The sequence below is a fragment of the Chelonia mydas genome, chromosome 5 (assembly GCF_015237465.2).
Source record: "Chelonia mydas isolate rCheMyd1 chromosome 5, rCheMyd1.pri.v2, whole genome shotgun sequence".
Taxonomy (NCBI): domain Eukaryota; kingdom Metazoa; phylum Chordata; order Testudines; family Cheloniidae; genus Chelonia; species Chelonia mydas.
This window is the reverse complement of record NC_051245.2, coordinates 94,200,857-94,337,244: the sequence shown is the minus strand read 5'-3', so window position 1 is coordinate 94,337,244 and position 136,388 is coordinate 94,200,857. Positions and strand designations below refer to the sequence as shown.

General features: G+C 41.4%; 1 protein-coding gene across 2 annotated transcripts; it reads right to left on the bottom strand.

Annotated features, from left to right (window-relative positions):
* Positions 1-15,748: 15,748 nt before the first annotated feature.
* TRPM6 (transient receptor potential cation channel subfamily M member 6) lies at positions 15,749-131,592 on the bottom strand. 2 transcript variants are annotated; one of them, XM_043547502.1, is made up of 36 exons: positions 116,554-116,686; positions 104,678-104,891; positions 102,216-102,340; positions 98,872-99,043; positions 97,195-97,369; positions 91,595-91,718; positions 87,460-87,532; positions 87,243-87,343; positions 84,123-84,257; positions 81,737-81,790; positions 79,789-79,929; positions 78,340-78,477; positions 76,705-76,985; positions 75,265-75,493; positions 74,941-75,096; positions 71,192-71,332; positions 68,508-68,636; positions 65,503-65,754; positions 62,454-62,628; positions 61,019-61,133; positions 59,353-59,552; positions 53,639-53,771; positions 50,879-51,777; positions 50,613-50,725; positions 49,060-49,183; positions 47,759-47,856; positions 44,068-44,126; positions 42,535-42,560; positions 39,141-39,191; positions 35,693-35,758; positions 32,701-32,987; positions 32,369-32,451; positions 28,739-28,944; positions 26,597-26,648; positions 17,182-17,288; positions 15,749-15,873 (listed from the first exon to the last, which is right to left on the bottom strand). In XM_043547502.1, exons 2-36 carry the CDS (start codon positions 104,841-104,843, stop codon positions 15,749-15,751), a joined length of 5,511 nt encoding a protein of 1,836 aa, XP_043403437.1. In that variant the 5' UTR covers positions 104,844-104,891; positions 116,554-116,686. The 2 variants fall into 2 exon arrangements, with proteins under 2 accessions (XP_043403437.1, XP_043403436.1); XM_043547501.1 differs by lacking the exons at positions 15,749-15,873; positions 17,182-17,288; positions 26,597-26,648; ... (4 more) ...; positions 39,141-39,191; positions 42,535-42,560 and adding exons at positions 130,231-130,269; positions 131,519-131,592 and having other exon boundaries at positions 43,522-44,126; positions 116,554-116,734.
* Between the last annotated feature and the right edge of the window lie 4,796 nt (positions 131,593-136,388).

Here is a 136,388-nt window from a genome sequence, read left to right as displayed (position 1 = left end):
GGATGGCTTTGCCGCAGTGGGATTCCCTAACTGTGGTGGGGCAATAGACGGAATGCATATCCCTATCTTGGCACTGGAGCACCAGGGCAGCAAGTACATAAACCAAAAGGGGTACTTTTCAATAGTGCTGCAAGATCTGGTGGATCACAAGGGACTTTTCACCAACATCAACGTGGGATGGCTGGGAAAGGTACATGACGCTTGCATCTTCAGGAACTCTGGTCTGTTTCAACAGCTGCAGGAAGGGACTTTATTCCCAGACCAGAAAATACCCATTCGGGATGTTGAAATGCCTATAGTTTTCCTTGGGGACCCAGCCTACCCCTTAATGCCATGGCTTATGAAGCCATACACAGGCAGCCTGAACAGTAGTCAGGAGCTGTTCAACTATAGGCTGAGCAAGTGCAGAATGGTGGTAGAATGTGCATTTGGATGTTTAAAAGCCCGCTGGCGCAGTTTACTGACTCGCTTAGACCTCAGCGAAACCAATATTCCCATTGTTATTACTGCTTGCTGTGTGGTCCACAATATCTGTGAGAGTAAGGGGGAAATGTTTATGGTGGGGTGGGAGGTTGAGGCAAATCACCTGGCTGCTGATTATGCACAGCCAAACACCAGGTTGGTTAGAAGAGTACAGGAGGGCGCGGTGACTGGCCAGGTTACGGTATGAAAGTTCTGTTTGTTTCTCCTTGATGAAAACCCCCACCCTTTGGTTCACTCTACTTCCCTGTAAGTTAACCACCCTCCCCTCCCCCCTTCGATCACTGCTTGCAGAGGCAATAAAGTCATTGTTGCTTCAAATTCATGCATTCTTTATTAATTCATCACACAAATAGGGGGATAACTGCCAAGGTAGCCCGGGAGGGGTGGGGGAGGAGGGAAGGACAAGGCCACATTGCACTTTAAAACTATTGAATACCAGATTTCTGTTGCTTGGGCAGTCCTCTGGGGTGGAATGGTTGGGTGCCCCCCACCGCGTTCTTGGGCGTCTGGGTGAGGATACTATGGAACTTGGGGAGGAGGGCGGTTGGTTACACAGGGGCTGTAGCGGCGGTCTGTACTCATGCTGCCTTTCCTGCACCTCAGCCGTTCACCGGAGCATATCAGTTTGATCCTCCAGTAGCCTCAGCATTGACTCCTGCCTTCTGTCAGCAAGCTGACGCCACCTATCATCTTCAACCCGCCACTTATTATCTTCAACCCGCCACCTGTCCTTGAGTTCATATTGTGCTTTCCTGGACTCTAACATTGTCTGCCTCCATACAGTCTGTTGGGCTCTTTCAGTGTGGGAGGACTGCATGAGCTCTGAGAAGATTTCATCGCGAGTGCAGTTTTTTCACCGTCTAATCTTCGCTAGCCTCTGGGAAGGAAATGATAGTGTGAGCACTGAAACATTTGCAGCTGCGGGAGGGAAAAAAAGGAAGAGTAGTAGTTAAAAAGACACATTTTTGAGAACAATGGGTAGACTCTTTCAGGGTGAACCTTGCTGTTATCATTACATAGCACATGTGCATTCTGTACAAGGTTGCATTTTGCCTCTTATATTGAGGGTCAGCAGGTTTGGTGTGAGAGATCATACCCGCAGGGCCAGCGGGCAACAGAATTCGGCTTGCAGGCAACCATGGTAAGCCACAGTCTTTTAGCTTCTTTAACCTTCATAACATGTGGGAATGGTTTCAAACAGCAGCACCCTCCTTTCCCATACCAAGCACCCATTGGTTTGGCCATTTAAAATGGGTTGGCAATTTAAAAGGAGGGGCTGCGGTTTTCAGGTTAACATGCAGCACAAACCCAACAACCTCCCCCTCCCCCTACACACACACACACCCAATTCTCTGGGATGATAACTTCGCCCCTCCCACCACCACATGGCTAAAAGTGGGGAAAATTTCCGTTCAGCCACAGGCAAACAGCCCAGCGGGAATGGCCACCTCTGAATGTCCCCTCAATAAAATTCCCCTATTTCAACCAGGTGACCATGAATGATATCACTCTCCTGAGAGTAACACAGAGAGATAAAGAACGGATGTTGCTTGAATGCCAGCAAACACCGGGACCATATGCTGCCATGCTTTGTTATGCAATGACTCCAGACTATGTGCTACTGGCCTGGCATGGTAAAGTGTCCTACCATGGAGGATAGAATAAGGCAGCCCTCCCCAGAAACATTTTGCAAAGGCTTTGGGAGTACATCCAGGAGAGCTTTATGGAGATGTCCCTGGAGGATTTCCGCTCCATCCCCAGACACGTTAACAGACTTTTCCAGTAGCTGTACTGGCTGCAAATTAATCATTAAACACGCTTGCTTTTAAACCATGTATTATAGTTACAAAGGTACACTCATCGGAGGTCCCTTCTCTGCCTGTCAGGTCTGGGAGCCCGCCTTGGGTGGGTTCGGGGGGTACTGGCTCCAGGTCCAGGGTGAGAAACAGTTCCTGGCTCACAGGGAAAACGGTTTCTCCGCTTGCTTGCTGTGCATTATCTTCAACCTCCTCCTCCTCATCATCATCATCTTCCTCATCCCCAAAATGCGCATCCCTGTTATGTGATAATCCATTGACGGAGTCAAAGCATGGGGTGGGGTAGTGGTGGCTGCACCCCCTAGAATTGCATGCAGCTCATCATAGAAGCGGCATGTGTAGGGCTCTGACCCCGAGCAGCCGTTTGCCTCTCTGGTTTTTTGGTAAGCTTGCCTGAGCTCCTTAAGTTTCACACGGCACTGCTGCGGGTCCCTGTTATAGCCTCTGTCCTTCATACCCTTGGAGATTTTTTCAAATGTTTGGGTATTTCATCTTTTGGAACGGAGTTCTGATAGCATGGATTCATCTCCCCATACAGCAATCAGATCCCGTACCTCCCATTTGGGCCATGCTGGAGCTCTTTGGGACTCCATCATGGTCACCTCTGCTGATGAGCTCTGCACTCACCTGCAGCTTGCCATGCTGACCAAACAGGAAATTGACATTCAAAAGTTCGCGGGCCTTTTCCTGTCTACCTGGCCAGTGCATCTGAGTTGAAAGTGCTGTCCAGAGCGGTCACAATGGAGCACTCTGGGATAGCTCCCAGAGGCCAATACCTTCCATTTGTGACTACACTACCCCAAATTTGACCCGGCAAGGTCAATTTCAGTTCTAATCCCCTCGTCAGGGGAGGAGTACAGAAATCGATTTTAAGAGCCCTTTAAGTCCAAGTAAATAGCTTCGTCGTGTGGACAGGTGCAGGGTTAAATCAATTTAGCACTGCTAAATTCGACCTAAACTCATAGTGTAGACCAGGGCAAAGCCAAGTAAACTTTTCAAATGTGAACTTGTCTTCCTGAGGCTTGGGACAACAGCCTGAAACAATATACTGAGAGGTATGAAACGGCTCATCCATCTGAATTGTGTGTTAACTCAGGCCTAATAATGGCAATGTTCATGTTAATAACGATTTAACAAATGAGCATCAATAACTAGCTAATGTGCTTACCAGCATGATTGAAAAGCATAGGTATTAGAGCATAGGTATAGATCTATGAAGCCTGTGGTGTATAAATCCATGGCTCTGAGCTGACCTTGGCTTCAATATTTCTCTGGACAAGAAGAATATGGTGAGGGTGGGCGGAAAGTAGAGAAAGCCTATATGGCAGCAGCAGATGGCCAGGGCAGCTTGTAGAATGCTAGTTCTGCAGCCAGCTCTGGATGACTCAGCTCACTAGATGTCTGAACCCAATGTATTTTCATATACTGTAAATTTTTGACCTCCGAGAGAACCAGAGGCCTTTGCCAGCCACTGCCCAGGAAGCGAAGAGGATTGGAGGCCTTTGTTTGCTGGGGGTTACAGGGAGCTAAGAAAGGAGAGCATGCCTAGACTCAGAAAACAGGTGTTTTAAATGGGTTAGCTAATTCGCAAGGTTTTAACAAGATTTTAAACAGGACTTAGCTCCCTGTGTACACAGAACAAGTCGCGTTTTAAAAAATGTTAGCTGGTCAACCTTCAGCGGTGACTTTCTCTTCAGTCATATTGCTCACATGCTTAAAGTTAGGCTGAATTGAAGCCAGGAAAGGGGTCAATATCTGCTGACTCCAATGGCTGTTACCTCTCGGAGCTTAATGAGAGCAAAGGCAAGTCCTGTCATAAGAGGTGAAATCTTGACCCAAGGTGTGTACAAAAATGCTCTCTCTCTCTCTCTCTCTCGGTGTTTTAACTGATGGTGTAGAACTGTTAAATACCTTGTACTCTGCTCTCTGACAGGTACCTGACAATAGTTCCATAGAACAATAAACATTGCCTCTTCATTCAGCTATTGCATGGTGAGTAAAAGTAAATGTTTTACACATGAAGTCCAAACCAAATCCTAAAAGGAATGAAGTGTTAACAGGAGTGCTAAATGCTTTGAACCAGGTTTTTATTAAAGATGTTAAATATGTTCCAAAGGACATGCCGCAATTAAGTACCTTACATAAAATCAGGATTTTACATAATTCACTACAACACACAAAATATAATGCTCCCTACCACCTAACTTTAGCTGTTGACACGGCTAAACCGTACAGTGATTATGGTCATTCAGTGTAGGAAATGAATTAGATTCTCCACAGGATTCTCATTTGTGCTGTATATTAATAGGCTTCTTACATAAATAGTCACTTGTACATCACTGCTTATTTGCCTGCTAGCTGGGTTGTATCTAATTTAGAAAAGAGGCAAAAATGTTTAATTTGACATAATGTAGCTTATCCAACAGCAGTAGTTTTTTATTTACATAATAGTTATTACCTGAAGTAATCTAATACATATTCACAATAGTCCATCTATCTTTGGGCCCAGTGGCTCTAAAAATATTACAATGCTGCCTAAAGATAGTGGACAACATTTTAAAAGGTTCCAAAATGACTTTGTAGTTTCAGTGGGGCTTAGGCTCCTAGGTCAGTAAGGGTATGTCTACTCTGCAAAAGAAAAACCGTCCACATCAAGTCTCAGAGCCCATGTCAATTGACTCAGGCCTGGTCTACACTAGAAAATTAAATCATCATAACTATGTCGCTCAGGGATGTGAAAAAGCCATACCACTGAGTGGCATAGTTAAGCCAACTTAAATCCCTGTGTAGACAGTAATAGTCTTCTGTTACGTTAGCGACTGCGTCTGCGGGAGCTAGATTACCTATGATGAAGGGAGACTCCCTCTCATCAGTGTAGGGAGTGGCTTGCTGAAGTGCTTCAGTAGCACAGCTGTGATGCTGTAGCATTTTAAGTGTAGACAAGCCTTTAGGCTTGCAGAGCTTGGGCTAAAAATAGCAGTGTAGATGCTCTCACTTGGGCTGGAGGTGGGCTCCCAAACCCAGCAAGGTGGAGGGTCTTGGAGCGCAGGCCCCAGCCTGAGCGGGAATGTCTACACTGATTTTTTAGCCCCATGAGCCCAAGTCAACTGACCAGGATGGTGAGATTCAGCACTGGTGGTTTTTCTTTACAGTGTAGGCTTACCCATAGATGCTTTGCAAATGTGACCCACTGGTTGCAGTTCTCACTGCACTATGCCATTATTTTCAAAGTGCATCTTAATTGTAGTTTTGGTTCATAAATCTCCACTGCACATAAGTCTGATGATATTGTGAAATATGAAGGTGTGGTCTTTGCTTCTTATCTCCTTAGACTGCAGCTCTTCATGACAGAAACGGTCATTAGGTGTACATATACAACCTACATACACAATGTGGGGGTCAGTTGAGTAACACTAATTACAGCACGTAAGCTCCCAGTTGGTTTCAGTAGCATCCTGAGGCTCAATCTGGTAGCTTTTGAGGCACTCCAGCTTTCTAAGCCCACATCACATGTGCAACACTTCCTCTGTGTAAAGGGAATAGTTCCCTGAGCAAAGCCTTGTTCATATTCACTGCTGCCCTATGTATTTTCACTGGAGGTGCCTAACCTGTTCCAGGAGGCTTAGTGGTATATCAGGGATGGAGTCAGTTCCCAGAGAAATTCTTCTATTTTGGATTTTCTCAAATTGTCCTGAAATGTGAGTTCAGCTCTTGGCAGCAGTAAAAGCCACTACAGTTAAAGAACCATTGGGGACCAAAAGCATGCAATCAGCAGACCTGCCAACTTGTGTTATGCATACATTCCCATATGACTTTGACATGAGAGAGAGCGAGACACTTTCTCCCCCCACCTCCCCACCCCCTGCCACTTAATACATAGAGCATAGGGGAAAGAGCACTGAACTACCAACTAAGAGTCCATGGGGGGTGCTAATCCCAAATTCTTCTACTGACTGCTCTGTGCATTTCACACCCCTTATTGACAATGGCTGTAATTGCTACATTTGGGGACATATAATTCCTCCAATTTATAGCTTGGATAACTATGAGGTTGGACCAAGTCACTGCAAGGAGAGCTAGGCATAGAACCTAAATCTTTGTTCTATTGCTGTCAGGTGAAATATGGCAAACTACCTCCTGTGTAACCCAGGCTAACACAGTGGGGCTCTTTGGCCATCTGTAGTAGAGAGACCTCATACAGAGGTTTGAGTCTGCTACCATCACCATACTGCTTGGACTGGTCCTTTAGTTCAAGTAGTAGAAGCTCATACTTTCAGATTCAGCAGTCCCAGATTCATTCTCTACAGACGTCCCAAACAGGGCCAGCCTTACATTGGATTGCACAGTGTCTCACCACTCGCCCATATTCTACTCCCAGAACTAGAGAACTTACTATTTATCATTCTAGTCTGAGTTCACAAAAAGTTGTATAACCCTGTGTGGGGTGTTCTCATGGAGAAAATAACATACCTCCCTCACCAGTTGCTTTTATATCTAAAGGGGTAGAGCTCTTTGCCATGCTTCTGAAGGTTGAGGGATCAAACCTGGCTAATGACCTGTGGAAATACATGTGGGCCAGCATGAACACCTTGCAACAATTGGTGAGGTTATTTTATATTTGAAACATTGCATTTAGAGGTGAGCTTGGAGGTTGTGTTAATATTTGTTTTACTGTTGCATTTGTACTATTTCTATTTAGATTAATAGGAGCTATACCTTTAAGAACAGGTTGGGGCATGTTACAGGTTTAGTTTGAAGAAGCCTCAGATAGGTGTGTGAAAGATGTTACCTATGTGTGCAGAAAGAAGAAGATCCGACCTGTGCAACCCCTAAATAGGTCAGCACTTGCCCTTGGCCCCACAAACAAGGTAGGCATTCGACCACCATCTTCCCTGACTTTGTGGATTGCTCTGTGGCTTAGGTGAGAGGTAGGTGCCCAGATGCCAAGAGGAAGGCAGCAGTGTGCTTGTTCAGAGGCAGAAACCTAGGTCCTAAGGGAATTTTTACCCTGAAAATTTAGGTGCTGAGTGAGTTTAGGTGCCTACAGAGTTCAGCGGGAGTTTTGTGGATCACAGTAGAGCCTAAAACTGGGACTTAGGCACCTAAGTACCTTTGTGCATCTGGACCTAATCAACTATAGCATTGTCCAAGAGATCACAAGTAGAACAATGCTAAGGTACTTTGCTAATCCTGCGGTTGGTGGTGGTATCACAGTTACACTACAGCTGCTGATAGAAACCAAGGGGTTCCAGGCAACCAGTTCCCTGCTCTCGCAGTAGACTGTACTCTCTCCACACTAATACCGTATTTCAGTATGTCTATATCTTTCACCTGAATTCAATATTTTGTCTCCTAGTTCTTTGATACAATGTATTTACCATAGTAAATTGCCAGTATTAATGGTGAGGTCACCACTGCTTTATCTGCTTGTTCCAATCCCAGAGGCATGTTAGCATGATACAAGTGTTCTGTGTCAGAATTATACAGAAGCCAATACTCTTTAATTTAACATTCCCTTAATCCCTTTGTTGTGCATAGCCCAGATCACAAAGGCAACACACACAGTTGGCCATAGCTCAGCAGGATTACAGGTTTATTCCTGAAAGCTAAGAGTAGAATGGCTATGGAAGTCAAAGTCCCCTTTCTGATCCTTGCTCTCCCCTCGCCCCGGCCTACCAGTTGTGGTTGCATCAGACTGGCAGGGCACTGTCAAGACCCTGCATTGACCCTGTTCTGGGACAGACTGAGAAATGGAAGGTTTTAGCTTCCTAACTAAATCCCTGACACAAAAAGCATGTCAAAAGCTTTCTTTGCTGGAAATGAGTAGCTGGTTTTGTTTGTTGAGTGGGTTTTTCTTCTTTCTTTCTTTCTTTCTTTTTTTTAAACTCTTCAGGGGTTTTTGTCACATGGCTACATGACACAATCTGGAGGAAAATCATTTATTTTTAACGTTTGGAGAGAGAGAACAAATAAACTAATGCCAACTAGGCACATCAAGTTTTCCTTCCCCGTAACAATATGTGTACACTGCAATTAGACAGGGCTCAGGCTAAGGGTATGTTTAATTGCAGTGTAGATGTTCCAGGAACACTCCCACCCCATAGGGTCCTTAGATTGCTGAAGACCATGTCAAGGCACAAATTGAAATACCTCTTTGCATCTCCCTTCTAAGAACAAAAAACAGACTTAAAGCCAGATTCTCTCATGGTGTAAATTAGCATAACTAATTGACTTCAACGGCACTCCAGTGATTTATATCAACTGAGACTCTGGCCCAAAGGTGTTTATTTATACCAAATGCTTTATTTTCCACTCACACTACAATTCCAGAACTATGGTTTAGGAATCATGCAGTCACTTCAAATTGATTCATGTTTGGTTTATAACAGCTTCTTCGTTTAGAAAATGATTACCAAGATTTTTACGTATTGAAAATGTAGGCAGATAAAGTGTAAAATCAGAGGCTTATTTTATGAACTGAGCTGTATTCACTAGCCCTGACTGTAACTAAAAAGACAGCGGAATTCTAATGGAAACAGACTTTCCACTTTTTTAGATGGCGCAGTCACCAGATGTGTGTAAAGAAGAATTACTATAATGGGGAAAAAAGAATTAAAAGGCACATGACAGAGACATAGAAATAAAATCTATTTATTATTTCAAGGTCCCAATTATTCCCAAAAATTCCCAAGTAAAAAATAACTTCCCATTATTTTCTGTATGTAGCTTGCTGCCTGTTTCCATTACCTTTAAGAAACATGTTCTGTGGTTGTACATTTATCAATGAAGAAACTGTTTTTATTTGTTTTCAGAACAGGATAAACCAGACCAACAAAATCACAAAAACCCTAAGTACATTCATAGGAAATTATATATCTTATATCCCTCCTATTTTTTTCACCAACAGTAAAGAAGTCACTGACAATGCCATGACCATTACAAAAGCACATGAGAATAGATTGACTGAGAACGAGGTCTGAAACCTTTAAACTTCCCATATGTTTAAGCAAAAGTATCCAAGGCAATGGCGGCTGAGATTAGTGTACCATTTAGCTTTGAGTAATCTTAACTTACTTCCTTACCCCAGTAAAGGTCTTTCACTCACATTTTTGATACGTGCCTGTAAATTCTTTGGTTCTGATTTTAAAAAAAATGCTTCTATGTAATGAATTCCTATGTAGGGCCAAATCCTCCTTGTGAGTGAGTAAGGTGAGTTGGATTTGGCCCTGAGCCCACAAGCAAAGTAAACGCTCTCCCAAATGTGTTTTTAATCTAAAACAAATCTTGAAATTTAAAATCAGACACTTCTGAGCCTTGACATGAATTATTTACTCTGCAGTGGGTGGCACTAAGTAACCAGAGAAAAAGCCCAATCCTGCATACCCTTTGCGCACGTGAATGATCTTTGTTAATAAGGGGCCTGACCCTGTCCCCATTGAAGTCAACAGGAGTATTGACATTGATTTCAATGGGACAATGTTAGCAGGAGTTTGCAGAATCTCAGAAACAGTTGATATTGACACTGAGGATTAAAGAAAAAAATTCTCTAATTTTTCTTATTACAATTTACAATGCACTGTAAAAGAGACAGAAAAAAGACATTTTTAGTCAAAATATCAGATTTAAAACTATATGAAATGGAAATCAGCCCTTCTCAAATGTGTATTTTAAGTTAAGGTAAAAGTAATTAACAGCTATAGCTATTGAAAATTTACTACAGTGCATTGTGCATACATGGAAAAGATGAGTACTATGTTGGAAATGCAGCCTGAAACAGTTGTAAAGGCAGGCACTGTATTGCGGTTATAGCATTAGAGAATAAGCAGAGTTTGACATTGTACATGTTCAGATTAACTGTCTTTAAAAACACCTGTGATTTTCTTGGGCACTGTTAAAAGAATCCATGATTACTTTGATATATATTTATCTGGGCACGCATGTACATTAGAAAAGTAATGTGAAAATAATAAGCAAGTAACAATTTGCAGTTCACATAATTATAACCACTCATGAGCGTTACTGAAATTTTCAGAAGCCACAAATTCTTAAGAGGACAACAACTATTGTTTAAACAGTGTCATAACTAAGGGTATGTCTACACTACGAAATTAGGTCGAATTTATAGAAGTCGGTTTTTTAGAAATCAGTTTTATATATTCAAGTGTGTGTGTCCCCACAGAAAATGCTCTAAGTGCATTAAGTGCATTAACTCGGCGGAGTGCTTCCACAGTACCGAGGCTAGAGTCGACTTCCGGAGCGTTGCACTGTGGGTAGCTATCCCACAGTTCCCGCAGTCTCCGCAGCCCATTGGAATTCTGGGTTGAGATCCCAATGCCTGATGGGGCTAAAACATTGTCTCGGGTGGTTCTGGGTACATATCGTCAGGCCCCCGTTCCCTCCCTCCCTCCGTGAAAGCAGCAGCAGACAATCGTTTCGCGCCTTTTTTCTTGAGGAAATGAGATTCAAAAGTTCGCGGTTCTTTTCCTGTCTACCTGGCCAGTGCATCTGAGTTGAGAGTGCTGTCCAGAGCGGTCACAATGGAGCACTCTGGGATAGCTCCCGGAGGCCAATACCGTCGAATTGTGTCCACAGTACCCCAAATTCGACCCGGCAAGACCGATTTAAGCGCTAATCCACTTGTCAGGGGTGGAGTAAGGAAATTGATTTAAGAGCCCTTTAAGTCGAAAAAAAGGGCTTCATCGTGTGGATGGGTGCAGGTTTACATCGATTTAACGCTGCTAAATTCGACCTAAAGTCCTAGTGTAGGCCAGGGCACAGTCAAGGTTAAATACGTTGTAAGACGATTTTAAAGACTTCTATGTAATCTTAAAAAGGCACTGGAAAGTCAGTTAGGCCCAAATTATGGCATCGATTCAGGAAAGTATCCCTATTTAAGATGGCACTTACGCATGTGCCTAACTCTAAGGAATTAATTTAATTGATCTTAAACACATGCTTAAAATATGGATGGGCTTAAGCAGTTTCCTAAATTAGAGCCTAAAATAACAGCTGCTGCAAGATTCTTGTATAGATGATTTTAGCCATTTTGTCAACAAGGGGAGCAAAAGTTTAATGAACTTGATGACGGGCAAGTAAACAATCTATTAACATGTTGATTTGTTTAGAGGAAACAAAGGGAAGTCCATTTTTGTCAAATGGGAAACAACAAACCTGGCAAGGTGAGAGGTAATAGAAACTGGAAAATATTACAGAGTATAAAATCTTTAAAATAATAATAATTATTATTGTTATTACTATACAGTGTCCCTTTGTGCTTTCAAGGATCAAAAACATATGTGCTGAAAATAGTGCAGGTGGTTATTTCTATGTCTAATATATTTAAGCACTGGAAATAATTAACTCCCAAGACATTTTATTACTCCAAGCAAATAATTTATATGTAACCCTTCTGCCAGGTGGAGCTGGCAGCAACTAGGGCCGGGTTCAATATTTAGGAGTTCCTTTCCAATAATACAACACAGAACTGGCTTGAGCCCCCACCCAGTAATCTGGGAAAATTATACACCATCCCTGGGCGCCTCTGAGAGCCAATACTTCCCCACTCACAAGCACAGAGTCATAAGAACATAAGAATGGCCATACTGGGTCAGACCAAAGGTCCATCCAGCCCAGTATCCTGTCTACCGACAGTAGCCAATGCCAGGTGCCCCAGAGGGGAGTGAACCTAACAGGTAACGATCTAGTGATCTCTCTCCTGCCATCCATCTCCAGCCTGTGACAAACAGAGACTAGGGATACCATTCCTTATCCATCCTGGCTAATAGCCATTAATGGACTTAACCGCCATAAATTTATCCAGTTCTCTTGTAAACCCTGTTATAGTCCTAGCCTTCACAACCTCCTCAGGCAAGGAGTTCCACAGGTTGACTGTGTACTGAGTGAAGAAGAACTTCCTTTTATTTGTTTTAAACCTGCTACCCATTAATTTCATTTGGTGGCACCTAGTTCTTATGTTATGGGAACAAGTAAATAACTTTTCCTTATTCACTTTCTCCACACCACTCATGATATTATATACCTCTATCATATCCCCCTTTAGTCTCATCTTATCCAAGCTGAAAAGTCCTAGCCTCTTTAATCTCTCCTCATATGGGACCCGTTCCAAACCCCTAATCATTTTAGTTGCCCTTTTCTGAACCTTTTCTAAAGCCAGTATATCTTTTTTGAGATGAGGGAACCACATCTGTGTGCAGCATTCAAGATGTGGGCATCCGATGGATTTATATAAGGGCAATAAGATATTCTCTGTCTTATTCTCTATCCCTTTTTTAATGATTCCTAACATCCCATTTGCTGAAGCAAAAAGCACAGAAAAGAAACTTTTAAAGACAGGGGGAAGTCACACAACATTAATTAGGAAAAATGCCACAAGCAGGATTCATAAACCTAAAACTGCGAGCAGGACACCCACCCCAGGGTGCGTGGGGTGGTGTCTTCTGCCTCGTGTTCTTGAGTTCTACAACCAAAAGTTCCTTTACTGTGTCCCTCTCTGCTCCCTCACCATACCTCACAGTGGTTGTCTTTGGTCAGTGAGGACCCAGAGTTCAGAGGTGCATCTGTGAGAGTTCACCTCCCAGCCAGGGAAGAAGGCACCTGACTTATTCCGCCATCTGAGCACTTGCTCTGGCTGGCCGCCCTGCCAGATGCTCTTCCTTGCTGCCCAGCCAGCCGACTACTTGCCGCTCCCACCAGCCACTTGTCAGTTCACCGCTCCCACCAGCCACTCCTCAGTCACCTTTTGCTGACACCTGCCTCTCTGCTGCGACCTCTACAGGTCAGTATCTTAATGATTGTCAGCTCTTAGTGATTGTCAGCTCTTATGCTGGGCAGAAACACTATCCCACCACAAGTGATTTCAGCTGTTTTGAGCACTTAAAATAACAAAAGGCTCCTAATGGAGCCTATTTAGCTCTATCTTTGAACTGTGGGGAGGAACAGGTTAAATCAGACCAGGGACCCTTAGGGAGAGTCCCCACCGCCTGGCTGGGACACCTGTCCCCACCCCTCTTACTTTCACCGGGGTCTGGCATTTGAGCCCCGTGCTTAATGAGGTCCTTTCAGCTGAGGGTGACCCCCGCATTCGGGACAGGTTAAGCACAGTTCTGCTCCCCTTTATTCATACAATATAACAACACTGATAACAACTTTTCACTACTCCTGTATTTAGTACTAAAGTGATTTGTAACCCAACACCAGCCAAAGTTGATCACTTTGAGCAACACCACTCTATCTGCTGGATATCTAAGCAGAGCAGGTTCATGTAAATACAGTTTGCTCCTGAAGTCTCTCCCCATCCCAGCTAGCTGTCACGGGAGAAACTCATTCAGACCCTGCTTACATCTACATATACATTCTCTAAATGTACCAAATTCATGTCAAGTCATAGTGGGGCACAATGCTGCTCTCAGTTAAAGTAATGGGAGTTTTGTCACTGACTGCAATGGCAGCAAGATTGAGCCCCAGTAAATGAAAAACACTGGATTCCAGGGTGAAATCCTGAACCTATTGAAGTCAATGACAAAATTCCTTTTGATTTCAATGGAGCTAGGATATTATCCCAGGTAGCTTAGCCATGCACTGACCTGTAATGGTCTGCTTCAGTGCATGATTTAGAAAGATATGCTGCCTGAAAGGAAACAAAATTACTGGTGCAATCACGTGACATTACAATCTTCTTCCACAAAGTCAACTAGAATGTCTTTGTTCACAACTCTCAGACACTCAAAGTCTCATGATGACTTCTGCAATGAGTGGTTCAGCAGCTACACAATATAGTATAGAGAAAAACAGAAATGTAAGATTCGTTTTTTTGAAGTTTCCTATCCTTTTAAGTTCCAAAATTTGGCATTTCTAGCATCAACTATTTACAACAAAAAGAAGAAATCAGCTAACACAAGATTTGGAATTTGATTGGAGGGGTTAAAGATTTTAGAAAGTGCAACACTGGGGTCACTACGGCCCCAATCCTGCCAAGACATGCTTACTTGTACCTCCTGCTTTGAGTAGTTCCATTGAAATCACAGTGCACAATTTAAGCACATGCATAAATCTTTTATCTACCATTGGATCTCAGTAGGAAAGAGCGAACAGAAAATGTATCTCTACACCTACTCAATCACACTTTGGGAGAAAAGCCAAGTACCTACAATATTCAACTAAACACCCAAGCAAGTGTAATTTTATATTATTCATTAGTTTTTTTCAATTTTCTATTGTATCTTAAAACTTAAAGAATTGAGAGGGTTTTTTTTTCAAATTACAGACATTTTCAAGAAAGACAAAATGCTATTTAAAAATTGAAACATTTTGGTTGTAAGAAGTATAGTGCTTTTGCAGCGGATGAATTCACCTTCTGACCTATTCACATTTGGAAAGACATGCAGTTTCATTACACCTCCAGTTTTCACTTTAATGGGATTTTTGGGGTGTGAAAAGAATGCAGGAATGGGCCATCATTGCACGGTGCAGTCCTCTTCCAAACTCACAGAATGAGGACTTTTGTTTACATGACTTTTAAACTCTTGAGCCCAGAGACTCAAGAGGTATTTCAGCACTTAAATCCCATGGGATTTAGGCAACTACATACATTGGAGAATCTTTGTCCTTGTTCTCACATGGCCCATCTCTGCATCCAAACTGCACTACAGAGTCACCAAAAAATGTTTTCCCAGTTTTCTCCACACTGAACACACGGGGGCCATGTGTACAGCTCTAGAGCTATTTATGCATATGCATACATACGTTGTTTTACTGAAAGCAGGGATCAGGTAAGGTAGCAGGGAAATAAGCACCATATAATTCCTACTTGGGGAAATACAGCTTTAAAAAAACAGCCCCATTTATTTTCCAAAATAAACACCGTTCAGCTTCATATCATATGTCCAGCTAAGGCACTGAAGTATAAATGAACTTTATAAACAGGTAAGGTAGTCCCCTGTTCCAGTCTTTTTACTAAGCAGTATTACAACGAAGTGCAAAAATCTTCAGTGCACTGAAAATAAAGAATTTCCTTTGGAAAACATGTGCTGCATTTACCTGTAGGATATCACTCTTGTGCATTTATGGGTTTGTCTATACTGTAATCAAAGGATATGATTATAGCTTGAGTACACATACTCCACCTAATCTAGCTATCTTGGGTCCCGGAACAGTTAACACACAGTAGCGTGAGCTTCCCCCACGAATAATTACCCAGGGTTCTAGGCAGGCTCATACAAGCCACACTGAGACTCCTGCTGCCACAGCTTCACTGCTACGGGACCTGACCTACATTAAAGCTAGCTCAGGAATGCCTACTTGACCTACAGTCATACCCTGTGGTTATGGTATAGACATACCCTAGATTTTGTCCTTTCAGACTGACAGGTGGCAAAACTAAGTAAGGAGTGTTTTCAAGTGTTCAGAAGGCCAAAAGTCACCCTGCTTGATCACAGACGAGTATAATTTTCCAGAAGCTTGTCGTCAGTAGCAACAGCACTCTCTGCTCCTGCCTCTGTCTCCACTTTGACAGCTGGATTGAGCCTTGCAGGGGTGTAGTCATTTCTTCTCATATCTGTGGGGGGAAACAAATTCAGTGTCATGGACAGTAACTGTTTGAAGAATATACGCAGACTATGCAAAAGCCAGATCCTGAGGGTGAGAGTAAGGGGAACGTTAACCCTATATTGTGCTAGGGTGACCAGACAGCAAATGTGAAAAACCGGGACAGGGGTAGGGGGTAATAGGACCCTATATAAGAAAAAGACCCCAAAATCGGGACTGTCCCTATAAAATTGTGACATCTGGTCACCCTATATTGTGCATTGGGGGAGAGGGAGATGCTAAACTGACCTGACTCTTTCTAAGAGAGGTCAGCCCAGAGTGGGAGGAGATGCACTAGAGGAGGACCCATGGATAGGCAGAGGGGGTGGGGAACTTACAAAAATGTATTCTCCACTGTCCTACACTACTAGTTAATCATTTGCAAGTCCTGCCCCTTCCTCCCGCATCCCAATATCCATTGGCCACAGAGGCAAGCAACCCTATTCAGAATGAGGCAGCTATTGAAACCAGAGTATTTTTCATTAGAAAAAAAAAACATAGATAGCAATTCTCTGTCTTTCATCCGACACCATATTACAACACTTTTCACCCAGAACTGCAATTATTTTTGACACTCTGAGCCCCATAAAACAGATCTGATCTACATCACAATGAAAAGTACATTTCTAACAAATATAATTTATGTGATAGGTGGTTCCAAATACATAGAAAGCAAAAGCTGTGATATATGGAGCCAAGTTTGAAGGCAACATCTGCAAGCAGAGAAAGACTCATGGAGATCTCTCTGTGGGCTGCTGCAATGCTGATTTTTACGGATTTTCTCAGACCCGTATTTAAACGCTAAAAATTATTGCTGTGGTAACTATATTGATCCCGCTGGAAAGTGATCTATTTTTTTACATGGAGAAGAAAGTAATTTAATGTGTGTTTAATGGTAGGGGTTCACATCATGAACTCCAGACCTCTGACTGATGGCTTCTAATTTAAAAATGATAGCCAGGCAAAAGAAAAAGGGAAGTTGAGTGCCAATCAGTGCAGCGCAGCATCATCTGTGCATGCAAAGGGAGCTCCAGATCATCAGCTTTACTGAGGAAAAAGATAACCTGTCAGTGTTACTTAATCACAATTCACCAGAGTTCTAAGTCAATACCTGTTCTTCGTCATTTCAGGACCTTTGTTATTTTGGAGTTAGAAAGTTAGACATGGACTGGAAATAAGACACAACAGTATGCCCAATATGCCACCCATACCAGCTTCTACAGAACTCTGTTCTTAAAATGGATTTGCTCAGGAACATATAAAATCTTACAGTTCATACCAGGAAGTTTCAGCTTCTTGCAGCAGGAGTTACAACAGTGCTTTGTAATGAAGTTTTTAATTGCAGGTTCCCCTAGGTTTGCTGGTCCAAACACCATCCCTCCAGATCTGAAAGAAATGAGAGAATATCAGTGAGCTGAAAGTTAAAGAAAGGATGTGCTTTATGCATTATCCCCTGGAATTCTACTCTTTAGAATGTAGTGAAGCTGTTTCAGGGGTAAGTTATTCAGTGAGACCATTTTTTCTATGTAGCAAACCAAAGTACAACCAAAACCTTTTAAATAAATGGGGTCAAACCTTGTCTCCAGTACACAACTGGGGAGATTAATGAAGTTATCCTCCTTCAACTCAGCCCATGGAGGAGTACCAGGTTACTCCCTGGCTACTTCTGTAACCTCAAAGGTCCAGGAATACTAATGGCCACTGTGCTCTGTCTCCACTGGGGAGGGAATCCCTGGTGGATTTACTCAGTCCCCACTAAAACCCTCTTGACAGAATTGTGATCTATGGTGCTCAGGGGGCATGGGCTCCTGGTGTGGACCTCCCTCCACCTACCCCACAACAGGACCAGCATGGTTATGCTGCACCAACTATTCTCCAGGCCTACAGAATGAATAGGATTGTGGGAGACATTAGGGTATAAACCAGAGCTACCAAAGAGGTGAAATTCAATGGAACTATGACCTGATTTAGGAACAGATCATTTAAACAAATACAGTTCCAGCGTTTGCAAACAGAAAGAAATTTCCTAAAACAAGAAGAACTCTATTTACACCAACACCTATTAAGAATACAGTGCATTGCTAGTAAACAAGGCTCTTCAATTATCTGCTTCCAACTGTACTCATTTCTGTATTCCTACATTTTCTGGGAAATTCAGCAATGTAACCAAATTCATTTGTGGAAGCATATAGCATATTCTGGATGAAGCTGACAAAATAACAAATAGACTAAGATAAACCAGACATGTATTAGAAGAACTGCATAATTATAACAGATTCTTAATGTCATTTGAAAGATCAGTGTTCATTAATTTTAATATTTCTTCACCATTATTCTCGAGGATTTAATTGACATTCTAGACATCATGGAACAGAGCACATAAGGAACACTTCCAAAGAAACTTTATGAAAGCTAATATTTTATTTTAATGACATGCAGAGTGGAAACAACACATTTTAAAATCTGAAATCAATTATAGCTCAGAAAAGCAGACCTGAAAAAAAGAATCTGACTCTCACAAATCTCTACTCTCCATACAAAAACACATCAATCACCTCAAAGGAGAGCAGCTTTCAAAAAGGGCATGGACAAAAATTGACTTTTCCCATATATATATATATTATAATGAATCCCCATTTCCCCTGGAGAGAAGTACAGTGGTTACAAAGAAGAAACACCAAACCTAGAATGGAAGGCCTGATAACAACTTAATGTCTGGCTGAGAAGCAGAGACTGTTCCCAGGCTCATTCAAAGAAATAACACAACTAGGACTAGTTCTAGTGTCCTCTATGGCTCCTTAGTGCCACAGAAATAGAGTAGAAGCTGCAAGGTTTTAAAGTGCCATCAAAGCACTTTGAATACCATGGTATGTGGTAGTCGCTTTTGGTCCAATTTGGTAAAGTGCCAACAAGTTGCAGTCATAGGGCTTGTCTACACTGGCAAGTTTTATCGCCAAAAACTGCCTTTTGGCGACAAAACAGCATGAGCCTACACACTATAATGGGACTTTTGTCGTAAAAAATGCCCAGTTTGACAAAAAACTTCCACCCCTACCAGAAACTTTTGTCTTTTCCCCTCCCTTTATTGTGGACAAAGAGCCAGTGTAGACACTGCTGACTGTTTTGTCGACAGAACTGGCTTCCGCCAGTATCCCACATTGCCTGCCCTGATTGCTCTGCTCAGTGTTTTGATCTCTACTGCCCTGCAGGCATGCGCCCCTCCCCTTTCAAAGCTGCGGGAAGTATCTGCGTGCTGCTCCCTTTGGGGAACAAACAAAGAGCAAATGATTGGAATGCTCCTGTTCTGCCCTGCACTAGGAATGCAGCAGCAGGAAGACTGCTGCTGCAGGGGAGGGGGACAGACTGCCGTGCTGCTTTGCCCTTCCTCAGCACCCAGAGCTCACAGAGCTACTCATGATGCTGCTCTCGGCAGCTGAGGGGGCTGTGGGAGAACTCGGAGAGAATCCCAAAATGCACAGCGATCAGCTCTTCCCTCCCACAACACAGCACTGTGGGATACATACCCCCGGTGCATTGCTCACCCTGTCGATGATGGTGTCCCCAGTGTGGACATGAGCTGTTGACAGAGGGAGCAAGTGTGAACACCCTTTGGCGATTTTTGTTTTGTCAACTTTTGGGTATCGACATAAGTTTTGTCAACAAAACTTGGTAGCGTAGACAAGCCCTTAGGCACTCTTGTAAGTAAAGCAGCATGCCTGTGCTAATGCAGTGTGAGTCCGTCCCCCGCAGTGCCTAGACCACAACAAAGTTGAGGAGTCTGAGCTGCCTCTGAACTAATGGACCTCATCTGTCAGCTCAAGCTATACTGACTCATGCTTTCAGATATGGAGGTCCTGCATTCAAGCCATGTAGATGGCCTGTCCAGCACATTGAAGGGAAGCCTAGTTCTGTACAAATGGACTAGAAAAGTTTTATTTTGGCCCTTCAGACACATGCTGATGGCCCTTCAGACACCTTTGCTTGCTGGTGTCCCAACCGCCTACCTTGGCATCTGCGTGGAGATAGTGGGAGTTCTAACTCCTACTGCCTTTAACCACAGCCATCTCCTTTGTCTTATATCTTTTTATACCCTCCTGTGGCATGTTTTTCTTGCTACAAGCCTGTTCGCCAGCTCTTTCAGTATGTAAGTTATGCCAGGCTAATGCTGCTCATCCTTATTTGCTAACTCGAAACATAAACCCCTATTTACAGCACCTCTGAATCTGCATCGCTGTCATGATGCAACTCCTGTGCCTGCACATGCCTTATAGGCATAGCCTTGTGTTGTTGGTAGTGAAAATTGCTAGATCCTGTCAGGAGCACCAGGAGGCACTATTCATCAGAGAATTCCCCCCAGAGCTCTGGTGTACAGCAAAACACATGAGATTGCAGGGACTGAAACTGTGTCTGGACACTGGCCCCGTATTTTCCTGGCAATAAAGTTTCAGCTATTTATATTTTGGCCTGGAATCCAAACTTCATCAATTTTCACACTGCACACCTCATGTACCGCACACATAGGTCACATCCTTGGCTGACTTTGATCATTTTAGCTCTGTTGAAGTCAATGAAGCTATGCTGATTTACAGCAGCTAAAAATCTGGCCCTGCGTTTAGTATTGGCCACCCTTTCTAAATACTTCTGTAATTTTCATCACTGAACTAGTGTATAGAAAACTACAGAACTGTTGTGAGAAATATCATCATGCCATCATAGAGGGGCGGGTCTTGGCATTGAAAACTCCGTTTTAAAGGCAATGGTAGAATGCATTAAAGAAAAGACCCATTATGAGATAATGGCATAAATCTCCCACACAAATTACTTTAAAAATGAATCCCAGAATCAATGGAACTAAAGAAACAACACATTAATAATAATTATAATGATTATTAGTAGTACTAAAATATTCACCAGCCCCGTCAGTCAGATGTCACCCACTCTCTTCTGGTATCTAAGAGAATGTGAGCTCAGAGACATGCCTTTGAGTCTTGCTAGCAACTTTTCAAGCAGCATGCAATTTTTGGAGAAATAAGTCATCAATAAAGGAAAACATAAAACAGACCCCAATACTCTGGAATTTTTCCTTGTGAGTGAGTGAAGAAGAAAGTTAAGAGTGAATTTTAAAGATTTTTTTTTTTAGGAAGTATATCTCTGGAATGATCACTTTACACAAGTATATTGCTAGCTGCATACAAGCGCCATCTGTAGCTTCATTATCATATTCTCTCAGATCACCAAGTCAAAACAACACTATTTTGCTTATTGCAGTTCTTAAGATTTCCCCTAACACATGAAGAGCAAGCTGGTTTTTTTGCTTCATCAATCAGTGTCTGCTATATCTCATCTTTAGCTAGCATATCGAATGCCTTTTAAATGCAAACTGTATAACTCGTTTTTATTAATCTGGGTGTAATGCTTTAAGTGTCCATAAATGATGGAAGGTACTTACCCTTCATAACTGGAGTTCTTCAAGATGTGTGGTTCCTATCTGTATTCCACTGTGGGTACACATGCATTCCATGTGCCTGAGTATCCATTGGTCCATGCCCTTGCTCTCCTGATGCTCTGTGCTGATTGCATAAGGGGAAAAGTCAACCAACACATCTCCAGATCCTCCTCTTAGCACAAATCAGAGATGATCCTTAGCAGAGAGAAAGGAGGGCACATAGTGGAATATAGATAGGGACCACACATCTCGAAGAACTCCAGTTACAAAAAGTATGTAACTTCCCTTTCTTCTTTGAGTGCTGGTCCCTATGTGTATTCCACTGTGGGTGACTGACAAGCAGTACTCAGTGAGAAGGAGGGTGCGATGATGGAGGAGGTCTCGTTGTTTGTAGAACCACTGCTTTCATTCCAGTATGGCAACAAACAGCTGGGTGACTTTCCAATCTGTTTTGTTCTCTATAGGTAAAATGCCAATGATCATCTCACATCAAGGGAATTAAATCTTTTCCTTTGCTGGCAGCGTGGGGTTTTGGGAAGATCAGAAGTAAGTGGATAGTCTGGTTTATGTGAAATTCCAAAACTACTGTAGGGGTAAATTTTGGATGTAGTCATAGCAAGACTTTGTCATTATCGAATAGTGTGTAATAAGGATCTGCCGTTAGGAACCCCAGTTCACCTGTCTGCCTGGCCAAGGTGATGGCAATGAGGAAAGCAACCTTCATAGACAGATGAAGTATTGAACAGGTAGCCAGGGCGTTGAAAGGTGGCTTGAAAAGTGATGAAAGTACTAAATTAAGGTCTCATTGAGGGGTTAGTTTTCTTATAGGTAGGAAAGCTCTAATTAAACACTTTAAGAACCTAGAGGTGATTGGATGAGTAAATACAGAGAGTCATTTATTGGAGGGTGACATGACCTGATTGCCTATAGGAAAACCCGCATTGAGCTAAGGGAAAGACCCATCTTCTTGAGGGTAAGGAAGTAATCAAAGATATCAGGACTACCTATTGTAACAGGAGACATACTGTGGTGCTGGGCCCAGACAGAAAAATGCTTCCACTTGGCTAGGTAACATTTTCTGGTGGAGTCCTTTCTGCTTTAGTGAGAACGGCTTGCACAGTTTCTGAATAGGAATGTTCTAGATCCGACACTCATCCAAATACCAACCCGTGAGGTGAAGAGCTTCTTGGTTGGGATTTCTGATCATGAGTCAAGAGGTCCTTGAAGGGATGAATGCTGGTGGATAGCTGGGCCGACATATGCAGGAGACCTGGGAAGCAGAACAGTTCAGGCCATTTGGACACAATGAAAATGGTTCATGCTCTGTGCTGTCAAATCTTTCGCAAGTAGTGGTATAGGAGGAAAGGCATAGTTCAAATGGTCTATCCAAAGAAGTAGGACAGCATCACCACTGAATAACTGGCCCTGAGCTCCCTTGGAACGGTATGTGCTGTACTTCCCATTTGTCTGGGAGCAGGTCCCAGGTAGGCTCCCCCTGAGCAAAGATGCTGTTTACCACTGAGCTGTGTGACACCCACTTATGATCAGTGGCAAAGTACCTGCTGATGCTGTCTGCCAGTGAATTTTGGGCTCCAGGGCAGTACACTGCTGATAGGGTGATTGTGATTCTTCCAGTTCCATACATTGACCTCTTCTATACACAAGGCAATGGAACTTACTCCTCCCTGTTTGTTTATGTAGAATATGGTTGTCATATTGTCTGACATTATGAGAGAGCATAAGATTGAATTAATGGTAAGAATGCCCTGCATGCTTCTCCGACTGCTCTGCATTCCACAAGATTTATGTGCATTCTGGTTCCCAAGCCATCCAAGTGCACTGTGCTATGTGACTGTCCATGTGCATCCCCAAACCTAACAAGCAGGCAACTGTGATTATTGTCCTGTTGGGTGTGGGGGATAGGAAAGGAATGCCCATGCGTATTTGTGCAGAATCTTTCCACCAAATCAGAGAGGTCCTTATCTTATTGGGGATTGTCACTACAGTGTTCATGCTGTGTTTGCTCAGTATACATACTGTTTGAAGCCAAGCATAAAGGCATGGAGATAGATGAACAGCAGTATGTAAGTAGATGATGGCATGTGACCTAGGAGAGTAAGGCAAATCCAGACCAATATCAGAGGATTGTGCATAACCTGATTTATTGGGTTGCCCATGACTTGGAATCTAAGTCATGGGGAGCTAAGCCCTTGTTTTGAATCTACGGTCACTCCTATGAAATCTATAGTCTGAGCCAGAGCCAGGATAGACTTTTGCATGTTCACAGAGATTCCCAGGGATTCTAGGAGATGAAGCAGAGATGAGGTTGACATTATGACTTCTGAATATGTCCTCTCTGTAAGAAGCCAATCATGTAGACACTGGAAGATGGTAGAACCACCCAGTCTAAATTGTGTGGCTACTACAAAAAATAATTTTGTAAAGACGCTGGGTGTAGTTGCTAGACCAAACAGGAATACCCTGTATTGACAGTGGTCAGGACCCACCACAAATATGAGGAATCTACTGTGGGAAGGGTGAATATCCACTGAAAGTACATGTCTTTTATATCGAGAGTTGTGAATCATTTGTTTTTTCTAGGGATGTTATTACTGATGCCATGTGGAATTGTAGCTTATGAATGAAGACATTGAGTCACCACAGGTTGACAATGGGTGTCCACCCACTTGTCTTTTTGGGACTACAAAATATTTGAAATAAAACCCTTTTCCTTGATGATAAAGAGGTACATACTCTATTGCTCAGCATTTGTGGAGGGGTGTTATCTCCTGAAGGAGGATCTCCTCCTTTAAATGGACCTTGAAAAGGGATACACAAGGAGGTAGTGGAGGGGGTAAAGAGAGAAACTCGATGATATAGCCAGATGGATGATATCCAGCACCCACTTGTCTGTTGTTATTGACCTCCAATTGTGGGGAAATTATGGTAGGCATCGACAAAAATGGATCTCGAAATTGGATGGAGATGACATCAACGTTAATTTGCAGTTCCCCGAAGTACCATCAAAAGAATCTTTTGGCTGGGTGACTGCAGTAGAGGTGAATGGGGCAAAGTATCTTGATTTCTGCACCTTCTGGCATATGTGAGGTGGCTCATAACAGGAACTGGTGGTAGAAAGGCTGTGATAAAGACCTCTGCTTGTAAGGTTGCTTCTGGTACTTCTTCTTCAGGGCTGGTGTATACATACCGAGGGAACAGAGGGTTGCTGCCCTAGAGTCCTTTAGTGAATGCAAAGACTCATCTGTTTTCTCATTAAAAAGATTGACTTCACTGAAAGGCAATCCTGTGCAGTGTTCTGTACCTCTCTGGGGAACCCCGCAGAGTGTTGCCAAGATTCCTGGTGCATCACTATAGCAGTCACCATGGATCTCGAACCAGCATTGACCTTTGCTTGTAACAAGGTTCCTGCAACCAATCTGCCCTCACCCAATAAGGGCTTGAAATTGAGCCCTATCCTCCTGGGGTAATTTTTACAGGCCAGGAATGTAGAATAGTTCAAAAAATCATATTTGGCCAGGAGGTCCTGGAATTTAGAAATTCTAAATTGGAGGCTGGTGGAAATAGACTCCATTCTCTCCATAAGGTCCAAATATTTGGCTTCCTCATCAGCAGAGGTGACCCCTGGTGGTGTTGTCTGGACCTTTCCATGACCACTTGGACAACCAGGAAGTTCAGGGCCAGGTGGGAAAACAAGAACTCTATTTTCTCAGAGGGGACAAATTACAGCTTTTCTGCCCTCTTGAAGGCAGGGCACAGATAGCTGGCATATGCCATACTGGTTCCAGTATGGCCTCTTTCACTGGGAGAGCTACTGAGCTGGATCCTAAAAGCTGTAGGAGGCCCAGGAGGTTGTGTTGTGAGTCCTAGGCTTCCTCTAAGGGGATTTAGAGCTCTTCTGTCCCTCTCTGAACCAGCTTTTGGAATTGTCTGTGGTCATCAGGAAGAGACAGCAAGAATGGAGCAACCAGTTCATCCTCCTCCTCTTCCACAGGCTCAGGAGTTTCCATCTGACCTCTGGGAGGGGACGGATGGCAAGACTCCCTGTTGACTCATACGGACTCTGGGTTCTGTGCATATGGGGCCTGTGGCCCCAAGTAAGGCCTGTATGAGGGGTCAAAAGTAGATTGTCTTATATATGTTGTGAAACACCTAGCACATTTTTTCAATAATACATATATAGTATATATAATCAACATGTGATAGTAATTACTTATTAATGTTGTGCGAATGTTTATTAATTACTAATGTTATTGATAGTACAAATAATATTAGTCATAATAATGGTTTTGGAGACAGGAGATCATGTTTTTAATTCCAATTCTGGAATTGACTTGTTCTGTGTCCTGGGCAAGTCATTTAATATTTCTGAACTTCAGTTTCCCCTTTTGTGAAATTGGGTTAATGATATGTACCCAGTACTTAGGGTACTGTGAGATCTAACTGGAGACAAGGCTTGATCCAACACTCTGATCCATACAGCAAGAGTCGTCTGTGTGGAGCCACGCTGACCTGGGGCCTCTGTGCAGGATTAAGGGCTTCTCCACACAAACATTTAGTTCACACAGAGCTGGGGTGTGAATACACCCCTGACTTGGCCTGCCATGCACTAACTGACCCGATGGGATCTAACAGTATAACAGTATGCTCTGATCTACTCTGCTTTGAAATAGGAGTAGATTAAAGTGCACTAACAAACTTTTGGTGCACATCATCAGTGTCCACATGGACAGTTAGCATGCAGTATATTCACATCCCAGCTTGCTGTGAACTCAGTGTTCAATGAAGTCAAGCCCCAAGTGTCATAATTTAAGGTCAGAAGGGGCCATCAGATCATCTGGTATGACCTCTTGTACACCCCAGGCCAGAAACAAAACCATTGTGTCTCCCCGTATGGATCAGAGCCATTGTATATGAAGTGTTGTGTATATAAAAAGCACTATTAACAATCCTGTTGTGAAACCAGGAATCTTGTGTGCCCAGTCCCCTCCCCATTCTCCTAGATCATGTATAATTATTCAGTTGGAACTGCACCATCTGGAAAAAAACAGAACTACTACATTCAAATCAAGTATTTAACTCCCGACTAAAAAAAAAAATAATCAAAAACACTCATTGAGAATGTAAATATCCACTTAAAATACACCATTAACTATCAATTGTCTGAAGTGAATTACATCAAACACATCATGTTCTGAAATGACAGCTAATAAAATGACAATAAACTTACTGCTTGCCTTCAGGTTTAATAACAGATGGATCTGTAAGGACTTCCCCAACACCTACAGTAAATTAGAAGAGAGTGTTACAAGCAAAGATTGTTTTTTTTAAATATCATGTTATGAAATCATAACCAATGTAAATACCAATTTCCTGTATAGACTCTAAATTTACACTTAAGGTAGAAATAAAATGCTAAACTATTTGTTAAAAATAGACAAACAAATGCTAATTGTTCTCAACCATTCCTGATATTACATGCTGGTCGATTTATGAATGGATAGGCTAGAAACTTACTCAAATGATTCTATACTATGAAACCATGGAAAGAGTTGCCAAAACTGTTGTAAGTACAGTAAAATGAGGCCAAATCCTGAGGCCTGTATTCATGATGAATAGCACCTTATTTCATTATTAAAATCCCGTTGATTTCAATAGGACCACTCAAGGGGAAAGGTGCTATTCAAGGTGAGTAAGAGTATCAGAATATGTCCCTTTATTTAGATGCTGTGCTGTGAGGATGCTGGGGTCTATTCTCCTCTGACCTTCTGGTGGTGGTTACAGTAAAGTTAGATAGGTAACTCCAATCAGTGCTAATAGGCGTTTTATGGTAAATCAATGGAAGAACAGATTCCTTTGTTCTAAATTCCTCTCTTCAACCAATGCCCCATTAGCACTTATGGGATTCTACTTTAAAAAGTCATTGCCTTATCTCTGAGTAAATGATTGGGCTGCTGATGTACAGGAAAACTTCCATGAACATTAGCATCCAATTATTTTAATTCCCACAGTCCATTCGTGACGAACTCATGTGCTGCAATGGATACAGGTAGATAGGTAAAGAATAGCTATAACTGTTGTGCTCCCCGTATGTTAAAACACCTGAAAATTTGTAACACATTCCAATGACAATGGGCCTTTCTTAATACAGAATATATTTAAATAAAAGTATAATAAATATAGTTATAGATATTATGTGTGAGAGAGAGAGATTTTTACACACACGCACATCCCTTTAGTTGCACGTTTCCAATAGACAGACTAGTCCGCCTGGAATTCCAACAGGAACAGATTTTGTGCTCTGATTAGAGAGCTCCAGTTTAGGGACAGCCAATCTAGTATGGACAAACCGAACGCTGACCCATACCTAAGTCAGACCTTTTCTCAGGTTTAAAAGAATTTTGTAAATAATTTTACTCCATTTTTTTCACACTTCTCTTTCCTGGTTTAGGATGGAAATGAGGGCCCCAGTTCTGCAACGATTTATGCACATACTTCCCTTTTGCAGGCGAAAGCCACTAGTACTGGTCTGTCAATTTCAGGAGTATTATACTAAACCAAATTTTAAAAATAAGGGACAAGGTGTGGCTCAGTTCCAGTATGTTGTAACAGATACACAAAGTCCCATTATATTTCTTAATGTGAAGATAAAATCAAATGAAGGCAAGCATGGACTTAATGGTTTATTTTGCTTGACCAGGAAGTCTGACTGTAATTCACAGCTTCTGAATGCTGTAAAATGTAAATATGATAAGCTTACGTCTAGCAGTGCAAATTGCCCTTGATAGGAATGAGAACCAATGATGTTTAAACTGCGCGATGGATGGTGTTCATTTTCTGTACACTGTCAAATATTTATTTTTTTAAATATACCGTGTTCCCCTTTACACATGTGTTGTAAAGTGATCATACCACACACTGTGTTCTTTTGAGGAGCCACCAGGCTCTGTGAATAGTTCTCAGAACTTCAACTTACTTAAACTGTTTACAGTTTTATTAATGAAAAATATAAAAAATAACTGATGCCAGTTTTCAGCCTTCCGATGAGAAAAATGTGTTTTTGTTACAAATATTTAACAATCTTCATCAACATTAACATGTGAAGTGGCTTTTATACAGCCAATTGAAATGTTACTGTGCATTGTTTTAGTACACGGTGCTTGTACACCTAAACTAGATATATGGGGCCAGATACTGTTCTCATTTACATCTACATTCAGAGTAACTCCATGGATGTCTTTGGAGTTGCTCAGGATTGACATGGATGTAAATGGGGGCAGAATTTGCCTCTTTTTCTCTAAGTTGAATTCAACATTGTTTTCTTAGTGGCATCTCTAAGTTATATAATAAACTGTTGCATTTTGGCAGTCACCTTGCAAATCCAGGACAAGGAGCTCCCCTCGGGTGTACTCGTAGGTCCAGTGAGAGAAAGCCAACATCATCTCTTCCAGCAAATTGCTGGGGGAAATCTCATCCCCGTTGTTGTTGTTGTACTTGCAGAACTCACCCGTCATGTACTTCTCTATGGTGAGCCACTGATTGGCTGAATGGCAATATATTAAAAAAACCTCCAGAAACCTGTGGGTAAAAATGCTGTCAGTCAGGAGCTGGCAGGATGATGAGTGTCCTGGCAGTCCGGTCACAATTATTACGGAGCAAAGCAAATATACTGTGGGGCACTACTCCACCGTTTACAAACTTCAAACCTCTTAGAAAACTCTCAGCAGCAGAAGATAACAAATGGTGGATAGCAGGAAGTCATTCCTGAGAGATGTAACCTACTGGAGTAGACAGTTCAGAGAATGATCTCAAAACAAAGCCATTCTGTGGACAGGAGTGTCAGTGGACAAGAAGCGTATGCTGAGTAAACCAGGAACTGCTATTGGTACACTAGCTAATCTCTACAGCTACATCTAGGCTACGAGCTAAGGGTGTTATTCCCCTGTTCACATACACATACTTGCCCCGGATCTCATTGATCTAGCACAAGTATAAATAGCAGTGTAACTGCATTAGCGTGGGTAGCCGCGGTGGAGGCACAGGCCGAGTACGGACTCCCTGGTTTCAGGCAGGTTTGTACTTGGCACAGTTAAGCCATGACTCCATTGCCACTACTCATGCTATCACAGCAACACTCCTATTTACACTTGCTCTTGTTCAAGGAGAGCTAGCCCAGGTATGTGTACTCATGCAGGTGAATCACTCCCCTACCTTGCAGTGGAAGCACAGCCTAAATAGATAGACTGAAGTCTTTAAGATTAATTAAAGAAATGCCCTGGAACAACAACTGCTATAAAATGCTAAGTCAGGACCCCTTTGGAAAGTTAATTTACCATCACACACCATTTTGTAAAAGAGATGCAAAGTTGCACTCCTTCCCCTGCGAAAGCCTGATGATAGTCTTCAAAATAACAAAAAAATCCTCATTTTTATAAGACACACTTGGGCTCATAGGATGCACTATGTTACACCTGACAATCTACTCAGTATAAATCAGGAGAAACTCCACTAAAGTCACTGGAATTGGGGTTTACCCCAGTGTAAAACTAATGTGAGAGGATATTTAGTGTCTAGGTTCTCTTTGTTAAGATGACTCAAATCTTCCTTTCTTCTGCAGAAAGAAAGGAGTAAAATTATGCATGCAGTTTTTTGTTTTGTTTTTGCAGGTTGGGGGGGCATTGTTTGTCTTTTTGAGGGTCTCTCAAAGTCACAGGGTTCCTCTCAAACTCAAAAACTTTCTTCAAAATAAGCCAGTCTAAAGATATCCAGTGACCAGTAATGCTCATAGATGCCACAGTATCTAAGTAATGGGGTGAACAGGGAGAATATTCATAGACTTTAAGGCCAGAAGGGACCATCGTGAACCTCTAGTCCAGTGGTTCTGAACCTGGTGTAAACGTATCCCTGGGGGTATGCACAAGTCTTCCAGGGGATACATCAACTTATCTAGATATTTGCCTAGTTTTACAACAGGGTACATAAAAAGCACTCACAAAGTCAGTACAAACTAAAATTTCATATAATGACTTGTTTCTACTGCTCTATATACTGAAATGTAAGTATAATATTTATATTCCAATTGATTTATTTTATAATTATATGGTAAAAATGAGAAAGTAAGCAGTTTTTCAGTAATAGTGTGCTGAGACACCTTTGTATTTTTATGTTTGATTTTGTAAGCAAGTAGTTTTTAAGTGAGGTGAAACTGGGGCTACGCAAGACAAATCAGACTCCTGAAAGGGGTACAGTAGTGTGGAAAGGTTAAGAGCCACTGATCTAGTCTGACCTCCTGCATATCACAGGACACTGACCCTCACCCACCCACTTCTATAGTCAGCCATAACCTCTGGCTGAGTTACTGATGTCCTCAACTCTACACTTAAATACGTCAAGTTACAGAAAATCCACCATTTACCATAGTTCAGATGAGCAAGTGACCCATGTCCCACTCTGCAGAGGAAGGCAAAAAACCCTCCAGGATCTCTGCCAATTTGATCTGGGGGGAAATTCCTTCCCGATCCCAAGTACTGAACCACAGTTCTATATTGCTATTCCTAAGGGGAAAAAATTGCTCATAAAGGTAACAAAAAACAGCATACAGTGAGATGGAACTGGCTTGTGTAGAAGTGTGGCTGCTACTGAATGAGAGATCAGAAATATACTTGTTTTCTCCCAAGAGTATTTCTGGGTACTGGGTAATGGGAATGTTTTGGGGACAGGATCAAAAGCTCATGGTTTCCACATCTGATGCTGCATATTCACCCCTGATGTACTAATGATATAATACAAAGAGATCATATCCATGCCCACTGAAGTAAATAGAAAGACTCCCACTGACTTCAATGGGCTCTAGATCAAGCCCTACATATAATCCTAGATTGTAACACACATGAGGTCATCATTCCCACAGAAGCACAGGTTTTAACAGTGGCATTTCTAGAAATGGTATAGAAAAAACAGGGCTGTGACCAAAACAGAAGGAAAAGTATTGGTGCACATAACAAAATATGTGCCCTAATTATGGGCCTTCAAATGTCTTGGCCCTCATACTTTCCAAACCGGACCTGCTCATCCCTCCTAAACATGAGGTTTTGCTTTTCTGAAGTGGAAAGCCATTTTCACTTTGACAAAACTTTGATGAGCAGAAGGCCTTATGTTTCCTGTCATACTCTGTAAACTTCCTCGTAAAAGAAACAGTAAAACTTTACTGAAAGGACTCAGTAGCAAATATTGATCAGCTTTACCATATGAATAAGGATCTATCGGGATGTAAAAAATATAAGCAATTCTTTACATGCACTCTCTTTTCAGGCCACTGGAAACTACCTCACATACCTGAAAGGATTTTTTCCCCCCACACTAAAGCAGCTACATCTCAGAGCAGCATGCTCAGCAGAACTGGAGTCTCTCACGAACACTTGGCTTTCCTTTTTGCTCAGTAAGGGCCTTTTCCAAATGCCACTGAAGTCAATGAGAGTCTTTCCAATTATTTTTCAATGGACTTTGTTTAAGGCCCTTCTTTCACAAACTTCTTCAACACCAACAAGCAACAGATACACTTAGAAAAAAATCTGCAATGTCTCTAATTCACGTACATTTATTTTATTTATTTATTTCAGTTTAATTAATGCCAGGCATAAGCTTTATACACTTTACAAATATTAAAAGCATGGACACAATTTCTTTTCAATTGACATCTATTAAAAAAGCTTTCCCACTCTGCCCCAGTTAATGCACTCCACCAAATCCTTTATATTTCCCCAAAATTCCCTCACCCACCCAGTCAGATGTTATCAACCTACCCCCTCCATAAAAACTACACAGAAAAAAAATAGGCCTTGAAAGACAGTCAACAAAGCTGAGCTTTGTCAGACCACAGAGAAGGGGAATAAGTTCCCTACTTGAGAGGTCTCACTGAAAAACTCCTGCCCCCAGCACCCAAATATTGCAGAAGGTTGTATTTAGTCTTTTCCACCTCACTCTTGAAAGGCAGTTTCCCTACCTTGGGGTATATGGAATGCTATGTGGCTTCAGTTGGTTGAAGGTATGTATCAGCTTCTGAGCAGCCCTTTGTTGTTGTATTTCCTAAACAAAAACATATGTATAGGTATTACTTTTAAATAAGCCTATTAAGAAAGACCAGAATATATAAAGAAAGGGAGTGTTCCTTACTAATCATAAATAGGAGATGGATTTTTCCATGCCCCTCTCTCCAATAGGGTAGTAACAATAATTAAACAGCAGGTCACTCCAGGCTGGAAGTGTTTACATGTACCAAACCATTTCATGCCTGCCACACTGGACTGGACAGTTTTCCTGCAGGTTTATACTTACCCGCAGGCACAGATGTAGCACTGTACCCTCCTGAAAGATCGTCTGCCATGTCTGAACCACCTCAGGAAGAAATGACTTCACAATGAAGGCTTGTCCCAACTTCAATACATCATTCTCAGACCAGGTACAAATGACCTTCATGGCTCTCCGGAGACCTCCATCCATCTCCTCCTGGGACAAGACCTGGATCATTGCAGCCATCCCACGCTGTGACCAGGATGACATGCTTTTATCTAGGTTCAAAGGCGAACTCTCTTCTAGCCTATAGATTGTCACCTCCTCTCCAGCTGAGGTCAAAAGAAGTTTTATTTATAAATATCACAAATCATAGCAACACCATTTGAAACTTACATTTCTTCCCCTAAAATAGCATATAACTTTCTCACTTTACAGTACTTACCAATATGGGTTTCCACTATGCTAGAAGAGAAACTGTATTCCTGAAATATCATCCAAAGTCTTCTATTGTTCACTAAAGGTGATGTTCAACCCTGTTCAGAGGGCCAGCACAAGACCTACGTACCCCTTAAATTACATTGTCTCTTTGTACTGGCCTTCTTCATAGGGATGAATTCCAGCCTTCAGACATGCTTCAATACAAGCAAACTGAGTTGACTTAAACCAGTGGATCTTATCAAATACAACTGTGGTCATTTTCTTCTTTTCAGTGGCTTTTCTCAGTGTCAGCAGACTTACTGGATTTTATGGATGATTGGGTCTAAATCTTTTCTTTTAAACACCAGTCTCTTATCTATAATTGGTTAAGCTGAAATTAAATAAAAATATGCTGAGACTTTCTCTCTCCCTCTTAGTCTGTATTTGCATAAAAGAAGAATATTTAGCAAGATTTTTTTTATCTTACAGAAAACAATTAACATCGATACTACTCATACCGCTTTTCCCTTTTGATCTTGCTTGCTTGTAAGAAGTAACACCTTTAGCCTCATGACAATTGTAAAAGCCAATGGCTAGATTTTACCACCCTTACTCACACTGAGTAGCACTTTGCTCCGTGACAGTCCCATTGATTTCAGCTGGGTTATTTGAGAAATCAGGCACTAATCAACATGAGCAAGAGAAGCAGAGTCTGGCCCAAACTAACCCACACAGCTGGGAACGAGTCCTCTGAATCTAGAAAAAACATCAGCTTTCCTATTCTATTTAGGGTTCTGTTTTAATATAAACTAAGGGTAACTAGAAGAAATTAAGACAAATAAGCCTGGAGATTTAAGTTTACTATTTTAGATTAAGAATTTGACCTTGTGCCTAGAAATTCCCGTGTCATCTCTATTGCACAAAATTTCAGAAATTCTATTCCACTCAACAGCATCATTTTGCATGCAGAAGGCATTTGGTGAGATTCAGCTCAATCTTACACTCTGTCTCACTATGTAGTTATAACGGTATTCTACCCTTGATAGGGGGAAAACTATTCATTATTATCTTCCATAAGCTAATATAACAGGCCAGACTTTTAAAGCCTGCCCTCCCTTTTTGTGACGGAGATTATTTGCAGAGGCAGTTGATGTAATATGGACATACAAGCATCTGATCTGTGAACACCTTCAGGTACTTAATATCTTTAACATTGCCTGGAGACACAAATAATTACAGGTGCCACAAAGGAGGCCAGGTATGAGCCAGGCTGAAAATCAGGCCCACTGTGTACAAATGTTCAATTGAATAGAATACTGACCAGAATTATTGATAGAATAATTACACATTTACAAGTACCATTTCTATGTCTTAAGTTCTTTTTATACAACATCCAATGGACATATTCTGCAGTAATGGTCCCAGACATGAGGGGTCTGATTCTCCGCTCCATTACACAGATCTTATATCAGCTCTGCTAAAGTTGAACCAATTTAAGAGAGTGAAGAATCAGGTCCTAAGTTTTATCATCAAGATGTGGCAGTGTTTGGAGGGCGATTACTGTAGAATACTGCATTATTTCCTTAATAAAACAGGAACTGCTAATAAAATGGATAAAAGAATAAAAATCCTTCAAATTCTGTATCTATCAGTTTTATTGTTTGGCAATCTCTCCACACAAAGGAACTCCGCAAGCGGAGGGTGGATTTAAAAACCATACAAAAAAAGCCACACAAATCATGGGTGAGGGAGAAGCAGGGTGAAGAGAAGCCAAGAGGAAAGGGGAGACTTGAAGGAGAGACATGAGCTGACACATTAGATTTCAGTCTTGGCTCATCCTCGGAGACTGGTCTCACGAATTGGCCTGGAAGAAGGACCTGGATCCACAAAGGAACTTAGGCTTTGCAACACTCAGCATTGCAATGCCTAACTTTAGGCACCTAGAAAAATCACTGGAACAACACTGCGAACCACAAAGCCTGAGCTAGGCACCTGGGCTCCCTACATAATGAATGGGGAGAGACAGTGAATGAATGAATGAAATCCACAAAAGCCAGCATGCTAGGTGGGGAGCCACTAAGATAACAAATGGGAGATGCCAACAATAGGGGTGCATCCTAAGATCTTCTCCTCTCAGGGTGTTTGGCACATAAGTACGGGCTGCAGGGAGGTATTTATCTATCTATCCCAGTGGTTGGAGCACTCACTTGGGAAACCCAGGTTTAATTTCTCCCTCTGCCTCATGGGGAGGAAAGATATGAACAGGGGTCTCCCCAGTTTCAGGAGAGTACTTTAGCCACTGAGCTATGGGATATTCTGATGTGTGGGGCTCCCTCAGTCTCTCATGTTGAAGTTGTGGATAAATAATTAAGGAGTCATTGGACTAGGGGAACTGGACCCTGGGTCTCCCAAGTGGATGCCTTAACCACCAGGCTATAGAGTCATGCCCTTTGGCCCAGAGTGGGGGTTACAGAAGTTGTTCCTTTCAGAAAATAAATGTAAGTTATATCTACCTAAATTAATCCAACCTATGAGGTTTCTTAACTGTGTTCTTTAAAAAATAATCCATGCTGTGATTATAATACATTCAAAACGGAATAGAGAAACTGGCACTCACCAAAGAACTGGACCGGCGTAAATGGTATAGTCTGAGCAAGCCTCATTAAGTTGTTCCTTTCAACAGCTGCAAACAAAATCGACAGTTCCGCTATGCTGAGCTAGCATTGGCTTGGCTGATTTTCAGAAATATTTGACAGTGTTTTATTGTAATATTACAAAAACAAGTACATTTTGTTGTGACCAGCCTTCCCTCTAGCTATGTATATAGCCTCTAGCACTATAACACCTGAGCATCAATTAAGTGATTATGGATTTAGCCTCACAGTATCTAAGAAGCAGAGAAGTACTGTTAGCCAGAGTTTCCAGAGGTGTGAACTGAGGCACAGAGAGATTAAGTGATTTGCACAAAGTCACACAGGAAGTCTGTGGTAAAATCCAGAACTGAACCCAGTTTCGCTGAGTCCCATCTACTGCCGCAGACACAAGTCCATCCTTGCATTACAGATGAAAAAAATTAACCCAGAAGCCTCCAAAAACATCTTATTTTGGTCAGATTCTAGATTGCGTTGAAAAATATCACCTAATTAAATAACATGCCCAGATATATGCTGAGTCAAATATGTTGCTGGCATAATATTATCAAAGTCAGTGGAGTTGTGCCTGTCCATGGAATGAAAAAAAATGGATACTATTCATTGTAACTATGGCACAATCTCTGAACTTCAGATACCTGTATACTTGCTTATGTTTTATCCAAGGTTTCTCATGAAAAGGTCTAAGGTAGTGTGGTAGACAGGGACATCTGCTGGTAGGTTCTGGACAAGTCTCCTCACCCAAAAGCACAGAAACCTGTAGCTTTGAAGCAATCTCTGCGCATTTTCAATTTAGGAATTGAACAGCACAGTGGGCAATCAGTGTCCAAATGATTTATTCCCTGCCAGACTTCCAGTGAGTTCATAAGTATATAAACACAGATTAAGGAGTACAGTACAAATTAACTGAAGAAATCCACTCCAGCAAGCCAGAAGAAAGAGGGAAATTGCAGGGAATACTGTCCTTCATCCAGATGGGAGCCGATAGCTATGAACTAACCAGTGCCCCTGTCTTTTCTGGGCATTACAGCTCAGTTCCTGAAGTTTTCATCAGTTGTAAAACTAAGTTTTTTACTGCCAAGGTCTAGTTTTTTCTTTATGATCATTTGCCAACCAACACCTGAAATGGCCTCAATACCGTGTTAGGTATGAAATTAATATACAGCTTTCACTGGGGTGGGCCCTCGTGCGACTCTACAAAGTGGGAGCTGCAGAAGATGACAGGAAAAGAATTAATGTGCTTGTGTTACAGATTCACAGGGTCTGGTGTGCCAGACCCCCAAGGAGCCACACAGTTCCATAGGGGCAGGCCCTTGGCTTCCATGACTCCAAAACTGGGCCTTTGCATGCTAGCAATTCTTGTCTCTCTCTCTGTGGCTCCCTGCAGCGAGTCCAGCCAACTGTGGGAGACGTGTTCTTTACCCATTCAGGACACAATATGCTGAGTAAGTATTTGAAAAGGCTGCCTGGTGTCACAGCAAAGCAAGGTAACAATTTATTAGTCACCTGACATATAGACTCTGAAAGCCCTTAGGTCGGGGTAGGCAAACTTTTTGGCCCGAGGACCACATCGGGGTGCGAAACAGTGTGGAGGGCCGGGTAGGGAAGGCTGTGCCCCCAAAACAGCCTGGCCCCCACCCCCTATCCGCCCCCTCCCACTTCCCGCCCCCCTCAGAGCCCCCGACCTATCCAATCCCCCCTGCTCCTTGTCCCCGACTGCCCCCTCCCAGGACCCCCCACCCCAAACCGCCCCCCTGGGATCCCAGCCCCTATCCAACCCCCCGTGCTCCCTGTCCCCGACTGCCCCCCGGAAGCCTCTACCCAACCCTGCCACCACCGCGCGTGCACGCCGCCGCGGCCACCCCCTTACATTGCCACTCAGAGCGGCAGGAGCTCGCAGCCCCGCTGCCCGCGCAGTGGCGTGGCTGCGAGGAAGCGGGGACAGAGGGGGAGGGGCCGGGGGCTAGCCTCCCCGGCCAAGAGCTCAGGGGCCGGGCAGGATGGTCCTGGGGGCTGGATGTGGCCCGCGGGCCATAGTTTGCCCACCTCTGCCTTAGGTCAATTGGAAAGAAAAGGTTAAGACATAGTCTAAACAGTCTAAATCCAGTGAACCCTTGAGCCATGCTGCTGTAGGAACCATTTCTGCTTCCTTTCTCTGTCTCTGTTGCTTTGTCTTCAACCCAGGTGAGAATCCGGTCTCTCTAGGCATATGTCTGCACAGCAACTAGACACCCACGGCTGGCCTGTGCCAGCTGACTCAGGCTCTCAGGGCTTGGGCTGCAGGGCTTCCTCTTTGCTGTGTAGACTTCTGGGATCAGGCTGGTGCCCAAGCTCTAGGAACTTGAGAGGTGGGAGGGTCCCAGAGCTCGGGCTCCAGCGTGAACCCAGAATGAAGTTACACAGCAATGAAACAACCCTGCAGCCCGAGCCCAAGTCGGCTGGCATCGGCCAGCCACAGGTATCTAATTGCTGACTAGCCATTCCCTATGAGCTCCTCTCTTAACACAGCTACTTGACTCCTTTCCCCTGTGTTCTCCAGGGCCTTTGCTCTGCTCTTGGCTACTACTGCTTAAGGGTTTGTCTCCACTGCAATGTAAACCCAGAGTTAGTAGAACTTGAGTTAGCAGACTCTGGATTTGTTAACCTAGGACGTTAGTGTCTACACACATTTGTAACCTCAGGTTAGGAATTGCTGAACCCTGGGTCCCAACCTGAGGTTCCAGCATCTACACTGCATTATACCAACTTGAGTCCTGCCACCCATATCCTAGGCTTCCAAGCACCCTCCCAAAATGTGGCCGCTCTAGCCCTTTGTTCATGGTGTAGTGTGGCAAAACTTGACTGTCCACCAAACCTGACTGTCCAGAGAACAAAAAAAGTCCAACTGTGGGATTGTGGAATGCTTTTAGTGGATGCCAAGAGCATGAGTCCTGTCGGGCTACATCTACACTGCAAAGCAATAGGGCTTGAATCTTGGGTCCCAGCTTGATACAGGCTTGGATCCTCCACTCACATGGGGTTCTGGGACTCTGGGTCCAATCCCTGGGTTAGCAAGATTTATGTGTAGATACATGGAAGGAGAGTTAGGCTTGAGCCTGAGTGCGAACTCTGGGCTTATATTGCAGTGTAGACATACCCTAAGTGTGAATATCTCAGACACTAGGATACCCATTGTCTCTTCTGGATCCTCCATTCAATGCATAGGCTCTATTCAGTTTGTTAGTGACTCTGATTTCCAATGAGATAGCTACATGAGTCCAACACCTTGTCCCTTTCATCTATATTCAATTCATATTAGTACAAAGCACAGAGGGAAACTGAGGCATGCATAAGAATAAAAAAATATTACCAGAATTTCCACAGCTTAAAATCTGGTACAGTTGCTCAGCTGTCATTCAAGTACCTCCTGCTTACCTGAATAATGATGGTGCAGGTCCTGAGGTGTTTTCAAGGAGACTGAGATTTCTGAAATTATTTTAAAAGGATCATTATGTTAATTATGGTAGCAGAGATAAATGCATGATTTTGAATTTATTCCCTTCAAGTTTGTCATGAAACAGATTAATCAGAATTACTGGCTCAGCATTCTAAAGAGAGGAATCACTAATTGACATTAAGTATGTTGTAATGTATGGTATATGTTGGCAGTTTTCAGTTATCAATTTAATATAGCCATCCGACTTATTTATATAAGGAAATGAAGGGAGACTAGCAATATTAACCTCAAGGACATGTCATTTCTCTAAACCAGTTACACCTCTGGGATGTTAAAAGCACTTTCCTGTCCATCATGCTTCACAGAATCCCAAAGGCATGATTTTTGCAACTCTATACCTAGTCATTATGCATTCCATTAACTGTACTATTACATTGAAGTTATAATAATACAGGTCCAGTAACCTATGACATCTAAAATGCTGTAAAAATATAAAAAAGTAATTTATTGGCAAAATTAATTTAAAGAGACTCTGTCAAGTCAAATTTGGTCCCAAATCTATGTTTTATAAAACAAGCTGTTATATTATTTAAGACTAATAGAAATGTTTCCATTATCTGTTTTAATTTATTTTGTTCCAGTTTACTTTTGTTCCAGTAAAGGAAGTTTACTGACCTTATAGTAACTGGAGTTTTTTGTATTCACTGTGGGTGCACATGCTCTCTATGTGCCCAGGATCAGGGATACTTTGGGAAAGATGATATAAGGTGGATCTGCAATAAGGGCCCCAAGTTTGCCTGTCTTTCTGATTGGTGTGATAACCATGAGGAGGGCTACCTTCATTGATAAATGTAATGGGAAGCAGGAGGCCAAGGTTCAAACAATGAATTCCTTTAGGTAGAGAGAACCAGGTTCAAACTCCTAGCCAGCACTGACCTTGACACCAGTGGAAATGTTCCCATAAATGCATTTTTTTTTAAATTTATTGTTGTAGGGTGGGTAAAAATTGAACAGTTTTTTCCACTGGGGGATGGAAAGCATTAAAGGCTGCGAGACGTACTCACCATGAACTCAGTGAGAGGCCCAAAGATTTTAAGGAGAGAAGATAGTCCAGGATAAGGGGAATTCTAACCTCTTCTGGGAACAATTGATGTTCATGGCACCAAAGGGAAAAGAGCTTCCATTTGGCTATGTAACACATCTTCGTGGTGGGCTTCCTGCTATTGAGGAAGATGGCTCAGACCTTCTTCAAGCAGGATCTCTCTAACCCCATTGCCCATCCAAAAGCCAAGCTGTCAGATGGAGAGGTGCGGGGTTAGGATAGATGGAGAAGTGCTGGGTTGGGATGATTGGTTCTGCCCCCATTCTGTGACAGTAGATTTGGTGACTCTGTAAGTGAATGCATGGATGGGAGGTCACCTGGAGAGCCATCATAACTCAACACTGCTTCAGCCACCAAGAGCTATTAAGATTACTGTCACCTTGATTTTTCTGAGGATGCATGGTAGGAGGGAGATGGGTCAAAAGGCATACATCAGTGGATCTGACCACTGTATTAGGAAGGCATGCCCTCTGGAGCTGCATCCCTGTGCTTTAGGAGAACAGTAAATTCTTGTTTGCCTGGGTTGGCAAAGAGGTCCCAAGATCGAGACAAAGATGGAGACTGAAGACAAATCTGTTGTTCCATGGATGAGTGCCATTTCCATTCATGGCTCTCATGAAAATGCCTGATGAGGCTGTCTGTTAGGGAGTTCATTATCCGTGGTAGGTGCGCTACCAAGAGGGTGAGATGACTGTGGAAGTACCAATTCCATATCTGTGCCGCCTCCCTGCAGCATGGTGTGCACCTGGCTCCCCCTCTTTATATAGTAAACCATGGTCATATTGTTTGACCTGACTTGTATGAGTGAATCGGATGAAAGACAGGAATTGCTGACATGCTCTGTGTACTGCTCATAGCTGGAGGTGGTTGATGTGGCACATGGACTCTTGTGGCATCCAGGAACCATGAGCTGTATGGTTGTCCAGGATATGTGTAGACTGTCAGCCTTGAGCAGGGCTGGAGGAAAACTTGCTGGAGTCTCTGGTATGGAATCTGTCAGTGCAGTCCCCGGCCCACTGCCCAGGGCACGTGGAGGGTCCATGCTCCGTACAGCTGCCTGGGTGGCTCTTACCCCAACCCAGCTTTAGCTGGCGGGCGGGGCCTCGGAGCCGCTGCTGCAGCCTGGCCATGGTAAGAGACACCAGGGAAGCAGTGAGGGGCCGCGGACCCTCCGTCTGCCCTGGGCGGGGGTCCTGCTAGGCGAGGACACCGGCCGGGGGCTGCTCTCGGACCCCCCACCCTGGTCAGGTGGAGGGTCCATGGTGGCCCACAGGTGCCTGGGCTTCCCAAATGGGCTCCAGTTGCCAGCCTGGCTGGTGGAAGGGCCTTAGAGGGGAAAAGAGGGGCAGGAGCAGGGCCCATGGCGAAAAATGGATAGGCCAGGCCATTGATTCCACCCAAAATTATTGACTCCACCCAAAATTCTCTTGTAATGATAGGAGGACATAAAATATGTTCAAAACCTTTTTAAGGAATTAAAAGCCAGTTTGCTCTTCGAGAAACTTGCATTTTTAAAAAATGTGACCAGTTGCAACAAAATTCAACTCGATGGTGTCTCTTTAATATGTGACTGTAGCATCTGCAGCCCAAATACCCATTGTACTACCCATTGTGAGCATAAACTTGACTAAAAAAGGCTACATACAAATGTTCTACATTTGTTGGACAAAGTCATCCTTCTGATTCTTGAGTGAATATCAAAGAAGTCTGAAAACGTATTTACCATCTTTGACATTGAACTCCTGCACTGACAATCCCACAATGGACCAGATCCTTCAATGAGAGTTCAACATGCAGAGGAATTGCAAAACTGAACCCAATACCACTTACCAGAGAGATGGCTGCAACCATGACTGTGCTTAGAAACACTCATTGTAATCAGAAATGTTATGCTAGACTTAACCCTCAGATATATGTCAAGCTTCCTATTTAACCCAATGGAACTCTCTTGCAATCCAAAGGATAGAATTCATCTGTCTCTTTTTAAGCACAGCATAGTTAATTCCTGCTGAAAAGTGTGTGATATTTTATATTGCTGGGCTGAGCAAAATAGATGGAAATTTCCTTTAGCATGAGGAAAACATATTATCACATTATTTGTAGTAAACTCTAAAGATACTGTTCTTTCTGTTGGGTATTAATTATTATTAACCCTCTTCCTGTTTACCCTCCATGCTTACAATGGAATCACTGGTCATGTATTTCAGAATTGTGAAAGTCGGATTTACAAATAAGAATTAAAGACAAGTAATAATCAATCAAAAACTTACTGTCAATGCTGCTTGAACTTCTGAACCTGTTTTAGAATCAACAATAGGAAATTATGCTTCAAACTTTTCTGTGATTAAACAAGAATGACATGAAAGGATTTGAACTATGTGAATTCAAACTCACAAAGATTTAAACTCACTTCATAAAACACAAGAACCACTAGCATAAAGTTGTTTTTTGCTTTGACATACAGCTGATCACTTGTTACTAAGGAACAGCAGTATTTCTCTGCATTTTCCCCTCTCTGATTTGTGCTTACAATTCTGGGTCACTGTCTTGTTTAGATAATAACAATATTGTTTAAAGAGCACTTCAATCAGATATGAGTGGTGGGTGGGTGTATTGTTTGTTTGCTTTTTAATTTTAACCTATGTTTTGATGTACTGGCTGGTATGTGTCTCACTGCCCTCTACAGGATGAAATCAGACTTGCTCAATTTTTGCACTTTGTTAGCTGATCTATAGGGAGGCTATACTGTAAACCCTACTGCTTCTGATATTTAACAGTCTCTGTTGCCTCAAGTTGATGGAAGCTTTTTGCTTGAGGGAGGGGGTAAAAAGACAAAAGATTATGGGCATGATTCTCCTCTCACACGGGTGTCAATCAAGACTAATTCTACTGAAGTCAGACCAGTGTAAGTGACAGCAGAATTAGGCCCTGTGAGTTTAGTTCTCAGTTTAGCATGTATGCAGGTTGGCTACTGCCTGCAAGTATGCCACAATGGACTGTTAAAAAGAACAGTATTTTTTCCCTGTCCCATGTTGAAATCATGGAACGTGGCAATTGCTTTGTGCCTTTTATTTATTTTATCAGGGATGTTAGTAAGTAGTGGTGATGTATACTGCAGTGATGAACTTGAGAGGCAGAGGCAGAGAGAGCGGGAGAAAGAGAAGCACACATGAAAGCATTCCAAATATTAAGATAATTATCAAGCAAGCTGAAAAAACATCCAAGAGGTTTGAAGAAATCAACAAGAAAACTGAAGACACTTTTCAAGCCAGTCTGATTTTATTTCACTTTGATCAGAGATTAACCACCACCAAAATCTCTTTATAGAAAGCAAGTCAAATATTTTGCAAATGCAGACAGACTTATTGCCAATGCAGAGTTGATACAAAGGATTTTAATCAGAGAATGACAGCCTTTCAGGATTTTTGCTATTTTAAAAAGAAATATACAATGTATGCAGCAAAAGCAAATGTTGCCTTTCACACTCTAGTAGATTAGAATAAGTAGTTAAGATCCTGTGGTGACTGAATGAGAAAATTAGATAATACTGGGATACAAAAAGATAAAAGTATCTATGTTCCTTCTAAAATTAGAAGTTATATTGGAATTAATAACCTTTTATAATTAAACAAAAAAGCTCTATTTTATTGAAAAAAAGTCTATTTTACATATGCACAGATTCCTCATGCTAAATGTGTTATAGAACTAAAATGGAAATCTGCAGTATCTACAGAACTGGGTTACAATAGAGTCTGCTTTTGTAGGTATGCAGCAAGTATCTTAAAATAGTTAGGAATACATACAAGGAATTCCTGCTCAGATTATTCTTCCTGGTGGTCCCAATCATACTATTAGTCAAATCCTGAGAAGAAAAAAAATGATGTTATGGGTACAGTCTATATATCACTGTCCTACGTATATAATCAGAGCAACTCATAAAGCTTCCAATCCTGCAAATCCTTATGCATGTACTTAATTTGACTACCGTGAGTGGTCCCACAGAAACCTAAATGTTTCACAGCTCTATTAAACCTACACTGATTTGGAACATGAAATTGTCCTGGTTGTAATTTTCTATAGAATCTCCATGCATTTAGGTAGATAGTAGAATAATTTAAGTGATCTAGTTATATCAGACTGCACCGTGAAAAAACTCTAAATGTACATGGAAATATTTTGCAGCATAAAAACTAGTAGGGAATTTCCCTTTATAGCAGAAAAATGAAATATATGAAATATAAATATTTCATGAATAAGATGTGTCCTACAGTGTTACACTAGAAAGGTGTGACCAACTGGGGGATTTGCTTTTAATGGTTTGCATGAATACTATGTCTCCGTTTTCCCTATGTGCTGCACGTTTAATGAGGTGGTGGGAGAGGGTGTTTGTTGTTGCAGAGGACCAGGTGAGACCTCGCCTAGCCGCCTGGACCCTGGCTTGGACACAGTGGAACTTAGCAACTGGTGACCCTGAGGCCCACCCCATCTTGGAAGCCAGCTGGGTTTGCCCAGTGAGAGAACAAGGGGCGGAAGAGAGAGGGTCCAGGTGATCTGGTTGCCCAGGAAAGAAGACAAAAGACGGAGGAAGGGCTTTTGGGGAAGGTGATATAGGGTGGTTAGCTGGAAAGAGGTCGCTTCTGGATTGGTACAAAGAGCAGCCTGAGCCCACCTGGGCGTTGGACGGGCCCAGATGGACTATGCTGAAATTTTCTATGTTTGAGGCCCTGAGAACTTTCTGTGCTGTGTTCAGATGCAAAATAAACCCGTCTTTTTTACACTGGCTGAGAGTAACTGCAATCTAGAGAGCGGGTTTGCATTGCTCTGTCGGGGTGTGGAGGCCCTGGGGTTCCAGAGCGAATGGACTCCCTGAGGGGGCTCACAGAGAGACATAGGCATTCTGAAGGCTCAGAGGTGCAGTTCCTAGAGGTGATGGAGCCCAAGGCTTAATGCCCCAGAGTGAGACTCCTGAGGCGGGCTGTCAGACTGAAGGGGGTTCTTCCCAGGAACCTTACAGAGCTGAGAGAGCATGGGTCCTGTGAGGCTATGACACAAAGGAAACACATCTCACATCTAACAGTTTGAAGTACCAAGCATGGTGTATTTTTAAGAACATTGGAGTTTTTCAATATGATATTTAGATTTTATATATTTCATTTCTGTCAGTCGAAGGTTCTTAATCCCTTTAATAGTGCAAAACCTTCCAGCTACATCAGGGAAAATGCTCCTATAGGACAACCTGATTTTGGAATATCCTCTTGTATTAGTCAGATATTTCAATATTCCTCTGAAAAATCTGACCAAGGCAAATTCCTTTCCCCAAAGAAGAGTGCACCAGGATTCAAATAAAAAGATCAGAGACAAGCTTTTAAGACAAACTAGATAAAACTAATCTTTAAATATTACCTTAAATTTAGTTTTAAAATTAACTCTCTCAGATGTTCTCCCATGTTTTAATTCAGGAGATTACTTTTTGCATGAAAGTTCCTCTGGTAACAGGTGACCTCCCCACCCACAATCCATTGGGTTTGTTCTCAAAATGTTTCATCTTGTTAGGCATAAGGACCAATGTTGATCTACAGATCGGTCTGAGAAGAACTAACCCAGGGAAAACTCATTTCTTAAAAATATATTGTGCCCTATTTTAAAGATTTATTGTCAAATTGACTTAAACCCCAAAATTAATGTTTTACAGAATCTAGGATCAGTAGAAATGTTTCTATAATTTCTTTTCTTCAATATAAAATTCTTTTGTTTAAACTTGCTCTGTTGTGTTTGGAACTCAAACTACAACACTCTGAAACTACAGGAGAGTCAAAAAGTGAAACTGACAAGAAACAAAAGTTCATCTAGTCTACTTTCATGGTCTAAGGAAAAAAAGCTAAAAGTAACAACAAATAGCATTTATAGTGAACAATAACTTTTTTTTAAAAAAAAAAGAATCAGGCAAGGAAATGTGCTCCCTTCCCTAAAATGAATTACTCTTGAGAAAGGAAGAAGAATGGATAATTTCCCAACTTCAGTTCTCAATTTATTCCTTGTTAATTTCCATTCCTACCCCTGGTCTACCTCCTGCAATGAGTTGAAAGATGCAATTTGTGCCGTCATCCAGGCATTTAAGAACAGAGATTTCTGCAAGCCAGTTTCTTGCCCACATTCTTTTCTGAACCATGGGCCAGATCTTCAGCAGATGTAAATTCCCATTGCTGCATTAATGTCAATGGAGACATGCTAATTTACACAAGCTAAGGATCTGGACCTATATCATAGAAGATTAGGGTTAGAAGAGACCTCAGGAGGTCATCTAGTCTAACCCCCTGCTCAAAGCAGGACCAAGACCAACTAAATCATCCCAGCCAGGGCTTTGTCAAGCCAGGCCTTAAAAACCTCTAAGGATGGAGATTCCACCACCTCCCCAAGTAACCCATTCCAGTGCTTCACCACCCTCCTAGTGAAACAGTGTTTCCTAGTATCCAACCTAGACCTCCCCCACTGCAACTTGAGATCATTGCTCCTTGTTCTGTCATCTGCCACCACTGAGAACAGCTGAGCTCCATCCTCTTTGGAACCCCACTTCAGGTAGTTGAAGGCTGCTATCAAATCCCCCCTCACTCTTCTCTTCTGCAGACTAAACAAGCCCAGTTCCCTCAGTCTCTCCTCATAAATCATGTGCCCCAGCCCCCTGATCATTTTTGTTGCCTTCCACTGGACTCTCTCCAGTTTGTCAACATCCTTCCTGTATTGGGGAGCCCAAAACTGGATGCAGTACTCCAGATGTAGCCTCACCAGTGCTGAACAGAGGGGAATAATCACTTCCCTCAATCTGCTGGCAATGCTCCTACTAATGCAACCCAATATGCCATTAGCCTTCTTGGCAACAAGGGCACACTGTTGAATCATATCCAGCTTCTCATCCACTGTAATCCCCAGGTCCTTTTCTGCAGAACTGCTGCTTAGCCAGTCGGTCATATAAGGTTGCAAATCAGTTCTGACAAATCATAATTTTTTAAAAGCCAGAGATTAAGAAAACCACTCTAAATACAGTAGGAAACATCTTTGCACTAGAACAAATATTTAACTCTCACTTTGCATGAAATAAATATGGTCACCTAATAGCTAAGAAGATGAACTTGCCAAAGGTTGCCTTGGTTCTCTAATCACCTCTGCTCACACATTCTACATCAGATTGTGTATTTGCTTAATGGCCTAGAGAATTACTAATAAATGCTCACCTTTCTGACCATTGTCCTCATACACACTCCCATTTCTTGATTCACTAGTTTAATATCCTACTTTATTAATTGTTGCTAAGTGTTAATATCTGTTAAGTATTCATTTACTACCGAAGATGTGGCTTGCCAGCATGAAATGAAATTTCACACACATCAAAAGGTGTCTCATTAGACAGAAGCTCAGCTGGTGAAAATCAGTGTAGCTCTATGGAAGCTACAATAATTTATATGAAGATTTGGCCCATGATATGTCCTCAGGTCTTACCTCTTGAGACTGCCTCAGAGAGTCACAGATTTGCAAAGAGCGCCTACCAGTTTCTTGATTTTTCATTTTCTGGTGCATATAACTGAGACCTTCCAAACCTAACCAAGAAAGTAATCAGAGAAAATATATTTCTAAAACTGAAATGAAAAGCATTATTACTGTAAAATAAACACCCATAAAATATCTGTATGATGTATTACTCTAGAAGCCAACAATATAAAAGCAACAATGGAATTTCACAAAAGTGAAGTAGATTGTTCCCACTTTCTCTTAGCCTACAGGTTCCAGTGTAGCTCGGGTCTTCTCATACTATGATCTGTAGAGCACCAGTGCTCCATGGTGCTTTTCCTGGTGGTCTGCAAAATGTAATCTAAGAGCTGTGTAGAGACAGAGTCAGGAGATAAGATGATCTGTTGGAGGATCTCACTCTTAAAATGAGGCCTGTATAATGAAAGAGCTAGAGAATCACTGCTATACAAGAGTCCGAAATGTCATTCCTCAGAACTTGAACTAGACCTGAAGAAGAGCTCTGTGTCACTCAGAAGCTTGTCTCTCTCAACAGAAGTTGGTCCAGTTAAAGTTATTACCTTACCCATCTTCTGTCTCTAATATCCTGGGACCAACATGGCTACAACTACACTGCACACATTACTTAGAACTTATCACTCAAATACAGGAGACATAAATTTACTTCTCCATGAAGAATGTATTCTGAGCAATGACATCTAAGTACTCTAAGAATTTATGGCCAATTACCCATTATGCTGCAAATGGAAAATGGAAGGTTGGTACATCAAATGGATGAAAATTACCAAAAACCAACTAATCTACCAATGTATGCATTATCATAGTAATACCTATGACCATAAACCTCTTCAAAAATTACCAATAGCAGCTAGATTGTGCTTGTACAGTGAGATGCTGTGATACTCCAGAAATTCCCCAGGCCAGGAATCATGCATCACAGAGACACCGTTCAGTTCCCTAATCCCTGTTTACTCCTGAGAGGTAGTAATCTGCTTCTGTACCACAAAAATAGCAAGTTACTCCCCCAACTCCTGGACAGCTCAGCAGTGGTGGCCAGCAAACTGGAGGAAGATGAAGTCCAGGGTCCACCCACTCCATGCTTCTGTCTGCCCATCCCTCTGTTTGGGGGGAATGTGTGTGTACAGCGTCTGTTCACAATCTGACCCTATAATTTGCCTCCTGAGGTGGTACTGGTTCATGACACTTTAGATTCATGAACTGTTACTTATTTATTCAGGAGTTCTGAGCTTCATCAGCTGAAGAGTGTTACATACTTAGCTGATTGAAATTAGATGCAGTTAGCCAGTTCTTGTTGTATTTCTCTTCACCCAAGAAACAGCTTTCTGCTGGCTCTGAACTCATTTGAGTGCTCTGGGGACAACCATCCACTGTAATCACCTGGCAGGGGACAGAAAAAATTTTACTCAATGTTTTAAGACAAACAGCTCTGCAGCTCCTCTGTAGCATGGTTCTTAGAATCATTGCAAGAGGAATGCCAGCAATAATTATTTTCACTTGTATAAGGTCTCAAAATGCTTTACAAACAATATGAATAAGTCTCAAAATACCTCCATGAGAAAGAGAAGTGCAGTGTACCTTAGCTATCCTAACCTCCCCTATCCAAACACCTCTGGAATGCCCCTTATGCCCTGTTTCAGATTTCAGACCTTCAGAAAAATGATGCTCAAGTAACAGAAGTGGTTTACCAGCTTTGCCCAAGGCCAAACAATTGAACAAGGGCAGTGCAGGGAAGATCAGAGGCTGTGAGGGAAGCAAAGCTGGCTGAAGTGCTTATATGGTAAAGCAATTCAGCACATAATATTTTGTGGAAGAGCAGAAAGGAACTTGAAGATTTTGGTGTCCTATGGGTCTTTCAGATAACTCAGGTTACACTGTATTATTCTTCCCTTACTATAGATTGGTGAACTGAAACACAGAAAATTGATCAATATTAGCTGGCAAGTGACAGGACAGAGGACGAAACCTAGGGTTTTCTCTCTCCTAGATTCCAGCTCTAACCACTATGAAATATAATAATTGAGAAAAATATATTCTGTATTTGTTACATGTTGCAGAAAAAAACCCACTGCACACGTATAGAAAATGTTACAAAGCTGGTCAGCTGATATTTAAAATGAAAGTCCTGTGACTTTTTAATACACAATCTTTAAAATATAATTGCTTATCATGCTGTCTAGTGATGGGAATCAGCACTTCAGGGTTCTGTTCATAACTCTGCTAAGGCTGCACAATAAGCCATTATTAAGTAAATGAGTTAAACCTTTCTCTGCCACAGTTTTCTCATCACTAAAATGGGGATAACTGTTCTCCAGCTCAAAAGGATGTTGGGAATCTCTTTGTAAAAAATACTGATGCACTCCACACTCCTTTAAAAAGCAGCTAGGACTTAGGGAAGGAGGATTGAAGCTGCTCCTTCCTTCTGTCCCGGACGTTATTCAAGTGCACCCTCCCAAACCCTGGCCTTAATCAGGAAGAGAGGGCAGAGTCCTTACCACACAAAACTGCTTTAGGGCCTGATCCTGCACCCTTTAAAGTCCATGGTAACCTCTCATTGACTTCAATGGGTGCAGGATTGAGCCACTAAATGTTTGAAATAAAGAGAATTTAAACAAAAACAAAGCAAGACAATAGATTTGGGATTAATTATTTAGGGACTTCCCAGTTTGATCATGACTGCAGTACTTTTCCAGGGCTAAAACCCCAGTGGGCATTAATGCTAACTTTACTATCCCCTATTACGATACTGTCACTAAAGAGCTACCGAGGCAGATTAAGAACATGGCATTCCACTTACACCTGTACCTACCGGCACCTGAAGCATTTTTTGTTTCTTCTTGTCCTCCTGGGATTGTCTGTCTCTATTCTGTTGTTTTGCTTCTGTCCACACAGATGGGATCAACTCAGCAGATTTCGATCGCTCTGAGGGTAAAGGTAAACAAAATTAAATGATTATACAACGGAGATTTTATTAGAAAGTGAAGGCTCAATAAATAATATTAAAATGAATAATATTCCCCCTGTGCAGTTCCCCAAACCTCAGTGAAAGATGCTATCGTAAAATAAGATTTCTACCTTTGGTTTTGCAGGTCTTCCCCACTTTCTTTCCCTTCAGGGACTGAAAGCTGCTGCTCTTGTGGATAGTCCAGTCTCTCCTGAGTGGGTTGATCCAGAAGATGCTGTTGCGCTGGCACATGGGCTCAGGCTCTGAGGTGTCACTGTCGTATCCTGATTTGTCTGAGTTGTAAGAGAAGGATTTTGACGCTTTTATCTGGACATGCTGTGGAGTGCTACGGGTGCAGTTGCAGTCGTTGTTACAGGAGGAATGAATGCATGATTTCTGCCTTTTCTCACTGCATGAAACTCCTTTTTCATCCCCTTCAGAGAACCCCCAGTTCACATAACCATCTCTGGTTACCTCACTGGGGTGGTGTGAGGGCACCCCTTCAGTGGAAGCAGCTCCCTGATGACCAGTAGAGACCAAGAGGAACTGTCCGTATGCAGGGGTTGATTTACTCTCAGAGGATACCCCAGAAGTGAGCGTGTCACTTTCTATTTCTTGCTTTATCTGGATGCTTGCTATCTTCATTTCCTTGTAGTCCCCAGTTTCAACAATGTGGCTATGGCACGCTGATCGCCACTGTCTTCTTGCCAAGCTCTTTAGAATGGAAGGAGTCATGCTGTAGTAGTTGTAATTCTTATCATTCAAACATTCCAAACTGCTCAAAGTCTTTGAATACATGGCATTATTCCAGCTATGTGGCAGTTTCCTACAGGCTCGGTGCTTTGTCTCAGCCAGCAGGGCCTTTTCTACCTGCAGTGTGTCTACAGCAGAAACGACTTTTAGGGTATCGACAGTCAAGGCAGAGAGGTCCTGCAGGTGTCCTAGCTGGCTGTCCAGGGAAAGCAAAAAGTCTTTGATGTAGAACACCTTCTCATGCACTTCCTTCAGCAGCAAAAACGTCTCCTCCACTCTAGGGAAAAACACACCCATATTAAACTAATAAAGCAGAAATCTTTGTATTATTTTATTTCTTTATTCCAAATGATGAACGAAAACTTTAAAACAGAGGAAATCTTTACCATTCTATAATTAAACAATCCACTCCTATTTTTCTACCGTGATTTCCATCTTCATAAACACCTCCATGTGATAATAAACTAACCTGATTCATGATCTACATTCAGAACTACTGAGCTAAAAGCTAGAAAGCCTAAAATGAATTTTACACTGACTTTTCCATTGGGAATAATCTCCTCTAATAATTAACACATTCAAATCAACCACCACTCCCTGGCACAAAGTTAATGATCATGGAGAATAAGAGAGAACCAGAAAGGATGGGTAAATTGTTTGTGAGCCCTTCTGTCTTCAGAGGTCTCTTTCTTTCTTGTGCAAAAAAAAAAAAAACACTCTAAAAGGGCTCACAGGACTACAGATTACTTTTTTTCATTTCTTACATATAAAAGCCTGGCGGGAAAAGAACTTTTTTCAAAGGATTCATTTGCCACCTTGGTCATATTTTATACATCTAAATGTTAACTTTTACTTTCTCTGTAGAATTCATCTGCCAGTCAAGCAAAGTATTTTAAGGCCTTCAAACCCCTAATGTACATTGTGAAAAGTTCCCAACCTGAAATGATTCAATAAGTTAATTTTAACTAAATGATTTCCTTAGTTCTAGCTATAGATAGATCAGATCATATAATCTCTCCATATATCATCCCACCAATGTACAAAGGAATTAACCTAGCGGTAGGCAGTACACAAGAGGAACTGCATTCTATTAGCAGCATGGTATCTAAAGGATGCAGTGTATCTGGATACCTCCAAGAATCTAAACCAGCAGCTGTGCTGAACAGAAATCATGCTACAAAAGAAACCTTGGTGATCCAAAAATGTTATTCATCTAAGCAGTATTCTTTTAAGAGGGATTCTTTCTATTCTGCTAAATACATTTTAATTTAACTGATCTATTGTTTATCAGTTCAGTTTTCAATTAACTCAGATCTTCCTGGTATAATAGAAATTTGCTCTATGGACAAATCTATCTTTTTATCGGCCATTTTTTAATAAGACTCATTCATTTTGTTGTATGCATTTTGGTTTGGTATATGGAAAATGAAGTCCATGAGTAGATAGTGTGTTAAGTGGGCTACATTTCACCAGGCAAAACAAATTGATGCTAATAGCTCAATGGTGACACTTTGTGCGAGATTTTCACACAAAGTGGGGAATGAAGAAGCTTAGTTAGGCCAGCACTTGTGCTTTTGGAAGTCCCAACTAGCACACCTTTGACACGTTATGACTAGAGGGAGGAAGTATAGCTGAAACTATAACAAAGGTAATTCCATACGGGCTGTAGATATTAGGCCTCCATATCATGAATGATAGGTATACATCATCTAGGGTCACTGTAAGGAGAATGTGAGGTCACTGTTAGGAGAATGTTTATCACTGGTAATTAATAAGCCTGCAAATAAAAACATGTTGCATACGCTCCACCCCGCTACCATCCTGCTAGTGGTACATAGTTTGCAAAGGTAAAATGGTGCAGTTCCCTAGCCACACCCTCAACTGCTCATGTACTGCACACACGTGGGAGTACACTTCTGCCAGAAGCATTAACCAGCCACACTTTGCACTTAGTTTAAATGGATACATTATGGATGTAGGGTGGGAGAAAGGGCTATATAAGCCCTTTCCTCTTTCCCTGCACACATAAAGTGGAGCAACCATTCTTTGTACTCAAAACATTTGTTAGCCGATAGTCTTTTATACTGCAATGGATATCCCATTCTAGGTAGGTTTCAGCAGCAGCAAATCCCGCATACCTTTCTGATGTCACACGGATCCTTTCACTGTCACTGGAATTCAAGCTTTCATTCTTTTCATGGAAGTACCTCTCCACACACTGCTCCTCAAACTCATGAAGTTTCTTTAACTCCTCATCACTCAGGTAGAGTTCTAAACAAATAAGATGATAGCTGGTACCAAACATACCGACAAAGAAATGCATTTGTCCTGCTTTACTAAAAAAGAAAGAAACTGTTAAAATATAGTGCCTTGCATAATGGCAGGTTTCAGAGTAACAGCCGTGTTAGTCTGTATTTGCAAAAAGAAAAGGAGTGCTTGTGGAACCTTAGAGACTAACCAATTTATTTGAGCATAAGCTTTCGTGAGCTACAGCTCACTTCATCGGATGCATACTGTGGAAAGTGTAGAAGATCTTTTTAAACACACAAAGCATGAAAAAATACCTCCCCCCACCCCACTCTTGTGCTGGAAATGGCCCAACTTGATTATCATACACATTGTAAGGAGAGTGATCACTTTAGATAAGCTATTACCAGCAGGAGAGCGGGGTGGGGGGAGGTATTTTTTCATGCTTTGTGTGTATAAAAAGATCTTCTACACTTTCCACAGTATGCATCCGATGAAGTGAGCTGTAGCTCACGAAAGCTTATGCTCAAATAAATTGGTTAGTCTCTAAGGTGCCACAAGTACTCCTTTTCTTTTTGTTAAAATATATTTCCTTTTGTTTCTTGAAACTGTGCTTATATATGGAGACTGGTGATGTGTGTACACTCCAAATATATGCTTATGTGCTTTAGAGCATCTTTCTCAATCCAAGGAGAGAAAGGGCAGCTGATATAAGCCCTCTTGCATGTTGACTCATTTTATAAAAAGATTTGAAAATGCACAGCCAAATAACTGATCTTAGGGATACATTTTCTCTCCAGTATTTTCATGCATTATGTTTATATAGTTATACCTAATAGCCAATACTTTCCACTATATGACTTACTTATGAGGCTCTTCTTTCATATGACTGCTCTACCTTGTCTCAAAACATTTCTAAAGAGAATTTACGCCAGCTATAGCAACCAGAGCTCTTTCAAACATTCTGTGTGATAGGTAGTCATGGAGTTCTTTTTCACTTAATTGCTTTCAAACATTCATATGTATACAAATATTAACCAAGGGATATTGCAATACATATTTAAATGTACAACTCCAGACACATGTAACAAGCTTGGCATGCTTTGAGACTATTCTTACAGTAGACCAATAAAAGATTTTTTCACAGAATTGGTCAAGTCTAAGGTACTGCTAAGACATGTAAACAGTATCAAACAATTAGTCAGTCTCTGGAGAATTTCTCTTCAGGATATTTCACTGTTTTCTTCTTCCAAATTCATTTTTCTTTGGATTTTTTTCCAGCAACTTCAAAGTGGATTTCAACACTCCAGAGATATGTTTCTTCATGTATTGGGATTCTCAGATTTGGGAACTATACTATCTCCATTCACACAATGCATTTGGCAAAAATTTCTTTAAAAAAATAGACCTAATTTTCTTTCTCTCTGTCTGCAAATTCCCTTTTGCCATTGTCTTTAGCAACTGTACTGCAATGGACAGCATTTGTCAGCAGTTACCACATAGTGGTGTCTGAGATACCATAGGTTTCAGAGTAGCAGCCGTGTTAGTCTGTATTCGCAAAAAGAAAAGGAGTACTTGTGGCACCTTAGAGACTAACCAATTTATTTGAGCATAAGCTTTCGTGAGCGACAGCTTATGCTCAAATAAATTTGTTAGTCTCTACGGTGCCACAAGTACTCCTTTTCTTTTTGAGATACCATAGTTTCCCACTACACTGTGGTAACTGTGTGGAAACTGTGAGGTAATGGCTAGCAAACGTTGATGTTAAAATATTTTATTGTGTCTTTGTAATACATGGTACATCCTCTATTGGAGTACTACATCCTTCTTTGCAGTGGGATGTACTCAGTAATCTAATAGGTCCTTCCCATGACCTTTCTGCTCTTGCCTGGCTGATTCCACTCACCCTGCCTTTGTATATGCATTCATTTTCCACTTGGTGGCACTGTTTTCCTATGTCCTGGGTAGACACTCACCTACAGAACTTTAACTTGATGCAGAAAAAACTTGCCAAGCGGTTTTGGATATAGTTTTGGCTTTGTAAGCAAATTCAAATACCTGAAACAACTGTTTTTCTGAAAAAATGTGTGAAGCCAAGTCAATAGCCTCTCTATTCAAAGAAACTTTAAGTGAGCTAAACTGCTCTTTTACTTTTCTGTGCCCTACAAACAAGCTATCCCAGTTTATTCACTTATGGCATGCAAATATTCCAGAGGAACATTACTACTTCAAAGGAATGATGTGGCTTCCTTCCACAGCACAGGAGCTGAAACAACGACTAGCAGTGAAGTGGTTAAACTCTGACTAGTTAATCTTGAATATAGAGTCAGTTATCATTTCTGACCATGGCTGATATCTTTAGGAATGCATATTCAGCACAGCAAGCACAGATTAGCAATAACCTGGGATGTGTTTGTGATCACCCCATTATAAGCATAAAGAATGCATACTGCAATGCACTGTATTTCAAAAAGCATAAAGTTGTCCATTACTATGGAGTAGAGCATCCTGGAGCTAAGTAACATCAACATTGGTATCTAATTTAAAGAGGATATTTTGGATCTGGGCAGGAAATTAGCTGGGCAGGAACTTCCTGTTACTTATATTGTTCACTTACATAACCAAATCTTTTGAATGGTTCCATTTTATTGCTCCTTTAAATCGAAAAGCAGCTTTTATTTACTCACGCTGAGATGGGGTCATCAAATGTCATGCTTCTTCTCATCATTGCCTGATTGCTATAGCAGCCAAGAAGGAAAACTCCACCTGTGTACAGCACTGCACAATAAGTCAGGTGCATAGGCCAGAAATTGCATTCCCTGAAGAATCAGGCATAGATTCCTGACCATTATTAACTATTGGACATCTCTGCCTATTTAGGTATTTATATGGCCTCATCATATAGTATCTTAGGACCTGAATCATTAATGGATTTTTACTGAATATTGTCTTACTGGGTTAGGCTTGTACTATGCCAGAGGTCAAACTAGACGACCATAATGGCCCTGTCCAGCTTTAAAATTTATGAATGTAGGTACAATCCTGTGAAGTAGGGACATTTTATCCCAATATTACAGATGGGAAATTAAACAACTTGTTTAAGATCATGCAGGAAGTCTGTGGCTCAACTGGGTATTGAACCCAAGAGTTCTCAGTCTCAGTCCAGTGCCATATTCACTAGATTACCCTTCGCCCTAAATTGTTGACAGTGACTACATTTGCAAAGCCCCAGACTTGTATTTCTGTTTGCACCTGGGACATATTTACATGTGCATGTGTAATGTCTTACGGACAAAGTTACCGGCGTGTGGGTTCACTCTGGTGCAGCAGTCTGCAAATTGCACAGTATAGATGAGATGCTGGTAAGTTGGTGAAATAAACACTATGCATACTGGGAATGGCAGTAGAGTGTAGCGGATGAAGGGGACTACTTCCAGTATGGACCCGAGGAATGTTATTTTAATTGGCCCATGTGCTGTTTCACACCTTAATTTCCTGTGGTGATACAAACATTATCTCCTATCATTTTTTTAAATAATGTAACTGAAATATAGGTAAAAGGATGTTTTAAAAGTATAGCCAAGTTTGGGACTCCTCCCTTAAGCCTGGATCTTAAAAGCTTAATAGCTAGAACTGCTGATCAGGGTAATAATATGTGCAAGGCTATTACATGTGGTATATACAGTAATAAACTTGTAATTCATTTGGTTCAGGAAATAGTAGAAATAAAAATCAGGGTTTAGCAGAATGCACTTTGGAACAGCTGGTAACCATCATGCAACTCATATCCAAACAAAGTAGTGAGGTGATTATACCAGCATTGCAAAAACAGGTAACCTATGGTGAGCTATCCTAAAGGAGGTTAGCCTCCAAACCATAGTGCAGACATTAAGTTTGTTGTTAATGTGTATACAATTTATAGCCACCATTGTGGTTCTGGGAATATGCTGCTGAGTAATACACCTTAAAAACAAACAAAAAGAGAAAAACATATGATTAAACTGAAAAAGTTATATCTATGAAAGAAAAAAAGTGTTCAGTGTAGATTTATTCTGAGCAAGGAAGTGCAACAATGAACAAAGTATGAATTCACAGTAGCCTTGTAAATATGTAAAATATGTAGCTAGTAGAAAAGAGATAGTAGGGCAATAAGCAATATGCAAGAGGTGGCATATGTGCGATGCATGAACAGCTCATGATCTGGGTAGAGATTGCTTCCCAGAAACTAACGCGCCAGTCACAGAGCACGTGATCCTATGTGGAATAGAAGGCACATATGGCAGTTTGTTTCAGAATGTGTATACAAACTGATTAATAATTTTGTACTCTCTATGTGTGGTCTACACTGTACCCACCCCCACACGAGTCTCAGCAGCTCCATATAGTTTGACTGTATGCTAATAAACGAACCTCAGCGATGAGTTTGGAGTCGAGCTGAGTTCTTGGGAAACGGTAAAGTCTCAGGGGCTACCAAGTGGATATGGTCTCAGAAGCCATCCCAACATACCCCTGAGTGGATAAGGTCTCAGAGATTACCCTAACACATATGAATCAGCAGGGAGATAGGATGTTCACAGGAAGGAAAGAATACCAGGAAGCCTTCCTGGCCCTTGAAACAGAGACAATGAACTTTGGGGTGATATGATGGGGCAAAAAGACATTTGAGTTCTCTCTCACTTGAGGGATTCAAGGGTCCAGAGCTCTTGAAACCACAGAACATTTCATCCTTCAACCAAGAGGGTTGCAGTCTTTGGGAACCAAATATAGGTGAGGCAAAGATTGCAACTTGCTGAAATTAATTTTTAATCTTGTAAGTGTATTTTTACTTTTGTTTGCTTGTAACCAAGTCTATCTTTATTCCTTATATTTGGTATCACTTACTTCCATGTCCTTTTGTTAAATAAACTTGCTTTACTTTTACTATAAACCATTTCAATGCTGTGACTGAAATAAGGCTGTTTGTCAAACTCCAGTTAAATTAGTAAGCTGCAGCATATTGTCTCTTTAAAGGAGCAACAAACTTAATGTCTGTCAATGTTCCAGGAGAGGACTGGTCAGCGCTGAGGGATTCGGGAATTGGGGTTCACTGATTGTTGTCTGAAAGGAAAGGTTTGGACTGGCAGAATCCTAAGAGTTTGCTGACAAGTTCCCACAAACGTTAGCAGTAGCAAAAACTCTCACTTGCTCAGGCAAATCAGGGAACACTGTAACTCACAGTTCTGGAAACCTCAGCAAATTGTCACACCAGCAGATGGTATGGCAGAAATTCAGAACTGGGGTGGTGTTGTGATCACTCTGCAAAAAGTAACTGGATGGTGGAAGCCAGGGTGTGACCTACATGCTTGTATGTGGGCTGTTAGCATCAGGGCTGTGAGGCAGAGCAACATAGCATTTAAGCCACCCAGAATTGCAGGGCTGGTGGTGACACAACCCCTTACTGGTCTGGGCTGATAGCCAAATTAGGTCTTACAGTACAAACCTCAACAAGTGTCCTTTTCACTATCAAGCCCACCAACAAGATGATGGAAGGCTAGCAAAACATCCCTGATCACCTATTCCTGTAGGCTCCCCAGCAGAAGGCCTGGAAAACCTGCCCTCTGCTTACTTAGTCCAACATCGCCTTCCTCTTGATCCAGCTCATTTGAAGGACGATGGTGGTAGATGTGGCTTATGAGGTGGCCAATGTGGCTCAGAATGATGAAAGGCGGTGGCAGCCATGGCTTCTCGTGATACGTCATGATGTAGCGGTAACGATTGTATTTCCAGAGATTGTTTGAGATGGATTTCATATCATAATAAACATTACTGTAAAACAGAGAGAGGGGAGAAAAAGAGAGAGGTTCATGTGAGGAACACATAATAACACAAGATGCCTGTCTCCAGATACACTGCACTATTGAAACAAAGCGCCCAATCCTAAAATGGGGTAAATCAGTTTAGCAACTTTAATTTAACAAAGCAGCAGCATGTAGAGGCAGACAACGCACAGAGGCTGACATTTTCAAAGCTGCCTCACAGATCTGGATATCCAATTCCCATTAAAATTAAAGGGAATTGTGCATCAAACCCACTGAGGTGGCTTTGCAAATCTCAACCAGAGTGTTTCAAGTTCCCTCCTCCCCTGTCAAATAGTCTCAAGAATTCAACATTGCCTGAATATCTGAACTGGATTAAATGTAGGAATCAGGACTGGCAGCCAGGGAAATGATTGTAACAAAACAATGCTGCAAAATGGAAATTGTTCTTCAGTACTAGTTTCTCCACTTCCCTCTCTCTGTCTCCTTCCACCAACACCCTACAGCAGAAGGCAGCCGTTCAAAAGGCTCTCCTGCAAAGGGTTCTTTGGGGGTCAGTGACACTGCTAAACTTGGCACCGAAAAAACATCCAACAGTTTATTGTACAACAACAGCCAACACTCTGGAAAGCGACCTTCAGTCTTGAGGCACAGCTTTCAATTCAATCTATTTATAATTTCCCAGTCACACCTGGCTCTCGAAGACCCAGAAGTGAATCATAACAACACCAGTTCTGTTTCTGAGAGAATAATTAGATGTACAGCTAAATCTGTACTGAGGATAACCAATATTTGTCTCTCATGAGAAAGAAACCAAACTGCAGAACTGTTGGGTTTAGCACATCGTTGCTATTGAAGATTTAAATATAGAAATAATTCACACTGCAATTTCACAGCTATATATGAAAAAGAAATCCATGCCTTGCCACAATTTCCACACAGGAATTTCTGTTTGGGAATGGAAACAAAGATGGATGTTGATCATTCAATTGCCTTGAACTCTAATCACTGCATTTCTTCAAGTTGATTTTTTTTTAAATCTATGGCTAGAAATAGATTTGAAAGAATTTCTCCACTGAAATATTGAAACTATAGAATAAAAAAACTAACTGTGCAATGGAGGGCTCTCCAGGGAGCCTCTTATTAAAATTCCACCACCAAACTGGAAGAGAAATTGGTGTGATTGCTCTGTCTTTGATGGCACTCTCCATCTCTGGATGCAAAGGTTGCCAGAGATAAATTCACCCCCTATGATTCATAAAAATAATGATTAAGATCAGGATTTTTTATTTAGGGTGGATTAGACTACACCAAATGACAGAAACCTCCACCTATCTACAAGCACAAATACACCCTGGAAGTTCGGGGTTTATCATAGGCTAATGGGGGGGCTTTTGTTGGAGCCTCCTGTAGAAATATTGGCAGCATAGCCACTGGTTTGGTTTGGTTTTGCAACAACGTATCATTGGTACCTACTTAAAGAAAGCAATCAGCAAGTTGACCATGATGATGTACTGTACAAAGAGGTATACAGCTTGGAGGAATGGTGTCAGGAAGGACCCAGGAGGGCAGTCTTCATTTAATTCACAAGCTTCACAGGAAGGAAATGAAAACCACAGTTACCACATAAATCAGCATAGCCATGGTAGGTTAATATTTAGTATGTGTTTCACTGTAGAAGGACAGATCTTATCTGGTATAAAGCAGGGAAACCCTAGTGACTTTAGAGGAGCTGTGCCAATTTATACCAACTGAGGAGTTTTCCCTCTGTTTTAAAGAAAAATCTTAGACCTCTTCAAATCACAAATCAACAAACACTTGTTTGTTACTGGTTTTTGTGGGGGGCTGTTTGGGTAGATGGGGGTTTCAATGTTATGAGTGTAATTCTTGCTGTGGTGAAAAGGCTCTGCAGTATTTATTCAAGATGGTCAGATTTTGGATTGACTTAATCTCCTCCAGAAATTTATTCCAAAGCAGGATCCCCTGAATGAAAAATGCTTTGTCACTTGCTCCCACGTGCTCTGTCATGGGCTTTGTGACTTCATTTACAAAGTTAAATTTGTAGGCTCTAAAGCTGATTTAACAAAGACCCTAAAGGGATTATTCTCCTTTCTGATAATGCACGATATAGCCAGTTAACATTAGATGCACACTGAAACCAACATGCTTTGAATTAGTATCATAGAATCATAGAATATCAGGGTTGGAAGGGACCTCAGGAGGTCATCTAGTCCAACCCCCTGCTCAAAGCAGGACCCGTCCCCAACTAAATCATCCCAGCCAGGGCTTTGTCAAGCCTGACCTTAAAAATCACAAAGGAAGGAGATTCCACCACCTCCCTAGGTAACGCATTCCAGTGTTTCACCACCCTCCTAGTGAAAAAGTTTTTCCTAATATCCAACCTAAACCTCCCCCACTGCAACTTGAGACCATTACTCCTTGTTCTGTCATCAGCTACCACTGAGAACAGTCTAGATCCATCCTCTTTGGAACCCCCTTTCAGGTAGTTGAAAGCAGATATCAAATCCCCCCTCATTCTTCTCTTCCACAGACTAAACAATCCCAGTTCCCTCCGCCTCTCCTCATAAGTCATGTGTTCAAGTCCCCTAATCATTTTTGTTGCCCTCCGCTGGACTCTTTCCAATTTTTCCACATCCTTCTTGTAGTGTGGGGCCCAAAACTGGACACAGTACTCCAGATGAGGCCTCACCAATGTCGAATAGAGGGGAATGATCACATCCCTCGATCTACTGGAAATGCCCCTACATATACATCCCAAAATGCCATTGGCCTTCTTGGCAATAAAGTATGGACTTTATTGTTGGTCCAAGCTGTATGGCCCAAATCCAGCAAAGCGCTTAAGCACATACTTAACTTTAAGCACATTAGTAGTCCCATCAAGATCACTTACCATCGATTTCTCCAGCATAGACCTCACCAAACATCATCCAGTAGGGTTGGAACACAATATCTCGTGCAAGAGTCCAGCTGGGAGGCTCTTCTGGAGAAAGGATTGCCTTTCGTGATACCCCAAAACTCAGCAACACTATTGCCATCATAACTACAATATAGAACATGTTTGCTGTCTGCATGGAAAAATGAAATACAGATAGCTGTATTAAAATAGTGATATTCATTCTGAGTGGGAGTACGAATCACAGCTTTCACATATATGTATTTAAGTAATAATATATGAAAACTAAATGAATTACTTGCATCGGTCTTCATGGCTGAGGATGTGAGGGAGATTCTCAAACCTGAGCCATTCTTTTTAAGTGACAAATATGAGGAACTGTCCCAGATTGAGGTGTCATTAGAGGAGGTTTTGGAACAAATTGATAAACTAAACAGTAATAAGTCACCAGGACCAGATGGTATTCACCCAAGAGTTCTGAAGGAATTAAAATGTGAAATTGCAGAACTACTAACTGTGGTACATAACCTATCATTTAAATCGGCTTCTGTACCAGATGACTGGAGGATAGCTAATGTGACATCAATTTTTTAAAAAGGCTCCAGAGGTGATCCTGGTAATTACAGGCCAGTAAGCCTGACTTTGGTACCGGGCAAACTGGTTGAAACTTATAATAAAGAACGGAATTGTTAGACACATAGATGTACATTATTTGTTGGGGAAAAGTCAACATGGTTTTGTAAAGGGAAATCATGCCTCACTAATTTACTAGAACTTTTGAGGGGGTCAACAAGCATGTTGACAAGTGTGATCCTGTGGATATAGTGTACTTAGATTTTCAGAAAGCCTTTGACAAGGTCTCTCACCAAAGGCTCTTAAGCAAAATAAGCTGTCATGGGATAAGAGGAAAGGTCCTCTCATGGACAGTGACTGGTTAAAAGATAGTAAACAAAGGATAGGAATAAATGGTCAGTTTTCAGAATGGAGAGAGGTAAATAGTGGTGTCCCCAGGAGTCTGTACTGGGACCAGTCCTATTCAACATATTCAGAAACGATCTGGAAAAAGGGGTAACCAGTGAGGTGGCAAAATTTTCAGATGATACAAAACTTCTCAAGATAGTTAAAGCAGACTGTGAAGAGTTACAAAGGGATCACACAAAACAGGGTGAAGGGGCAACAAAATGGCAGATGAAATTTAATGTTGATAAATGCAAAGTAATGCACATTGGAAAACATAATCCCAACTACACATATAAAATGATGGGGTCTAAAGGAGCTATTACCACTCAAGAAAGAGATCTTGGAGTCATTGTGGATAGTCCCCTGAAAACATCCACTCAATATGCAGCAGCCGCCAAAAAAGGTAACATAATGTTGGGAATCATTAAGAAAGGGATAGATAATAAATAACACAGAAAATATCATATTGCCTCTATATAAATCTTGAATACTGCACGCAGATGTGATCGGACCATCTCAAAAAAGATATATTGAAATTGGAAAAGGTACAGAAAAGGACAAAAAAAAATGATTAGGGGTCTGGAACTGCTTCCATATGAGGAAAGATTAATAAGACTGGACTTTTCAGTTTGGAAAAGAGACACCTAAGGCAGAATATGTTAGAGATCTATAAAATCATGACTGGTATGGAGAATACAGTTGCCAACCCTCCAGGATTGGCCTGGAGTCTCCAGGAATTAAAAATTAATCTTTAATTAAAGATTATGTCATGTGATGAAATCTTCAGGAATACAGCCAATCAAAATTGACAACCCTAGACTGGAGAAAGTAAATAAGGAAGTATTATTTACTCCTTCTCATAATACAAGAATTAGAGGTCACCAAATGAAATTAATATGCAGCAGGTTTAAAACAGACAAAAGGAAATATTTCTTCACACAGCACACAATCAACCTGTGGAACTCCTTGCCAGAAGATGTTGTGAAGGGGTTAAAAAAAGAACTAGATAAATTCATGGAGAGTAGGTCCATCAATGGCTATTAGCCAGGATGGGGTCCCTAGCCTCTGCTGCCAGAAGCTGGGAATGGGCAACAGGGGATAGATAATTTGATGATTACCTGTTCTGTTCATTCCCTCTGGAGCACCTGGCATTGGCCACTGTCAGAAGACAGGATACTGGGCTAGATGGACCTTTAGTCTGACCCAGTATGGGCGTTCTTATGTTCTTATGTAATATCATCATTTCTTGGGGAGAGGGAAGTCCAGGTTTTATTTCCATAAATTGGCTTGGCCGTATTATCCACTAGAGGTGAAATTCATGCCACCTCAGAGAGCCAGTATGAGGCCTACCCATCACTCAAGTCCTTCTTAGAGGGAGTAAGTGGGATTTGAATGGTTCACAGGCCTTCAGCTGGTCCTCTGACCAGGGATGAATTTCAGTCATGAGGTCTTCCTCAATGAATCTTAGAGAAAAGAATTTCACCTTCTAACACTGTGCTATAATTATTATGTGAGACAAAATGTAAAATATTAGTAAGACATTGCCTAATAACTGAGGGAAATTACAGCAGGAGTCCACAGATCTCTCTCAAGAGCATATAGTAGTTCAGTCTCAATTCTGATGCAAAAAATAACTTTGATCTCAGGGCAATTTTGCCTGCTAAACATGAGACAGAATTATTTGAATCTAAATATAAAATAATCATGTCAGTTTCCAAGAGCTAGGGGAATTACTTAAGGTACTAAGTCACTGTCTGCCACAGTTAGAAAGGATTTTTGTTTGTTTGTTTTTTCCTCACTGTTGATCAGAAAGCTCAGCTAAAATGCAGCCTTTCTCTGAGGAACCAAGAGAAAATGGCTTCTGTGGATAAATTAAAATAATGAACAAATTAGCAAAAACTGTGCTCCGATCATGGACAACTTATGATCAGAAAGAGAGGCACAACTTGTTGGTAAAATACTTTTGAATTATTAGCCCAGCACTAGTCTGGTCACCATTCCATTTTGTGTCCATTTCTGAACTTCACTCGTCCATCATATTAGGTGTCATAAGTGCAAAAATGCTACCCTGCAGTCAAATACTCACCATTTTCCCAACCATCGTCAGATATGGGCCTGCATGTTGATTTACAGCAAAGAAGTCAAGGAGCCGTGCATACCAAAATATTATATCCAAGCAGTAAATTAGCCTCCCTGCTGTTTGAAGAGGAGGATCAGCCCAGCGTAAGCCAAAACCAGTCATAAACAGGATGATAGCTATGGAATCAGTGAAGTTCCAGTACTCGTAAATCCACACCTTCACCTTTTGGCTGAACTTTCCTGGCTCTGAAATAAATATCTAAAAAGAAAGTGAGAAAAAATAACGGAGGCCAGTAAAATCCTCACCCTTCAGCCCCTCACCCTGTCTGAACCATCAACTGGTACATGGAAATATTTGATTTATGGCAAGTTTTTACAATGAAAGTTCACAAGGTCAGTGCTCTGCAATTCCATGATTGCTGGAATTTGAAATGAAATAGTAATGGTCGTAGCGCTCAAGAACCCCTCTTGCCACACCAAATAGGTTAGTTCTCTCTATTGAGAAATTAATTCTGCTTCTTAATTCATTCACTGAGTAATATATTCCATAGCAGAAAAGAGCAAGTGGTATGCAGTTGCTAAGCATGTGTATTTTTTGTAAACAAATATGGGGTTTGTTTGGAGGAGAAATGGTCATGACCTACAGAAACCCTTTCAAAAGCCCCACAGTCATGGAAAATACCAGCCCAACCCTGCTGACATTAAAGTAATTAATGTGTTTTAGTTTAGATCTGAAATACAAAGTAAGATCTCTGTATGCCAATCCTGAAAAGGGAATGTTGGAAACTGGGAAGGTAGAGATTGAAATGTTTGCTTCTTGAACTGTAAGGGTGCCCCAAAGGGATTTTCAGCTTCACTAAGCAAATGTGTGAAGTGGAATCCTTGGAAGGCCATAAATAAGACCTTTACACATTGCATGATTGAGGTCAATTATGCACTGCTATGGACGATCAAACTGATAAGGAGCAAATAAAAGAGAGATTTTGAAACGTTAGGCCCTGATCCTGCAAAAATTTACTCATATGAGTAACTTCATGTAATTGAGAAATCCCACTGAACTCAGTGGGACTACTCACATGAGTAGTTACTTACATGAATATTTTTAAAGATCAGGCCCTAAGGCTGTAACAGTTCCTTGATACAATCTAGAGGAAACACTTCTGCACAGTCAAACATAACAAGGCCCTAAGGAATGAATCAGTCGCATGTGTAAGACACAGTGTTACTTTTCCAGTAGACCAGAACTGGTACATGGACTAAGAAATTCTCCTGTAAATCGTGTTTAATAGTCTTGATTGACATGTTCCTGAACCCACAAACAAGATGTGCCATAGCACAACTGTGACCTCTGAGATGGTTGGTGTTTCATACTGTGATTTTTTTTTAAAATCAGATAAACCTTTTGTGTCCTTTTGTCATTTTTAACCTCATATCCAGTCATATAGCTTCCACATCTGTTCCAGACTCCATTTTCTACCCTAGATTTGGGCTTCCCTTTGAAAGCCTTAATGTCCTCTTCCTCTTTTTGTAGGGGTCACAATTCAAAAGTTTCTTCTGTTCTGAGAGATAAAGGTGTTCTAGCAGAATTCCCTACTTTCACTACAAGGAATTGTCTCAAATTGGTAAAAAAATTAAAGGTATCCATTACGCTTTTAACAGTAAGTAAAGCATTCCAACATCATATTAAAAATATTTATGGTACTTATTTTTATTTTATTTATGTTTGTTTGTATGTTTGTTTAGGTAATATTATAATCGGATGAAGAGAATTTTGGATTATTTGTCTCATCCCATAAAATAATGTGGACAATATGCCACTGTTTCTGTCACTAACATCATCTATAGCTTTGGAATGTAGCTTGTACTTAGCATAGAGGATCCAATTTCAGTAAGGTTGTTTTTTCACCAAACAGTATGTTTGTAGATGTGCCTCTGTTTCCACAGAACATAATGCCGTACAGCTAGCTGCAGTGCAAGCTTCCTCGTCTACAGTGAATACCTCCTTAGCAGAAAAAGTACTACATGCTCATTCAAAACTTGGCTTCTAAGCTGAGACATCCACCAGAGGGGCCAGTTGATTTAATCAGTCAATTGCAATTAATTTTGAATGCTTTCTTTGCTTTTTCAAAAATCAAAATCTGTAAAAAAAAAATCTTCGTTTCAAATTTTGAAAATTTTCAACCAACTTTCATTTTTATTATGTGGACTCTTCCCCACAGAGACTGGAAGGAGACCTCCAATGTATTTTACATACAATAGATCACCAAACAGCTATTAATTGGTAATAACTTCCAGTCAATGATACAATCAAAGCAGTGACCTAGAGGTACAATCCATATTCCATTATCAATGAACCAGTGGCCTAAGCCAAGATTTTCAAAAATGGGTGCCTTGATTTAGGCTCTTACCTCCATATTTAGTCATCTAAATAGGTGGATTAATTTTCAAACATGCTGGGCACCTAACAGTTCCCAATAGAGCTGGTCAGGAATTTTTTGACAACTGTTTTCATCGAAAAATGTCAATTTGTCAAAACAAAAACTGTTGACATAACAATGTTGGTTTCGATAAATCTCGTGACTGGACAGGTGTTTGGTTTTTTTCTTAAGTTTCAGAATAATTAAAATGTTTCATTGCAACATTTTTAAACAAAAAAATCAAATTTTCCAGTTTGAAATGACCTTTTGTATTGAAATTTAAGCTAAGTATACTAAAAGTGATGTTTTTTTAAAAAAGGTCAAAATTGAAATGAAACATTTCAAAACTGTTTCCTGCCAAACTATTGTTCCCACTGGCTTAGGTGCCTAAATAGGGATTTAGGAGGCAAAGTTTAGGCACCTATTCTTGGAAAAACAGTCCCTAGTTTTTAATTAACTAGGACAGCTGAAAAGTAAAGGAAAGGCATATTTCTTCTGGTAAACCTTTGGAAAGGAATTTAAGAATCTACAGTCATTATTTGTCATTTGTCCTCTAGAGATGTAGAGTAGAGAGAGTGGAAAAGGAAGAGCTCACCTCCCTGACTTTCTCAATGGCAGTAGTGAAAATGTAGATAATTACAAGCCACTCTTGCACACTAGGCCTGGATTCCATCTTCACCAACACAGTGTAAGTGAACAGCATGAGAAATGCCAAGTACGCCATCTGCAGAACACATAATACACATTCCAGATGCATAGGTAGCAGTGACAAAGAAATTAGAAACTCACTAGAAACACAGCCAGGAGGAAAACCAAGTGTGCTATATAATTAAACAAAATTTTGTCAAAGTAATGGGACACTACCAAGCGCTTGCTTCCAAAAATTTCCTGTCAGCCCTTCAGATTGCTACGCCCTTCTGGGGAATGTCCTCCAGAGCTTTATTATCATTATTTTTCATTATCTGTATTACCGTCCCCGCTAGGAACTCCACTCATGAACTAGGACCCCATTACTTTAGGTGTTGTACAAACAGAACAAAAAGATAGTCCCTACTCCAAAAAGCTTAGAATCCTAGTATAAGACAAGAGACAACAGATGGATACAGACAGAATGATGGGGGAGTACAAGGAAATAATGAGCTGATATTGTCTAAATAGACCAGACAGGCACAGTGAGGGAATGGGTGTAACACAAAAGCAGAGTGAACAATGTGATGGCAGCAAATGTCATGTTAGTTCTGTGAGATCGTTTCTTTTTTTTTTTTTTTGGGTGTGGGGAGGGTTGTTAGTTATGAAGGGATCAGCTAAATGGAAAGAAAAATGAAGGGAAAAACATGAGGGGGACAGGGCAGGGGAGATGGGGCAGTTGTGGAGTGAAGTTGAGGTGAGGCGACTGTGGCTACGTCTATTCTTGGAGCTGGGAGTGTGATTCCCAGCTCGAGAACGAGAAGACATTCTCACACGAGCTCTCATTGGAGCTAGCACAGTAAAGAGAATAGAGTAGCTGCCATACAAACGCATGGGTTTTTACTTGGGGTGGCTAGCCCACTGCCTGTGCTACCATGGCTACCACAAATATTTTTAGCACACTAACTTGTGTCTACACGGGCTGGGAATCACACCACTAGCTCCAAGTGCAGACATAGCCTGTGAGGGAGGAGAAGGGTTGGTGCAAACTGTTGGATCATATTAAAGAAGTTCTGTATTAAAATCACAAATGAGTTTGATTCCCCATAGTTTAAATTCCAGGGTATTACTAATTAAGAGGTCTCTTGGTTTTTGGTACTGTTTCTCTCCCTCTGTGTGTGAAACTTGCAAGCTGCTAATTGCGTTAGTACATTCTAAGACAGAATCTGTTCTTCAACGCAATACTCTGTAACAACAAAAACAGCACCCAGAGACTCCCCGCCCTTTTGTTGTATTAACAATTGTGATTAAAATAGAGATAGAGGATGTATGTGGATGGATGCTTGGTGTGGATAACTGAATGATCAGGGAGGTGCCAGCCTAAGAATCCAGTGTCCATCGGCTGAAGAAGGCGTCAAGTGGAAATAACCAGAGGACCCCCGGAGGGCAGACTGGAATCCACCCAACAGCCTCAAGAATGGGAGAACCAAAGAACAAGATAACATCTAGCAGCACGGAGCCGTCAGGAATGTGCTATCTGCTGATTGATTCAGCAACAGCATGATGAAGCAATTCCCATAGACTGGCATAGGAAGAAATTCCTATACAAATGGACTCTAGAAAGTGAGAACTTTTGGGGTCTGATTCTGCAAACCAACTTCCAGGAGCATCAGATGAGCATCTGACAAGGCCCTGCTCCCTCCCCATGTCCAGGCCCCTGGCCAGTGGCTTGGCATGAGCAACTCTAAGGCTGGTAACTATGATAACAACCTTGCAGAACCTGTGTGTGTGTGTTTGTATGACTGAATGTGTGAATAAATTGAATGGAATGTTATAGCTATAACTAACTGCTTACTATGATTCTTTCTGTATTCACAATAAATGTGGTATTTTGCCTTTTCCCCTTTAATAAGATCCTGCTGGTTTTTATTTTATTGGTATAACATTACAGCTAATCATCGGGTGACCAGAACTGTGAAAAAACAGGACAGGGAGTGGGGGGTAATAGGCGCCTATATAAGAAAAAGTCCCCAAAAACAGGACTGTCCCTTTAAAAATGGGACATCTGGTCACCCTAGCTAATCGGCACAGAGCAAAGAAAGTCAGGGAACATGCTACAGTTTTTACTGGAATGTCCAGAGGTCCTGGCTTTGGCTGCTTCTGTTCCTACAGGCTGGTATTTCTGGATGGCTGCTCTCTGCAGTTGTCCCCCAAGGCCACATGGTTGGGGGAAAGGTCCCCCAAGTTGAGTGGGTGGTTTGTCTCCCCTGCACAGATCTATGTCCAGGAGGGAGTTGGGGAGGGGTGGCTCCCCACTGGGCTTCATTTTATTCTTTCCCCTCCCTTAGTGCAAGAGTCCCGGCTTTGGTTGCACCTTTTTAAAAAAAAAAAAGTCTCTCTGCTTTATTGCCAAAATATTCAACAGAAGACAGGGTAAAAACTATTTTTCCACGTTATATGCAGCACACATTCAAAACCCACAAAGGCTCCAATCCTGAAATTTACAATGTGCAGGCAAAATGCTGCAGCTGCACAGAACCCCACTAAAGTCAAACGAATGTTATGAGCTCATCCTGCTGGTTCTCCCAACCCAGAGCTAATATTTGCACCTACAATTAATTGTGAGGATGAAAAATGCAGGCAATGACCAACCGTATGAAACCAGAACTTGACAATTGGGGCACTGTAGAATTCATAGACTTTTCTAGTCCTCGGAAGTCTTCTGTGAGCACTGTCGGTGGAAAAGGTTTGGCTTTTGTCTGGCTTCTCAGGTCCCTTTTCTGCATCATAATCCTTTTTCTAAAGGAAACAGAGTTTTAAAGTCAGACAGCATACTGTATGAGTACAAGAATTCAGCCACATTAACAGAAACACAGGGAAACTTGGAAAGGCAATTCTACAGTAAATGCTGTGTGGTATATGCAGAAACAATTAGCATATCTCAGTCACATGCAGTTGCAACTGTCTTTTGCAAGAAGCAATACCAGATAATATTCTTAGCATTACACTTAACTGTAAATACACAAGGTTCTTCTGAGTTTCAAAAAGGTGGTCTTATGGTTATGGCACTGGACTGGGAAGCAGGAGATCTGGATCTATTCCCAGCTTTGACACAGACTTCTTGTGTGACCTTGGGCAAGTCCCTAAATCGCTTTGTACCTCACTTACCCAATGTGTGACACAGGGATAGTAATAACTCCCAATCTGATAAAGATGTGGTGACTATAAACCCATTGATGTTCACAAGGCATTCAGATATTACAGTGATAAGCACCACAGAACAGTTCTAAGAAAATCTGGAATATATACATAGAGAGAGAAGAACTAAAGGATTGCAAAATTATTAACCTGGGGAATTTATTGTGATTTGGACAATGTGCCTGATTCAGGGAGCGTGAGTGAGTCAGCACCATTCTTACACAGGTCTGGGCACATAGGCATGTTGGTGTCCACTTTATTACCTCCAAGGAACAGATGCGCAGAGCCCTCCACCCACTGACCAGTGCAGATGAGCTGGCACAGGAGGGAAGTCATAATTTGCTCTTGGTATTGGCCCTCGATATATTACTACCCACCACCAGCCCACACAATTTTCTTTAAGTCTTAATAATGGCTTCTGCCAACAGAAGAATAGAAAATTGTCCCATGAGATAATACAACTTCTAGTTTCAGCAGACTAAAGTATAATTTACAACCACGTGTGAAAAATGCACTTGTACTGAATCTGTATATCCTGGAACTCTCCTGTGGCTTTTTTATATTTGTTCATATCAACTCACTGCCAGAAAATTCACAGCTAATCTTTACAGTTTATGGAAAAAGAATGAACACTCAACACTTGATAAATTATGAAGCTAACAACAGTGCTTCTCTAGAAAGGAAACCTTCCTGTCTCATTCAAGTCAGATAACATTCATTCTACTTTGTTCCCTTTACATTCCTGCAAGGGGTCCCAGCTGCCCATAATTATAATTGGCCTTACCACTGAATCGTAGCTGTTATCTAACCAGTAAAAGACCTTTTTGAATTGACTTTATTAGTCAGACACTGCAGGGCACAAGTGCATCCACATTCTTCTGCCTCGTAGAGAGAACACTTCAGAATTGGCATTGCCATTTCTGTTGTGTTTCTGAGGAAGTTCTGGAAAAATTTCTTTTATTTTAGGCAAATTGAAAGTTAATTGTGAAAGAAATGTCCCCAAACATTTGTCTAATTTTATTTATCATCGGTGAGGCTGGTAGCATGGTTGCCTTAATAATTTCCTATTATAAAATCCTCTTTTCAGATGCTTTTAACTTTGCCTAACTTAAACAGTTTGGGCTGAAATTTTCCATGTGAGGTATCTGCTTCAGGATGGAATATTGTGGAAAATTTCAGCCAAAATGGTTCAGCCATTTCCAAAAATGAGGCTATGGGAAAAAATTGCCAATGATAAAAAATTCTGGTAATCTTTTCTTTCAAGAGCTCTAGTACTCCCTTGCATTGGAGTAGGAATTTGAGATTTGACTGGGGGTAGTCTTTGTGTCAGGGATGTGCCTTTTACTATCCCTGTGAAAAGCTGCCTAAATTTGGCCAAATTATAAGCACATGCTCAGGAGAAACTTCCTAGATTTCCTAGCAAAACTCCCAGAAGATTCTGTTCACACTAGGCAGGCAACAGCGAGGGGATTTCCTTGCAATTGCAGCTTTGGGCTGCTGTGAAATGTGCTGGGTCAGGGCACCTAAACTGACAACAAAGAAATTGTCTCTGCTGTGCTGTCAATCATTCAGGCTGAGGCAGTGTGGAGATAGATGTTCCCTGATTCAACCAGGCCTGTGGACAGAGACATGGGGAGTAGATTGGTACAAGGCGGTTGGGACTGACTGGGCAAAGATATTTGGACTGTGAGTCAGAGAAGGAAATGGGGGACTGGGAGCCAGTAGGTAGGTGGGAGGAGACTGATCATGTAATTACTGCCTGTATCATAATGCATAGGCACAAGAGGACCAAATGAAGGTTGCACAGGCAACCTTAACACTGGCATTTCCTAACTTTTGAGCACTTGACTTTAATAATGTTTTTCTAACATTTTTGGCTGTGTGAAATATATATATATATATATATATATATATATATACATACACACACACACATACACACATACATATATATAAACACACTATATATATAAACATACATACATACATGTATTTATCAAAATCTTATATGGCTACCATCACCATGTAAACACCATAACCATGCACCTCACAATCATTAAAGGATTTTATCCTCACAATACCACTGTGAGGTAGGGTGGTATTACCTCAGTATTACAGATGGGGAAGTGATACACAAGATAAATTGAGCGATTTATCCAAGGCTACACAAGAAGTGTGTGCCTAAGCTGAGAACAGAACCCATGTCTCTGGAGTTTCAGTACAGTGCCCTATCCACTAGTTAGATAAACCTTCCTAACTTTTCAGGACTATATATTGTTTATAAAGTGATAGAACAGATCTTGCCAGACTTGCCAACAGCTGAGCCCTGTCCTGGTGTGGGGAGAGGTAATCTGGATGGGGGGAAACGTGTGCCATGTTGATTGTTTTTGTGGACAGATCTGTGGCCAGCTGCCCAGGTAGACTGATTTAAAATTGCCACCTTTTTTAGTAGCTGGAGTATCCCATCCACTCTTGCACCAGCTACCCAGGTAGCACCTTTCATTTATTGTCCCCTTTCCAGTGTGTTGAACCACCAATTCTCTGCTAGCATCCTCCCACCACAGGCCCAAGCTTGTTGTACAATGCAGGTAAAGTCTGAAAATGTCCAAGCTCAACCCAAGACTGGGAAGAGCCCTTGGGAAAGAAATTCCAAACTGAAACCACCTGAACATATGTCCCCCCAAAACTCACATCCATTCCTTATGTCCTCTGCTCCACAGTCTGAAATCTTTGTAACTCTAAAATCTGGACTAGGCTTCCAATGGAGGTTGTGGAATCCCTGTCACTGGAGGTTTTTAAGAACAGGTTGGACATACACCTATCTAGGTTTATTTGTTCCCGCCTCAGCTGGACTAGATGGGCTCTTGAGTTCCCTTCCAGCCCTGTATTTCCATGATTTCACTGTGACATTTGGCACTGATGTGCACAAGTTATGGTGATTATAAAAAATCAGACTGTGCCAAACTTACTTACAATGAGTAGTACCTTAACTACAACTAATCCCACTGATTTCAATCAATGGGACTAGTTGAAGAGTGAAATCTTACTCACATTAAGTAAGGGAGATGGTAATAAGCTTTCTAATCTACGTCTTCTAAGCATTGTAACATTTTAAGACAAAAGGCTTTCAATGGAATAGTACCAACCCAGATGTTATCCCTGTTTCGTGAAAATATAAATGCTAAAGATGATGCCAAACTAACCAGAGACAACTCATCTTTAGTGGTGGACAGGCTCTGATCACTGTGATGCCGTGTGAACTGATGAAAGTCCTGGAACTGCGGCACATGAGACATTTCTGCCTTGCTTTTAAACTCCAGCATCAAGATGGTGGGAGGCAGAAGAATACTTAGAATGACCTAAAAGAGAAACACAAGTCTGAGGAGGTGCATTCAGCGTGCATGCTGTCTTTAATGTGTGTCTGCATTAGATCAGGACAAAACCTAGCTACATGTAAGGAGAAAAATGCGTGCTTCAGCATAAGCTTCCTCTGCAGGTTTAGATGCGGCACAAGTCAGTGAGTTTACCTTAAACCAGGAGTTCTTCCGCATCTTCAGGCGTCCCATCCACATATCAGTTAGTAACATCTGTGTGCAAGTGTGAGACACAAAGGGCCGCAGCCCCACTGACACAGCCAGTTTCAGGCAAGTTGAGTTGCTCCAATTTTTCAGCTCGGAGGTCAGTAGCTTCATGGCCATTTGCTCGTTCTGTTTGAATGCATTATCCAGTACATCTAAAGCAAGCTGCCCAAATTCACTAGGACAGACAGAGCAGCACAGAGAAAAAATAAATCACCATTTTACAATATGGAGGAACAACCACAATTGAAAATGATCATGAGATCACATCTCTAGTTCAAAAGCTTCTTTCACATGTGGTAAGATATGAAATTGTATTAACTATAACTTCCCCACCTCTTCACACAGTCTCAGCACTGCACCCAGAGGAAAAATAATTCAGGCAGTAAATCTAAATCTCTTCTCCTAACCACAGGAATTACTCTACATTCCTGGACCCTGATCTTTAATTAGCCTCATTGTGTGGTTTCACACGCATGCCATATAGTTCAGCCTATTATTTCATTCAGTAATGCACTTGCCAACACGGTAAACAGGTGCTGTGCTCAACTGCATCAGCAGTCTCAGACTGAGTCAGACCCTAAGCACCTCTCAATGGGAGCTGAAGATGCTCAGCACCTCAGTGAATAAACTTGGCTTTGAATAGAGCCCTATAATTACATGTAAACAGAGATAATCATTCGTCCTTGAGCTCTGAATCTGCTCCATTATGGCTATGAAAGTACAGTACATTACATCAATAAATTTCAAGGTGCACTATCAGATTAGGGAGCCATTGTACATTTCCTGATTTCATGATACAAAACCCTAAATCCTGAATGTTTCACAGATATTCGAAGAATGAAACTAAAATTTAAAAATGGGAGGAAAACTGATTGGGCTGTTCAGCAAAGTAACCTCTTTGAGGTGCTGGGCTACGGTATCAGCACATTTCTCCTTTAGGCCTTAAATAGACTAGGATTTAAGGTGGGATATTAGTACATGTTAAGTAACACATATGTACTAATACATTTGAAAAGCCTTAAGTAAACAAGGCACGTGGCCTTAACCCATGCTAAACTATTCGAGGTAAAGCCTAAAGGGAAGTGTAGGCTTTAACTTCACCAGTTTAGCTTGGTGTTAAAGGTAACTGTCCTTGTCTACTTTAGACTTTTCAAAGGTGTTAGTTAGCTAATACATGCCAACATCACTCCTTTAAATCCTCATGTGGGCAAGGCCTTAGTGTGTCTCCTTTGTACATTAAACTGAGCAGATAGCAAAAAGTGCTTCTTGTACATTTCACAGCATATGCAGCCACTGATCTTACAGGTTAGCTGATGGAAAGAACAATGTCTAACTATTCTAAACACTGTAGACTTTTATTAACTGTAGTGAAGGGAGAACTCCTACTCTGAGTACTTCTTCAGTTCTTCTGAGGTGTCATCCACCATGTTGCTCTGTTTGGCTTCACGTGCCATTGCTCTGTAGAGTTTGCAAGCCATGACTGCCTTGACCATAGCTTCCTCTCCATGCTGCCAGAAGAACATTGCCATCTTCTGTCTTTTCATTAACACTGCCCAAACCAAGAGGTCATTATAGGGGTAAATAAAGCCAGCTGACTCATCGTCCTCTAAGAAGCTGAGTTCATCTTTTGACTTCTTCCTAGACTTATAAAAAGCAGTTGACTTTTCCTGTAAAATAGCAGACAAAATCTGAGCAAGTTGCAGCATCCTGAATTCATGTAATGCATTAGCAATTTGGTTGTTCCTCGGTCATTATATAGATGAATATTAGAAGAATGGCTAAGATAACATTCAGACTATGAATGTAAGCAGTTGCTTGGATCAACAAAAGCAAAAATGCGCTGAGGAAATTAAATGTGATTTCAACATTCTGAACCTGTGCCTCAGCTTTTAGATCCTGATCCAGCAAAACGGGGAGTGCCCTCCACTCCCATTGATTTTATTGAACTAATTTTACTAGTGCGCTAGTCTACTTATGTCACACTGATGGAAGAAAATGGACTAGTAAAATCAAATATAAGTGAGAGAGCTGTGATAGCTCTCTTGATTTTTAATATATGTGTCACATTTACAGTAAGTTGTGTATTTATGGTATGCTGTGTTTCGGCGTGAACTGTCTTACATTAAAATCAGGAGGGAAATTCCTGTTGGCTTCAATGAGACTGCTCTGATGACTAGCTGTTCACAAACTGGCCCTCAGTAATGCTAATGAAGTCCCACGGACTCAAAGACTTTAAGGGCAGAAGAGACCATCAGGATCATCTAGTCTGACCTTCTGCACTTTGCAGGCCACAGAACCTCACCCACCCCTGTAACAGACCCATAATCTCTGGCTGAGTTACTGAAATCCTCAAATCATGATTTAAAGACTTTCAGTTACAGAGACTCCACCATCCACTCTAGTTCATACCAGCAAATGACCCATGCCCCATGCTGCAGAGGAAGGTGAAAAAGCTCCCAGAGTCTCCACCAATCTGACCTGGGGGAAAACTCTAGTTTTATGCTGAGTTATCTGAGAGAAGAATGGGATTCTTTTTGTTATCCGTACCTGACACAGTTTCAAGAGAAAATATTTTGCCATCTGCTTGCAATTTACATCATCAACTCTTTTCTCAAGGGGATTATTATAGCCACTTACATAAAAGTTTCTGAGAGGTTTGGGGCAATGAATTCCTATGCCTGCATCCAAATAAGAGGGTTTATCATCTGTGCCTTATATTAGGAGATTTTGGCAATGTTACATTTCAAGGGATGAAAGCCCTTATCAACCAGGAGATGGAGATTAATGAGTTTCATTGAAACAACTGGAGCTTTACCTCAATGTTGTAAAATAGCAGTAATTGTACTTCTTGAGCTGTGTGTGATACAACCTTGATGTCTTTGGTGTTTACGGAGAGTTAAGCATGATAAGCATCCAGCCTGCATCCCGCATGTCTGAAATAACTCTCTTGACAAACTGATCTAATTTTTCAGTCTATTATACCTCTAACATATTCCCACCATAAGCAAGCAATGACAGTACCTTGTATTTGTAAGACTGTTCTGTTCTGATGAACTGAGAATGCAAGGTGTTTTCAGCAGATTCAACTCTGCTACCCATCTGATTATTATGACAAAGGGAGTGACGAGAAAGGCTCTGAGCAACGCTGGAGACCACACTCTAGTTCCAAAGATATCCCACAAAACACAAAGAGAAAAATATAAATTAGGGATGAAATTTGCCCTCATTTATCTTGGTGATCTACCTGCCAGCCTAATAATTACTGTGCAATTTCTGGAATTTATAACATCAAAGAAAAATGCCTTATTTTGAATTTGGTCATAACTCTTGTTGAAAATAACCCTACTCTTGCAAAAAACTGCCATATGATATGTAAGAACCTCAAGTCATCAGGACCTCCTATTTACATTCTTTCTACCAGAAAGCGTCTCTATTATCTCTGGGGACTTTATTCAATATTAACTCCAAGGGAAGATGACTCCCTACTGAATTGTTAATACCGCTTCCTGCAGCTCCTAGTTTTTGAAGAACTGATCCCACTCAACCATGTTAAACTTGTGAAATTTGATGAGTGCTCTGGCTGCAGAAAATTGATGTTTTGAATTCAGAAAGTCAACCAGCACTTCCAATATTTTTGATTAAGTATAGTATATCCCAATTCAGAAAATTAATTGGGTTGCTATCTGTTCATTTTTTCCATTAATTCTATAATTGTGTTGTATAATTTTCCTCTGATTTCCTCATCCCAGTTTGAGCTTTTCCATTAATTCTGACAGCAATACATTGTGAGTTTGGCTTATGGAATTACTGTACTTAAAGTTCTACTCTGAAAACTCAGTATGGAAAAAAGACACCTTCTTACTCAACAGATCACTTTTTGTGTAGTCAGTTATACCTGATTAATTTACTGAAAAGTTTGGACCGCTTTTCAAATGTTAGTCTTGAAGCGCCAACACAGGAAAATGAGAATGAAATGGATTCTTTATTTTTCTTGTGCATCATCCATGAAAGTTATTGGTCTGTATAGGCAACACTAATGACCTAATCCAAAACCCACTGAAATCAATGGAAAGAATCCCAGTAATGTAATTGCGCTTTGGATCAGCTCCCTAATAACATACTGGGAAGATAATGTTGTCTCATAGGTGTACATGAGGGTCCACCATGGCCTGCAAATCCTTTCTTACAGGTGATGATGAATGAGAATAAAAAAAACCCAACTTGGCTTTCAGAGGCCAGGATCAGTTTGCTGAACAAGCAGTTAACTTAAAGAAACACCTTTTTACTTGTAACCTTATCAAGACTGATATGGAAATTATTGAAAGACATTAAATGCCATTTTACCATTAGTGTCATTTTAATGGTTACTTTTCAGAGCAAAACCACACGAAGTGAAAAGCATTATGATTATTGTTACCTAGACATTTCAGCTGTTCCCAATGACACAAATAGCCATTTCATTGATGTTACCTTGCGTTTTCTGTAAAGGCTATTGTACAGAACTCTGAAATGTTTCCTTGTGTAGTTGCTCCGATAAGCTCCACCAATTAGATACTCTATCACCAGCCCAATATCAATCAATGCTATCTTATAGTCCAAAGGAAGGGCACTCTGTAAGACAAATATTTACAACATTTTATAATGTCATTTTATACAGCAACCCACGCACCCAGTGTGAGGTCCATGGGTCCTGAACCCAGCTTCCGTGTTGCTGCTGCATTCACAGCACCACCTGATGGCTCTACTTCTGACTGAAGAATCAGGACCCCTACGGCTTACTTTCAACTAAAGGTACCACCCATAGTGAGCTGATTGGAGGAGCTCCATAGTCCCTGATTGGGCCAAGTATACTATTTAATCCAGAAAGAGACATAGCAAGTTGTTTGTGTACAAGGTGAATTCTGGCTTGTCGTTGCTACAAAGCCTGCCATCTACTACCTGACTCCTGGCCTTGTCCTAGTTCCTGACTTCAACCATGCCCTGTTCCCAACTCCTGTCCTCAGCCTCATTCCAGTCCCTGAACCCTATTGCTCTGGTTTCTGACTGCTCCAGTTCCAACCCTAGACTATGGATCTTTGGCTTCCAACTCAGTGCTGGCCCTTGGCTTCAACTCCTGTCTGACCCCAGCCCCAACTTTCAGTTCTGACACCTGGAAGCTGACTCCAGACCTGTCCAATTGGCCTCTACTTCCTGAACAATGTGGTGACCTCCAGGCCAGACTGCCCAAGTCTTGGTCACTGGTACCGATCTTCTACAGACCCTGACATCTGGCTAGCATGAATTGAGTTGTGAAATCCTGTAGCATAAAACTCCTAAATCTGACAGAGAGCGCATAGATTCTTCAGGCATATGAAGCTGCTATAGAAGTAAGACAATTAAATACCTGTCAACATGTTATGCGCCAAAATTGGTAAAACAATGTCTACCATGCATTGCACTCTAAAGTTTATAAGAATGTCTATTACAATAACAGCATTTTGTAACATAATTCAAACATAGGCAAGACCAAAATGCATTGTAACAATCAGGAGAGGAACATGTTAAAACATAATCCCCAACACAGTCAAATAGATAGGCCCTCAGATAAGTAGGACCCAGAAGTAAAAATAGATTTGAAGTGAGCCACTCACTGGACCAATCAAAATTAAATGCATAAGAGAGGTCATCTTTGAGGTCTGATCTACACTTAAAATTTGATTAGCCTAAGGTCTAAATTGAGCACCATATTTAAAATAATCTAATCGCCAGTGTAGATGGGGTAGGTCAACAGAAGAATTCATTTTATCTTATGATGTATATACTTGGCAGACACGGTGAAATTAATCCAGTCTTAGATCTGGCCATCTCTTGCACTTGACATCAGACGCAAAAAGAACAGCCTCAATGCTTCCTATATTAGCAATGTCACAAGATACAAGAGATAACAAAAGTTTGAAACAGACTATAAATTACTAATTCCTCTCCAAGCAGTAATTATTCACTGCCAACTTCTGTTCTCCTAGAGTGTACAGAAAGAGTGTTGCACCTGTCAGAATATTTTGCTGTCATTGTTGAGCAAGGCAATTCTTTTGACTGAAAAAAAAATGGTTAAAACGATGAACTGTGGCAGGGTTACTGTAATGGTTCCCCAAATCCTTGATTTATTTAATAATGGTACTTTTGTAATGTAAGATAAAGGGAGTTTGAACAGTTGTGAGTGTAAGCCAAAACATTAAGGTACAGAACCCTGGAGAGCATTCCATAGCTTTGGGGAATAAATGGGCTAGAGACAATTCATTCAGTAGATATAAAAATAGACATGAAACCGTCATTTCTAATTCTAAACTTTCTACAATACTATCTGATAGCAATTGGTGTCACTAGATCCTGGTATATTAAGTTACGTTCTTATATTCCCAGACTTTCAGATTTAGATTACCTGTTTTACATCTCGAACAAGATGATGCAAAAGTAGATTTGTTGGTCCTTGTTTCTGTAACGTTAATCAAAAGAAAAAGAAATTAAACAAATGTGCATGTTTATGCATTAATTTCAAAATCTGTGCAAGAAAAATGTAGAGATCTCCACAGGATAATCAGTAGTTATTCAAGCTTCCTGCAGTTCTACAAATGGCCTTCAATCCAAATCTGCAACCAACATACTATTATCACAGTCCTGGGCCTCTCCTAAGAAGAGACTAATTGTCTCCTTTGCTAAACTGTATGACAATTTTGAATGTGCGGAATGTACACCAGCCCAGGTTAAAATCTAAATTCATTTCTCATGAAATTCAGTTTGAAACAAGCTGTCCAGAAGTGAAAGGTTGGTACATAGAACCAATTATCCCCTGCCTCAAAATCTTAACATCATAATTACAGCTGATCAAAATATTGCATTTAAAACTTTCTGAGGAACAATGGCCTTTCTTCAACAATGAAAAATGTAATTTGTTCTCAATTTCTTGAGTTTTTTTGTTAATATTTTTACATTCAATTTTTTTCCATTCAGATTTTATTGGTGGGGGATCTTTCTCCCCCATTCCTTTTTTTCTATGGAAAAATTGGAACAAATAATTTTTTTCAGACATGTTCACCATTTTTGATCAGCTCAAGCAACAGTACTTTTGTAACATTGAAAATGTGCTGTATTTTGTTTTTCTTTGTTAAATGTGTTGGGTACCTTTTATTCACACATGAATGAAAACAAGTTACAATAGATTTTACCATGCAGACACAGTGTGGAAAGGGCTTTGGAGTACCCATCACTTCCCATTCCTGAGTAGAACCTTTAAACATTCTGTCTCTCTTTTTGCCCTGAACAGAGGGTACAGACTTTACAGGCATAGAGCTGCATCAACCCATAGAGAACTGAAGCAGGAGCAGGGTCCTCAAAGCAATGTTCTCACTCAAGACATGCATTGTGTGGCTGGAGGTTTTTCACTTCCCCTCTTTCATTCCCATGAGTCCAAGATGGAGAAATGGGCTTTGCCCTCAGGCAGAGAGTGGAGTTTGGTCACTGCAAAAAGGGCTTTGAAATTACTCTTCAAGGGTAATGGGGACATCTAAAGATCAATCCTTTGGGCTATATTGTAATTCACTTACTCATCTTAAGTAGTACCTTACTCTAAGAGTACTGTCATTGATTTCAATGGGAGTACTCCAGGAGTAACATACTATTCAGTGTAAATAAGGAGGTCACAATATGGCCCATTGATTGCAATATAATTCAGTAAAACCCACAGCTTCCCAGATTTGTGACCAATTTTATTAGCGTTGACAGGAGAAGTATAACAGGCCGCCCTGCTGAAACTAGTGCAGTAAATGAACATTTTCAAAATAGAAAACTGAGGGCTATATTTTTAGGATTTCAAATACAAATGAAAATTTATTTCAAGTGGGCCAGCTTCTTGCCAGAGCCATCCATTTGGTAGTTGCAAAAAAAACTCCCTATGGTAGTTGCAAAAAATAGTCTTGACCTAGAAAGCGCTACATCAGTTGTTATTAATTAGGTGAGACACTACTTTAAACATTTTTATTGGCCTCCTATTGCAAGATGACAGTGCTTCAGGAGAGGAGACATGCATCAGTGATATATACATTCTTGCACCTTCTGTAGCCACTTGCACCTTACAGTCTGATTTGGCAGCTTTATATACCCACTTTGCTTGGAGGTAACTGGCTATGCAAAGTGCAGGGCAGCAGAGAGCCAGGTCCTATGAGCTAAATTTTCAAGAAGGTTGTGCTTCCGAATTCAGTATCTGGCTATGTCTACACTGGCAATTGAATGACAAAACTTTTGTCTTTCAGAGGTATTAACCCCACAAACACACACACACACACACACACAAAAGACAAAAGCTTTGCCTCAACGAGCGCTCTCCTGCCAACAACGCAAACGCCACTTGTTCGGGGTGGAAGTTTCTTGTCAGCAGGAGAGCTGACAAACAGTGGCTACGCTGCATGGCTTTTCGCAGCACAGGTGTAGTGACACAGCCATGTCACTAAAAGCTGTGTAGTGTAGACATAGCCTCAGTTAATAAAAACAGCCACTTCTTTTGAACAGCTCAGGAACCGTGAGCCTGTTTGGTTGTCCTTGTTCAGACATTTACACCAGTGCAATGAGGGTATAAAACACTATGCTCCACAGATTGCAATATAAATGGTAGCGTTTACACCCACTTTACACTGGTGTGACTACATAAGCTACAAATCAACAGGGAATCAGGCCTTCCAATTCTGCCATTTTTGTCTAGTCTGTCTGTCTGTCCATCCAATACCTAGCTATCTAGCCAGAAGCTACTTTGCAATGGGGTTTCAGGTACTCACTGTATTGTAGAGTTCTTCCAGTCGGGATATAGTAAGGAAACGGTGCAGATTCACTCCATGCTCTATTAACAACTTTACAAAGTCCACCCGGTCCATCACTAAAGCATCCAGCATTGCCTGTTCCAGGGAGCCAACCTTCAAAGGGTGAGGGAGAAGGGGAGGAAAAAAAGAAAATGGGAAAAAAAATCATTCTGGATTAAATAAAACAAACCCCGAACAAGAGTTAAGGATCTATTTATCTTCATGCTTTGTCCCTGTATTTCATGTGTACTGTAGAAAATAAAAATTTGTTAGAAAATGCACCTATGTAAAAATCCAGTGGGGAAAATTATTCTGCACAAACCAAACCTTAACAAAGACTTCTTCAAATTTGCCTTTAAAACCATTGCACTAGACAGTGCATCTCCTATTGGCCTTGTTTTTAAATCATTTCAGCTTCAGCATTTAATCTGTCATAATGAAAAGACTTTCTGATTTGCCACATAACAAAAAACAGAGGAACTATATGAGACCAAGGTATTTAAAGAAAGGCTATATTAAAAAAGAGAAAGAATATATAAGATAAACTTTCTGAAAATTATATTTGAAGATGGTAAAAAAAAAAAACCTGTGTAACACAGAACAGTATCTACATTAAAATGGAGGACTCAATTCCGAAAGTGCTCCAAGCATAGGACTTTCATTTATCTCAACAGAATTTCCATATGCACAGCAGCTAAGGAATTGGGCCTATGGAAGGCTTTGATTTCAAAAATATCTACTTTGCTTCTACAAAATATGCCTGCGTGCATACATCCATACAAATAGGCAACTATGTGTGCAAAATGCATGTTTTGGTGTGCAAACTGGGAAATAGCCAATACCTATTGTGCTCACACAAATACTTCTTCCAATGTGCAGGTTTATATTTTGTGGATGTAATATCCTGTAATATTAACAGATGTGTAGTATGCATTAAAAAACATTGTCAAATTACGGCTGTACAAAGTTTGCGTAATGTTATTAAATTACTTTGGTTTCAGAAATATTTCACAGTCTGTTGTACAATCTATTTGATGCTGAGCTGACATTTATGCAGAAATGTAGTAACAGCTGATTATAATCATTACCTATTGAACTTTTAGGAAAACGTTTTTAAAAGCGAATCCATGCATAAGTGTGCACTTTCACTTGTACATACAAATACTATGAAAGTTTACACAAATCATTTGGAAATTGCTGCCTACATACCTGGCAATTTGAATATGCAATAGTCAGGATAACTGCACAAAAATGTAGACCCTCCCAGCTGTGTATTAACTTTGGGCCCCACTAATTAAAAATGTGGCTTTTAAAGGTCACCAGCACAGGATATTTTTAAAAATGGGCTTGTGCCTGTCTTTTCCTTCTTTATGGTGTATAATGAAAACGTTGCTGTTCTTGAAGGTTTTTTTTCTGCTTGTTTTTTAACTTTGAAATATCCGGAAAGGTCATATGTTATACTAGAAAATTAATTACTGAAAAGTCCATACACCTTGTACAGAGTAGTTAAGATGACTTACCCCCCAGTATAGACAGCACTAGATCAACAGAAGAATTCTTCCATTGACCTAGTTACTCCCCATCAGGGAGGAAAGTTGCCTATGCTGATGGGAGAATGCAACAGCAATGCAGCTATGCCACTGTAGTATTTCAAGTGCAGACAAGCACTCTGTTTTTACTGGAGAACAAGTGAGGGTATTATGAGTTATTTATTGTGAACTCTTAAGGCTTTAACTGAAGGGGTGCAGATATTCAATATTTAACAAAGGTTTCCTTCACTCAAAATGTTAATTAATGATTGTACTTAAATAGGTATGAACAACAACAAACAAAAGCCAAAAAGTTTCAACAATCTCAATTTAAAAATCCCTTCTTCTCTTACCAGCCCAGTTTTCACTTTTTTTCTTCTTCCTAATTTACACTTGTTCACCAGTCATTCACACGCTGGCTCTCGCTCGGCCCAAAGGACTATATAAATATGTTCCAAAGTAGAACAGCTTCAACAGGAGAGACTGAGAGACAGACCTACCCCAGAATATCCTATAACCCAGTAATTAGGGCACTCTCCTAAGAGGTGGATGACCCATATTCAAATCCCTTCTCACTATCTGTCAGGGGGAGGGAGAGGAACTGAACTAGGCTCTCCCACATCCTGGAGGAATGCTATAACCACTGAAGGTATAAGGGAGGCAGCATCATCATCTACTTCATCAACAGTGCTTCTTTCAAAAAATGGCTTAAGCACCTGACTCCAGGAGAGGACTCCCAACTGTGGAGTCCAAACAGAGATAGGCACCTAAGTCCAAGAGAGAGGTGGGGTTTAGGACACACCCATATAATTGGCATCTCCTATTGGTTAGTTTAGGCAGGGAGCCACCTATCATTCTAACTTTTGTGGATCCCATTCTTAGGCACCTATCTGTCCCCATTCATTGTATAAGGAGCTTGGGGGCCTAATTCAGGCTTTATGGATTGCAGTGATTTTCCAGACAAGTAAAAGTTAGGAATTGCAATGCTGAATGTTGCAATACTGAATGCCTAAGTCCCTTGCTGAATCTATGCCTAGCACTTCATATGTTCAAAGCATAGCTCTCATTGACTTCAACTGCAGTTCTAAGTGCTCAGCACTTCTGCAAAGCAGACTCCAAGGTCTCTAGTCAGGGACCCAGAAAATGAGGAACACACAATAGTCTGGGAGCATAATGTAGTGAAATCTCATTCCATGGACAAATTAGTGATAGAAGGGTAAGAGACATGTCACTTGATATGTAAAAATCTACAGAATCATAATGTTAATGGTGTCACCCTCTGCAGCATGGCAAGGGGGGCTCGTGCCTGCTTACCCCAGCTTCAAGTCCTCCAACAGAAGTTAGGAACAAAACTTAGTTTGAGCATTCCATGTTGAATGCCCTCTAGGAAAACTTTGCATTTCCAAATACTAACTATGCTTACACCACCAGACAGGTACGTGAACTCAAACTCCAAGTAGCTCATCAGACAGAGTTTGTCAGATGCAAAGCAAAGGTGAAAACACAAAGAGAATTAAAAAGCTTCTCTGTAAAAAACAAACACATGCTGGAAAATAAAATTGAAAAGTACCTTCCAGTTTTGTCCACAAACCAATATATGTTTCTTGGCAATGTCCTGTCTATTCCATGCCAAGGCCAAATTTAGCTGATCTGATGCAGACATATTTGTACCTAGAAAACAAGAAAAGGCTCCATTAACTTTCATACATTAGCTTCTTTTCCTTCCTTTCTTTGAAAGGGCATGTCAATGAATCTGTAGGTCATAGGAAATATTGTTAGATAAGTACCTTTCAGGAGTGCTGTCAGGATTGCCAAATCAATGTCCTGCGGCTCCTCTGTCTCTGCATCAAATATGGTTATCTGTCAGTGTTGAAAAGGATGTTATTCGGGGGGAAGGTGTACATGCCCTTCCAGGGAAACATTGGGTGTTCGTTCTTGACCTAGTGTCCAGTGAAATAAGTTTCACAGCTCTCAGCAATATTAACAAAGCAATCTATACATGAATGTATCTCCTTGTGCACCGCAGTGAAAATGTACCATTAGGGTATGTCTACATAGCAATTAAAAATCTGCGGCTGGCCTGTGCCAGCTGACTCGGGCTCACAGGGCTGTTTATTTGCGGTATAGACGTTCAGGTTGGGCAGAGGTGGGCAAACTACGGCCCGGGGGTCGCATCCAACCCTTCAGACATTTTAATCTGGCCCTTGAGCTCCAGCCGGGGAGCGGGGTCCGGGGCTTGCCCTGCTCCACGCATGCCGGGGTTCCACGTGGCTCCCGGAAGCAGTAGCATGTCCCCCCTCCAGCTCCTATGTATAGGGGCAGCTAGGAGGCTCTGCACACTGCCCCTGCAGCGCCGGCAACCATGGCGGTGCTGCACAGCTAAGGCAGGCTAGTCCCTACCTGTCCTGGCACTGCACTGCGCCCCGGAAGCGGCCAGCAGGTCAAGCTCCTTGTCAGGGGGGCCAAGGGGCTCCATGCACTGCCCCCACCCCGAGCACTGGCTTCACACTCCCATTGGTTAGTTCCTTGCCAAACTAGTGTATGGAGGGGAGGTGCCTGCGGATGAGAGCAGCCTGCAGAGCCTCCTGCTCCCACCCCCCACTAGGCGCCAGACCTGCTGGCCACTTCCTGGGCACAGCACTGGAATCAGGACAGGCAGAGAGCCTGTTTTAGCCTCGCTGTGCCACTGACCAGGAGCCACCCGAGGTAATCCCATGTTCCAACCCTGAGCCCCAACCCCAAACCCCTCATCCCCAGCCCCACCCCAGAGCCCGCACCCTCAGCCTAGAGCCCAGACCCCCTCCAGCACCCCCACCCCCTGTCCCAGCCCAGACCCCCCTCCCACACCCTGAACCCCTCATCCCCAGCTCCATCCCAGAGCCCTCACCCCCTCCTGCACCCCAATCCCCTGCCTCAACCCGCAGTCGTCCCCCCACCTGCACTCCAAATCCCTCTGCCCCACCCTCCAGCCTGGACCCCCCTCCTGCTCCCCAAACCCCTCATCCCCAGCTCCACCCCAAAGCCCGCACCCCCTCCCACACCTCAACCCCCTGCCCCAGCCCAGTGAAAGTGAGTGAGGGTGGGGGAGAGCAAGCCAGCAAGGGAGGGAGAATGTAGTGAGCGGGGGCGGGGCCTCGGGGTTGGGGTGAGGATGGGTGTTCGGTTTTGTGCAATTAGAAAGTTGGCAACCCTAGTTCAGGCTCGGGCTGGAGCTCGGACTATATGACCCTACAAGGGGGGAGAGTCCCAGAGCTCAGGCTGCAGCCTGAGCCCTAACGTCTATTAAACAGCTCCTTAGCCCTAGCCCCACAAGCCTGAGTCAGCTGTCACGGGCCAGAGGCAGGTATCTAATTACAGTGTAGACATACACATAGACTCTTAATGCAAGGAAATCAACATGCAAATCATCATATTTCTAATCCTGTAACACTGAATCTCTCTCTTTTTGGCTGACCTTGAAGGCTGAGACATTAAGATTCGTACAATGACACCCACATACTTACTTCTCACACAGTGGAAGATCTTGAAACCCTGTAATAGCGTGGCCTGCCCCTTTAGGAGCCAAGAGTCCCTGGGGCTAGCCAGCCCTCTTCAATCAGCCCCTCTTGCCCCAGAGTCAGCTGCCTTCTAACATAAGGCGGTTGAACTAAATGGGGTCAAGTGACAGCCTGAAGCACGTGGGCCTCATAAAAGGGCTGAGAAAACTCAGTTTGGGAGAGGAACCACAGGGAATAAGTTGAGCTTATGTGGAAAGCCCTGAAGTAGGGTCTGGAAGGACTCCAGGGAAGCAGCCTGGGAGTCAGCACTTTCTCCCAGAGAAGAGACACTTAGGGTACATCTACATTGCAATTAAAAACCCACAGCTGGCCCATGCCAGCTGACTCGGGCTCACAGGGCTCAGGCTAAGGGGTTGTTTAATTGTGGTGTAGATGTTTGGGTTTGAGCTGAAGCCCAAGCTCTGGGACTATTCCCCCTCGCAGGGTCCCAGAGCTTGGGCTCTACCCAAAGTGTCTACACCAAAATTAAGCACCCCCAAAACCGAGTCAGCTGGCATGGGCCAGGCGTGGGTGTCTAACTGCAGTGTAGACATACCCTTACAGGTAGCCAGAAGCCCGGATGGTGGGCTGAAGAGAAGCCCAAGCAGGGTAGAAGAACCTCTTGTTTGTTTGGACTTTTGTTACCCCATGTGGGAATTGAACTCTGAGAGTAATGCAGCAGGAGAGGTTAGCCATGTGAATCCCCAGAAGAGACAAAAATAAAAAAAAAACCTGGTGAGGGGAAATTGAGACAGGGAGTGCCTGTGACGCCATTCTCAGAATCATAGGTGCTATAGGGCAGTCATGGCCTATGACAACTTGACACCCCCTCCCATCATGACACCCCCTCCAATCAAGGAAGAATTATGGGGCAGAGAGATACAGACACCTTCTTTGGCTGGGGAACATCTACCTTGCCAAACTAGGGTATGGAGGGGTATGCTGAACTCCTTTTAGCGATAGGGAAAGGAGTGGAAGACATCCTCTACCTGCTGGTGACAAATCACAAGCAGACACAGACAATCCTCTTGCAGTTGTGGGAGGGCCAACAAAAGCAACAGTGGCTGGAAATACCCCAGCACCAGCCTGGGACAAATGCTCTGGTGTGCTTCAGGTGTGGAAAAGTAGAGCACAGGAAAGAGGGTGGTGATATGTTTTTCCTGTGGGGAGACAGAAGATATTAAAAAGCTCTGTCCCACTTAGTACTTGAACTGTGGAAAGAAGGATTGTACCAAGGGGACAATTAGGGGCCTAGGAATAGGGAGCAGGAGTAAAAGCTGCAGAGACTGAGCCTCAAGACCCAGTTAAGGCAGATAGAAGCAGAAAGGAATCGCTTGGAAAAGCAGCTGACCCAGGAGGGGCAGGCAAAGAGGAATCTGGAGAACCAAGTTTTTGCCCTTCACCAGCAGGTACAAGTTCTGGAGAAAAAGTGCAGGGCTGAGAACACAGAGAAACACTGTGATAATAATGGGGGCAACTACAGAGGCTGGAGAAGCAACAGACTCTGAAGTCATGGTAGTGCCTGATATGGCAGAGATAGTGGAGGAAGTTGGAAGTGGAAGAAGTTGCAGGAGATGCTCCTGAAAAGGGATCAATTAAAAAGAGACCTGGAAGAGAGACACTCTTCCTATGTTAGTGCTGTGGCACAAGCCATAAAGCAGGAGCTGACCTGGGAAGGAGAACCACTGTGTGGAACTGGCTGCCTTGCAGAAAGCCACACAGCAGGCTCTGAAAGAGAAAAAGGAGCTAGCTGAGGGGAAACAGTGCTTGGAATTACAAGTAATGATGCTGGAATGTGACATGGAAGATTTGGTCCCCAAATCTCCAACATGGAGAAAGTGCGCTGGGAAAAAGACCAATTGATCTCAGATGTTAGCCAGCTAAGAGAAGAGTAGGAGAGATGGCAGCCAGGAAAACAGCCTGGCCAAGCTTGACGTATGGCTGTAAATGGTAGAACTTGCCCTGGGGCCAAGCAAAGCTTTAGGGAGAGAGGGAGGGAAATGTGTAACAGGGTGGCCTGCCCCTTTCAGGGCCAGGAGACCTGGGTCTGCTAGCCAGCCCTGTTCAATCAGCCTGCCTTTGCCAGAATTAGCTACTTCCCAGCCTAAGGGCACTGGACTAATTGTGTTGAAACACCTGGGTCTCATAAAAGGGATGGGAAAAGTCCATCTGGAAGACAAACAACTTATGAAACCTTCATTAACACAAATCAGACTGAACAGAGGTAATTGACGACAAACTTTGGCCTGCTATATTTATATCAGAGATAACATTATTACAATAGCCTCTGTGCCCAGGCCAATATATTTCATAATCAACAAAAAGATCACACTTGTATAGCAAATGAAAGAGATCGTAATACAAACCAACAATCCATCATACTCACAGATTCTCTGTGCTCCATACACTCCATCAGCATTTGAAATAGATGAATGGACTGTTTCTGCCCAAAATTAAAGGTGTTCTGAATCATTATTGATATCTCCTCCTTCAGCTGAGGGAGCAAGTCTCTGAGGAACAAATAAATACACAGACAAGAATAAATTGTACCGTAGGATGCCTCACCTGACTGATCTCTTTCTCAGATGTTACACTGACAGAAGAAACTTGTGAGAACAGAGTAGACCAGTGGATACAGCAATGCATACTTTGTCTTCAGTACGATATTGCCTTCCTTTCACAGCACCACTCATGCATAACAAAGGCAGGACATAACCAATATACAATATTAAATATTTGTTTAATACTGTATTTAAATGTTATGAACCCATGTAAACGCAATCAATGGAAAAGCTAATTAGTTTGAAAAGTATTATGAATGGAGCTAGTAAAAAATTTAAACAATTTCATTAAAAACTGAGATTTCAAACTTGGTTTTGAAATTTTTTTCTACCTTTTTAATTAAATTTTGTGAACATAATTTAAGTTGCTTGGTATTTTACTTTCCATTTATTATTTTCTGGGTTTTTTTCTTGTTATCTTTTTTCATCTTTTTTTCATTTCTCCTTTCATTTTCCAGTAAGTTTTTTTAACTAATTTCTTTTTAATGACAAGAAAAATAATGGAAAAAAAGGAAAGGGAGGGAGAAGAAAATAAAAAGAACAGGCAAAAAAGATATAAAAGTAAGTTACCAAAAATATGAAAACATGATTCCAAAAATTATACTCTAAAAAGCTAACAAACAACATCAAAGAGAGATATAGAACAAAATATATACTACAAATGTTTAAATAATGACAACGTTGTGAATAAGTCCACGAACATTTTCAAAAATGGACAATTGTTCATTAACATTTTTGATTATAAAAAAGCCCATTTTCCCATGAAAAAATAAAAATTATTTTAAAAAATCCACATTTGTTTAGATTTGAGGTGCATTGCTGGCCCTGAGTTAAGGTTGGGGTTGGGCACAGATGTGGGCCTTAATTGGAGGCTCCTGGCATGTTGGGACAACATACTAGGTTTAGTATTGGGGCCAAAAGGGGACCCCGAACTCAGCTCAGAATTGGGGACAGATTGCAGATGAGGGACAGAGATACAATATGGCCAGATGTCAGACCCAGGAAGATGTGGGCCCCAGGTTGTTAGAATTGAAAAGTGTGGAGAGGGGTCAGGATTATGCTTGGAAACTAAGACCTAGGGTTCAGTTTTGATCTGCATGGGGACCCCAAATCAGGTTTAGGGATGAGGTCAGATGAGGGCCTCAACTCAGGAAAATGGCTGGGACAGGATGCAGTCCCCATGCTAGGGTGAGCATTGGGACCAGATAGGGGCCCTGGGCTAGGGAAAAATCAGCTGATGACACAGGGCTGGGGGTAGAGTTGGTGCTGGTTATTAACAAAGATTGGGACCAATTGTTGGCCCTGGGGGTGGGTTAGGGATAGGGCCAATGGTGATCCTGGGCTAGGTTTGGATTTGGAGTCAAGTGCTAGCCACTGTCGAGTATTATGGTTGGGACTGGCTGGACGTCCAGCACCCACAATCAGTGTCAAGGTCAGTACTGGACATGGTATTCTATGGGTAAGTTTCTGTTAAGGTTCAAGCTTGTCTATGGCCTGGCCTACAGTTGGGGCTGCGGTCAGTTGGTGGCCATGGCTGAAGGTCACAACAGGGTTAAGGCCACAGCTGCAGATTAGGGTCAGAGCAGGACCTGTGGGGCTCACCAGGGATAAGGTCAGATTTGGGGCCTGCAGATGTCCATGGTGTTATGGCTTGGAATGGAGCGCACAGGTCCATAGGGATAAGATTGGGGCTGAAGTCCGCAAGCATCCCTGGGAGTGATGTCGGTGTTGAAATGAGTCGATGACTTCGGGATAGAGTAGAGGTTGGGCCCACAGGCAGACCCAGACTAGTGTCAAGGTTGGAAGCTACTGCCTTACTCCACACTAAACAGCCTGAGAAGGTGCTTACCTTCTCTTTGTGGGCTAGCATCAGGGACAAGACTGATCTGTGATCCTGGGCTTGGGTTACGGCGGGGGCCCGTGAAGAGCCAGGGACACAATCATGGTTTGGGCCAGGAAAAGATTAAGAATGGAGTGGGCGGCTGGCCCCAGGAGAGGGTTGCATTTGAAGTTTGGGCCCACAGAAGTTCATGATCAGTGCCCATAGAGATCACAAGACAAGGGTTATGGATGGGGTCTACATATTTCTCAAGGATAGGACTGGACATACAGCCAGTAGAGCTCCTTGGGTTCGTGTTCTAGCTGCAGAAGTCAGACCTAGGATTGAAGCTGGGGTTGCATCAGTGTCCTAACATTGGCCCGAAGGCCTCTCACTAACCACAAATATAACTCTCGCCCAAGGAAGACTACAGGTTTCTAGCAACCAGAAGTCTTAGGTCTAGGATTAGAGTTGGGGTTGCCAGAGGGACCTGGACTAGGGTTACGGTCAGTGACCTAACACTGGCCTCCACTAACCACAAATATTGCTCTAGCCCAAGGAAGGCTACAGACTCAAATCACAACCCTAGGCTAGAAAGGACAACAGACACCAAACCTGACCCTGGAATGGTGAGGACTACAGGATCCAACTATAACCCTAGACCAGTGAGACATACAGGACCCAAATCTAGACTGAGTACAGCAAGCCATACAGGACCCAATCCTAATGCTACCCTGGACATACCTCCAATTCCAACCCCTAGCTGGGGGAGGCCACTGACTTCCAACTCAAACCCAAGACAAGAAGAATTATGGCCTCCAATCCTAATGCTATTCCAAGGAGGCCTAAGCCTGACAGACCTAACTGTGCATGGGGATACTTCCAGACCATAATACTAGCTTAGACAGAACTATGGGGCCAATGCTAACGCTAGCATGGGGAGTGTGCTACAGCCTTCAACCCTAACCCTACCTCTAGCCTAGTCTCAACCATAACAATATCTCTGAGACATAATGATACAAACTCTAAATCTAGAAAAAGGATGCTGACTGGTCCAAACAAAATTATAACTGAAGAAGCCTATAGGCCCAAACATTAACATTAACCCAGTGACACCTAGGATCACAAACTCCAACTATAGACTGGACAGAGCTATGGGCCCAAGCATTAATACTGGCCCACAGATGCCTAGGGGTCCCAACACTAACCCTAACCCTAACCTACGGACATCTATGGTCTCCAACTCTATCCCTCACCCAGACAGGCCTCCATACCACAACCTTAACCCATGCTTGCAAAAGCCTGCAAGCCCCAACCTAATTAGCTAATGCGAAGCCAGTTTTTAAAAAGGGCTCCTGGCAACTACAGGCCAGTAAGCCTCACTTCAGTACTGGGCAAATTGGTTGAAACTATCATAAAGGACAAAATTGTCCGATACATAGATGAACATAATTTGTTGGGAAATAGTCAACATGGTTTTTGTAAAGAGAAATTGTGCCTCACCAATCTACTAGAATTCTTTAAGGGGATCAACAAGCATGTGGACAAAGGAGATCCAGTGGATATAGTGTATTTAGATTTTCAGAAAGCCTTTGACAAGGTCCCTCACCAAAGGCTCTTAAGCAAAATAAGCAGTCATGGGATAAGAGGGAAGGTTCTCTCATGGATTGGTAAGTGGTTAAAAGATAGGAAACAAAGGGTAGGAATAAATGGTCAGTTTTCAGAATGGAGAGAGGTAAATAGTAGCATCCCCCAGGGATCTGTATTGGGCCCAGTCCTATTTAACAGATTCATAAACGATCTGGAAAAAGGGGTAAACAGTAAGGTGGCAAAATTTGCAGATGATACAAAACTAGTTAAAGCAGACTGCGAAGAGTTACAAAGGGATCTCACAAAACTGGGTGACTGGGCAACAAAATGGCAGATGAAATTTAATGCAGATAAATGCAAAGTAATGCACATTGGAAAACATAATCCTAACTATAAATATATAATGATGGGGTCTAAATTAGCTGTTACCACTCCAGAAAGAGATCTTGGAGTCATTGTGGATCGTTCTCTCAAATCATCCACTCAATGTGCAGTGGCAGTCAAAACAGCGAACAGAATGTTGGGAATCATCAAGAAAGGGATAGATAATAAGACAGAAAATATCATATTGCCTCTATATAAATCCATGGTAAGCCCACACCTTGAATACTGCATGCAGATATGGTCGCCCCCATCTCAAAAAAGATATATTGGAATTGGAAAAGATTCAGAAAAGGGGAACAAAAATGATTAGGGATATGGAACGGCTTCCGTATGAGGAGAGATTAATAAGACTGGGACTTTTCAGCTTGGAAAAGAGGTGACTAAGGAGGACGATATGATAGAGGTCTATAAAATCATGAGTGGTATAGAGGAAGTAAATAAGGAAGTGTTATTTACTCCTTCTCATAACACAAGAACTAGGGGTCACCAAATGAAATTAATAGGCAGCAGGTTTAAAACAAACAAAAGCAAGTATTTCTTCACACAACGCACACTCAACCTGTGGAACTCCTTGCCAGAGGATGTTGTGAAGGCCAAGACTATAACAGGGTTCAAAACGGAGCTAGATAGATTCAAGGAAGATAGGTCCATCAATGGCTATTAGCCAGGATAGTCAGGGATGGGGTGACAGGGCATGGATCACTTGATAATAACATGTCCGTTCATTCCCTTGGGGCACCTGCCATTGGCCACTGTCAGAGGACAGAACACTGGGCTTGATGGACCTCTGGTCTGACCCAGTATGGCCATTCTTATGTTCTTAACCCTAACCTTGGAAAACCTCTGGCCTCCAACCCTAGCCCTAGACCATTGCAGTCATAGGTCTCCAACCTAAACCTTGGCCAGGGAAGAGTATGGGCCCAAACCCTATTCATAGCACATGGAGACCTATACATTCAAACACTAACTCCAGAATAAGGAGACCTTCAACTCTAACCCTGGCCCAGCAAGGACTACACATAGGAATGTGAAGAACCCCAGGAGGAGCAGATGTGAGGCTGGGGGAGCTGAACTGGCATGGGGTGAACTAAGAGGCTAGGGGATGGGGAATGAATTTATGGGGACTGGGTGGGCTGACCTACTGGGGGTTGGGATTGTGGGGGGACAGAATTAATTGCTGGACAGAGGACAAGCAGATTTGTAAATAAGAGCTCCTTCAGCAGCAGCCGAAAATCACCTTGCCCAATATATTTAGGATGGTGGGTAACACTAATTGTCTCAAATAAAACACACGCTGATGATGTGCAAGAGGATTCCAAAAATTAAAAAATGGATCACCAAAAAATTAAATTTTATATATTAACTATTTAACAATAATCTCATTATTTTTGTGCGAATCTTGCTATTTTTTATCACAAGGGAAATTCCATCCGAGAGGTTAAGTCTAGGGAAAGGTCACAGGGGCTGGAGAGGTTGTCATCAGGGGTGATATCAGAACTCTGCAGTTCCTGGCAAAGACTACTTCACTACAGTTCTCACAATTGTCTTTGATTTGGAAATAGGCATTTTCACTACCACCACACAATAATTAAATTAAAAAAAAAGAAAGTGTTGCAGCCTGCAGCTACTCACCCTGTATCTACTGTGTGTTTATGAATAAAAGCCAGAAGATCTGCAGCTCGGCCAGTGCCCTCGCAGACCACCACAGGGACAGCAGGAGTATCCCTCACATACTCCCAAACCCTTAGGATCACGTTTGGGCCTCCTTCCACCACTAGCCCAACCACTGGTACACCTTGGCCCATTCCTGTTTCAAACCACACACAACCGTTACTAACAGCAAAGTTATCCCTCCCACAGTACACATCATAAACATAGGTTTGTCAACTTGTACCCACAAAAAATATCTCATAGAAATCATGAGAGAGATGTCTTAATTGATAAAAACAAAACAATGCCTTTATTTCTCCCACCTTGTGTCAGGCATTTCAAGGCTGTCTCAAGGGAACTCTGCCATTAAAACAAAAGATTATTGAGAAACTGTGCACAAGATTATAAGCAGGCCTGGGCATGGACTCATGAGGAAGGAAATGGGGCACAAGAAGCCTTCCCTTCCCTTGCATGGCCGCAATAGCAGTTCTTGTGAGTTTTGCTTGCAAAATTTTTGCATGCATAGAAAAAGTGACTACGCATATAAATATTTGCACACACTCATGAGCAACCGGGTGCTTTTTTAAAAAAATTGTCTATATGTTATGTATTCTTGGGAGAGGTGATTTTAATAATTTGAAATAGCTGGTAGTTGGGTAATGGTACAGTAAACAAAAATGGACATAGCAAATGAAAACCTAATACACAATAATTAAGAATTCTATTTTTTTATATCTAAAACTGAACAGGAAACAAAAACATGAATGGATTCAAGAGATTCTTGGATACGTTTCTGTGCTTATAAGAGGTGAGTAGGTAAAAGGAAGCAAGGACTTAGCAATTACAATTGACCTAATGGTGTTTCTTTCTAACATACCTTCTGATTTGCTCATTAGACCAGTATCAAGCTTTCCATAAATCACCGATGATGGTCTTACTACATGAAAATAAGTACTTTACACAGGCTACAAATACCTATTTGATGGTGTCTTTAACTTAGACATAACTGAGGTATTAAATGTGCAAACAATTCCACAGTGGAAATGAAAGTTGTGAAACTTGCCTTTCGCTTATTTCACAGACACAAAAGATTGATTGGACATTTTTTCAATTCCTCTTTTGCAACTAGTTATTGCACTGTTTGCCAACAACAAAAATGACAGTTGTGCAATGCAAAAGAATTGCACAGTGAGATTGCAAAACGTGAATTTCACTGTATTTGACATTTTTTTCTCTTTATAAATGTCTGGTAAATATTTGAGAAAAAATTATCAGTGCTGTCATAAAGAGTTATGAAACAGAAGCCATGCTCTACTCTGGCTTTCTAGAACTCCAGGTCAACATTTTCAATTTTTGGGTGCCCAGTTTGACAGACTTTAAATGGGTCTGATTTTCAGTGTGTAATATCAGAGTCATCACAGAGGTCCCAAACTAGGAAATCAAAAACACCCAAAGTCATTAGTGATTTTTGAAAAAAAACTGTTCCTTTCCTTCCCCCCCTCCCCCTTTGAGTATTTATGGCTTGATCCTTCAAGATGCTGAGCCATCCTCATTCCCAGTGAAATCCATGGAAGTAGAAGACACCCAGCATATCACAGGAAGTCCTCAGCATCTTAAAAATCTTTTAACCTGTGATAAATTTGACATCACAATACTCACCGGTGTGTATTTTCTGAAGGTTTAAGTATTTCTCAAGATTCCTCCTGAGCTTCATCTCATTGCCATATTTTCCCACTGTCCCATCATCTGCCAGTACGAAATGGGAGTGCGTGCTGTTGAGGGTGCTCAGCTTGCTAAGAGGATTGCTGAGAGTCTGATATAGGCGAACCACCTGAGAAAATCAAAAGGAGGCTGAAGTAATGTCACCTGGCACATGACCTAACTTTTATATACTTCATTGTTACATGATAAACTTGTAAAAGTTTCTACCACACCTAGGGGAAAATTCTCCACATCATTCTATGGGAGCCTACAACTGGTCTATCCTCTCACCATTCATGGCACTCCAGTGGAAAGTACACTGGAATCAAGATCTGGAAAATAACAATGTCCAAAATTATTTTTTCTGTGTACTGCTGCTTGGCCTCACTGTGTGGACCAGACTGTGGTATGCTTACTCACACTGAATAGTACCTTACTCCATGTCAAGTCCCGTTGAAGTCAATTTGAGGATTAAAAAACTACCAAATGTGAGTAAAAGTATTACTGTCTGGCCCTATATTGTGAAAGACAACTATGCCATTTTAGTATTATTTTAGAGAATATATACATGATCCCAGATTATTTATTCATTTATGGCCATTTTTACATTCTGAATTCTAGATGAATGGAAATCTTTAAAAAATAGTAAACCTTCAAGTCTGTGTAATATATAGTCAATGGAAGATATCATTATTATGGAGTCACTGATTACTACCCCCTAGTTCAAGTTTTCAGAATTTTCAGCTTATTTTGTAAAAAATCTTAATAAAATGGTAAACACAAAACTTACAAAGTAAAGTTTGAACACTATTTGAATTTTTCATGGTGTTTTGATGAAAATTGGCTTCACACAGAAAAAATAATAGTTCCAAAATAGTTCCTTTCTTAAAATATTTTATGGGATTATCTCACTTTTTTGGGATCCCTTTGCAAAAAAACCTATAGCACTCTGTGCTTTGCACCACATATTGCTCTTCATCTGCTGATTAATAAAATATCAGTTATGAACCCTGTCCTAGAAGGCAACCTAATATGAGCTGCGACCTCATTTTACAAATAAGTTAATAGAGAAGTTATACAATGATACTTCGGAAATAGAACCCAGGGCTCTAACATGTCAGCGCATATCTTATCTAGTCAGCCACACTGCCCTTCACGATGAATGTGCTTTGAATATCCTATCTAATCACAAAATCATACTCTTAGCCCAGAGCCAGAGCTATAGCCCAGCATTCCTGGTATCCAGCTATCTAGCAAACAGTTGTGTAACCCACAGAAAAAGTTTGTGCCAAATCTACCTCTAGCAGCTGAGCCTTAAGTAGACACGAGCAATTACTATTGTACATCAAGTGATAGAGATTTAAACTGAGGGACAAGGGTTCAAACCCTGCTGTCCCCTCTCTGAGATGTTGTTATGGATATCCACATATAACAGATTTTGTTTTTAGAGTTTTGTTTTAAAAAAGAACTAGTTTATTTAAGTCACACAATGAGAAAATATCCTATAACACATATTTGTAATTAAGGACTACTACAATTTGTAAATTATAGTGTTACACACCAAAATACAGGTGTTTTATATTTCAGCCATTTGCATCTCCCCCTTCTCTCTTTGACCCTAGGGGCCAACCCACTGAGGTACACCAACCCTCTACAAAAAAAAAAAAAAAACCTAGGAAATGAACACAAAAACTTCTCTTCGGGTAGGTCTATACTACCCGCTGGATCGGCGGGCAGCTCAGTGATACCTTGCTCTCTAGCACAAAATCTTAATGGTAACCTCAGCAATGTTAAGGCATTATTAATTATTAGTAGTATTATTATTGTCATTTGTATTACCATAGCACTTAGGAGGCCTAATCATGCTCAAAAGTGCACGTTTGATGAAGCTGGCATATATATTTTTTTTCGTATCTGTTGGAAATGGAAGTGAAAGCCTTATGGAGTGCAGGAGTGAGTTATTGACAGTGTTGCAGACAATATGAAAGCAGCAAGAAATGCAGGAGAATTTTCCCTTAACTTGTTATTTCCATACTTTTTAGGTTTTGAGTTGGTGGGGCATTCCAAGTCATCCTTAACTGTCATTAAACAAAGTTTTTATGGGTTTAATACTATTAGCGCTGGTTGGGAATTTGCTGTCAATATTTTTTTTAGGATTGTCATAAATATAAAGAGAAGGCTAACCACCTTTAAATCCCTCCTGGCCAGAGAAAAAACCCTTTCACCTGTAACGGGTTAAGAAGCTAAAGATAACCTTGCTGGCACCTGACCAAAAGAACCAATAAGGAGACAAGATACTTTCAAAGCTGAAAGGGGGGGGGAAGCAAAGGGTTCTCTCTGTCTGTGTATTGCTTTTGCCGGGATCAGAGCAGGAATGCAGGTCAGAACTCCTGTAAAGAATTAATAAGCAATCTAGTTAGATATGCGTTAGAGTCTGTTTTGTTTAAATGTCTGATAAAATAAGTTGTGCTGAATGGAATGTATATTCCTGTATTAGTGTCTTTTTGTAACTTAAGGTTTTGCCTAGAGGGATTCTCTATGTTTTGAATCTGATTACCCTGTAAGGTATTTACCATCCTGATTTTACACAGGTGATTCTTTTACTTTTTCTTTGATTAAAATTCTTCCTTTAAGAACCTGATTGCTTTTTCCTTGTTCTTAAGATCCAACAGTTTGGGTCTGTGTTCACCTATGCAAATTGGTGAGGATTTTTATCAAGCCTTCCCCAGGAAAGGGGGTGTAGGGCTTGGGGAGATTTTGGGGGGAAAGACATTTCCAAGTGGGCTCTTTCCTGGTTATATTTGTTAGATGCTTAGTGGTGGCAGCAATAAAGTCCAGGGACAAAAGGTAAAATAGTTCGTACCTTGGGGAAGTTTTAACCTAAGCTGGTAAAAATAAGCTTAGGGGGTTTTCATGCAGGTCCCCACATCTGTACCCTAGAGTTCAGAGTGGAGAAGGAACCTTGACAAGGATAAAATGTATTTTTTACAAAACTGAAATTTTCCACAGGAAAAAAGTAAATTTTTCCTAATATTTTCAATTTTTCCATTTGAAAAAATTGAAACAAACATTTCATTTCAGGTCTACACTTGACTGAGCTACTATAGTGCCTTATGGGCACCTGTAATGTGAGTGCTTTATGCCTTTATTCCCCCCATGGGCTGGACTACATCTTTCATGATGCATGGCAGTTTCCCATCTGGCCAACAAAAATTAAGATACAATACAGTGGAAACCAACAAGTGGATAAGAAAGCTGGCAGACTCTTGTACAATTGACTGAACAAAAAGTTAATTACTCACATCTTTTCCAATCAGGTCCCTCTGGTTCTCAATGATACCCCAAGGAGGGATTCCAATGGCACAGACCTTTCTCAAATATTGAGAGGCATGAGCTTTCAGTGCATCCCCCACATGCCTGGACACTCCTAAATAGATAATCATCATTATTATTATTCTACATTTGAATTCCTGCTACAGAACTGTGATCAACACTTCCAAAGTTGCTTCCATCATCTATTTTACTCTGTAGTTATTTTTAATGTAAGTGTAATTATAATTATACTATTGTTATACTTCATATAGATTACAGCAGTGGTTCTCAAACTTGTGTACTGGTGACCCCTTTCACATAGCAACCCTCTGAGTGCAACCTCCCTCATAAATTTAAAAAAACACTTTTTTGTATATTTAACACCATTATAAATGCTGGAGGCAAAGCGGGGTTTGGGTTGGAGGCTGACAGATCACGACCCCCGCCCATGTAATAACCTTGCGACCCCTGATGGGTCCCGACCCCCAGTTTGAGAACCCCTGGATTATAGGAAAAGTGAGGGTTTAATTAATGGACACAATAATATAGTGCCCCATTCTTCCAGACTTGCTCATGCTTAACATTACACGTGTGTGTAACCAATGGGACTATTCACATGCATAATGTTAAGCGTAAGTGTTTTCAGAAATAAGGTCAAAATGGATCTCTTCTTTAGGACTTACTTTTTAAAGTATTGAATCTAATTTTTATTTTTAACCATTTAAATAACTTTGAATGGATATCAAAGTTGATGTGTCCCAATTTTTGAGAACTTTTTTCAAAATTAACTAATTGTTTTTGAATATTTTCACCCAGAAGAAACCTGTTATTTTATAAAAGTCCTACATAACAAATCAGCAGCCTCACACTCAGGAGAAACTCTACACTTAATAAAATAACTTGAGTAAAAAAACAAAAAAAAATGGATAAGGAAACATTTCACTTTCAAATTTTCAAGCAGTTATGACAACTAACAGCAATTAAAAATGATTTTAATATTATAAAAAAATACCTTGACTGTGACCTTTTCTGATTTTTGAATTATAGAATAGCTAAGAAAACTAATGCATCTTTCTTTCCCTTGTCTATTATCCCCTTTCAACCTCTTCTAATACACACTGAAACAGTAATTTCAAAACTGAAAGTTCCTCAGCCCACAGTATGATGAATGCCAGCCAGTGATTCAAGACCTGATCCTGATCAATAGTGAGCACGCACACTTAGAACTGGAAAATTGCTATAAAAATGGTATGAGAGTATAAACATCACCAATTCACTTTGTTAGTATTCCCAACCCTCCTTTGGTTTATTCCAAACAGAGATTTAATGTGGTTTAAGTAATCCACTTCAAATTCACTTCTTTAGTTAATATGGATTAATTTCCCTGAATGTCCCTGTGCAGACAAGTCCTTAGTCAAAAGGCCTGACCCTCAACTGGTGTAAATCAGCATTGCTACACTGATTTTCAGAAAGCTATACTGATTTACACTAACTCAGGGGTTCTCAAACTGGGGTTTGGGACCCCTCAGGGGGTCATGAGAAGATCTGGCCCATTGTGAATAGTTTGCAAATAACTCATTGTCTGAAATGTGTGTGTTTACAAAGCGTTTCAACAATTCTGAGAAAGCTAATCTGTTAGAAAAAAAGTCTGTTTGCAGAGCCGTTACAGATAACAGAAAAATGATTAAATTAATCTAATAATTTATATGTTATGAACAATTACTCTAGAGTTCAGTGATATGGCAAAGTCCCTCCCGTAAATTTTATAATCTAATTATTATCGCCATTTCCATTATGGGATATTGCACTATAGCAGGGTAGCATAGGTCATTGCGAGCTTCCCCTAGATCAGCATGTTCCCTAAGTGAGATGACTACACTGAATACAACTAAAGAAACAAGATTATTTCAGCATTTGAGGAATGTAAAGAGTGACTCTTCAGGGAGTTTCAGTGCATTCACAGGTTAGTTAACAGAGCACCGTAATTTAAAATGCTCACAATTATAAACCTGAATGAAATCTAAATAAATGAAATTTTGTTTAAAACAAACACTTGACCAAAATAGCTAGCAGTTGATACAGTATTAGGGCTCTAACCATTTTACTAAAATAGATCAAAATCTATTCTAAGTCAAGCACTCCAGCCAACTCCAATTGATCTGCAGTTTGCTTCTTATTTCATGCATAACACGATCAGGTCTTTTTTCACAGAAAGTATTAAGAATGCTGGTCAAAACTGGAGCAGCCTGATGACACACCCATGTCTACTATACCCTCAAAATATCTATTTTCTTTTATTTTTATTTCCAAATTATAGTTTCTCATTTTGTGTTATAAGTAACCCCAAATTACTGCATTACATCAATACATTGTATCACCCCTCAAGTTTGTACGTCTGAGAAAAACAAAGAGCAAGTATTAGATGAAAAGCCAGATAGATAAAAAGAATTACCACTGTTGATGCCTTCTGTTATTATCCATGCTCCTGTAGTCTCAGCCGCTTTGACCAACCCTTTGCTGAAAACCTGTTTGACCTTAGATGGAAGCTTGAAGTTTTGGATGCCTCCATGAACAGAGATCACTAGCTTTGGCAGCTCCATCTGCCATTCTTTCAGCATCAGATGTAATAGCTGGTCCAGGTTGGTGTCATAAGAGGTTCTAATATACTGGAAGAAACACACTCGTGTACATTGCATGTTTCTTAAATAACCAAAACTAGACATGGTGGCACCTTAGAAAGTACTCAGTTCTAAAGTCTTCAAGACCTTGTTGTGAAAGTTCTAATGTTTCACAAACAAAGGGACTTTAAAAAAATGAGACCTACTGAGAATAGCATAAAAGTGTCCAAGTCATTGAGACATACATATAGCCATATAAATCTCCCTAGTTTGCAAGGTCTTAGTGATGTTCCATAGCTGTGCTTGTGGTAAGGAAAAAAAGAATGCAAATGGGGTTCTAATACTGAAATATCAAACTTCAGTGAACTCATAACAAGAAATATATCCACACCTCACCTAAAAATTTCCCTCCTTGGAATAATGATGTCCACAAACCTATGACATTGGATCTTTGCTCTATGCAGCCTTGGTGCGGACAAAACCTGTCAATCAGAGGCAGGGGAGGTGTGGCTCCACCTATGAGACACTGCCATTTGAGACACTTCCATAGCCTATAAGAATTAATCACAAATCAGTAAAAAAAAATTTTTAAAAAAGCATTAAACTAAAAAGAACAATACTCCTGCAGATCAAGGAATTCAATAAATAACGTTGAGTGCCAGTTAATAATCCCAAATCTTTTCCCAGTTAACATCCCACTCAGGATGTGTTGGATCTGTGGACCTCATTACTCCAACAAAGGAAATTTTCAGGTAAGGCGCAGATAAATTTCTCTATTCTTATTTGTAATGAGGTCCTCAAATCCATGACATTGCAATTTTCATAGCTGTATCCATTTGAGGGAGGGGATGGGGCGAACCTCTATATACAGTTATGTATAGATGTAAAAGGGATAACCCTTTCCTAATAATTACTGGGATACTACAGCAAGGAGCACCTGACCACCAAAGGCAGCATCAAATCATGACTGATGTCCAGCTTGTAGAATTTGAAGGTAGTATGGACAGATGACCAAGTGGCTGCTTTACCGATTTCTTTGTAGGAGGTGTAAGGTCTTCTGGCCCATGAAGTGACTGCAGTTCTGGAGGACCAAGTTCTGATATTGGAAAATGGAGTTATGCTTTCTCACTTCTATGCTGCTGAGATACCATTTCCAGGTGGCTCAATTACTGAAGATTTCAAAGCCTTCTTTCCCTTTGACACCAGATAACAAAGCATAAAAAGCATTTCTCTCTGTGATCTGAACTGTGCAGTGAATATATCCTTTGAGAGCTCTGCAGACATCCAAAGTATGCCACAATTTGTCTTTGGGGGTCAACAGAGGTGGGCAGAAGGGTGGAAGAGCAATATCCTGTGCTTTATGGAGTCTGGAGTTAATCTTTAGTATTAAGACAAGGTCAGATTTATGGAAGGTGGAATATTGAGGTTCCAGAAAAAGAGCACCCTACTCTGACACCCTGTGAACAGACATAATTACAATAAAAAGGCCACTTCAATGGTTAGGAATTAATTATACACCTTCATGAGTGGTTCAAATGGAGGGCCCTTAATGGCACTGAGAACCAGGTAAGACGTCATAAAAGAACTTTGTGCAACTGAGAAGGAAGTAGAAGAAAATGTTGCTCTCATAAGAAAAATGCTGGACATCTGGGTAAGATGAAATTTACTTCTTGTCTGCTGCATTAAGGATGCTAGACAAAGCAGCAACTTGATCTCTGTGAGTCTAAACTGCCAGGCCTAGCTTGAGTCCATCTCAAAGAAATTCAAGAATCTGTAGTATTGATGCAAATGTGAGGAGTGAACTCCTTGTCCTGGTACCAATGGATAATCCTCAACCAGGCCACTGAATACACTGAGTTAGTCAACTTATCTCTGGAAGCTAAAAGTGTGACTATTACTTCTTCTAAGATTTTGGCTCAAGAGGCTCCATTCAAGAACCAGGCACCTAGGTTCAGACTTTCTGGATTCTGATGCATAACCAGACTTTGTAATATCATATCCCCTCTAGGTGGAAAGGGCATGGGAGGTATTTGTACTATGTTAAGGTGGTCAGAGAATCAAGATCTCCTTGGCCAGAATGCAGCTGTGACAACTAGGGGCCAGACATCCCAAGTGGAGAACTAAAGGTTTATACCCCAAAAATGAGCAGTTAAAGCAACTGATTACATACTGTATTATTGTACTATCAAGTAAGGTCTTTTATGAAAACTGGTAATGTTCTGAACTTGATCGCCATTATGAGATATGTATACAGACTGAAATTATGAATCTGTGTATTTGTGTATATGGAAAACTGTACTCATAATCTGCACTACAACTCCAACTACACCTCCCAGCCGGGCAGTGAACAATCAAGCACGGAGGGGTGGCCCTCACAAGCTGGGTGTTTACATGAAACCAGATTTAAGTAACAGTCCAGCCCAGGAAAAGACAATGATGGACCATTAGAGTTAATGTATGCAGTGTTGTTGTAACTGTGTTGGTCCCAGGGTATTTTAGAGAGACAAAGTGGGTGTGGAAGTATCTTTTACTGGACCATCTTCCGTTGATCAGAGAGACAAAACTTTTGAGCTTATGCAAATCTCCACACCTGAAGTAGAGCTCTGTGTAAGCTCAAAAACTTGTCTCTTTCACCAACAGAAGTTGGTCCAATAAAAGATATTACCTCACCCACCTTGTCTCTCTGTTAGAGTTAATGGAAAACATTGAGACATCCCCCCAAGCTATCAAAGTCAAGAAGTAGTTTCCCTCCTCTGAATAACCATGAGTATCATGGGCCAAAAGGGGGAAATAGAAAAGAAAAAGCCTTTTAAAAACAGCTTGCAACTGATGTTTTTTTATTCAGAACCCGAGGAACAGTCTCGAGGTGGGTGACTGTCCATGAATGCTGGATCCATGAATGTGATAGCTAGGGTGTATGCTGGGAAACTGTGTAAAGGCATCAGGGTATTTTTATTAGATAAGGGATTTTATTGATGTGAAAGTGTAAAGGCTGAGATTGTGTCTTTATGTTTCTGTGTAACTTGTATATGTTTGCTTTTGCTTTACTATTTCATCTTTGAATCTGTGATTTTTCTATTAAATAAACATTTTGATTATTTTCATACCAAGCAGGTATCTGGTCTGCAAACTGTATTACTGACTATTGATCTCTGACCCAACCTTGGAGGGTTTATAGTTTAGGGTAAAATTTAACATATCTGCTTAAGCATGCTTATAGAAAGAATAATGGAAGTTCTTGAAACTGTAATAGCAACTAGAAGAATGTAGTTATGAAAAATACACTTGGCTATAGGTCTTAAACATTAAGTATTAAGGGCTTAGAATGAAGCCCATTAGAAGCTGGCAGTTGGCATAAGCCAGCATGAGTAGTATGTGCTTGACCAAAGGTTATGAAATGATACTTGCTTGACCTATGGTTATAAAATTTAGCAATATTTATTTTGTGATCATTTAGTAATGTATTGTGTGATAAGCAGGTAAACCACACATGAACACATGGTATCCTCTTAGGGTACTTTTGTAATATAGTAACCATGGAGCTAACTGTGTGGACGTAGTGAAACTTCTGGGACATTAATTGATGCAAGTGAGGTATTAACGGTCAGCAGTTTAACTATAGTTAGCCAGAATACCACATATGGTTGGCTGGAACACCACACATGTGCAGGAATATGGACCTGGACACGTGTCAGATCTGGACCTGGTCATATGTGGGTGGAATAGGAAAAGGTATACAAATGATGTGGTTGTCAGACCTGTTGTTGGGACACCAGAACGATGACATGGGACAATGAGGTGGGAAGCCAGGCCCAGCACCTTTCTCTTGGGGTGATCTCCTTTTAAATTTCCTTCCATCTTTGTTTCTAATGGTCTCCATAAGGTGGTAAGTATGTGCAGTGTAAGACTGTAAGTATGAACAATGCAGGAAACTACGTTATTGTATTTATTCTTGTGTATATTAATTTATCTCTTATTTCAATTATATTTGTCTTTATTAACTAAAGCTCAAAGTTTGTGTGCATTTCACCAATTTCATCTTCTTAATTAACTCTAAGTAGCTGCCTGAGTTAGAGAACCTGTTATTTGTGACAGATGTACTTTGCACCCTAGCTCAATCCCAAGATACAATGTGGAATGTATATGCCAATGCAAGCTGGTAGCTGGAGGGCTGATTTTGGGGGTGATAAACCAGGGGGGAACAGTGCCAGTGTTTGGTAATTAAGAACTCAGGGAGATTGTATTTGGAGAGACTTGGGACTAGAAGAGCTGTTGGTGTCACCCTGCAAGTAGTAACTAGGCTGGTGAGAGCCCAGGTGAGAACTTATGCTTGTGGTCTGGCTATTGGTGTCAAGGATCTGAATGACAGCTTCACAGCACAAATTCTCCCACAAGGTAATAGGGAAGGCAGTGTCAGAGCCCCATACTGGTCTGAGAGCACCCCAAAACATCACAGTGGCTTCCAGAATTACCAGTGCTGCTTCTCTACTGATCTTCTGAAGCATCCTCGTGAGGAAAGGAAAGATAGGTAAGAGTGTCTTTTGGCCATTTTTGTGACCCCACAGCAAAAGAAGAGCACTGAACTTTGTGATTCAGGTGGGAGGCAAATAGATCCACTTCTGGGAGACCAAATTCTTTATCAATAGATGGAACACCACGGGGTGTAGTTCCCATTCTGAATGATCTAACTTTTGCCTGAGCCATCAGCTGTGACTTTCAACTTTTTATTGGATGTCAAGGGAGTAAGTTGACTGCAAATTCTCCTCTGCCCAAGTCATCAGGAGGAGTTTCTCTTTGAAGGACTATAAACCTTGTTCCCTTTTGTTTGTTGACATATGACATACCTGTGGTGTCATCTGTCATGATCAGCATGAGGTGGGCCCAGATATGGGAGCAGGGCCTTGATATCATATAGGATTGCCCGGAGCGCTAGCCAGTTTATGCTGTACTTGCTCTCTTGTTTGGACCAGATTCCTTGGACTGTCCTCAATCCTGTATGAGCGTCTCATCCCTCTGGGCTTGCATCTGTGGCAATAACTGTCCTGATTGATTCTCCTATAATAAAACCTGAGTTGAATCTGCTTGTAGTCATCCACCATTTGAATGACCTGAGAATCCTTCTGGCAAGAGATAACTTCACTGGGGATCAGAGGAAGCTCTGTAGCTTTGCCTGTCTTTCTGAAAATAAGGAACTTTGTAGAGGATAGCATCTGTGCCCACTCCAAAATGGGGAATACACAGAGAGTGAGTTAACTGATTCTCTCTCTAAACGAAAAGGAGTACTTGTGACACCTTAGAGACTATTGTTAGTCTCTAAGGTGTCACAAGTACTCCTTTTCTTTTTGCGAATACAGACTAACATGGCTGCTACTCTGAAACCTTTCTCTAAACAGTGAATCTACAGCATCCTGATCCCTTGGGAGGTGCAGTCTAAGACTGCTCTGCATGAGGTTTGTCTAAGGAGGTCACACAGTAAGAGTTAGATTTGGATTCCTTCATGTCTGAAAGCTACTACTAACCCTGCCAGCATTTCCATAAACATTTGCAATGCTGTTGCTAAACCAAAAGACAAGAACCTGTATTGACAGTGTTGTGCTCCTACAGCAAGTTTAGGAAGTATCTGAGAGACTGTCAAACTGTTGTCACTTCATGTTGTCAAGTGCTGAGGAATGTTGTTGCTATGGCAACACTGTCAAGCCTGCTAAGCTGTCACAGCAGCTAAGTGCTTCTGTTCTTGGAGCTCCGGTGTTACCAGCATGAGCAGAGAGCACAGCCTACTAATTCAGCAGACCTTGATGTTACTCAGAGACAGACCATGGGCACAGTTCAGTGACAAATGCACTCGGCAAAGTTTATTGCCCTCCAGGCACAGTCCTAAAGACTTACACAACTTGCTCAAGAACATTAACATGAGTGCCCCATGGCAAGGAGTGACTCAGTCAACAGTGGAAATCTCTGCTCTCCCTTCAACCAGACTACGGGTTAAAGCAAGGTATCCGGACATACCCCTTATGTGTTTCATGACATCTGTTTGTTACCTTCCCTTGTACCTTTTTAAATAGATTGAGAGGGGCCATCCATGTTAGCATTGCTTGTGGAAACCTACTGGAACCCTTAGGGTAAGATGACAGTTCTTTTTTGTTTTTGTTGGCCTGGTCCCCTGATAGTTTTTGAGCCCAAAGGATGGGCCCAAGATTATGCCAGCCTGAACTTGGCTGCCTGTGACAGGCCTGTAGAGTGAGGTGGCCATTCTTTCAGGTAAAAAAAATAAATAAATCCCACTTAGAAATGACAACTCCCTGACCACAAGGGGAAAAGGCACATTTATCTTCTGTAGTGATCCCAGGTTAAATTTTGACATTGAGGGAAAATCCCTATCCCATTATTACACCCTCACAGGGGCATGAGGAGGGGTATAGAGCTATAGCTTATCTAGGGTACCTGCAGACTTCATTAGAACAGTTTACAATTCTCAGAATACCCAACACATCCTTGCTTGAAAGTCCATCCTTTTGTCTCTTCTGGTTTTTTACAAAAATATTTTACTATTTGAGTTTCTAACTCTGAGTTGGAGTGCTGGTCTTCCTGTACTTTGTGGGGTTGTGTGTACGGCACACCTAGAGGAAACAACACATCTGTGATTTGCAAGGCTGCAGTTTGTGATAGTGAGCTGGGGAACCCAGCACTGATGATTATCCTGTGTGAGGGTGAACAAAGGAATTAGGTGCTGACGAATATCCAATGTGCTGCACTCCATGAAGGTGAGCAGAGGAATGAAGTGTTGAGAAATGTCTCTCTCTTGTACTCTGCAGATTTAGGCAGCTTAAGGAAACACATTTCACTGTCACTTTGTGCTTCTCAGAGCACCTCCTACAGCAATCCCCCGAGTCAGGATCTTCAGAAGATGAAGGGGATCGAGGGGCTCTTTTTTGTGCGCTTTATGTTCGGGTGACTCTCAAATGCAGAGAGTGATATTTCATAGTAACAGTCCTGTGAAGAGGGACCCTGTGGTTACTTTTTGAGCAACTTTCTTATCCTGAGATAGAGGGCGTTCAGGCAAGAGGTTTGTGCTGGACTGGGGCCAGAGGGGGCTTCTCTGGGTCCCATGCTTTGTTCAAGGGAGATTCCTAGATGTGGCCTGGAGATAAGCTGACCCTACCCCAGGAGCACACCAGGCTCCAGTCTTGGAGGTTCAAAATGAGTACTTGGGCCACTTGTTACACTATGAGACGGATCTGGGCTGACACTGTTGGCCAGGAGTAGTTCTGGGCTACTGCAGGGCTGGCCAAGCTGTAGAATGGAAGGAGGGGTTGGGGTGAGGACCCCTTATCAGGATCTCTTTGCTCTGTCTGCTCTGGAACACTATTGGTAGCCCCCTGCCACTGCAGCGGTGTGAGGGAGGGGCTGGGCAGCTGTTCCACAGCCAACAGTTGTGGCTAGCATGGGCTTCAGCAGCTCGTCAGGAAGCTTCCCTGGCCCTTTGGTACAGTGCTTCAATCTTCACTCCTCAGGGATGGAGGGATGAGGTAAGAGGGAGAGAGTTGCTGATTGTGCTGGTCGGAGGACTGGTGTCCCTGCCTGTGCCAGACCCAGGGAATTTTGCTGCTGAGGTGTTGCCACTGCTTCCTGGGAGTACTCCTGCTTGGAGACAGAGGCTGCAGGAAATCCTACCAAAACCCTGCCACAACCTGAGCACTTGAGAGAGCCCTGGGCCTCCACAAAAGAGGCATAGATCTCCGTGCAGGCACTTAATCAGCAGAGAGGTATAGGAGACAGTGTCTGGCTCTCTCTCTGTTCTGAGCCTTCTCTGCCATGCTGCATGCTACCTGGAAAAGCAGGGGGCACAGAGAGGCACAGGGATTCAGAGAAGAAAAGGGATCATTTCTGCTGATAAAGGCAGATCCTGATGGTCTGAAGATTTTAAGCCATTTTTTTTCTTTAAATTTGCTCTGCAGTAGGGGAAGAGCTGGTCTGCCTGCCTGCAACTGGAGCAGAAGATGACATCTAGCAGTTTCTCAGAGTACCCTCTCCTGCCTCTGATTGACAGATTTGGTCTGCCTACGTAGAGCAGAGGAACTGTCATGGATCTGTGGACCTCATTGTGAGTAAGAACCAGACTGTTTTGATCACAGTGTACAGTCTGGGAGTGTGTGTCGTTCTATTGGCAAGTTAATGATAGAAGGGTAAGGTAGATGTCACTTGATTAGTAAAAATCTACTGATTCATAATTTCAATGCTGTCGGTGGCATAGCGGAGGGGGATTTGCTGTCCTCTCAGCTCCAGGTCCACCAATTGGTGGAAAGGTTTATAGAACAATGTCCTTAGAAATGGGTCAAGTTGGGTGTCATTTGAAAGCCCTTTTTCTCACGACCAGCATGGTACCAACCATGACAAACCTAGAACAATTATGTAGATATACAGTCCAGAAAATATTTTTAAAAATTAACTATTTTCATTATACTTTAACACAGGAGTGTCAGGCATGCACCCTCACAAAGTTAAATTGCGGCCCTCGACTGACAGTAGCTAATTATTATGTTAATGATCAGAACATGATACCTCATTCATGTTTTTAAAGTTACAGATTACTATAAAATGAAAGGGGCCCTTCACACTGATTTGCAATTACCAGCTAAAAAGAAGTAGTTCTATTGCTTATGAGCTTTGCTTTTATGCCAAAAGAGTTGTAGTAAGGCGTTTACTACTGTTTAAGGTGTCAGCATCCAGCCAGAAATTATTGGAATCCATCTGCAAATGGCATGCACAGTTACATAACATACATTACAAAACAATTAATTACAAACCCAAAGTATTACAAAATCCTTGAGTTTACATTGGTTTTGATCATTTTTAGGCATCAATGGGAAGACAGAGCATACCGACTAGCAGCTGCGTCTTTGAAGAATATCACCAGGGAGCACCTGGTTAAACACAATGCTCAGTGGCACCTTACATACTCTAAGAAGTGTGCCCATAAACTAAATCATGGCAAGGTTGGAGAGGAAGCACATCAAGAATCAGGGAAAAGTTGAGAATCAGGGACAAGTACTAGCTGTGGGCAAGACTCACTGTGACTGAATGCACCCTTGTATTCACACCCTACATATTACTGTAATAATCTTTGTACAAAATGTCTTGGGAAGTATCATTTGAAAACTAATAGCTCACTAGTCAATAATATCATGGTGAACTGTATGCAACAATATTGTGTGTAAAGTTATGAAATCCACCCTGTATAATAATAAAAGCACATGTTCAAACCCATCTAGCACCAGTTAGGGCACAACCAGTCAAGCAGGACTTAAAGGGATGTATGGTTACCGCAATTTGCAAATAATCTGTAAATAAAGTCCTCAGACAGCGAGAGAGAAAAAGAAGACAAAGAAAAACTGCATCTCAGCACACAGGATAGCACTATATGAGGGGGGCTGAAGTATAACAGTGAAGGGCAAACATCCCAAAATATCTCTCTCCCTGTCCATCTCCCTCCTTGCACCTAAGATGACAAAAGAAACAGCTGTTGGACTTTGTGGGAGAGGTCCTAACCTGAAGATTTTGATCAGGAACACGGTTGGAAGGATATGGTAAGGACTTTACCTGGAATCCAGTAAAGTTTGTTAAGTTAGGAACTAGAAAGTGTTTTATCTTTATTCTTCATATAATCATTTCTGAGGTTTATGCCTTATTACTTGTACTCATTTAAAATCCTGTCTTCTTTTGTTAATAAACTTGTTTGATTGTTTAATCCAATCTAATGTGTTTAAATTAAATTGCCATTTAAGGTGGCAAGTTGTTGTGTATTGTTCCCTTAGAGGGACAACAGACCTAATATCTCAGGAGAGGGATGGACAGTACAGAACATATATTCCAGGGGTCACCCTGTAGTAGTGGCTGGTGAGAGCCAAAGTGTGACTAGAGTATGGCTGGCATGCTGCAGTTACTCACAAACACTCAGCGGCATCTGCATGCTGGTGACTGTGATGGATTCAGGTTGGGAGCTACAGCAGCATTGCATTGCAGGGCACCTCAGGTTACAGGGCAGGTGATGATACAGGTCCTCACTGCTCTAGATAACACGCTGGTATATGCGAAAAGAAAAAGAGGACTTGTGGAACCTTAGAGACTAACAAATTTATTTGAGCATAAGGTTTCGTGAGCTACAGCTCACTTCATCGGATGTTACACTTGACTTATAGTAGGTCCCATGACATGTGTTTCAAGAAGAACACCTGCTTCTTCTATGGCAAGCCAGAAGCCCAAAGGCATCCATTAAGCACAGTTTCAACCCATGAGACAGGAGAGAAACTATATGAGGCAGCCACTCTGAGTGGGAACGTTGCATAAAAGTAAAGTTAAATGGGTGCACTGACCCAAAAGACGCCCATGCAAATGATATTGTGTATCACCTCAAGTGCAACACCAAGAATGTATGTAATGTGTTTCATCAAAAAGTAAAAGCAACAGAAACAAACACTGTTTTTACCAGTGCAAACTGTGTGACTCAGCCAAATTCATAAATTGCATAAATTTTATCAGAAGGCATTTGATTCAACCTCTAAAGACACTCTCCTCGCTCTGAAAGTGCTTGGAATGGCTGAGACAGTCACTGGTGAGGTCATAAATGCACTGGAATCATTCATATGTCAAGTTTACCATTTGAGGACCAACATTACAATACTTGCAGAGTTACATTAGTGGTTGTTTTCCAAGAAAAAGACAAATGACCAACAAGGGGTACATTTCCACCCGCTATCAAGAGGGAAAATTATCAAGAAATGGAATGGCTCCAGGATGACTGAATGAATCCAAAACTACCCTCCCCTATAGGGCGTATGTATGTCTTGGAGGATGGACTGATCCCACCTGTCTTGTGTGAAATACCATGTTCTCCCAAATCAATTCTTCAGCTAATGAAATGCTTGGGTGCAAAGCTCAGATGCTCATTTCCCTGAAAACATTTGGCCAACAGCCTGCCCTGTATGGAAATGTATGAATGTGGCCCAGACAACGATCAGGGTGACAATGCATCTAGGAGTGGTGCCCTAGATGGAGAAGATAGGACTTTGATGAATAAATGTTTTGAATCCTACTTCTCAAGGCTAACTTCCCTAGGATTACCAAAGATCAATGTTTTTTTCTGTGTAGGCACTGCATCCCTGTGTTATGGTATAATTTAAAAAACATTGATTTTTAAACATTTTCTCAATAAGTATTTGTTCTAGGTTTGTCATGTTTGGTATCATTGTGCTCATGGGAGAAAGGGCTTTCGAATGATACCCAACTCGACCCATTTCTGATGACATTGTATTATCAAAATTTCCTCCAGCCAGAGGACCCGGGGCTGAAAGCCTGGAGGTCAGCAAGTTTCCCATGCCATGTCGCAGATGGTGACACCATTAAAATGATAATTCTGTGGCTTTTTACAAATCAAACAACACCTCCCTTACCTCTCTACAATTAACTTGTCCACATAATGAGATTTTACTACCTTCTGCTCCCAGACTAATAGTGTAACATGAAGACACTATATGCATGCTTTTACTGGGCCACTTTGAACTTGGTCTGTTTTCTTGTTTCAGCCAAACAGTTTGAGGTTCACCTAGTGCTAATTTTAACTTGTCCAGTTTCTTTATCATTAAAATAGTAAAAAGAGAAGTCATGTTAACCCAGCATTGTTAAAATCAAATAAAGTTGTAGTTTACAGGCAAACCTTGGCATGGTAAGTGTGATCTCCGTCTTGGAAATTGATCGTTCCAAATGAGTCAGTAGGACTTGTACGTGTATGCTTTTCGACAGACCATTCTTCATTCTCCTTCTCTCTGGTAGACTGGTAGACAGGAGAACTATACTCTATCCCAGGATGATCTCTAATCAGCCGTCCACAGCAACATCTCAAATTAAAAATAGAGTCATGCATTACATAGATTATCTCAAATACCACTTGTTAAATCTGCAAAGTTGGCATCACACTACATAGCAATCTGCCATCAAATTAAATTTAATCAAACTAAAACAATTAATAGGGACAAAGAGACATGGGATTAAAACACCAACACACTCAGCTATCTCTGGGTCTTGTCTCTTTCTTACACTTTGCAAATGTTTGTATAGCTTGCCACATCCATAAGCTATTAATGAATTAAACTGAAAGTTGAATTTCAGGCTTACAATGCGCAGCCTTCTGGATTTCTGGATCCCAGTTAAGATAAATAGTGGGATTCTAAAATGGATTATGATGATGATTAATTTATTTGTATTGTGGTTGCACCTAGGAGCTCCAGTCATGGACGAGTAGGACATCACAAGGACAGGGCTGCCCTTTAACTGGATAGAGATTAAGAAGTTTTCTGCTATTTTATCTGAACTACTACTTAATTGAATGTAATAAAGTACGTCCACTGAAGTAGAATGTTAATGAGACATTAGCAGAATTGCATTTGGCATAGAAAACCCACAGCAGAAGACACTACTATTCAACAAGTTCTTAGTCTCGCCTTCTAGCTTAGTCTATTAATACACCTGGCATCTTCTCTGGGAACATTTCAGGTTTTAAAATATTCTTGTGATATTCTAAAAGTTGCCATGCCCTTAGCAATATTCTCCCTCTGATCCTGTCTATTTCTATAGGGAAAATCTGGCCAGTCTACCAGCATTAAAAGATAGGAGTATTTTTAGTATCCTAAAAATCATGGATGAGCAAATCAATCAGTTAAGAGGACAAACTATTCTGAACTCCAATCTTTTCCCCGAATCAATCCAAAATTTTAAGGATTTAGATTGCTTTCATAAATCTGCACCCAGCGAGCTCCCACCATGTCCCTCAATTTTTACCATCCACCCAAAAGCCATCCCCCAATCTTTCCTTCTCTGTTATACCTCAGCAGCTCCCAACATATGCACTCAATGAATTCTTGAGCACCTCTGAAACAACAGACCACATACAACTGAAATCAATAGCTGATCCAAGGTCAACAGTAAAGACTAGACCTGCAAAACCCCACAACGGGATCAAAGTTAAGAGGTTTATGGAAGCCTTCCAGAGAGACAGGGAATCGTGTGAGTGGATCCCTGTGTGGGTACAAAATGTGTATCTGCTTCCAATCAGCAAACATGGTACGTGGATATCCACAGATTTGTAGGGCTCTACTTGTGAGGAGCTGAACATGGGAAGTTGGGGATACAGAACTGGTTCTCTTGCAAAAGGGAAGGATGGGAGAAGAGAACTGGCAGGGTTTGGAATGGATAGTTCAGACAAGTATCTCAAATTTTTACCACTTATCTGAGCCAAAACCCCAAATCTTTTAAGGTTTGCCTAACACTGTTAAAAGCAGATTTAAAAATTATAACAAATGGGGATGGTTTGCTACAGAGAAAAAAATAGCTACAAAAGAGAGGCATAGGCAGTAAACAAAGGAAGCAAGAATAAAAAAATGGAAGATAAAAAATAAGTCTAACCAAGTGAAGGATGAAATAGCAAGAAGAAAGAAAGAGCAGATAAGAAAGCAATACAGAACCAAAAAAATTATTTTAAATGATTGCCAACTCTCTTTTGTAAGATTCCAAAAAGAGGGGGAAAATTACATCAACAATGTTTAAAATAGCAGTGTCAATCTACACAAAACTTAGGACAATCATCACCTCCTGTAGATCCTGAGAAATCTGAAATGCAGACTTCCTGGTCTCTCTACCACAAAGAATGATGGCACCATAAGGTTTGAAATAACCATTACATTTTAAGCCTCTCTTTTTATACTGTGACAGACTGGAATACCATCTGAGGGAAATCATGTTTGAAATACTTAATCAGAAACAGGATATTAGTCTTTCCTCACATAATACTCTGATTAAACTAATAATTAAGCCAGGGAAAACAGAGCTGCCACAGAGAGAACCTAAAGCTATCACATCTGAACCCGAGTACATTGTATTCAGCACAGCAAGGTCATTGTTTATGAAGGTACTTTTTGGTACCTAGAGACTTCTTAATTATACATGCATTCAAAACTCTTTGATATAAGCAAATAAGCTTAATTAAATTTGAGCTATTCAGTGTCCTACAAATGCAGATAGGAGGAATGAAAACTCACATAAATACTGAAAATAAACTGGTACACACAATGGAGAATTGAAGAGTTGTGGAAATGTAACTAGCCTCACTATTGCTTGTGCAATGATGCTTGATTAAAAGTCAGAAGGTAATGAGGACTCAACACTTGAAGAACAAAACATAATGAGACTGCTTAGTAAGCGCTCACTTCCAAGACAAACAAGCATTCTGATTCAATATATAACAGTGGAGAGAAGTTTGTGGGGGACAGAGAACTTCTCTGAAACAAGGATATGCCACACAGACCCGAGGGGTTTGTCTTGATTAGGCAAAGTGGTTCAGTTTCAGTTGGGTTTAGTTAACATGTGCTAGCTAAATTCAGTTTAAATGTAGCCTTTTTCTGAGTCAGGACAAACCCTGAAGGATTAACAGAAAACACAGACCTGTCAGAAAGAGGCCAGAGATGGACAGACGCACACACACACACAAACACAAACTGTAAGGCAGAGGTGGGCAAACTACGGCCCGTGGGACCGTCCTGCGCCTGCCCACCTTCCAGGCTTTCAAATAAGCCGTCTTGCCGCTTTGAGCGGCATGGTAAGGGGGAGGGCGGGGAGGTCCCTGGGGGCAGTTAAAGGACAGGGGGCGGTTGGATGGGGCGGAGGTTGGGGCGGGGGGGTCAGGAGACAGGGAGCAGGGGAGGTGGGGTCCTGGGGGGTCCCTGGAGTCCCGGGAAGGGGGGGGGACAGAGAGCAGGGGGGTGTTGGACAGGGGGTGGGGTTCTTGGGGGGAAGTTAGGGATGGGGGTCCCAGGAGGGGGTGGTCAGGGGACAAGGAGCGGGGTGGGGGGGTTGGATGGGTTGGGGGGCCCGGGGAGCCTGTCAGGGGACAAGGAGCCGGGGCGGGGGGGCGGGTTGGACAGGTCGGAGGTTCTGAGAGGGGCAGTCAGGGGGCGGGAACTGGGAGGGGTTTACTATTTTCAAAGTAGAAACCTCTTTACCAAGCTGCTGCTGCACCTTCTGTAGCTTTCTCCCAGCCTCTCAACTCTTCCCTCCTCCTTCCTGTTTGCTGTCCTTTAAGACTCCCAACAGCCAGTGCTCCCAATTCTAATAATTACAAGCAGCATCTAAACACCACATTCCCTCCTCTCTTAAGAAACTCTCCCAATTAAAATAAACATTGTTGTTCTAACCACAGGAACAAATATGAAACAAGACACTATACTGTTGGCAGAAATATTACACTGAAAACACTGTAGATACTACATAACATAGTCTCTAGTCCAGACAAGTAGTCGTCTGGGTCTGATGGGTCATCTCTCAAGCCCCGGTTCCAGTGCAATGTCTTGTTATGCTGGTACTACGGTGAAGTCATCCAATGCAGACTGGGTGTTGGCATAATCTCCTCTTGGTACATAGGCAGGTGCAATATAAGAAGCATTCCATACCCACCCATCAGAAAGTCGATAGGTGTAAGGCCCCTTCTTCTCTATGATTTTAAGAGGAGCTGTGAATTTATAGTCCCCTTTGCGTAAAATTCCAGGTTTTCATATTCTAATGAAGGAACCACACTCAAACTTTGGTTCCTTAGCACCCCGCCGATTGTCTGTGAAAGCCTTAGACTTTGATTGGTTCTGTTCAACTGTTTTTCTCACATCATCCTCTTTTGGGGCATCAGGTCATGCCTTTAACAATCCAGCAATGTTCAGTTTAGTATTCATCTGTTTCCCTTGCAGTAACTCTGCAGGTGATCTTTGCGTTGTGGCATGTCGTGTAGCCCAGTATGCTTGCAAGAAATCAGTAGTGAAGGTTATCCACAATCGCCCTTCCAGTTTAGCCGTTTGCAAACTCTTTCAAACTTCTGTTAAACCGTTCGATTTCCCCATTGGCTTGAGGGTAATGTAGGGATGACCTTCTGTGTAAAATGTTCCTCTCTGCTAGAAAAGTTTCAAACTCCAGGGAAGTAAATTGACTACCATTATCTGAAACCAGTTCTTTGGGGTTACCTTCCCTGCTAAAAACTGAAATGAGGAACTTAATTACTGTAGCAGAAGAGATTTGCGATGTAAACGCTACTTCAGGCCATTTACTGAAATAGTCTATTAAAGTGATGGCATAACAGCAGTCAATTGGAGCAGTATCAAAGGGTCCTACAATGTCAATCGCCACTTTTTCCCATGCAGATTCAGGAAGAGGAACAGGCTATAATGGAGGAGTACATGTCACTGCTGTTTTATCATGCATTTGGCAAGTGACACAGGATTTTATGAGTACTTCAGTTTGAGAGTCCATCCCTGGCCACCAATACAGATCTCGTAGTCATTGTTTGGTTCGGACAATTCCTTGATGAGTATCGTGTGCCAGGTCTATGAGTTTTGACTGTAATTCTTCTGGCACAAGTAGCTGGTGTGTACCTCGTAGCACACAGCCATCAAGCAAAGAAAGTTCATCCCAAACTCTAAAATAAGGCAGCAAAACTGGGTCAAGGTTTTTAGGGTTACTGGGCCATCTCTTTGTCAGAAATTCCCGTAGTTTTTGTTGAATTGGACACGCTAAACACGCAGCTTGAAATTGTTCTCTTTTAACTGCAGTGAGAGTGCTTATAATAAGCGCAACCACTACATCCTCATCCTCCAGTGGACCATCTGGTGAAGGCAAAGGCAGGTGAGAAAGGCAATCAGCTACCACATTTTGGTTTCCAGGCTTATATTCCAGTTCATAATTGAAAGAGAGTAGTCTTGCAGACCATCAAGCAATACGGTATCCTGCTCTTCCCAGTCCTTTTGTTGTGATCATCATTGTCAAAGGGCTGTGGTCTGTGCGCAACTTGAACGTGTGGCCCCACAGGTAAGTTCTCCATTTTTCAGTAGCCCAGACACAAGCAAGTGATTCTTTTTCGACTGTAGAATATTTCCTCTCAGCATTACTTAGTGTCCTTGAAGCAAATGCAACAGTCCTCTCTGTGTTGTCCTCCTGAAGTTGTGTGAGGACAGCCCCAAGTCCATAATCAGAAGCATCAGTAGTTACAATTGTGGGCAATGCAGGACTGAATAGTGCAAGTACTGGACTATGTACAATCAAGTCTTTCACCGTTTCGAAACTAGCTTGTGCATCCATTGTCCACACTAAGGTTGAACTTCCCCATAGTAATTCCCATAACAGTTCAATGACAGAAGCATAATTGGGAATGAATTTTGCATACCAGGAGATAAGACCCAAGAAGGAACATAAGGTTTGCAAATCTGTTGGAGGAGGAGCATTTGAAATTGCCAGGATATGATCTGGATCTGGTTTTAGTCCAGCCTGTGAAATTGTTTGCCCCAGAAAGGAGAGTTCAGTTTGTCTAAATTTGCATTTGGACCTATTGAGCTGGAGGCCTGCCGTGCTGATGCAGTTTAGTACAGACTGCAGGTTATTGTCATGCTCCTCAGAAGTATTTCCAAACACAATAATATCATCCAAATAGCACTGAACTCCATGTTGATTCTTCAGAACCAATGACATCATTTTTTGAAAGGCACTTGGGGCAGATGCAAGACCGTATGGAACATGTTTAAAACGAAATAGTCCCTCATGTGTAATAAATGCTGGGAGGTCTCTGCTATCTTCATGCAACATAACCTTGAGGCATGCATTCTGCAAATCAAGAGTAGAAAACATCTTTGATCCATGGGAGTTCTGCAAATACTTCTTCTATGTGAGGAAGAGGATGCCTGTCAATCACAACAACTTTATTTGGCTCCCTTAAGTCCACACAAAGGCGAATGCCTCCACCCTTCTTCTGCGTCATTACTGTAGGTGAAACCCATTCTGAGGAGTCAATCTCTTCGATCATGTCCTTTTGAACAAGCTTTCTAAGTTCCTCTGAAACAGCTTCCCTGACTAAAAATGGTAAGCGCCGTAACTTCTGTCATACAGGCATCACATTATTCCGCACTTTAACTTTATGCAGAAACCTATAAGCACAGTCGAGTTTCTCCTCAACCTGGTGTTGGGTCCCAGCTGAAACTGGTGTGGGTACCTCAAGAGTGCTTTGCTGAGGAAGATCAATTCGTCCATTAACTACCCTGAGATTTAAAGCAGCCAATAAATCTCTGCCAAGGATAGGAGTGCCTTTGTGGACAATGTAGAACTCCGCAGTTACACAGCAATCACCAAAAGTAACTATTGCTGGCAGGCAGCCATGTACTGGAATATGGTTTTTCAAATAGCACACCAAGTGAAGTTTGGGTTCAGTAAGAGGCACATCTTTAAAGTAATGCAGATAGATGGAATCAGGTAGTATAGATACTGCTGAGCCAGTGTCCAACATTAGCTGAATAGAGTGTGGCTTGCCTGAGGGTGTGGCAGAAACGTTTACAGTGCATTTTATTTGTTCTGGAATATGTGCAGTAGTGATTTTGTCCACGCTCAGCACAGTAACATCTGGTATTGTAACTGCATGCACCTGTTGATTGAACTGGCTACTGTGACATACTTTAGCAAAATGTTCAATCTTTTTGCAATGATTCTACTGAGCTACTTTTGCCTGACATCCTGTGTAGCTTGCAAGGTGTTGTGGGGATCCACAGTGAAAACATGCTTTTACTGTATTTTGAATTTGCTGATTCAGTGGTTTTTCATTAGTTTTCCTCTTGCAATTGTGTTTCCGCAGTGGTAGTGAACTTTTCTGCAAAGGAGTCATAGCCTGGACAGTGCCTCCTGTATCCATGCTCATTATTTTGGCTTCAGCTATAGTTGACTCAATCTGAGTAGCAATGGTTATACTTTTTCTAGTGTAAGCTGTGGTTCTAGAAGTAAGTGTTCTCCTACCTGAAGCATGGTTGTTTTCTCAATGAGCTGGTCTCTAATCATCTCATCTGTCATATTCCCAGAGTCACAAATTACAATCAGATTCCTCAGGGAAGCAATATACTGCATTACAGTTTCCCCTGGTTTCTGCTCACGTTGGCACAATCTGTAGCAATTAGCTACTACATTCACTTTTGGCACAAAAATGTTCTTTAATGCAGTGAGTGCAGTCTCATATTTATCATCTGCAAGGGGAAAAGTGTAAAATATACGCTGTCCTTCTGCTCCAAGGCAGTGGATTAGCAGAGCACACTTTCTTACTTCAGAAATCTCTGTAGCACTGATTGCAAGCAGATAAGTCTTAAACATATGGATCCAGGTAGTAAAAGCAATAGGAGGCTTGGGTGGGGGGGAACACACAGGTGTGGTGTTTAGATGTTGTTTGTAATTATTAGAATTGGGAGCACTGGCTGTTGGGAGTCTGAAAGGACAGGAAACAGGAAGGAGGGGGGAGGAGTTGAGAGGCTGGGAGAAAGCTACAGAGGGTGCAGCAGCAGCTTGGTAAAGAGGTTTGAAAATAAAGTCCTGTTGAAGCTTGTTAGTGCCTTGCCTGGTTGCTACAACATTTTGGTGATGAGGATGGATCTTCTGCCTCTGAACACACCTGCACCCTTTCTGCAAAGCCCAGGTGAGCCTCCAATTGCTTTTACTTTTGCCTTTTTTTAAATGATATGCATAGGAAACACTGTCATACAAAGTGCAATTTACACAGTCTACAACCCTTTGACAATTACAGTGAGAGTCATTGTCAGTACAGTCATTGCTTCACAAATGTTACTTGGGTGGGAGCCAATTTCCAGAAAAGGAAATGGCTACATAACACATGCACCATAGAGATAAAAAGTACATTCCACAGACAATGAGAGCACTGCAAGACCCCAGGTTAGACAGACAGAGACACCCTAAAACGGATTAGCATATGTCTGTACGTGGGTATATCCATCAAACCCCACTCTGTTTTGTGAATACCCTTTCAATTGTAAAACTGTGCTGTGCCTTCACTTCTGCACTGTGGCCTCCATCTTGAACTGAAGCACCCACAACATGTTGGGGAAATTCTTGCTCCTAACAGACTTCTAACAATAAAGAACAATCTTGGCTTTCCATAAATGGAAGCTCCCTAGAACAAGGAATAAGTTGTAGCCCAGGGAAACCAGTTCTCCTAGTCTGAACTTCAGGTGGGTGGGAAGTAAGCAATGAATCACTTGAAAAGAGACTTGAAGCCCCTCAAAGGGGTCACCTAATAGTAGGGACTTGAACTTCATAAAAGGACAAGTTCTGCTCTGAACTGGGTCTCGCTCTCCAGCTACCCATCTGCTGACAGAAGACAAGACTGGGCAGGTGGAAAGAGGGTGCACAAGAATCCAGGATTCCCTGGAAGGACACTGCCTATGACAAAAAGGGTTCTCAGGAGAGGTCAGGAAACTGAGACAGGGTCTTGCATGCAGTTATATATATGCAGCTATACATAGCTCTGTATATCTACTGTGCTGTAGCTGTGTTTAAAAGTGCCTTTACAAAGTCTCTGTGTTACTTCCTTTAACTGTCACAAACTCCCCGAAGGGTGAGACAGTAACCCAGAGTACCCACAAGGGTGGAGTTGTGCAGGTGTGCTTAAACTCCTGGGGAAACTTGGGGTCTAGGGAAGCTACTGTCCCATGCCCTGAGAAGGGAAACCAGGAGTTGGAGTTTGTATCTCATGAGCGCATTTAAGAGACAGTGCCTGAATTCTGTTCAGATTACAGAGTAGCAGCCATGTTAGTCTGTATTCGCAAAAAGAAAAGGAGTACTAGTGGCACCTTAGAGACTAACCAATTTATTTGAGCATAAGCTTTCATGAGCTACAGCTCACTTCATCGGATGCATTCAGTGGAAAATACAGTGAGGAGATTTATATACACACAACATGGAAAAAATGGGTGTTATCATACACACTGTAAGGAGAGTGATCACTTAAGATGAGCTATTACCAGCAGGAGAGCGGGGGGTGAGGGGGAGAAAACCTTTTGTAGTGATAATCAAGGTGGGTCATTTCCAGCAGTTAACAGCAACATCTGAGGAACAGTGGGGGGTGGGGGGGGAATAAACATGGGGAAATAGTTTTACTTTATGTAATGACACATCCACTCCCAGTCTCTATTCAAGCCTAAGTTAATTGTATCCAGTTTGCAAATTAATTCCAATTCAGCAGTCTCTCATTGGAGTCTGTTTTTGAAGTCTTTTTGTTGTAATATTGCAATCTTTACGTCTGTAATCGAGTGACCAGAGAGATTGAAGTGATCTCCGACTGGTTTATGAATGTTATAATTCTTGACATCTGATTTGTGTCCATTTATTCTTTGCATTTGCTCCAACCCCTCAGACAGAGACAAACACCTACAAGATCTCTATCAAGCATTCTTACAACTACAATACCCACCTGCTGAAGTGAAGAAACAAACTGACAGAGCCAAAAGAGTACCCAGGAGTCACCTACTACAGGACAGGCCCAACAAAAATAATAACAGAACACCACTAGCCATCACCTTCAGCTCCCAACTAAAACCTCTCCAACACATCATCAAGGATCTACAACCTATCCTGAAGGATGACCCATCACTCTCACAAATCTTGGGAGACAGGCCAGTCCTTGCGTACAGACAGCCCCCCAACCTGAAGCAAATACTCACCAACAACCACATACCACACAACAGAACCACTAACCCAGGAACCTATCCTTGCAACAAAGCCCACTGCCAACTGTGTCCACATATCTATTCAGGGGACACCATCATAGGGCCTAATCACATCAGCCACACTATCAGAGGCTCATTCACCTGCACATCTACCAATGTGATATATGCCATCATGTGCCAGCAGTGCCCCTCTGCCATGTACATTGGTCAAACTGGACAGTCTCTACGTAAAAGAATAAATGGACACAAATCAGATGTCAAGAATTATAACATTCATAAACCAGTCGGAGAACACTTCAATCTCTCTGGTCACTCGATTACAGACCTAAAGGTCGCAATATTACAACAAAAAGACTTCAAAAACAGACTCCAAAGAGAAACTGCTGAATTGGAATTAATTTGCAAACTGGATACAATTAACTTAGGCTTGAATAGAGACTGGGAGTGGATGTGTCATTACACAAAGTGAAACTATTTCCCCATGTTTATTCCCCCCCTCACCCTCCACTGTTCCTGAGACATTCCTGTTAACTGCTGGAAATGACTCACCTTGATTATCATTATAAAAGGTTTTCTCCCCCCCGCCCCGCTCTCCTGCCGGTAATAGCTCATCTTAAGTGATCACTCTCCTTACAGTAAAAAGAAAAGGAGTACTTGTGGCACCTTAGAGACTAACCAATTTATTTGAGCATAAGCTTTCGTGAGCTACAGCTCACTGCATCCGATGAAGTGAGCTGTAGCTCACGAAAGCTTATGCTCAAATAAATTGGTTAGTCTCTAAGGTGCCACAAGTACTCCTTTTCTTTTTGTGAATACAGACTAACACGGCTGTTACTCTGAAACCTCTCCTTACAGTGTGTATAACACCCATTTTTTCATGTTCTGTGTGTATATAAATCTCCTCACTGTATTTTCCACTGAATGCATCCGATGAAGTGAGCTGTAGCTCACGAAAGCTTATGAGCAAATAAATTGGTTAGTCTCCAAGGTGCCACTAGTACTCCTTTTCTTTCTGTTCAGATTAGTAAACTTAAAAGCTCATGGGATCCAAAGCTTACGGCAGCCTGGTGACCATCCAGAAGGGGGAGTCAGTTTGGGCTGTCACAGAGTCATTATAGTGTTGTGTTTGCAAATTGATGCTGCTCAGAAGCATGTGTCAGCCTTTCCAATGTATTTAGTAAAGTTGGTAGAATAATGGAGAGTCACCTATATATTCACAATTAAATACTCAAATTTGATTAACAGCTATTTGTGAGCTCATGCCATTCATTATTTGAAAATATTTGTATAACCACCTGCACTCACTAAATGTTTGCAAACCTTGAGACCCCATGTCTTCCTTCTGAGACCCCATGTCAAAAACAACCCAATTTGAAAAGTAATTTGCCCAAACTATAAGGCCAATATTTACAAATATCAAATACAACCAGTGCCATCTGGAATGATTCATGAATAATGTCTAGACCAAAGTAGGCCTAAATTGGTTGAGTTTTTGTCCCAATAAATACAGTTTTAACCAGTTGTAACATTTATGTCTGTATTAAGCTTTGCCAGAAAAATCCTTTCAGAATGAAGCTTTGTGCATATCTTTCAGCTAAAAAACAACAACAAAAAACAAAATCCTTTGTTTTGAAAAATGTAGCTGGATGCAATTTTTATATTTATAAATGTAAACACTGAAAAGTGCACACTAAAAAAAAATTCGTAATTATTGGACCTAGTTCTTATTTTTACCAGTTTGTTAGCCATTGCTTTAATATGCAGTAACTCATGCAGTTGTTTTGTTTCAGTTTCCAGATTCAGCAAACACCATAGCGGGAGGAGACTTTCTATATAGAACAAGTGCCAAGGAAGGTCAACATTCTGATCTAACAGCCTTTACAGTAGCATCTTAAATGTACACTAGTGCAAGCTGTGCACAGGCACTCATGTTAATTTCAAAGGTGGGATCAAAAATCTGATGATGAACATAAGTAGTATGAATATCAGCTGCCTAAAAAGACCACTGCCCTGTTAAAATACACACAACTATGTGAGGTCCAGTGCATTCCCCTTTCCCATCTATGATGTTATCTGATTAATATATGACCATATAGATCATTGTTGCTACCACTGTTATACAATTGCAACAAAGGTTGTGCAAAAGTATGTCATGTAAGGTGTCTATGAAAAAGATATGGTTTGCTGAATATGATTATCCTATTTGCATGCATGCATGCATGATTTTTTATCTGAAGTTATTATGAATATTGACTCTATGCCTGTATTTCAAATGTGTTTGCTCCTGTGGTCACACCCACAAGGCAGCTTATTTCTATTTAGGCCAGCACATTGTAAAGGGACTATTCAAGTTGAATAGCCCATCAAAGAACACTTAACTCACAATGGACCATAAGGCTTATCCCTACCTGATGGCCCTTCCTGTGCACATTCTAGCTAGAATATGGGTAATGGCCTCTGCTATGACTCAGCGAAGCATGCAATGGCATGTGACCAAATCACGTGACCCTAAACTCCATCTTCTTATCTGGATTTTTCTATAAACTGTGCTAAGGGCTTTGTTTGGAACAATGGGTTTCTCTCCACATGGCAGAAGCTATAAAAGGCCCTGAAAACATCTCCATTTTGCCTCTTTCCTACTTTAACCTCTGGACTATGGACTTATACTAATGGGAGCATTCTAACCAAGGGCCTGAGGACCTTCCAAATCATTTGGAAGCAACCAGAAACTTAACAAACCAGCGGTTTATTTCATCACTGCTTCAAGCCTGAACTAAGACTTTTGCAATTATTGTATGTTTTTGATTCCTTTAACCAACTTTAAATCTCACCTTTCTTTATTTTTATAAATAAACCTTTAGATTTTAGATACTAAAGGATTGGCAACAGCGTGATTATTGGGTAAGATCTGAGTTATATATTGTCCTGGGCGTGTGGCTTGTCCTTTGGGATAAGAAGAACCCTTTTGTTTGATAAAATCGATTTTAAATAACCACTCATCATTAAGTCTAGTGTCTGGGTGTTAAACCCAGGACTGGAATTTCTAAGGAGGCTGCATTCCTGACTTCTTGTTAACCAGTGTGATGAGACAGAAGTTTACTTTTGTTGCTGGTTGGGTATATCTTATGGAAGAATTACCACCAGTTTTGGGGTATGGTTGCCCTATTTCTCAGCAGCTTGTCCTGAATTTGGTATTCTCAATTGTGACCCACTGAAGCACAGTGACACCACCTTAATAAATTAAAAGAAAACAGACCAAAAACTTTTCTAGTGGCCTCACATCCTTTACACTTCCAAGCTGGTTTCTACAAAGCGGGAGCCCTGAACTACCAATGTTATCTGCTGATGACAGATGCAAGCCCCAAAATTTTGGAGAGAAAAAAAAAAAAGTCGTGGTCCTTGTATTGTCCCCCTTCCACCCACCAAGGATTCCATTCCAACCACTTCCCATCTCATCTGATTCCTACTGCCTCTCACATCCCTTCCACATCCTGTGCCATTCAGCATATGGCTAGAACTGTTAGCTGCCTAGGAAGGAGTTTTGTACTATTTCTGCCTGGTACCCATCAGGGCAGGATTAAGACAATTTGCCACAGAAATCTTTCTTTGCACATTTCCTAGTGTGTGTGAATTCAGTCTTAGTATGCAACTTACTTTAGCAGAATCTATAATAAATTCTTCCAACCGACCACAGAAATTATGTTCTGACCATTTCAGTGGCTGCAATGTTTTGCCATTGCTTGCTGGATTAAGAATACCAATTGTTTCTTTAGCCCATTTTAGAAAGCATAGCCTCAAATTTATAAAGGTCTTACCTGATTAAGTTCTGGTATATCTGGCATCGTTCAGGACATCTGGAGGAATATAGATCAATAAAACAGTGTGTTATTATATACAACAAATCATCTGTAATTTGATGTATTAAATACTGGGTAATAAAAAGACGTGTGAAAAAAATTCTAAACAATGGTATTGAAACTTGTGTATAGACTGTAGTCATCATCTGAAGATTTGTTCGAAAAACTCAGTGTTTTATTTGGAATTTTAACTGTTATACTATTAGTATTTCATAGCTGGAGTCATCATCCTACTAAGGCATTAACCAGTTTAGTCTCTTGAGGACTGAAATGCTTTAATCTAACCCAAATTATTGAGATAACTGGGTAAAATTTAATGGCCTGTGACACACAGGATGTCAGACTACATCATCTAATGGCTCCTTCTGGTCTTAAACTCTATGAAACCATGAATTATCATTGTTTATTGAGCACCATCAATGTATTCAGAATTGTATGATCATAGTACTACCCCCAGGAAGTTTACAATTTTAGGATCCGATCCTACAGGCCTTATTTAGTCAAACCTACGACTTACTTAGTCATAAAGCTTGCGAGGGAAAAAAATGTTTGTTTTGTCAGTTCCTCAAATGAGGGTTGAAGCATTTTAATTTTTGACTCTTTCCAGTGTTCTATGGAAGAACAACATGATTCAGCTCACTCCTCAAGACAGAGGCCTGCTGATAGGGATACTGGGATTAACAGTAGCTTCTCTTCTTCTATTTAGAGCAGGTTCTACCTTACTGTTTGACACAAGGTCACATTTTTGGAGTAGGAAGGAGAATTTCCACGTACCAGTAATTCAGTTCTGTGAACTGCATCTCACATGGAGGCTCGGCCACATTTTCAGCTACCGGACTTAGAGCTACATGTCTGAAAGTCCAGAAGGGTCAACAGCTTCCAGTTTTGGTTTGCAACAAACAAACAATGGGGCTGTCATCACTTTACAAGTGTGTTGACAGAACTGTCTATGAAACAATTAATGAATGACACTGCAGTCCTACCATGGTTATGACTTTTACTGGCCATCAAAAAGTGATGAAATCCTCTCCTATATATAGCAGCATCTATTCTACACAATCTGTGCCTTCCTTAATATTTAAACAAAACATTGGTGTGAGCTTCTAACGGCATTGCAGCAGTGGACATGCTGCCCTCATGTAATTGTGGCACTGCAAAACTGTAAGAACAGCATCCACAGTATCCCTATAACATCTATCAGTTCTCTTTCAAGGTAATAAAAATAAAACCAAAACCACAACTATACCTGTGAGGATCTTTTGAGCTGGGTATGACTTTTGCACACTCTCTTTTATTGAAGACTTCTTCAATCCAAGATTTCTTAGACTGAAAAATAATGCCAAACAGAATTATAGTCCTGTACCTCAGAAAGCAAAATAAATAGTGACTACATAATTTCTACAGCGCAGGAACCGTAAAAAAATCTCAGAATGCTTTACACAATGATATGTGTGCAGTGTAGTTATAGCAATTTAGGTCCCTGGATATTAGAGACTAGGCGGGTGAGGTAACTTCTTTTATTGGACCAACAGAAGTTGTTCCAATAGAAGTTATTACCTCACCCACCTTGTCTCTCTGTTACCCTATGACGTCAGGAAACCAAATGCCAATTAACATTATCAAGGAGCCCAAATGAAAACCCTGAATCAGAACAACCCCAACACCTCACTCCCAAACTTAGAGGCATTCTATCTGAACCTGAACTTGGTAGTTTGGGTCCATCTCTTATTAATAAATGTGAAAGCTCACTCAGGGGAGGTTTAAGACTTACTTATAGCAGATGAAGTATCTAGGACAACCCAGAACTGAGGGGAGATAAGAAATAAATGTTGATCTGTCAGTATCCTCCTCCTTCTGGATTATATATGTTAAATGTCTAGTGTGTGGCTATCTTATTAAAGATGGAGGATTGCATTTTCTTGTTTTAGAGATGAATGTTAAGAATTGCAGTTGTCCCAGTTAAACATTTACTGATATGAAACTACAGAGAAATGCTGAAAAAGGCCTCTCCAAGGAGTTGATCCAAACTTTACTGAAGTCAACCAGAGTCCTTCCATTGGATAAGGCCCTTAGAGAAGGGCTATAAAATTGAGTGAGTTAGACATGTACTGTGCTATGGATACTTCTCATGAAATCTCCCCAGGATTTTTTTTTCCAATCATGTGATTTATTTCAAGACCAAAGAAATAAATCATCATCTCATGCTAAACTTCACTCTTCTGTCACTTTGCTTTTGGTACTTTTAGTTCCCTATCCCCCATCTACACAATGTCAATCTAGACAATTAAATGTTCAGGGCAATGATCTGTCTTCATACTTACAGTATTCATAAAGGGCCTATCACACTCTAAGAGCTATGTAAAATAGTAAATAATAAAAACAAATGAGAATGCCAGTAATTCAATTACTAGATTATACTGTTTGGAGTCTTATAAGCAGAGTTCTGTTAGAACCCAGAATAATCTTCTTCAGCTTGTTTGATTAAGCATCATATTTCTACTAATCAGGCAAGTGGTTCTTTTTTAATTCACCTCCAAATCCTAAAATATTTTCATTCCAAATCGATGGCTGTTGATTTGACTGATGTACAGAACATCAAGAGCTGTATAAAATGTGGTGTAAACATGTCTAAAAGGTCCCCTTTTGACTCCCCTTGAAAGCAATGGGATTCTTTCCTTTGAATAATAAGAGCCACATGAGGAACTTACTAATATTAGAGTTTGTAAGAAAACAGATTTCTTATAATGATTTCCGTGTATATTCGTCTGGGAACTGCTGCATTTAGTTGAGGCTAGTTATATCTTAGAAAGATGATGAATGGGAAAGATAATCCTCAGAGTTTGATAGGAGCTCAAAAACACACAGGAATATTAATTTCAGAAAGAAATTAATGGACTACAAATTTTAAAAAGAAGGCATAGAAATGCAGTTCAGGGGAAATGTTGAGTAGGAGCTGCATGGACTAGTTTCATTATTTGATAGCAGGTTTTGTATATACATTTCTCAGAAACCATTTGGACACATTCCTATTAGGAGCCATTACTCCTTCATGCCTCCCAAACAACTCCATCCTTATTTCTTGAGCAGTCAAGCAAAAAATTGAATTGACACCATTATAGCATACGGGGCTTTCAAAAATCCACCACTGTGGATTCTAAGCCTATCAAAAGTGGCAGAGAACAGCATGTCCATTAATTTTAGTCACTGCCTTGAAGAAGAATTCATTTTGCTGAACTTGTTAATTAAAATGACTATGTTAGGGTGACCCAGTAGCTCTTTGATTAGTGCTGCACAGTACAACATGAGAGATCTGGACTCAATCTCATGCTCTCTTGGTGGGCACCACCTGGAAGCCCTGATAAAGCCAACAGGGGAAGAAAATGGAAGAGAAAAAGGAGTTGAAGAGAGCTGGCCATTTCTCAAAGACACAATATTAAAAAGGCACCACAGCAAGCTATCCTGATGCAAAGGAAAGATAGGAAGAATAGTAAGAGGCCAATATGGCTCCATTAGGAGCTCTTTAATTACCTGAAAATCAAAAAGGAATCCTACAAAAAGTGGAAACATGGACAAATTGCTAAGGATGATACAAAAGAATAGCACGAGCATCTATAGATAAAATCAGAAAGGCTGAGACACAAAATGATGTACATCTAGCAAGGGACAAAAGACAAGAAGAGGGTTTATAAATTCATTAGGAGCAAGAGAAAGATGGGTTCAGTACTGTTCAATAATGTTTATAATGACTTGGATAATGGAGTGGAGATATGCTTATAAAATTGGTAGATGACACCACGCTGTGAGGGGTTGTAAGCATTTTGGAGGACAGGATTAGAATTCAAAAGGAGAACTGATCTGAAATCAACAAGATAAAATTCACTAAAAATAAGTGCAAAGTACTACCCATAGGAAGGAAAAACATCCAAAGCACAAATACAAATCTGGGAATAACTGTCTAGGCAGTAGTACTGCAGAAAAGGATCTGGTGGTTATAGTGGATCACAAATTGAGTATGAGCCAACAATGTGATGCAGTTGCAAAAAAGACTAATATTCTAGTGTGTATCAGGACTGTTGTGTCTAAGACAAGGATGCTAATTGCTCCTCTCTACTCAGCACTGGTGAAGCCTCAGCTGAAGTGTTGTATGCAGTTTTGGAAGGCACACTTTAGAAAAGATATGGACAAACTGGAAAGAGTCCACAGGAGAACAACAAAAATTATCAGAGATTTAGGAAAACTAACATATGAGGAAAGGTTAGAAATACTAGATACGTTCAGTCTTAAAAGAAAGATGACAGAGGGAAACTGATAAAAGTTTTCAATATATTAAAGAGGATGGTGATCAATTGTTCTCCATGTCCACTGAAGGTAGGACAAAAGATAATCAACTTAACCTGCAGCAAGGGAAATTTAGGTTAGATATTAGGAAAAACTTTAAGGATAGTTAAATGCTAGAATAGGTTATGATGGAAGGTTGTGGAATCCCCATCACTGGAGGTTTTAAAGGACAGGTTAGATGAAACCTGGCTCAACACAGGGGGATAGAGTAGATAACTAATTGAGGTCCCTTCCTCCCCTATATTTCTATGCTCAGGCCTGAGAGACAGGTGAGATCCTAATCTGCTTTCACTTCAATCTACGAGCAGCACTAATAGATCATAAGAATAATTGTCCTTTTTGAGATCAAGAGATTAGTAACTCAAGGTGTCAGGTGACTTTCCTTAGGCTACACTATTTCCAGGTATTACCAGACTTTTTTTTTATTTCCCAAAGGCATTCCCTTAGTTGGAATACTATGGTCCAGCTGTCAGATCCAGCTCTATAGCATGTAGTTCTAGTAGAGATCAAGTGTACTCAAATCATCCATAGACATCTTACTCCTGGGGGCATCTGCGCCAAAAAGTTAAAAATTCTGTTCACAATATTTTAAAATTCTGCAAATTTTATTTGTGAAAATAACACTACATAATCACACCAGTTTCAATTATTTTGGCAATTTATTTCAAAATACCTTTCAGCAAGTATGTCTGTAACAATACAGACAAACACAAAAATTCCTCCAGGAGTAGAGAGTTAAAGAAACCCCTATGACAACCAAGTTCCTGTTTCTCTGCACCCTTCTCTCCCCCCAGAGCCCAGCCAGGGGGGCAGACACCTACAACCCCCGCCCCAGCGCCCCTGCCAATAGACCCAAACCGCCTCCCCCTCACCAAGCCCAGCCACGGGTGCCCCCGTTGCCCAGATACCTGCACCCCCTTTCCCCCAAAAGCCCAGGGATCCAGAGGGAGAAACAGCCTAATGCTTGGTCCCAGGCTTGTAGGGAGTTTCCTGTATGCTGCCGTCTAACTTCCCTCAGGGTGTGCTGGGAACTGAAACTGCCAGGAACCCTCTAGCTCTCTCCCCTTGGCAGTGTCTTCTATGTGTGAGCTGGGCTCTGCCTGGTTGAGCAGCCCCTAGTGGCGGCCAGCAGTACTGCGGCCTAGTTCTGTGAGGGGGAAGGGAAATTGTGTGTGCACCTTAATTTCTGCAAAATTCTGCATTGCACAGTGGTACAGAATTCCCCCAGGAGTAACGCCCCTGCCCCTAAAGATCACAATATTTATAAAAAGAAGCTTTGGATGCAGGCTGGGGCCTGAAAGAGAATGGTATCAAGAGAAGTTTTGCCTGCCTAACTTTAAATTCTTCTTCATTGCCTTACACAATGCAAGTGATAACATATGCTATTAAGTTTTTAAAAAGAGTAGGAAAAGACCAAACACCACATCATAGCCATTTGGTGAAATGTTCAAAGCCAAAGGACAACTTTCAGTTTCACGTTGTCCGGAAGCATAGAAAGAAAATGCATTAGACAAGGTAACTATATGTAGTTTTCCTTATTTTTCTGTATTCCTTACTATCAGCTTTTCGTACCACCTGTGACGGGTTCAGTCACAGAGACCCCCTTGGGACTATCACCTGATGTGCTGAAACTTCCTCTGAGCCCATTTTCTTGGTCACCTTGGGACTCCATAACCCTGTCTTTGTTGAGCCAGACACGCAAGCGTGCTGCAACACAGACCCAGGGTCTGAACCACACCCCCAAATCTGCAAACTTAACTGGAAACAGCTCAGCAAGT

Bases quoted from the DNA above. Each gene is read 5' to 3' on its own strand.
- TRPM6 (XM_043547502.1), bottom strand. From the start codon at position 104,843: ATGCTGAAAGAATGGCAGATGGAGCTGCCAAAGCTAGTGATCTCTGTT. The intron at 32,988-35,692 runs GTGAGTGCCAGT...TTTTGACCTCAG, and splicing joins TACGCCGGTCCAGTTCTTTG to CTGGAGAGGAGGTGACAATC. The intron at 15,874-17,181 runs GTATGAACTGTA...TTCCCCCCACAG, and splicing joins CAAGAAGCTGAAACTTCCTG to ATATGAGAAGAAATGACTAC.